At 41.2% G+C, this 144,179-nt stretch overlaps 3 protein-coding genes and 1 long non-coding RNA gene across 10 annotated transcripts; 3 read left to right on the top strand and 1 right to left on the bottom strand.

Moving 5' to 3' along the window:
• Nucleotides 1–2,841: 2,841 nt before the first annotated feature.
• LOC125324339 lies at nt 2,842–10,608 on the top strand. 2 transcript variants are annotated; one of them, XR_007202941.1, is made up of 4 exons: nt 2,842–3,974; nt 7,685–7,792; nt 8,241–8,365; nt 10,334–10,608. It is a non-coding gene; the product is annotated as an uncharacterized LOC125324339 (long non-coding RNA). The 2 variants fall into 2 exon arrangements; XR_007202940.1 differs by having other exon boundaries at nt 2,842–3,268.
• Nucleotides 10,609–53,814: 43,206 nt separating this feature from the next.
• FAM180A (family with sequence similarity 180 member A) lies at nt 53,815–79,421 on the top strand. 2 transcript variants are annotated; one of them, XM_048302538.1, is made up of 3 exons: nt 53,815–54,092; nt 75,607–75,707; nt 76,616–79,421. In XM_048302538.1, the coding sequence occupies exons 1-3, from the start codon at nt 54,017–54,019 to the stop codon at nt 76,955–76,957; spliced, it is 519 nt and encodes a 172-aa protein (XP_048158495.1). In that variant the 5' UTR covers nt 53,815–54,016; the 3' UTR covers nt 76,958–79,421. The 2 variants fall into 2 exon arrangements, with proteins under 2 accessions (XP_048158495.1, XP_048158496.1); XM_048302539.1 differs by lacking the exon at nt 53,815–54,092 and adding an exon at nt 75,103–75,239.
• A 1,408-nt stretch (nt 79,422–80,829) lies between these two features.
• Nucleotides 80,830–108,246, top strand: SLC13A4 (solute carrier family 13 member 4). Of its 5 annotated transcripts, none has more exons than XM_048300915.1 (16): nt 80,832–81,708; nt 87,367–87,495; nt 90,856–90,992; nt 91,200–91,381; nt 92,072–92,126; nt 93,758–93,809; nt 94,533–94,610; nt 95,899–96,089; nt 97,243–97,362; nt 100,223–100,324; nt 101,426–101,527; nt 102,573–102,700; nt 103,773–103,903; nt 104,282–104,443; nt 105,956–106,093; nt 106,735–108,246. In XM_048300915.1, exons 1-16 carry the CDS (start codon nt 81,610–81,612, stop codon nt 106,870–106,872), a joined length of 1,944 nt encoding a protein of 647 aa, XP_048156872.1. In that variant the 5' UTR covers nt 80,832–81,609; the 3' UTR covers nt 106,873–108,246. The 5 variants fall into 5 exon arrangements, with proteins under 5 accessions (XP_048156876.1, XP_048156872.1, XP_048156874.1 ...); XM_048300917.1 differs by having other exon boundaries at nt 80,833–81,708; nt 102,573–102,670; XM_048300916.1 differs by having other exon boundaries at nt 80,834–81,708; nt 93,758–93,797.
• A 5,437-nt stretch (nt 108,247–113,683) lies between these two features.
• STMP1 (short transmembrane mitochondrial protein 1) lies at nt 113,684–119,895 on the bottom strand. Its single transcript, XM_048300920.1, has 3 exons — nt 119,794–119,895; nt 116,661–116,714; nt 113,684–114,147 (listed from the first exon to the last, which is right to left on the bottom strand). The coding sequence occupies exons 1-3, from the start codon at nt 119,806–119,808 to the stop codon at nt 114,067–114,069; spliced, it is 150 nt and encodes a 49-aa protein (XP_048156877.1). The 5' UTR covers nt 119,809–119,895; the 3' UTR covers nt 113,684–114,066.
• Between the last annotated feature and the right edge of the window lie 24,284 nt (nt 119,896–144,179).

The raw sequence follows: 144,179 nt of genomic DNA on the forward strand, positions 1-144,179 counted from the left end.
TTTCTTTTTTATCATGCATTCTAGAACAAGAAGTTGAGGCTTCATTTTGTCCTCTAATGTGGGGATCTGTTAATCCATTGCTTTTCCTATTCCACATGTTCTCCCTGTTGGGTGCCCTAGCCTTGGCCACTCCCTCGGTTTCTCTCTATTTGTTCTGTACCCCAACCCCGCCCAGGGACCACCCCTGGGCCCCTGACACAACCACCCCGCACCCAGATGACGCTGTCTCTCTACCTGTGAACATCACAGGGACAAGATGTGATTAAAGCTATCTGACACCCTCATGAGAGACCCTTCTCTGCCTCCTTTACCACCACTGCCCTGTAACGCTGCTGGCTGCCGGAGCCAGATCGCGGGGCTGTCCCAAATGGGCTCCGGGATGCGCCTGGTTGCACGGCCCTAGGAAACCCTCACTGAGCTCTCAGGGAGCTGCAGCCTGCTAGGCAGAGTCCAGCAGTTACAACACTCTAATGTTCTGAGTCTTGATATACACTTTGATCGTGTATTCAACTGGTGTTTTTCATGGAACCATCATAGAATCACAGAATGGTGTAGGTTGGAAGGCATCTTCAAGATCATCTAGTTCCAACCTCTCACTTTTTTTTTTTTTTCCTGAACTGCAATATAGACACAATATAGACAGAAGTTTGATATAATGGCCTGGTTTTTTTATTAAAATTTCCCTTTATGGAATGGTTATGAGACAGTTCACAATACAACCATTAGATTACTTACCTAGTAATTTATTTATTTTTTTAAACTAATCTGAAATTTGGACCCTAAATGCCTATTTGGATTTACAGCAAGTCTACATGACATGAAAAGTGATGCACATATACCAGCTTCTGTTGCCTTTCAGCCTTTTTACTGTTACTCAAAGCCCTTTTCTTGTACTCTAACAGACAGATGCTCTTTTGTTTTACCTGTTTCTGAAAGAAGAACAGGAACTATTTCATTACTCCCCCTAGCCTAGGTCAGGTGCTGTGAGTGGTCAGCTATCCAGACATTCAGCATGCCAAGGAAGGTAGGACACATTCCCCAGACAGATAATTTCAGGGCCAGGAGACTTGTACCCCTTGGCTTTGAGCTGCTGTTCGTGAGGCTGGCAGGAACCTTTCTTCTTAGATTGATGGTGGGTACCCAGAATCACAGGCAGCCTCTCAGCATCAGTTATTTTGTTCTGATAAAGCTAAACAGGAATGTCACTTTGATTTGTTAGTTAATTGTCAGCATTTCACTTTTTTTCCTTGGAACTTTTTTGAGCCTTGGCTCCTACTGACTTACAGAAACTGCTTACTCACTCGTTTCTCTCCTAGATGTCTTCCAATCAGGAACATAATGAATATCAGCCAACGTCATTGTGACAGTATTGCAGATAGCTCCAAATATTGCCAAACTGCCACACCACATATTAAGGTTTCATTGTGGAAAGCAGAATTTGATGAGAATAGCACTTTAACAGTGGGAATGATTTGTCATTGGAATGATTTATCTGTTGATTTGAGTGGATACCCTGTAAACCAGAAATATTAAAATCAAGGGCACAGAGATTTTTGTAAGGATGTACATGCTTCAGCCTCAACAAAAACTGTTACAGAAGAGAGTGATGGTAGGAATCCGATGATATTATGACATTTTTCTCTTTTTTTTCCTCTTAAAACTATATAAATTCTGTCTCTTGGACTAGAAATCTTCTCTTTCTGAATTATTTACCAGTTTATATTTTTATCATCTTTCTTCACCTCTTCACTACAATAGTAATAGAATAAGTAAACAAAAGTTTTGGGCTTCTATTGCTGGAGGGAGGAAAAAACCCCAGACTTCAAGTCACAGTCAGCATCCCCTCTTTTTTCACCTCCTTGTGGTCACCACTGAGAACAGATATATTCCTCTGCCTCTTCCTAGGTATGTGGTGAGCTCAGAAATTCCACATCTCATTGCTGTCTCTCGAGAGAATTGTCATATGCCAAAGTCCACAGTGGAAAGGACTGGATTTTTACTGTGTTGGGTATTTTTAGTGTCTGGCAGGATTGGTAGAAAGGGTAGCAAAGTAAACAAAATTAGTATGAACTTCAAGGTGGAAATAGCTCATCCAGCAGACTGAACACCTTTGCTATTAGGGTTTTCTTCCTCTTCAAGTCTGTTTCAGTTGTAGCCAAAGATGCTCAAATTCAAATGCTCAGACAATTTTACAAATTAATCTGTGGCCCGTTCTGTGATGCACTGAAGGAAATGCTAGTTCCAGTTCAATTCCTAGGAAAAAGTACACACTGCCTCACACTGCCTGCTCTCACAGCTGGTTGTCACCCTTATCTCTGATTTCTTCCAACCCACTCAACTCCTGCTGTTCCATGGAAAGCTTTGCTTTCATACTTTGCTTTCATTTCATGAAGGTGATCTTTATAAGTGTTTACTTAAATGAACAAGATACTGCTTTTTCACTTGTTCTGTGTTTCTCATACCATTAAATAAGTCCTTTTCCATTAATTCTATGATTCCAGTGATCAGCTCTTTGCCTCCCAGAGTAACACAGCTCCTGGAAGGCTGCACACAGCATGGCAAATACCAGCTTCATGTATTAGCTTGATCCTAGCTCAAGCAAAGTTCTTACCAGGCTTTTGTACAGAATTGTGGTTTTCACCGTTTGCCATCACTTGATTGCTCTAATTGAGATTATATCCCTAAAACTTTACTGTTTCCACCCAGTTTTCCTGCTCAGAATACAAGATTTAATCACCATGTTCAGTGTTAAAGAACATGTTGACTCCCTTACCCTTTTAGTCCAGGAAACTAATCATAGGATGCATCAGCCTAAAGTTCCAGCGGCAATGAATGTTTTCTCACATGAATAAAAAATGAGGAAGTGTGTGCTTGCACGTTTTCAACAGCACATTTTCAGGTGGTTTCCAACAGCCTCTGTCTCTAACCAGCTGTTTTCTCTGTTCCCTTCTCATGGCTTCTGCAGCAAACATGTTATTCAGAAGATTAACATTTTGATGAGGGAAAATGGAAAGTCCCCAAACCACTTTTTTCCTGCAGCCTGCATGACTGGCTGGGGAACATAAGATGTGCCTACTCGACAGCTTAGTGGAAAGGGGTAGAGCCAGCCAATTTATTTTCCTCTGACAGCTGAAAACCTCTAGTTTCTCTCCCTTTCCTGCCTTCCTTTCCTCTACTTCTGATTGCAGGGGTCACTGCAGACTAGTTCCACCTGGTTGCAAGCAGCTGTGCTGTTAATTACTTTATTGGCCATCGAAGACCCCAGCAGGTAATATTTTTGCTTGATTTCCCATCTCTTCTTTATGTTCCTCCTTATCTCTGCAGTGGGAACAACTTTCCCAATGCAAGAGGTGGATGCTTAAAATAATAATGTATTTAATTGCAAAGGAATGTTTGAAGGGAAACAAAGTGCACTGTTCTCAGACATGCTTTGGTACTTCCATTTAATTACAGCCTGCAGGAAGGCATTGCTTCATCTACTGCCACTACAAAGCACCATAGTCACAGGGTGGGATTACTCTGTCCCCTGGAAATGTCTGTTTTGTGTTGTCTTCCATCTCCTTTTATAGAGCCACATTTTATAGGGTTATACTGTTATAAAGTCAAATATTATAGGCTTGTTATATGGAGAGGTTCATGAATTATAGAAGATGTATGATATAAAAGCAGATATAAACCAAGATTATTACTTTGAGGCATTCATTCATTTGAATGGTTCTCATAAAGCACGGTAATGTCAGAGATTGCACTAAACACACCTTCATTGTGTGGGTAATCCAAGCACCACCTTAATTTTCTCCCCAGTTCTACTATTTAGGTAGAAAAATCTTGTACCAATGAACAAATACATCCTCTCCAGTAAAGCAGGGGGTGGCTACCCTTGGCCTCCTGGTGGAAGATATCCAGAAACCAGTTAGGAGGCAATAAGGACTTAATTCTCCAGTATTGTTCCTGTGGATCCCCTGCATTTATCAGTAAGTAACTGAGACTATTAACTGAGAGTGGCAGCCTACTTCTTCTGGTACTTTTTAAGGCAAATATCTTTTCAAACAAGAAACAAAAGGACCACTGAGGAACCTATTAGAACCTCCTGGTATCCCCATGCCCTGCTGAAATAGAGTTAACATTTTCCAGAAGTGATAAAAGGGAAATGAAATTATGTTTGCTGACAATGAATTGGATTTCTTAACAAGACTGTTTAAATGTAACTTTGATTGCACTGAGAAAGATGGTGATAAAGCTTCTTGCAAAATGCATTGGTAATAAATGTTGCTAAAAGTACAGCAAAACATAGAAATAAATTGTCTGGTTGGTGTGGTGTGCCTGTTACCAATAGCTTTTAATAAGATATTAGAGCTAGATAAACATCTGTCATTTTTGGGGCAGGCCAGTAGATCTTGCCTTGGGGCAGATGAATAAACTGGTTATTAGACTGAGGTCCCTCACAGCCCCAATTTTCTGTAATTGCTCACCATCCCAAGGAAAAGGCTTCTGCTCTTGTCACCCAGGTTATGAATGATCAGGGTACTTGGTGCTGTCTTAGATGCCTGGAGCCTTGTTATGTGCCCACATAATGAGTGAGGCAGTGGGGAGGTGAATGTTCTTTCTGCTTTGCTGGTTATTCTGGCTGACACTATTTTACCCTGACAAAACCATTGCAATCCTGCCCACAGCAGTGGTCTGAGCCTGGCCTGTGGTGTGGAGTGTTTTCAACGAGCAAGGGAGCTGGGAAGGCAGGAATTCTGTGGGACACCTGTAGAAGCAATTTCACAATGTTTGTTCTGTGGAAGAAAGCCACAAACTCGGGAGAATACATCTGCAGGTGTTGCATCCTGCTGCAATGCTTATTTATCTGGCTGGCAACACAGAAGTGTTCAGAGATTTAAGTTGTGTTTTGAATTCACTTTGAGGGAGATGCCAGAAAGTCAAGGAAAATCTGTTCCTTTCCTGTTTAAAAAAATTCCATAGTCTGTGGAATGTAAAACCACTGGAAACGAAAAAAAAAATCTTTTAAACAGTTAAAATGTTAAGCAACTTACATTTTCATAGGATGTTATTTTTTCTTCTATTCTAAAATTACTGATTTTTTTTTTTATTCCCTATACATGCTTGATAGGCCTACTATAAGCTTCTTAAACACATGAAATGTTTTACCTACATATTTCCTGAGGTGAAAAATAGATCGATGCTGTTAGCAGCTGATAAAGAACATCTCACTTAAGGTTCATTTCTATTGTTTGTGTCATCCCAATAAATTGCTTGGCACTTGCTTTAAAGCTTGTACTGGAAGTCAAACTAAGTATAAGTGCAGCAGTAATGGGAAATTATGTTTACTGTTACCTAAAACTTTGCATGACAAGGAATCTACAGCTGGATGGGCTCAAACTAGAAACTTCTTCATTAGATTCTTTTAAATGGAACTTATTTGTGCAAGAAGTGGAATCAAACGAAAATTAATCTTTAAAGTGGTGGGTTTCTTTAGTCTTTAAAATAAAATTGTAGGGTCCAGGATGATTTACCACATAAATAAACTGGATTAGAAAGTATTTTGTATTAATTTCTTACATTTACATAGGGCTATTCATCTGGGAAAACAGCATCCTGTGTTGATTTACATCCTACTCTTTTTGCATATGTACCAAACTCCTAAAATAAGTAGCAGACCAAATGCTTTTCACCACTACAGAAAAGGATTAGAAGGGCAAAGAACTGCCAGGAAAAAATTCCTAGTTACATGGAATTATCAATGGAAATGTTTTCTTAGGACTAACTGAGACCAGTAGGTTTTGGAGAGCTGAAAGTTATTTAAAATGACCTCTATCCTGACCGGCTCGCAGGTAAATAAGATTTGTCTATTTCTATACTTTTATTCACAGCTGAGCAGGCTTTGTCATAGTGGGGTAAATCATGAGTGTGAAGAGTTTGTGGAAGTATCTCCTAGGAGCAAATTCCAGGAGAGAACACCTAAGGGTTACTAAAACCGCAGGTACAGCTTCCAGTCCCAGTGGGCCTATTTTTGAGAACAGGAAGACTTTAGAGACAAAACATTCCTCAGCATTGGTTTTGGGTTTACAGTAGAGGAATGTTATCAGACTGTCAGAGAGAGGAGAGTAAGGTATGTTGGCTGATGTGTATTTCCTGCTGCTGTGGGTGAACCAAGTACAACCACAACCTTCTACGCCAGCTTCTTTTCTGCCTTACAGAAACTGCCTCCGAAACCAGCCATTTCTAGACTAGAAAAACAAGGAAATAGTTGAGGTCTGAAGTTTCTCTGTGCTCTGCTTCCCTTTCACTTTGCCATTCTGGTAACTGCACACGTTGAAGAGACCATACAACCCGCCAAAGAAAGCAGGGAATTATCTTGATGGCAGTGCTGAGATAGTATCTCTAGGGGCAGCAGTAGAGGAGCAGAATCAACAAAAAATCATGACAGACTGGATAGGCTTTCTCTCTTTAAACCTCATTTTACTAGCAAACATTGAACTTAAATATGAAATATCTCCTTGAAACCAATGTGGAATCCCAAAATGGGACCTTTGTCAACAGAGCTATCCAGGTAAGAAAGCTTTCCAGAGGGTGCAAGTGAGATACCTCATGCAGTGAAACACAGGAGCTGGTAGCTTCTGGCCCTCAGAGGGGAATAACTTTCAACCCGTGCATGAGTCACGGAGACAGGCAGATACAAATACTCTGGTTAGCTCCCTGAGAGATCAGCATTCCCATCAGGCCACCACCCTGCTACATCTTGTACGCATTCTTAGCTCAAAGCAGATAAAGAGGTCATTTGGGAAAAATGGACTCCAAAGAATTACAAAACTTCACTGAAGGAAATGCATTGTCACACTGTTAATTTTCTGATTGCTTTCAAAGATACTGCTCAAAAGTTTGGGTTTACCTTTAAATATGCTGTGTCTATTTCAAAGTAGAAATTCTAAGGTAATGTAATTGCAATCTTGAGAAGGGTTGCACATCCTTTCACAGACAGCTGAGTGTAGAGAGCCATTCAGGACAAGAACTGCCTGCTCTTTTTCTGTTGTTCTCTGGAAGAAAATCTTTTTGACTTCTCAGAGTGAAGACCGATGTTCCTGCCAAGATAGACAGCAGAGAGAAGGAACGGGGAAAGACTGATGGAGTATTCTTCCGTGAATTTCTCATTGTTTCTGTAATCTGCATGTACCTTTGACCTTGTGAGCTTCCAAAGATAGAGATTTCTGCAATGCAGTATGAAGCTCTTCTTTTTTTGTGTTACCAAGAGAAAGAAATTCCTTTAAGGCCTAATGGTAATATTCATGCAGCTCTCCTGTTCATGGCTGTTGTTTAATGACAGATGGAATCAGACATTGGGACACGGCCAGTGGTGAACAGTGACTCATTCTACCTGGTTACCTGAGTTATGTGTCTGAACAACTGAATTATAATACACACAGGGAAGAGAAACTGATGTAAAAGTGGAACAGTACAGTCCCAGGCAGGGGAAAAGAGCAAAGAAATTGCTAAAGCAAAAGGAATTGTTTCTCCAGAGTTTTAGCTCCTAGAATCTTTTGTCTGAGTCTGGTTTCCAAACTTCTCAGAGGTTGTTCTGTTATTCCTGCTTGGGTCCCATCACTTGTGCCTAGAGCTGGTCAAACAGGCTTTGACTGTCAGCAGAAGCAGCTGGATGCTCCCACCTCTGCTCTGTTTGCAGGTTACAAGGAACATAGGGAAATGCTCCAAGCTAAAATCATGACAACACTAACAATAGTCCCAGCACATACCTTCCAGATGATTTTATGGGAACCAGCACTTCATGAATGTGAGTAGCACTCAATATCTTTCCTTCCCTCACCACTGCTGCTTCTGCCTCAGGACACATGACTACTTTTTCCTGTCTCATGTGAGGGAATCACATCAGCAGCTCTTCTAAGATATGGTGGCTAAATTAGAGCGACCACCATGGTGTTACCAGAGCTGTAGACTTGCTTGGAAGAGGGGTCTATTGCAGGTCATTGAAATATCTATCTCCCATTTAACATCATATGCATAATATTCACTCGCACATGTGAGATATTGCAGCACTTCTAAGATTAAGAATTCCATGAGGAATACTTTGGAGTTTATCCTCTGGGATTTGTTCTCAGCACTTTACAACTGCTGTAAGTAAAACTGTACAAATAACTAACAAGTTACACATGGAAATTGAGCTAAGATGTTGTCTTGCTCTTTTCAGTTTTCTCTTTTTCTTTTTATGTTCATATTTCTAGAACCTACAGACAGAAAATGAGATCTCTTTCAAGAAAAGCAGAATGCTGCCTCTATTTTCCAATTTCTCTGTTCTTTGGGGGCAATGAACTGACACTGCAATCAGTCAATACCAAACAAAAGTAAGGTACAGTAACGTGACAGCAACAGTCTCTTGTGCTGTGCAATTTGCTATTAAATCCCTTGGGTGTCAGGCAGATTATCTTAGATAGGCTGGCTTCCATTCCCACTCTTCCTGTATGTCATATTTGCCCTAAAAATATTGTTCCGAAATTTACTCTTGTACAACTGATCATGAGAAATGAGCTTGTCTTTTGCAGGCTTAATACTACTGATATTTCCCCCTCTTCCTCCTTTATAAACTTTATTTCTTTAAGGGATCTAGTTGGCTTTTCACACTCCTCAAAAAATGTGTGGCTATTTCCTGAATGAAATAACCATGGCTTACCTCCCTGGTAATGGCAGAATCAAACTAAATTTAAGAAAGCCCGCACTTCTAGCTATCCTTAAAGAAGGCTTTCTCTGTACCACATTCATATGCTATTCATGGAGGGTAGTAGAGAAGAGGCGGTCAAAACCCACAGCATCCTTAAGAATCCTTGACTGCAGTTAAACTCCAGGAAAAGTTTTTCATTTACTTTCTCTGAACCAATAATCTTCCAGTCTCATCAATGTTCATTTGTCTTTGCTGAACTGTCTGTAAAGAGAGGTGATTTTCCAGACTTACCTCAGCCTGAGCCATGTAGAAGTTACCGTCTCTTTGAAATATGTTCTGACAGACATGAATTCTAATCAGGCACAGATGATTTTTCATTCACTGAAGACTTGAACCAAAAAGCAAGAGGTGACAAAGCTCAATCCTGCTAATTTTCTTTCCTCACTTTGCTAAACTTAATCAGCAGTTGCTGGCACTGACCTTTCTTCCCTTGACATCAAGAAAAGGATGGTCCTACTGAATTAATCACTTCCAGCTTGATGAGGAGTCAAGCAGTGCTAGTCAAGTGTGGGATGCAGATAAGGACATGCATTCCCACTAATGATCAAACACAGGTGACCCCATTGACACCACTTGTTTGGTGGACAGAACCCAACAAATGAAATGCTGAAGTAGAAATAAAGTGATTGTTAACACTTGTGCAGATCTTTCCCTTCACCTCAGGGAAAGGGGAAAAAACTTTGCAGATGGATACAGAATGAAATTACTTTCTGGACATTATGGGACTTCATTTTGTCAGGCACTTTTTCAAGCCTAAATGGAATGTGTGGTTTTTTTACAAATTTACAGAACTTGGCCCTCTCATGTGTGATGTGATGGATCCAGAAGAGCAGTGTACACTAACATGTCACACATTGGCCTCATAAAGCCCTTCTGATCTGCAACAAGGAACTGCTGGTGATAGAAAAAAGCACTTGTGCTACACAGTTTGGAGATGTTTTAATGTAACCTTATAATCAGAGTTAGTCTTACTTTCTGAAAAAGATATTTAGAACAACATATAAAACCTGGAATTCTGACATCGTCCTTTATTCATAAGAGATTCATTCTGAAGTTAGCATGAAGATATCTCATTACTCTTGCCCTGGATGTCTGGCAGCTGCCTAAAAGACCAGAAGACCTTGTGATTAGGGAAGTAACAAGGGCAGAAAGAGAGCTGAAACACCTTTGAAATACATTTGCAATCAAAAGGGAGCAAAATGTCCCTCAAAGATGGACATGAAGACACCAGGATAATATTTCTTTAAAGTGGTAAACTGGAGAAACAACATTCTTTCATGAAGTTGTATGTGAGTCTTGCACAGATGCTCTCTCCAAATTTGCCCTCCACAAAAGATATAAAACCAAGTTGAATCAGGAGATTTAACTATATTCTGAGTGTTAGTGGGTTTGTTTTTCACCTTAAAATGCGTCTTCAGCTCTGTAAACAAAATGTTGACATTCTGACCTCATAGTGACAGAAGATCTAAATAAAGACTTCTAGCAGGAAGAAAAACGAAGATAGCAAGCCAAGGCACATTAGTATTAGTATTAGTATTAGTATTATTTTAGCAATTAGAAAGCATTGCCCATTAAACTCCTATTTTTTTTTTTTGGTAGGTATTGCTGCCATGATCCAGGAGGAGTCTTTCTGAGAAGTACTCCTTGTAACCATTCCACCTAGAAGCGAGGGAGACAAAGCTACCACTGACTGCAGGAGTGATCCTTATGGATGTGTCATGGTTCTGTCGGGTCCAGACATCTTTTGTGGGATCTCATTTAAGCTGTTTACAGCATAGACACTTATGTCTGGGCTCTTTATCTAACTACCCTGAGAGGTCAAGGGAGACAAAAAGGCACTGACTAATTCACTTAAACTCAAGGAGACACTTAAGGTGATCAAGACTATCTGCTCACTAAAAACATCAAATTCTGTCCAGCAAGCATGAAAAGAGTTCGGGGGGAATACCTGGCAGGCATTTAGATCTAAGCAAAATTAATCTCACCCTTTTCTTCAGCAGGTGTTGCATAAATTAATAGATCACAGACACAGGAATAAGCAGATCATGTCCCCCATATGCCTCCAAATATGCTTGTGTGACAAAACAGTGAAATACTATTCCATCACTCCAGTAGCTCTCTACATTTACACCAAAAGCCCCTATCTGCTGATGCAGCCATAAAACAGCTTACTGCTGCTGCAGAGGGGAGGTCAACATTGCTGGGTGTTTGTTGGCTGCTGTACTCTTTGTTTGTGGCAACAAACCAAATGGAGCACAGAAACCCAACAGGCTTTTTTGGCTTGCAGTCAAACTGTGAAACAGTCCCATCAGCTGGGCTGTAGCCAACACTGCTTCTTATGTCAGGTATCCAGGGAAGAAATCAGTCAAGCCTGCAATTTCTGTCTGTCCCGTTCCCACCTTCTCAGACTAAGCCAGGCATTTTAAATTCATCACTCTCCTTCAGACACCTTTCCTCCCCTGCTTGTGTTTTTTCCCCCTCATATAAATATATATGCATATGTCCTTTGTCAAACATAGCAATCTGAGTATTATTACCCTAGAAATTATATCAAGAACTATATAAAAAATCCATTTCCTTTACCCTCTCCTTGCAATTATGGTCCAACTGCTTTAATAAACACAAAAATCATTCCTTCCACACATCATTACTATTGAAAAGATTAAAACAGTCTGGCTATCATAAAGAAAGAAAAATAGCAGCCCACACACAGAGGAGCGACTTCTACGTGTAACCATCCAACCCAAATTCCAGGACATGGCCCCTCCTTGGTAAGAAATGTCTCAGGATGCTGCTTCCTTCCCTCTGCCCAAGCAGCTCTGGAGGTGCTGAAGAAAGAGGAAGGAAAGACAAAAATATGTAACTAAAAACCAGCCTGCAACCTGTCTGTAGCCCAGGAAAATCAATCAGTCTCTAAACTGATTTCCAAAACAAGAGAAGAGGCTGGGAAGGGCCAGTACTTCAACGTCTGAGCCATTCTTTGTTCAGCTTTGCCTGTGTTATTGCACATAAGAATGTGTTATGATTTGCACTGAGGAGTGCTAGTTTATTATCCCAAAAAATGTGTTGGACAGCTTCATCACACAGACAAGAGATTAATTTCACTGTTGCCTACTTTGTGTGAGGCAAGTTTTAAGAGAAGCCTATTGCTTCCTATACTTTTGATGAAAGTACATTTAGGCTGTTTTCTCTTAACTTGGGTCTTATTTGATAAGTTCTGTGTCCTTATTGTAGCATTTAACTGCCCATAAAATTGTACTCAGGGAAGAGCTGTTACAAACATTGCATCGTAACCACCCCTGGATTGTTCAGTGCTTGGTACAGTGTGGTCACTTTCCTGATTGAGGCCTCAGTGCTCTATTGCCGTGCAAATTATGTTAGAATGAAAATAGGAAATGGGAGAAGTGTTTCTCATTGATTATGAAGTTGAAGCTGTTTTATAAACAATACAGGATAGTTTACCTTGTGACTCACGCAGCTGTACAATTCAATAACACCTATCTTATCCATAATGCTATAATCAAGTCCCGCTGTTTTTCTTGAGGCTTCTGCATCTTTGTGTGCATCCACATTGCAGTGGAAACACTCATTTGCTAAAATAACCCTAGGTGTGTCATCCAGAGCTATGTCCTTGGCAATCTCATGTTACTGTTGAAAGCTCTGAGTCTCTTCTGGCTGTCTTTGATTTCGCTCTGTGTGTCCCTTAGGACAACTTCCAGGGAGGTTGCTGGCAAACCAGCTCCAGCTGCACTATCCAGACACCCCAGGCTGCACACAGAGGGCTCTTCGCGTCTGCACATTGGACCTTTGCTGGTCCAAGTGAAAGCCACACAAGCCCCACTTGTCAGGAACTCTGCGTTGTCCCTTTTTCTCTTCTTCACTTCTTAAAAGCAGCAAGATAGTGTAAAGAGATGGAATTTTTCTTCTGACCTCTTTTGGATATCAAGGCCAGCCCTCATATCCTCAGGGAACAGGCAAGCATGTGGGCTGAACATGCTGCTTGACACAATTTGTCTTAACAAAAACACTTGACTTATAAAAGTAAACACTTGCAAGAAACTGTGCCAGCTATAATTCCATCACTCCACTGGCCCTATTAAGCACTTTAATAAAAAAAATTAAGTTGTCTCCCATTACTGCACAGAGCTTTGTTTTTATAGCTTATGCTACTGTCCCAGTGTAGTCACAAAACCTGCCGTGTTAGGAAATCCAGCTCTCACTGCCTTGGGATAGGCGAGGCCAAGTTAGGCTAGGCCAAGTTAGGCTAGGCTGGAAGGGAAGTTGCAAGGCCACTTGATTGAGTTTGTAGCTTCTTTTGACTTGGAGCTTTGAGGGCTTCTCTTTTCAGCATGTTGGTAACTTGACACCTTTTTCTGTATTTAGAATGGTTTTGGGAAATGAAGATGTGCCACAAAGCTTAAGCTGGAGGCTTGGGTCCTCTGATTAAGCATCAGATTTGTTTACTCCCTTTTGATGGCAAAGTCTCTTATTGTGGGTGAGGTTGCCTATGTCAGAAAGGATTTGGTTTAAATTTTATATCCCAGGGTAAATAGCAGTTACTTCAGAGACAATAACTACACAAAGCTGTGTTTTCATCATTCTGCAAGTGTAATTATGCCAGACTGATATGAGAAACAGGCACAAGAATTGGATCATTCAGAATTTAAGCTGATTGTTCGTCACTGAAATGGTGAAAAGCACCACTGATTATGATAAAAGATGTTCAATATTCATACTTCCAGAGGAGGGAAAAATATTTTCCACTGAGCTATTTCTGGGACAATGGTAATTTTTCCATCAATAATGCTTTGAATAATACTTCTATACAGTTCTTTGTGTTAAAGTTGTTTAAATATCTTACCTTATATTTCTATATGAAAATTTGTTAACTTTTAAAATAGAGCTTACACGCTGAATTTCCTGGGTCTAAGGAGAATGACAACAATAATACAATGATTTATTTCTCAGCTCTTGGGTACCAGCCTACACATTCAGCTCTAAATTAAATGTTCTTCCTTTATTTTTTAAATATAAAATGTTCATATTTTAGCAACCAGAAAAACTCCATTAGGTAAGACTACACGGCATAAAGGAGGTCAAAAGAGTCCATATTCCAGAGAATTCTGTGCTTTAAAAACTTCACTGCTGCTACTGTAGTTCTACCTTATGCAACCAAATACCAGTTACATGAAAAATTGTGATAACGTTGCAAAAGCTGCCAGAGCTCTGAGATGAGCTTTTGTACCAATAACAATGAACAACACTGACAATGAGCAACACTATTTTTTTTTTCTGTTAGAGAAAAAAGAGCAACTCAGCACAGCTAACTTTGGAAAGAACAAGCTGCCACTGTGCTCATCTTGGAGCAATTTAAAGGTGTGTATGAGTTAGATGCCTGAAGTGGCCACCTAAAAACACAGACTAGACAAGAATAAGGGAATAAAGGTAGGTATTTATTTGAAAGGTCCTCAAAGGTACCCCCTGGGGGCCAGAGGCTATTGCTAAGATGGACACCAAGATGGATGATAGGTCACGAGTTCTTCACACTTTTATAGGCTTGGTTCATTTGCATATCAGGGTTAATTCTCCAATTAAAGCTTCAGTTAATGATGTAATTTCCCCAAGCTTGCCCCCCCTTTAGAAGCTTTTGGTTTATACTTTTTGGGCCTGGGATGGTCTGGGTGTTCTTGGAGAGCAGGCCCGGAGAGGCTTTGTTATGTCTACCTAGCACGAGAGAGCAGAAATTAACAGGCTACAAGGAACTTCAGAGTTACACACTAGGCAGTACAGGATTTGAAAAATATAAAAGGTAAAACCTAAGGCATCAAGTTCACTCTGCCCTGGTCTAGAAGAAACAGGAAAGAAGTTTATGAGCCTTGTTTCTTAGGGTCTGCCTGAAGTTGTTCCACCTAGAAGACAGAGGGGAGATGTGGTCTGAAAGGTCACCAATAGCAGAGGAATGACCTGTAGAGGGATGGTGAAGCTTTGTTATGGAGAAATCTCGGCATATCAGCGAATGATTCACTACTAAACTGATGTTGTCTTACCTTCAGCCTCTGCAAGAGCTGAGAACAGGGCAGAATGCCTCTGGAAATGGTAACTAATCAGCATGCCTAACACCTGGAATGGTTGCCTGTCACGTGGAAATTTTTCTGTTTAAATCTATGGACTTTGAGTGAAAACTTCCAAGATACTTCCAAGACTCTCCCTCCGAATTTCCCTCCATCAATGTCCATAGGACAGGTTTTCCCTGCCTTTCTGATGTTCCACTGGTCTGACATGCACTTTGTCAGACCCTGAGCCCTGCTAGAAACTTGAGGTGATAAGAAAAAAAACCCAAAACAATAAAAGAAGCATTAAAACAACAGAGTATTGAACTCCTTTTTAAAACTCTTTGACATGCAGAGGCCTCCCATTTTATATCTAACTCACAGGATAACTTCTGCAGAAATCTAGAGGCTTCATCCCAGGAGAACCACACAATGTAGTCCAGCACAGACTCTAGCACTGAGCATCACTGCATGCACACAGCTGTATGGATTTTTCTGCAGCTGCTCACTCCAGCAGACTGGGTTTGTTGACTGCAGAGCAGGATGGGCAAATTGCTGGGCTGAAATGTGTGACTGAGATATGAATTAGCATCTCCTGACTACTCGTCTGCAAGGAGCAGGTATTGTCACTAACAGTGAGATATCACTTCGGTCTTCATGGACTTCACCCTTTGTACTAGAGGGAGTTTGCTCAGGCAGGCTTGGAAATGGCAAGTGCAATAAGGCAGTACTCTTTCACCTCCCAAAAGTAAGAAAGAGAGAAAGAAAGGGTTATGGTTGTGCATTCTTCCCTTCTAATTTAAGCCCATTTTGCGAAATTACCATAACGCCTTGGATATGCTGGGCTGCATCTGCTAATTGTTCTCAATTCTACTGCCTTTAAGCAACTGTGCCTTGGTCTGTGGCTCATCTGTTGTACCTTTGTTAGCAGTCTTTCTGGTTCTGTGGCACAATTCATACCTACATCAGCCTATTCACAATTTTCTCTGTGTTTCTCAGTGCTGCTACTTTCATCTTTTGTTATACTGATACAGTAATGATTGCTGCATTTCAAAGTCCTGTGCACTCTTTCTTTTCTGTCAGTCAGACTATCATTCAATTTTTAGGTAGGACAGTAGCAGAGATTAAAATCCAATTATTTTTAAAGATCACTGACAGAGCCAAGCTGTATCCTATCTCCTTTTGGAAGCAGAAGCATGAAGATTATACAACTAAATACTCCAGAAACACACAGAAGAAAAATCTTTCTTTGCTTTTGTGCTCCTTTTGTATGACTTCTCTCTTTCCCGCAGATTAATAACCTAAGTAGACACCAAAAAATCTCAGCTCCATGACATAGGAAGATCCTCATCAGCACCAACTGAGACCTCATTGAGGCTATTCATTCTCACTTGGGGCTTTGTAGAGAGACATCACTCTCAGAGCCAGAATCCTTGTCTTTGTGAACAGCAACATGTCAGGTAACTCACATTTGATTTTCCCACTGCTACTTTGCTGCAGGCCCTAGCCCAGCTTCCTCCTCTGCTGGTGCTTTCCTGGCAGTTCACAGGTTTGTCTCCATCAGCACAGAGCTGTACATTACAGTCAGGCCAAGATGGACAGCTCTGAGTAATTGTTTCACAGCACTCTTAAATAATTTCAAATCATGTGAAATGATGAAAAGTAATTTCAAACCATGACAGACTTTTTTGGTTTTCTGCAAGTAGACTACCTAGCAAATTTTCCTGTAGGAGTGTTTCTAGTCTCAACAGAGGATGTCTCCAGCACCCGAGAGCATCGAGAGCACCCGTCTGTTCTCAATGTCTGGATTTGCAAAAGACTTTCTGGGAAGCAGGTCAGAAACTGCCAAAATAATCTGTGCTTTCCAAAATCATGCACCAAGCTGTTTATGCTAGAGAGCAATCAAGCCATCAGCTGGTGGTAGATGGCCTCCCAAATTCCTGAACTGCTGTTTTAGACAGTGCTCCCAGGCACTGTGTTTGCTTCCCACTCTCTTCCCCTTGTTTTTGCTTCCCTGGAGGCTTCTGCTGACTCCAAAAGAGCAAATGTCTTGTGTGCAGAAACAACATGCTTGTTTCATGGAAACTATGTCCATGCTGAAGATAATACTCAATGATTTTGCCAGATCAAGACCAAAATACTGAACACCTTCAAGATCGTCATTGTCCTTGTATAATCCATATGATTGCTGATTAAATCAAGGGTATATTGCAATTATAACAAAGGTTAAAATCTCTGATTTTTGCACAAGGAAACATGGGAGCTGAACAAGTATATAATAAGCAATGAGGAGTCAGGAATTTCCCTTGGGACTAAGTGCTCAGTTCTAAGAATATCCTTGAAAATTCTGACTTTCAGTTCCAGATTATACATCTCCAAGAAGTGTAAGTGTTGCCTGTCAACACCACAGAGCCAGCAGAAATCCTGTTTTCCCTCCTATCCTATTACTCAGCACAGGGTTAGTCATAACTGCCCAAAATAAATGTAACTTTATAAGACCTTCACTATGCCTTGCTATCCATCTCTCTGGATTATTTAATTATTTCCTTTTCTACCTTACTTGTTCTTCTTTCTGTTTACTGATTTTAAGGGAGTGTCTAGAGCTACAAGTTCATGTAAATTTAAAAAAAATAAAACACTTCAGGCTCTTCTCTTATGTTTTTAAGTGAATCAGGAAATGCACAGTTATCAAATCTAAAACAATTATCGGAAGCAAAAATCCTTACCAAGACAAAAACCCCCACCCAATTGAAACACTGCATATTATCTCTTGCTAACATCACCATTAATAATCTTTGACCATATTGGCAGAGGAAAGTAAATGGTAAAAACTCTCATCAAAGGACCAGAAGATGAAAAATAAAATCCTGGAGGTTAAACCTTGACTTTTCAGGAAGGATGTCAAAGGCAAACTGCAGTAGCTGGTCTCTTTGCTCTACTGTGTGCTCTGCAAGAGAGCACAATGCCTGACTTCAACTCCATTTCAAAACAAAAAAGACATTGTTATTTCTGTGGAATTTAAAAGACATTTCTTTTACCATAAGAAATATAAGAATGTATTTCTTTTTATATGCAGTTTTGTATACTCAAAATTACCATGAAAGAGAAATATGTGGGTTTTTTACCATTGTTAGTAATGAAACTTAAAGGTGTTCATTGGACACAGAACTGACATGAGTTTCACAAATGAGAAATTTGCAGGCAGGACATTGACAGATTTTCATATCCCACCTTACAGCAGCAGAGAGAGATAAATTGCTTCATTATCCTGGATATTTCTAATATTAAAAAGCAGAAAAAGCAATAATTTCAAAGCCTGGAGCAACTTTGCCTTTTTCAGCACCCTTCCATAAGACTTTCACCGTGGTTTCTGTAATATTGCTAAAGTTTCCCCACTGGGACAGCACAAGTCTGGATTAGCATTTGGGCTGAGCTCTAGATTACTACATTAGGGATGTTTCAGTGTAAAGGATTTGCTGCTACACCAACCCCTTTTTTTTTCTTTCTTTTTGACTGGCTTGGTTGTAGAAATTTAACTTGAAAAAAACCCAACCAAACAAAAACCAACAGCTGGAATATATTCTTGAATATGTAAATTTAATTTAGTTTCACTCCAATCCTAGTCAGAGCAGCTCTCAGAGTAAGGATCTGATGGGAACAATAAGAAGCTGTATGGGAATGCATATTCCTCGGTCTACAGAGGGACAGAGAAATCGGAAATGTGTACTCTTTAAAGGTAAAACCCACAGAGAGGAGCATTACATTTACATTACTGAGGTGCCCTTTAGTTGAGATCCAAATTTATCTTACTGAATTACCATCTTTAGGCAATGTATTCTCTCTGCAGGTTGGAAAGTGCTGTTTTGTATGCCCAATATAATGTTGTTCATTTATTAATATTCATGACAATGTCAAAAAGGGATGGCACTGTTATTTTTTGACACAATTTTAGTCTTCTTCCTGTCATAGTTGGAGTCATACTGGAAAAATTGAGGTGGCACCTGGGTGTGGTTTGTTTTAGTCAGTATCCAAATGCCAAATAATAAACTTTGTGTGATATCAACTTTAGGCAGCTCAACTCAGCACAACTGGCTTTTGCAAAAGGTTCTTGAAGCTTCATATCAACACATTTTCCTTCCAGATAAACATAACATTAATGATATCTAGCAACTATCAGTGATGCAGCGTAGTGCTCTAAACATGGATCAGTATTTCAGTGCTGCAGTGACTTTGAATTTGCCTCTGAGGTGATATTGTGACAGTGTGGAACCAGAGCTCTTCCCAGAGCTCCTGTGCTGTCAAGTGGCTACCCATCCACTGCATCCATTCATCTTTTGCTACAGCATTGCCCAAGTGTGCCTACAATTAATTTGTCTGAGTGAATGGTGCCTGCTCTGGAAAAATCAGATAAAATGAGGTTATCCAGCGAGGTCTTCCCAGTTGTAAAATGAAGTCATTAATTTAGTCACCACATTAGATGACATTTTGCACTCTCTGAAATCAAGTTTCTTACCATTTTCTGTCTCAAATGTATTTAATTTAGTACTCTGGATGCTCTACCAAGTTGACAATGCCAATGCATCATTCATGCTTCATGAGCTTCACTTGGGACTGCTTTATTTCCCCAGCTTAGTTGTTTCACTAAGTGCCTTTCTAGTTGCTTCATTAAGTGACTTTCAGATCTCAGCATGGACCTAATTCTCCACCCTGCAAACTGGCCTGAGGTCAAGAAGCTGATCACTCTTTCATGTTTAAGCATTTTGTCTCTAAAGTTCTATCACAAAGAGATTTCCTCATTCTGTTATTAAAAGCAGCAACCTGATCTGGAGGTTGGCTCCCACCAGCTGCAGGGAAATTACCAGGTCCAAAGTCATAGACTTAAGTGATGGCTGCAAGAACTGAAGCCCCTGTATCCAGCCCCACAGTGTTGGATGAAACCCCACAAACCTCTGCTTGGCATCTCTGAGTTGATATAATGAAGTTTTATTATTTGGCATTTGGATACTGAGTAAAACAAGCAAAAAAGTGTCTCGTTATCCTTCCCCACCCTGACAATAATAACCTTGCTCAGGAGGAAGCTTGCTTGTGCTTGAGACACAGGAGACAAAATCTTGCAATCCCATTCATTCTTTTATCTCTCCATGACTTGAATACACTAAAATGCCAAGTGATTAAAATGTGGAGTATGAAGGAAAGATTGTTTAAGGTGACTGAAAAATTATCAACCCCCAACAACTTCTCTTAAATTCTGTCTTAGAAATGGCATCTTATCCTCTCCACAGCCGCAGTTCTCCAGAGCTTGCTGGGAAAAATCATGTAGTAGCAAAAAGGTAACTAAAGCCTTGCAACAGAAGACTGAAACAAAGAGAGACATGGAATTACTCTGATAATTTAGCCATCCAAATACTTAAGACTAAAATACCAACAGGAAAATTCTATAAACCCCTGAGAAAACACAAGTGGTGAGATAGAAGATGACAATTTAGCATGATCAAGGATTAGACTGTTCCCTGGAGCAATCAAAGAAGGCCAGAACTTCCCTGTTCTATTGGCTCCTGCCTTACTGGCAGACTTGTGAGGGTGAGAAAGGGATGTTGCATCACTCTTAGGCTGCTCAATGATTTTCACTCACCTCAAAAAAATATTCAGGGGATTGTAGAGTGGTGGCATATAGGTGCCAGAGACTATGAAAACCTGAACTGCCCCCATCATCTTGTCATGTGGCATTGTGCACAATCAGTTGGTGCCTTGGGTGATGCCTTCCAAATTTGTCCTTCAGTAGTGAAGGGCTTGAACAGAAAAGCTCTTCAACATTCCTTCCCTTGGTTTGGCTCAAAAGGTCCTTTTCTATCTCATTCACACACTGCTTTCCGTTGCCTATGGACAGGCTAGACTGGGAATCACTCTTTCCATTCTGGAGGAACTGCTGGTATTTTATCATTTTTTGAAATAACGTCTTGGAAAGCTGACATATTTTGTTTTAACATTTTTTGACTGAAATGAACAATGTTGATGTTCCCAAATTAGAATGTTTGTCTTGCTGAACTCAGTTGAAGTTCCATTTGAAGTCAATTCAAAATGAGCATACCTCTGCCAGTGGTGCAGCAGGCTCCTGGCTTGCCACTCGCTTTGGGATGAAGCTGCAGTGACCTAGGGGAAGTTCAGGGTGGGATAAAGGAGCTTGGCCTGTAATGGAGCATGAGAAATAAGTCATGTGAATTTTGACATAATAAGATTTGAAGGGTTCAAGTAGAACATATTTCTGAATAGGTGATTATGTCCTGCAGTCATTCTGTCTCACAGAAAGGATGTACTGGCATGACAGGGCACAAGAACGGGACTTTCCTACCCAGAGAGGAGCAGTGCTGTGTCTCTAACACTGAAAGTGGTTGTGGCAGGTCAGCATGAGTTTTATTTCAAAAGCAATCCACAGCAAACTTTAAGGAAGAGAACACAAGTTCATGGTGTGCAAGAAAAAAAGAAAAGCACCAATCCTGAGCCTGCTTTTCAGTGTCTGTTATTAGGTCTGAGGGCAAAAAACCAGCTTGCAGACAACAGGAGAGTGGCTGACTAGATATCTGCTTCTCCCAGGTCCTTCTCCTTCAGCTTCTGAACAAATTGACTCAACATACTCAGGCACTGGGTAGGGTACTAAAATATTAACTCCCTCTTTATTGCTCTCCTTCCCCTTAAGGTAATTCCTTCTCACTTGATGTAATTTTTTCTTTTTCCAGGGAAAATTATTCTTTATTGAGACTAAAGGAGGGGAAAGGTGGAATAAAGTGTTAATGTGACTAGAGGGGTTGGGGGATGTAACAGCTCACTTTCTTGAATACTGATGCTATTGTGGGTTCTGTATTTTCTGTGACAGGGCTACTCAGCATGCATGACTTTGGTTAATAACTTGTCCAAATCAGTGTCAAAGACTCAGTACCCTGAGTATGAAATACTCTATTTTTCTCCCATTCCAAATGGAAAAACAGTGTCTGAGATTTCTTGTAGATATTTTCATGCCACTTGCATGACATTTTGAAAGCGTAATTTTTGAGATTTTGAAAACCAGGTAGCCAGGGATTTCACACTGTGAAATTTCTTCCTTGATCCCAACCCCTAGGACATCTAAGGTGTTTAGCACCCAGTCCAAAAGTTTACCTATAATGATACGTCAAAAATTTTGCTCATGGAGTGGTTCAGAGCATTTACCCAGAGAGAAACAACTCCTATTGGATGCTTCATAACAGAAACCAAAAGTAATTTCAAATCTGTTTTTGCTTAAAGTAGAGAATACCTCAGAAAAAGATTTCCAATTCTGTCACCACACTGTTCATGGATGATTGTTAAAAACACTGGATTCCAGCACTTTCCTGTACAGATTGTAACTACTTTGTCAGAAAGCCTGAAGTATGTCAAGTGCATCATCACAGATGGGAAACAAGGGATAACTGATGGCACAATTTGCTCCAAAAAAAAAAAATCCCACCCCACCCACCCAAGAAAAAAACCCCCAAAACAACCAAAAAACCCCCCAATAGCAACAACAAACACTAAAAAACCAAACCAACCAGAAAACAGCTTCAAATTTTCTAGACATCTTTTGCTGAGAAACACACTGGTCATTGCTCTCCCTGTGCTCAGCACAGAGCTCAAAGCATTCACCTCATTGAACACCAGAAATGGTTTGTCCTTTACCTTCAAGATGAAGTGGACATCAAGCTAAAAAAGGGCATTTCCCGAAATCAAGAATCACCTAGTGAAGTTCAAGGCTGTGGGAAGCCCACCTTGTCATGGCGTGGACACAGGTCCTCTGAGGACTTGGAAAAGAAGCAATGAGAGGAGGACAAGAAGTTGAGAGAGAAGGCAAAATTCTCCAAGATAACTAGTCAGGGTAAATCAACTAATTCTGAGCAAAATAAAGCACCTGAGCTCTACAGAGTATGTCAATTCCTTGTATTACTGTCAGAGCAGAAAGCATTCCATGTTTCAGCATGCACTGTTCATAAGAAAGTTGTGCCATCTTGTGGGAAAATGTGGAAAATATCAAACCATACCTTCACATGCATTATGCAAAATGAAGGACGGGTGCCTCCATGATCAGATATTTGAGGGAATATTCAAATATTACCATGCAAAGGTCACTATGCAAGGGGAAGTCTCCAGCCTGAGCACTGAAGGACATAAACCTTCAAAACTTCCTGATCTAAAGACTTATGTGGGCTTTGTACTTCTAAGACTGAGAAGACAAACTCAACCAGGTAATTTATTACTGAAAAGTGCCAGTCTAGGAGACTTTTCCCAGCCAGCTGTGAACTTCCACAGCAGGCTAATTCTTACCCAAAATAAATCAGCATAGCCCAGCTAACTCATACCATCCTAATATGGAACCTTTTTAAGAAAAGAATATGCAGGTTGATCAGGAGAGACAGCAATGAAAATTAAGGCAAAAGAAGAATATCAGAACTGGCAGAAGAAAAGTTGTATCATCACAGCATCGGTGTCTGCGATTCTTGGCCAAGAGCAAGCCCACGAGACTTCATATCCCAGAGAATCCTGTCATACTAGGAGTAAAAATGAAACCTAGATAATAGCAACAAATGTCTTGGTCAGAGTTCAAACGCTCTACAGCTAATCCTTGGATTATTTATACAGTTTGGAACAGTGATGCTTTTCAAATAGACATTTGGACATGAATATTACTGGACTGCTGCTGCTCAGGAATCCTGCTGCAAGAGGCATCTTGGGAGAGAAAAGAGAGAAAAGGGACTTGAATCTGTGGGGCCAGGGCACAGTGGCAGAGAAGAAAGGTGGGGGAAGCTGCCCACTCTCTTAGAAAAGAACAGGTAGTACAAACCTGTGGCAGAAGAGGGCTGTGCTGTATCCTTTCCCTCTCCAGGAGAGAAAGTGCTTGGAGTGCTTTCCCACTGTTCTAGCCTGCCCCTGGCCCTGATGTTGTGGGGAGAGCTCAAAGCCTCCTCTTAGCCCCTCTGCTCACAGCTGCTTCAATAATTGTAGCACACTGCTTCTAGAGGATGAAGTTAATGAGCTCTGTACAGCCCAGGCTGCTCAAGCTGCTCAAGCTTCACAGCTGGGCTTGCCCTTTGACAGGAAAAAGTGCCAGATGTGTCTTATTAGCTGCACTGCTTTCCCACAGCCATTTCAATAAGGCAAAATAGGAAAGAAAATTCTTGAATGCAAAAGAAGAAAACAAACAGGAACACAGGTCAGGACAAGATATGTTGCCATAAAATCATATTTGGGACACACATGCTTTAAATCTAAAAGCAACTGAGAGATGCTAGACAGTGGAAGGAGAAAGGATATTAAAAAATAAAAAAAAGACTGTCGGAAGTCTTAATAAGCAACAAAAAAGGATGTCTGAAAACTTATGGGTTTTTGCTGCTTGGAAAGCTTCCCTTTTTCTTAACAGTCCCTTGAGATATAAGTGTTCAATAGCAGGGAGAAAATTTTTAGTCTGGTTTGTTATTTTTACAGTAAGAATAAGGACAGTACAAAATAAGGTCAAACATCAAAACAAACAGAAAGTTCATGTGATATGTCCAGAATGTTGACAGAAGCTATTTTAAGTGAGTGTAGGTCCATGGAGTAGGGCAAGACTCAATGTGCTGAACTTTAAGCTTTAACCTAAGTTGGAGATTCAGTGCATTCTATTCCCTGGAAGTCAATATAGAGAGACGGGCTACAAAGAGAGAAGTTAAGGATCTCTCCTCAATGTTTGAATTTTGGCAGATTGAACCAGGACTGCTGTGGTCATATTCATGTTGGGGATGTTTGGTTCAGGATACCAGACTCACATGTGCTGGTTTTGGCTGGGATAAGAGTCAGTGTTCTCCAGAGTAGCTGGTTTGGGGCTGTGTTTTGGATTTGTGCTGGAAACAGTGTCAATAACTCAGGGATGTTTTGGTTATTGCTGAGCAGAATTTACACAAAGACCTTTCTGCCTCTCTCATCACCCCACCAATGAGGGGGCTGGGGGAGCACAAGGAGTTGGGAGGGGACAGAGCTGGGACAGCTGATCCCAGTTGGCCAAAGGGATACCCCAGACCAAATGGTGTCATGAAGTGAGCCTGGACAGAGCGCTGAGTAGCCACAATAATATTGTCCCTAGGCTGGCTCAGGCAGAGATAGCTCTGAAGGTTTTGGGGTTTTTTGCAGAGCATCTCCTTTGCCTGGAGTTGCTAGGAAGCACAGAGAATGACAAACATCACTCACACCATCGTCTCAACTTGACCAAAGCTGTTGTCCAGCACCCTGCCTTGTGGCACGCAGCATTACCCACTGGCACGCAGACTAAGCAGAGCCAGCCTTGGCAACAAGGCTCTTGACACCTGCAGCCTTAATACTCAGGGAAACCACAAAGGCTGCTGGTTTTGCTGGTGCAGGAGAATGTCAGCCTGTACCAGCATCAAGTCCTTCGCAGCAAAGTGCAGCAGGGATTTGTTAAACCAGACAGAAGGGAAAATGAGCCACAAAGGTGGGATCTGGCCCTGATACCAAGAAGAGAGAAAGAGAGAGAGAATTAGCAAGGAGTCAGCTCCAGCACCATGCTGCATAAGGCTTTTTTGCATGTGAAGATGGATTATGTAAAGCTATCCCAAACACATCATACATTGGTGAGCTTCACTCAGGAAGGCTCAGGCTTTTAGCTTTATTAATTGGGGCTTCCTCTGATGACAACATCAACTCTGCTGAAGGAAGTAGGACTGTATTTGAGGAAAGACCTAATCAGGCCAGTAGCAACTACGTATTCCCACTGCTGAATGGCCTCTTTGTCAATTCAGCACAGATGTTTGATTGTATCCTGGTTGCTTGGCTTCCTTTTTATGTACAGCCTTACTAGTGTGATTTTAAAAAATTGCAATAACTGTCTTCCATATTTGCTTTAAATTCCTCCTTGTTGGTTTTGACTTTTCAAAAAATATAACTACATGAGTTTTGACTGAGGAACCTTTTTAATTTATATAGTCTCTGACTAAAACAGGATAATGGGATCGTTCACTGTGCTTTGAGAGCCCATGATGGGTGCTGGGAAACAGAATGAAAGGTCTTTGAAGGAAAAAGAATATTTACAGGTTGAGAACCCACAGTTCATCCCACAGCATAAGCTGTCATGGGCCACTAGTTGATGTTCACTGACTACATCATGTACCTCTCATTCTTTGTTTCTCCTGGCAATAGACGTTCTACTGGCCCCTTTCCCAGTCCAAGCTATTCAACTTGAGACAGTGCCAAACCATCAAATTTGATCCAATTTTAAACTCCCAAAGCTTGGGATAAGGTTTTACTCTCATATCTTGTTATAAGGTTGCTTCTCATAACAAAATCACTCCTTTCAAATATTCAGAATATAAAAATTGTTGCTGTCAAATCCACATATTACATTATTTCAATTATTTTCCTTTAGTTTTTCAGTCTAGCTCATGAAGAATTCACACATAAGTCTACTGATACTTGCCTCTTCTGACTTTCAGCTGGATTTATTGCTTCATTTCCTTCAGAGTCTTGGAAACTTCCAGCCATATGATTTTTAACAGGCTCACTTCTAAGGCAGCCCATCTCCTCTCCCTGCCCCATCTCTCTAGGAAAACTACCCTCTACTCTTTCTAGTGATAAGTTCTGCTTGAATATCTGGTTGTTTAAAAAACCCAACCAAACAAAAGAAAACAAACCAAAAAAACTCTAACTGCAGCTATTTTACATGGGCTACACTGTTTTCCCCCTTTCACAGCCATTCACTGCGCTGGAGGAGTGAGGGTAGAGCCTCATAACCCATGGTGACAGTGTGAGGGAGCCAATGAAGGTCCCAGAAAGGTGGGTAAAGGTGTGTTACTATCCACCTTAGGCCAGTAACACAAGAAGATGAAGGATGAAGTTATCATATGGTTTAAAACCAGTTCATTGAGATTTTAAATCCAAACTCCAAAACCCTGGCTGGCAATTTTTCATAATTTTTACTGTCTTCCAAAAAAAGAAAGTATGTGACCTTATTTCAGCTCCTGGAAGTTTTCACCAGTCCCAGCACACTGTGTAAGAGAGCTTCTCCCTGTTCTGCACTGGTGATGGCATCTGTTTTCTGAAGCTGGATCTAGGTGGTGCTAGGCTGTGTTATGGATGAATTGCACAGGCACTTTTCAGTCTGTGTCCATTAAACCACATCATTTTTAAGAAGTAGACCTGTCATGGGTTAGCAGTATTTTTTTTGGCTGAAGTTTCCCAGACTGTCTTGAGAATTTAGTCTTGCCAGATATTGTTATCCTGATCAGTGAAACTTTTCACTGCACTTATTTCCCTCTGCAAAGCAAGCAAGCTCAGGCCAGTGTATTTCCAAAGACTGGATGTTATGTAGGATTTGTGCCGAAAAATCTGTGCTGGATTTATGTGTCATATGAACATTTCCATGATTCCATGTACCCACACTTAAACCTTTGTGCTATTTAGGGCCATTCTGTGCTGTTCCCCAGACATCTTGCAGACACCATAGATTACAGTATTTCCTTTATGTTCTCCTATCAAGAGATACCCTCCATACCAATTTTCTTGTTTGCTGATTAGACTTTTTAAAATCTGGATCCATGTTTCTTCCACATGCTGATTCTTTGAGCCAGATCCATCTACAGACAAGTAGAGGAAAGAAGAAAGGCTGCACAGTAGTGCTGCAGTTTTTCCCCTACAAGGCCCTAGGATGATTAAAGCTGATGGTAGAGCACTCTCCTTCTTTGTCTCAGCACTCAGAGAAAGTCAGTGCTCTCAAGTTTCACTTTTCTCTTTCTATGGCCTTTGTTCCCATTACAAGCCATGATAAAATTTATTTTGCTTATACAGAGATAACATTACATCTTCTCACCCTAAAGCTGGTCTCCTGAACTTATGTTCCTTACTGTTTTCACATTCCAGTGCAATGCCAGTGCCCTGGGTGTTCAGTCTGTGGATCAAAGACTCAGAGAGTCACAAGTTGTGTGATAAACAAGAGCATCAAAACTGTTTACACTACTTCAGGCTGAACTTCTTGTGTTGTGTGATATGTAAACATGCAGAGGAAGACCAAAAATAGTTTTTGAAAGGCCTTCTCTTGGTTGAGAAAAAAACCACAAGATTTTAAAGGTCCAAGACTGCAAAAGGATGTAGATGTGGAAATTTAGGTAAATGCCAAATTTATGGCCTGATAATCTGCTGCTGGTTTGAAGAAACTCCAGCACATTTTCTCCCCACAAAGTTGTTAAGATACGTCCTGCACAGTAGGTGTAGTCAGTTCTTCCTGATGCAGGTGTGATTTTTCTTGGACTCTCTGAACTATCCCAGGACTAGAGAAAGGTGGCAAACCTTATTCCCCCTTTGATTTAAAGGGGGAAAAGTGAATCAGCTGAGGAAAAATAAAGGATTTTCTGACTGAATCCTTTGGATTACTTTGTAAAGGAATAACTATCTCATCAAATTTGCCTTAGGACCTGTGTGAAAATATAAGCCTTCAGTTAGAAAAGACAAGTCTCCAGGTCCTAATTCCAGGATTGATTCTTTTTAACAGATTAAAATCCTGATTCCCATCCTTTGGTATTTGGCTGAGAGCAAGGTTTTTCTGCCTTTGAGAGGAAGGCCACATGCCATCAATCGCCTGTGTCACTGCACTGCTGTTGTGCCTGGGACAGGATGGGGCTTTTCACCCAGCCCCACAAAAATTGTCCAGCTCTTGTGCAATAAACCCGACTCTTCCCAGAAGTGTTGCTCTTTGACATGCATTCAATAATCAATCAGTCCTCACTTTGAGGGTTTATTTATAACACATTAGCAAGTGTATTTTTATTTGGTTTGCAATTAATTATTTATTGGTTTTCTATTTCATTCCTGAGGGGGTGAAGTTTTTTATTTTATCATGGCTTAGTGTCACTGAGCAACTGCTATTGTTGAAAACCTTATTAAAAGTATTTTCGTATCTTTCTGCCTTTATTTATAACAATACTAACTGAATACTAACAGTTAATAAGTCAATATCTACTTACTGCTAAGGGCTGCTTTTTATTGTTGCTTTTTGAACTGCAGCCAGGTTAGTAAACCACATTTAATATCCATTCCCTAGTGTCCTGATCTCAGCAGGTAGGGAGAGTGAAAAACACCTGCCTCAGAGAACTCAAATCTTTCACACTATTTGCAGACTAACACAGACTTGGCAATGAGCACTTGTAGCAGTAAGAGGAAGCTGGGGTGGTTTTGGGTGAGAAAGGAGAAAGGGCTTGTTATCAGTGAACAAGGCAAGCTGCTGAGAAATGTGTGTGGGTTGGGGATTTTTTGGTTCTTTGTTTTTAAGAGGAAGCAGATGTAAAGTTCAAATATTAATTTCCAGCCTAATCCGTGCCTGGCAGAGAGGTTTCAGGCTCCTTGCCTGGTTTATTGCCCTGCTCTATGAAACCTTACTGTTGCTGCTGTTCCTGGGAGAAAGGGGGAGAGTCACCCTATGTGCTTCCCTGGCAGGGTGGAGCTGCTGTCCTGCAACAGCGCAGTACCTGGCACCAAGTGTGACACCTTCAGAACAAGGAACTCTTGGCACAGCAATCCATGGAGATGGCACATTAAATCCTGTTAACGCTGCTTCTTGAGGAGCAGAGTGAGCTCAGATCTCCTCTGCTGCTGCAGTTTAGACCAGCACTTTTATGCTGCAAGTGGGAGGGAGGCTTTTGTGATCATGTGAAGTCCCAGCAGGAGGAAGGGAAAATGTGACAGAGAGTAATCCTCTGCTAAGGAGCTTGCAATTTAAATACAAGCCCATTGTTTCAGGATTTAAAGAGATTAGTTCCATGTAACCTGGACACTGGGCAGGCTAACTCTGGCCTGCCTGGTCACCGTTCCCAGCCATAACCTCACTTAAATGACCTTGTGTAGAGGGGAGGCACCACAGTTGTTTTTTGCTCTCTGACAGGTCTGTGCATTGCAGTCCTTGTACTATCAGCTAAAGTTATCTCAGCAGCTCCAGCTCAGGTTGAAAAATGCTCTTCTCTTCCCTCCAACAGCACTGAGATTTTCAGTAGGCAAATGGCTCTCCAGACTCTGTCCTTAGCTGATACTCCAGGCCTTGCAATTTGCTGCTTTTTTGGAGAGCACAGCTCCTTCAGGCTGCCTTTGGGTCACAACAGGTCACTGCATAAACTGGGCCCTCCTCATCCTCTCAACAAGATTCTCCAGCTTCAGGGCTTCTTTGAGGACTGATCTCAGTACTGGCAGAGCAGATGTCTAGCTGGAGTTTGGTACCTGAAAATAGACTATCAGCCTGCAGTTATCCACACACACTGACGCAGCCAAGTTGCTTCCAGGGAACTTTTCCATAGCACCACATTTTTCCAGCTTATTCCTTTCCTATGCCCCATTAAGGCATATTCCCACTTCTCTCTTTCAGTCTTTTATAACTTTACCAACCAAAACCAGTGCACAGTATTAAAAATTGTCACACTCGGGTTATTCCATGTTTATCAAGGTAAAAGTAGATCTATTTCCTTTTATAAATAAAAAACATCACTCTCTTGACTACCACTATTATCCTGTTTAGAGGGTGGCTATGCTTAAGTAAGAGTTTCTGTCAATCATGGTATCCTAGAAACTATTCTTATATAAACCATCAAGTACCATTTCCATATGAAGCTTAGAAATATTCTTTTCTGTATGTGAAAATTAGAATATTTTTCTGTTCCAGCATTTTTTATCCAGACACTGGGCTTTTAAGGTTTGTTTACTCCCATCTTGGGGTGACTTGATGTTGTATTCCCTATCGCTGCACTATGCCCAGAAATTAGTATATATGGCTTTCTATGCTTTTAAACTGAGCCTGAGCAGAGACAGGAAAAAAACCCTCAAGGACACAGACAGAGATAACACACTCCGGTTCTCTGCATTTTTTTTTTTGGCTTCTGCATTCTGCTGCTGGGGAGAGGAGCGGGGAAGCACCCTGCTTGCTGGTTCAGCCAATTTTTCGGGGGTTTTTTTCCCTCCAGAGAGTTGAACTTTGTTTTTTCTGGGATTTTGGATTTTTTTCCCTTTTTCTGCTGGACTGCTTCAATATCAGAACACATCAGGAGGACTTTCCACTGAGCACAGAGGGCCTGGCCCTGGGCAAAGCCCCAGCTCCAAGGAGGAGGGAGACCTAAGGGAGGATTCTAATATTTTCCCAGGTTTTTCTCCACAGTGAGAGATTTTATTATTTAGCAGTATTATCTTTTTCCCGTGTGTTTTTTAAATAAATAGTTTTTATCTCTTTCACTTTCCTTCAAGGAAAAAGTTTCTTTTTTCCCAAACCTGGTGGGGGAGAGGTAGTTTGTAACCTGCCTTCTCTCAGAGGATGTATTTCTGAATTTGGCCAAACCAGCTCAACTCTGTAACAGGTGGAGGCAGTGCTCTGTAGTTACCTTCCCATGAAATTACTCATTTTGAGTTCAGGTGATCACTCAGGAAAACGCAGCAAGCGAAATAACAGTGCTTCAATTAAAAGAGTGGCGAGGTTCACTGCTTTATGAGGTTTTGTAACATAATTACCAGCATGTATATCAGCAGCGCTTCAATGTTCTAGGTGAATCTGCTTCAACAAGAGGGTTGATGATCCCCAGGTGTCTCTTCAACCCCAACCATTAATGATTCTGTGATACGGCAATACAGCAATTCATGTAACAATCAATTCAGTGAATTACTTTTATAAGTATAAAATAAATTACTAAGTACTTCAGTTCTTTCTTGCACAGAATGGAGATGTTATATTTGGTTTCATGTAAAAGGGTCACATTGGACTTCCCAGTATAAAAGTCCAAAGATAATTGGACCAATTGCATTGTGTTTGGATAATTACTTGAAATCAAGGACCTGTAAAGAACACATTTATTTCCAGCTTTATACCACCTTCATTTTCAGTGCTGTTTGAAGAGGACAGGTACAACAACAAACATTTTGATAGCCACTTCAAGATCACAAGAGGTGCCCAATATTATTATTCCGGTGGGTCTTACAGATGCTTAACAGCACATAGAAGATATTAATATCTTCTTTCATTTCATTGCTTCTCTTACTGAAGCAAGAGCTTTATGAGAATTTGTTATTGTTGTCACTGACCTTTCCTCCCGAAAACATTTACTACCAGATTCACCATCACTATTTCTTTCAATGGCATCTATGTTTAAGGAAAAACAAATCTTTTATTTATTCTCTTTATAGCTTAATCTTTTTTTTTCCCCTCTGTTATTATTTTGACTTAAAAGGCTTTTTAAAATGATTAGTAAACTATGCCTGTGAAATGTACCATCTGGGAGCAGAAACAGACCCAGAATGCAAATGAGTCTTGCAAGAGAAATATTTTCCAAGAAAAGAGGCCCAAAAAGAAGGAGATTTTTAAAATTTTTATTTATTTCATTCTACCACATCAAATATGGCTTCCACTAAATGACAGAGAGGAAGGAGAACTAGAGAAGACCCTACACTAGTGAAAGACAAATAGCTTTTTATACTGTGTAATTTATGCTTGGGGTTACAATGCAGGAAATACTTAAGCCTGCTGTGATTCAAGGTTCATATGAAAACAAGCAAGTCCTCTGATTTAAAAGGAAATGAATCACTTCAATCTCAGGTTATCAAGTGTGGCAGTGATGGGACAATTCTCTCCTTGTTTCTGCATTTATGATGTTTCTTTTATATCACTATAAAGGTGTATGTTCCACTATCAACACGAGAGTATGTGGCAGGCAACAATAATAATCTTGGAACACAGATGGGTTATAGGGAAAAAATGGCCTCACATGAAACTGGCTATTACATCCCAAATTTCCATCAAATTCTTCAGCATCTGAGACACCCCTTAAGAGGGCCCACACTTAATGCATTATCATAACCTAGATATATTACAGTCTGAGAGCTCTGAAAATGCTTTTTACCCCTGTGTTCAGCAATTGCTGATATTGCTGAAAAGCAGCCACCCCTGACATGAAGCACCAAGGCCATTTTGTGCTGTAAAACAGCACATCTGTTGAGTGGTTGGAAAGGATAGTGAAGACTTGCTGTCATGGAATAGCTCCACACAGTGCAGTTAGCCTAGGAATGATTGTAATTAAAAGCACTGATTTACCCTGTCGAAAATAATTAAAGTGCTTGTTTTCGGTCTTATGACTGCTGCTGTCATGCACTGTCATGAGAAGAGTGCCTTTAAATAGCTCATGACACTTCCTTGTTAGCACTATTTCCAGAATCCATGCTTCCCATGTTTCAGAAGGATCCTTCTCAGAAACATAGATGTGAATCATTATCTCTTCGAGGTACACAATGATACAAGGGCATTTCCCATGTAGGGAGTATTTATCTAGGAAATGTATTTGTGCTTCTTTGTGCTCATGCAATTCTTCTGGAATACAACGGTGTATTTGTACAATCAAAAGCTTTACCAACTACATCAACAACTAAAAAGTCCAAAAAAAAAGGATGTGGAACCTGACAGTTTAGACAATCTAAGTTGGATCTCTTCACACCATTCTATGAGGTCACAGAATCATGGAAAAATTCAGTCCAGAAGGAACTCTGAGAGGTCATCTGGTCTGTTCTCTTCCTCAAAATAGGGATACTTTCAAAGTTAAGTCCAAGGAATGCAGGAAGCATTAAACATCTCAGATATAACTACTGGAACTAGAACCAAGAAACATCTACTGTTGAAGGTCTTATAAAAAGGAAAACCAAAAGCATCTTGGAAGGAAAGTGAAGTTATCTGGTGGTTTGAAAGGAGCCACTCAGCCACAGGGTGTGCCATTTGATTCAAACCAGGGTTCTCCCCCAGGATGCCAGTCAAGCTGTTCCATGTGGAAATGAGCCTCTGGGTCCTCACACAAATTCCCTTGCTGTTAAACCAAAAAACATAGGAAGTCCCTAGATGTCAAAATTTCTCTTCGCCCATTCTTTGGCCCATAAGTGATGTCTCTTATACTGGGAATTGTGTCAGACAGCCAGTACTCACTCAGAAGAATGAATGAACTGTGGAAAGAGTTATATGAGACTGGGTCTTCAGCCCAGCATGACAAAAGATCTTCTCATGATACAATGTGCCTTTTTCCTAGCTCAAAAGTGAACCATACACAGGTGGGTTAACTGCTTCTTACAAAGGTTTTGTGAGCCTTGAAGGCAGTAATAACACAGCTTCACCATGATTCTTATATAGATATGAAGCATCTTGAGGCATAAAAATCTAAATTACCCATCTTAGTTTGCCAGGAATACATGATCAATTATTTGTCTGCTTCAGTGGTGTTAGTAATTTCAAAGCAGTAAGTAAAAAGAAAATGCTCTTTGTGTGTGTACTGCTCAATTATAAAACGAGTTAATGAACCTGAGAGAATAAACATAAGACATTTACAAATGAAGGTAGAAATCAGAAAAGCACCAAGTGCAATCATTGCTGCCATTTCTCTGCTGAACCATTTTAAGCTTAACTTGCCTGTATTTGAGTCAGCAATCAAAGCAAACATTAAAACACCTGAGAGTTAAATTATCTAATAAATCCACACAAATTCAGCCCTTTGCTTGCCTACAGGAGCTTGTCTTTAAGACAAATCCATAACAGTTTCTTCCTGGAACAGTCCTAGGAGTCTTCATTTAGACATTTTTTTACTAGAAACCCTTGGCAACCTTGGGTTAAAGATAATGGGCAAAAACTGAGAATGCTCTTTTTTTTTTTAAATGCTCTTTTTTTAAAAAGTGTGCCATTTTTTTATCATTTTATTCTTTCCTGTGTGGCTTCAGATTAAAACACTGATGTCTTGATAATGAGACACTGTTTTATGAGATACATTAATCTCAGCTGCACCTTCTGAAAGTGCAGCCATGGTGGTTAAAGCCTGGTGTGCTTTGCAACACAGGTGTGAGCTATTATACAAATGCAGTGGCAGAGCCAAAGGCACAGAGTATGAATTCCTGTGAACTCAGCAGGTTTTGTGGTACTGAGTACATTCTTTCATTGGATTACTGTGAAGGGTACCTTACCTGTGCCCATTCGCTCACATAACTGTGCTCTGAGTCTTGGTGATCTCTTTATCTTTTCATTTCAAACACCCATAGGGCTATGTAAGTTCCATTTAAGCTGTGATTTCCATAATTTTCAGAAAGGCTGAAAGCCTTTTCATGGTGACACATGTTTGGCATGTATGAGTTTAGGTATGGCCAGAGATTTTGAGGTAGATGATATGTTCCTGGTATCTTCAGAATCATAGAATCACAGAATGGTTTGATTTGGAAGGGACCTTAAATATCATCCGATTCCTGCCATGGGAATGGACACCTGCCACTAGACCAAGTTTCTCAAAGACCCATCCATCCTGGCCTTCAGCCCTTCCAGGGATGGGGCATCCATAGCTTCTCTGGGCAACCTGTTCCATTGTCTCTCACCACCCTCATTCATGAAGAAATGCTTTAATGCTGTTTCATTTTGTCAAGAACTTCAGGTTACCTGGAGGATGTGTAGAGCAGCTGTAACAATGAGGACAATGAATTTTGGAACAAATGTAGAAAAGACTTGTCAAATTCACCATAAATTTGCATCATTTACCAAGATGGAACAGCCTCCCGAAGGTGTAAGTCAGCCACATCATTAAATGCTCATTGGAGCAAACCTGGAATTGATTGGATCCAAACCTCTGACTGATGCTTTGCCGTAGATCAGCTTGTACAACTTACACAGCTCCTTTTGATGTTTGATAGGATGGTTAAATTCCAAGCATGAAGATGGCCTCACCCAAAAATGCCACCTCCTGCCACTCAGTAGATTGTCAGGATGTGTGGACAGTTCCTGGGAGCAGCGGGGAACAAAGCAGGGATGTGTGGCTGTGTCGGCAGTGCTCACACACTGATATTTCGTACACCTAATACCTGGTTTCATGGCAGTGTGGAGGGCATCCTAAAATATGGAATGTTCCAGCAATTAGTATGTGTGATCCAGCTGCAAAGTACCATGAGCCAGTTGGAAATGTAATATTATTCAATTAAGAATGGAAGCACTTTAGTATTATTTAAAGTTCAGTCTTTTTAATTACTTGCTTTTTAGCTCTTTTTAGATGATTATTATTTCCTTTTATTTCAGAACAGATTTAGGCTTCAAAAGTCTTAACAAATTGCATCTATATCCAAATCTACATTTTTATTTCTGTATTCATCCAACCACAAGGAATGTAAAGTAATTCCTTGTTTCCTTCAAATGTTTATAAAATAAATCATATGAATCTTCAGATTAAGCAGAACAGATTTCTTGTGGTTCAATATCCAGCATATGGATCATGTTTCATGATAGAGAAAATACTTAGTATTAAGTAATTTCACATTTTAATTACAGTATTTTTTAGAAATACTCTTTAAAAAGCTTTTTCATGTTTTGAAAAAGTACATTTATGGTGGTGTTCAAAATAATAATTCAAGTAGCATTTCTAATTTTCATTTTTTTCCTCGTGGATTCAAACTCATGCCTTTAAAGTTACTTGAACTTTGAAATAGGAGGAACACAACTTGCTCCTCCTATTTCAACATGAAGTTAGAAAAATCTTGGTACAAAAACGGAAACAAAGTTTAAGGAAGTCCTAAAGTCTGGAGCTATCAGAAAGTGGGAAATGCAGCTTTCAAATTAAATGTGAACCTCTAAATTTGAAGTCCAACTTATTTCTTCAATTTCATCAGAATTTGAAAAGTTAAATTTAAAAAAAAAAAGAGAAGGATGAAATGTTCATTACTTTTTTTCTCCATTTTTGGGTGATTGTAAAGTAGATCTGGTTCTGTCAGAGCAGAGACTTGGCTCACCGGGCTCAGTTGTGCTGCGTTCCAGGGCTCCCAGCCCCACACTGGGCTGGTGGGGACAGGAGAGGCCACAGCCCCATGGCCACCGGGCAGTCCCCAGGGCCACCAAGGCCCAGTCCCACGCCCTGTGTCATTCCTTTGCCCTCTTTGGGCAGCAGCCACCCATCGTAGTGAGGCATGCAACAGATATAATCCCAGCGCAGGGTTTGCTCACTTGAGTTACAGTATTTCCTTTCCACCTCACAGCCTGAGATTTGTTTCACAAATTTTTCACCATGTACATTAATGTCTTATTTCTCAACCTCTTCCAGTGCTTCTTCAAATACTGATCTGTACTCAACAGGTATTTTCTTTCTTTTGACTATATATGTAGCCCTCACATAGTTACAGATACTGTTAGAAGGGCTTTTACCCTGCAGGCGGTATTTTAGTCTTGAAATCAGTCATATGTTGAATTTTCCCCTTCAGGAGGAAAGGAATTCCATGCAATGGTGGGACAAGACATCTTAAATACAAAAATAGCTCCAATCCCAGGCTAGTGGTCATAAAGCTGTAAAGAATATGACATCAATTTTCTCATGACAATTTAAACCAAATGCAACAAGCATTCAACAAACAACAACATACCTTCCTAGCTAGCACAGACACCAAAAATGAATGGTGTCATTTTCTCACCACAAACAGCTTATTTAAAAAAAAAAGGAAAAAAATCTATATAATGCTTCCTTGTAAAGAACAAACAGTTCATTTAAATAGGATTCATAACTTTCGTGCCAAGTTTGAGAACCTGGAAAATTAATCTCTGTGTGGGTGGAAGAAGAGCGCTTTTTTCCTTGACTAAACACAACTTTCCTCATTTTAAAAAAGGTCCCTCCAAACCACAGTGGAATTTCTGCCTGTGCTGTCCCAGGTGGCAGGGGGAACACATCAAATGTGTTTCCTTTCCAGGAGTTACTGAGGCAGCAGAGCACCTGTGCACAGAGAGCTTCTGTTTCTCCTGCAGAGCCTCTTCCTGCCACTGCAGGGCTCCACCTCTCCTCCCACCATTGTATATCCCAGTGGCACCAGCTGGGATGGGACATGGAGTACCAGGACATAGCAGGCACTGATCAGCTTGGTTTGGCTCCGGGGTGTGCAATTCCATGTTAGCCTTCTCCAGGTGTCAGCACGTCCCAGCTCTGTGTCTCTTACAGGACATGGTCTACAGAGCTTTCCCACCTCAATTCAGGAAAATTATTCTGTAATTGTGGGTATGAGAGTGGAAGAGGAACTGTTGGGAAAGGGCCTGAGGGCCTGGAGATGTCCTTCTGCACTCATATAGGTTGCTCTGTCTCCTCAGAGCAAGGAGACAGGATGCCAGCTGAATCCCAAGATCCCAGAGAACAACATCCAGGTATGGAAATCTGCTAATCCAGGTAAGAGGCTACCCCACATAGTGTCGGGGTCCCTTCTCCCCTGCCATGGGGTCCTGGGAGAGGGGCCCTGGGGGGAGACACGGGGTTTCCCTGCCCCTGCTCAGCCTTGTTCCCCACTGGTTGGTTTGTGTTCCCCTGCGTGGGGAAAGGACCCTCGGGTCCCGTGATTGAGGAGTTCCTCGGCAGATCCCGGCCATGCGGCTGGAGAAATAAACATCTCTGAAACATCTAGCAAGAATCAGCCTATATCTATTTCTTTTCCACGACCGCCTTGTTTGATACGCGTGTTACAGTATCCCCACTGTAACAAATGGTAGAGAATGCGGGCAAGACACTGATCCCTAAGGACAGAAAATTCATGAGTAAAAACCACTCTAGATCTCTCCCTTCTCACCTTGGTTTCGATATTCTCTCTGGACTATGGAAGAATTGTGGGAAATGTGGCTCTCTGAACCACAGAAAGAAATGTATCTAGAAGTTAAAGGAATCCTTGAACAACAAAACAAGAAAGTATTGGAACCAGGAGATCTAGAACATTTTTTTAACTGGCTTTTCAAAAATTTCTTCTATATTTCTCGAGACTTACTTTTTGATATTGATCCTCCTGGAACTAGTCATGGGTGTTTTTGGTACAAGATCTGGGATAAGATAAGGGATCAAACAAAACATGGACTAGTGACAGAAGATCTCTGTGGATTAATTGTAATCACTGAAGCTCTTGAGGAGCATTTGTATGGTCCCATTACCCCTAGAGGATGTCCATAGTCCCGCGGCTGAGGCCGCACGGCCGCTATCCCAGGAGTGCTTGACTGCAGCCGTGCCGGCGGAGGTGCCTGCGCTGGATGCGCCCAGCCCCCTCGGGAGCGCGCGCCTTATTGCAGACCCCATCCCTGTCTCGGGGTCCCCGGCCGCTCGACCATGAGTGAGGGAGCGATGCCACAGGCGCTGTGGTTGCCGTGGGCCATGAGCAGCCAGGAACCGGGCATCGGCGTGGAAGCCCTCTCTGAGCACACGGCTTGGAGAGCCCTGCGGAGGGAGAAGCGGCGGTTTCCACAGCGACACGAGAAGCCGCGCAGCGCCGAGCCAAAACAGGGCCACTCTCAAAGCAGCGTGGAGTTTGCGGAGTGGAACCACTCACAGGGCACGGGGCCGGCAGCGATGGCGACGCGGGGCCGCGCAGAGCCCAGACACGCGCCGGAGCAGCGCCGCTCGGAGAGCGAGGAGCAGCCGCAACGCGGGGGCCTGGCCGAGACGTCGGAGTCGGCGAGGCAGCAGCCACGCGGGACCAGCAGCCACGACGAACACGCAAGCATATGATAGGAGGCGTTATAGCCACGAAAGTCACAGGAACTGTGAAATGGTACAATGTCAAAAACAACCATGGGTTTATAACACGAGATGATACAGGGGAAGATTTATTCATCCATAAAACTACCATTAAAAGGAATAACCCTAAAAATTTTCTGCAAAGTGTAGGAGATGGGGAAGTTGTACAATTTGATATAGTGCAAGGAAAGAAGGGTTTACAAGCAGCAAATGTTACTGGGCCTGGAGGTATTCCAGTCAAAGGCAGACGTTATGCAAAAAATTATAAACAATATCCATCCCAGCAATTTCCCTACCCACAGCCTACTTCCCCCTTTTACCCTATACCCAATATGAACCCCTTCCTAAGTTTGCCCCATCCCCAGTTTATTCCTAATCCGTTTTTCACCCCATGGCTTCCCTATACAATTCCATTTCCCTACAATTCCTCTCTGATGCCATGGGGGGGATGAAAAGGGGGAGGGAAGAAATTAAACCCTCTCCTGCCTCAGTTTCCCCACAAAGCATGCTCAGAGAGTTCTGTCTCCCTTCTGTCAGCCTTAAGATGTTCCAGAGAATCTGTTTGGACATTTAAAGGCTCAGGAGGGTGGCTTGTTTTGTTTTAAAACTGTTCTTGTTATGTTTATCCAGTTGTTTTCATTCTCCTTTTATTAAAATAAAACGGGTGAGGTGTTGGGGTCCCTCCCCTGCCGTGTAGCCCTGGGAGAGGGGCCCTGAGGGCACAGACACGGGGTTTCCCTGCCCCTGCTCAGCCTCGTTCCCATTGGTTGGTTTGTGTTCCCTGCGCGGGCAGAAGGACCCTTGGTCCTGTGACTGGAACAGTTCCTGGGCAGAGCTCCGGCCATGCGGCTGGAGAAATAAACATCTCTGAAACATCTAGCAAGAATCAGCCTATATCTATTTCTTTTCCACGACCGCCTTGTTTGATACGCGTGTTACAGTATCCCCACTGTAGCAACATAGGATCTTGCTTTAACCGTGCAGAGAAGATTCAGGCTGACACGGCCACAAGCTATATAAAACTCATTTTTCCTTTCCCTGCCACAGTGGTGACAACTAGTTCTAAAAGTATGAGCTCTTTATGAGCCTGACTAATAGCCCTTTGGGCGTCTTTCTAATTACTTCAATAGCCTTGGGTGGAGTCTTGGATGTTTTAGTTACCTTTTGTGCCAATGGGGTCAGCTGCTTCTCCTCTGCTGGTGTGTGTCCACGTGGGAGAGAGAGAAACATTGGGAAGGTTTTGGCACGTATGTCTTCTCTGCTCTCCTGGAATTCAGTAATGCCTCAGCAGACTAATTAACAAGCCACAGGGAACCACAGAGAGATGGCATTTATTATAATTAGAAGTAAACTAAGAAGAGCATTTGGGCAAAGAGGGAGGCAGAGTAAACCACCACAGGTAAACTGCAAAGCCACAAACTTGGCATGCAGCGCTTGGCTCCCAGCCCACCTGTGCTCCTGCCATTCCCCCAGAGCTGGATACCAGGAGGAGGCAAGACACTGGGTCACAACAAGAGGAGACTGTGGGGCATGGAGGCAGAGAGAGGTAAGGACAACAGGCAGCTGCTGAAAAGTGTAAATCCTCCCTAATTTGCAGCTGCTAGTGGGTCGCTGGGTTACACTGGGAGAAGCAGCCTGTGCTTCGCCGTCTGCATGTCCTGTCTCCTTTCTGCCTGTCAAACACCAAAGAGAAAGCTCTGGCCCATTCAGCTATCCATGAGGACCTAACAGCTCTATTGCAAATATTTTTCTGTGATTAAAATGAGGCTCCTGAACTATGTTTGGGCCCCTTGCCTGAAAGAGTGTTTCAGGACCAAGCCCCAGTTTATTAGGGAAAAATTTGAATCATGTCAGAACTATTATCTCCCTAGGACACACGCTTGAGCCCAGTTATCTTCTCAGTTTCTTTCTGCTCTCCAGCTAAAGACATCAGGACATGCACATCCCCAGAGGGAGGGAGTGGAGGAAACAGAAGAGGTTATTGTCACAGAGGCAGTAACCTGTAAAATCTGCAAAGCTGCCTTCATCTTTTCCCTTTGCTGTCCAGTATTTCAACAACTCAGCTCAGCTGTTGGTTTTCCATTAGTGTCAAAATAAAAATAAAAAAGAAAGATAGTGGCTGAAAGAGGAAAAAGAGAAGGGATCAGCCATCTTCTTTTTAGATTTTGTAAAGGATTATGTTAAATTACTTTTTTTTTTTCTCTGCTTCCCCAGTTTGTTAACATTTATATTTAATCTCCCTTTGATACTTCCCAGAATCTGTTTCTGCTTAATCTATCTCCTTCCCTTATTCTCCTATTTTGACTAAAATGTGGCATAACCATTAGATCCAGCTCTTTAAAGTACAGGGTAAATTTTGCTTTCCCCCATTTCTGCTGTCAACAGCCAGCATCATGTGAGGACAGAGGGACCTTTTAGAAGAGCAGTGCACATCATTTTGAAACCCTCCATTCATATGGATGCATAGTTTAATGATCAAGAAATTTTACAGATCACAGAAGATGGTTATCTAATACGGACCTTAATAGTGACATAGATCTGCATTTAAAGATCACTGGGACATAGAAGTGGTCACAAGAGGACTGTTATCTGAGCAATTTTTCCTACTCTTTTTTCAAGTCTTCCTTGGTTCCTTAACAGCCTGCTAGCCCACACTATGCACAACACTGTTGTCACTCTACTTGGCCCTACCCTCTTTCAGATAAAATTTGCCACACGTGTTTTCTGTACCCAACCAGCCTGGCACCCCCTGTTAACACAAGGCATGAGATCTGACCTGGAGGGGCAGCTCCAGGCCAGTGAGGCCAAGCAGTTCCCAGTTGCACCAGCTTGACCAGAAAATTGGCCAAGAGGGCCTCAGAACTGTAATGAGGCCACAGCAGTGAATGAAGCCGTGCTGGCCAGGGAGCCTGTCCTCATCCTCTAACATGAAGCACAGGCTTCTCCTGGTGTCCAGGAGGAATAGGGCTCATCATGATGCAGTAAGCACCTTGGTGAATGAGCTTTTGTGGAAACAGCACTTGGAAATGCCCAGTATCCTGAGGCTATAAAGCTCCAGAGTCATGTTGTGACTAAATCCTCAGAACACAGTGCTAAAATGGATTTTCTGTCTTTTTTTCTCATCTCCAGCCATGCTCTGCAGTTTGAGTCAAACCTTTGCTTCTATGCTACAATTGCACACACATTAGATAGCAGGTTTCCTCTTCCACATTTCTTCTCTGTTGTTTTCCTGCTTTTACTTCTTGCCCTGCAGCATTGCCCCAGTGGGATTATTCCTTATCTCCCATTACACCTCTGCATGCTCTCCTGACCACCGTGAGAGCTTTTCAATGTTGGCTGCTTCAGACAATCCCACCGTGCCAGTGGTGCTGCACAGCTGTCCTCCTGTGGAGTGGGGACATTGTACAAACAGTGGGATTTGTCTGGTGTGGTTCTGCCCAGCTCCCATCACACCCTTCTCTGACTCTGTTGATGCTTTTGTCTTTCCAACACCTGAACAGTGATACTGATGCACCCCCCCTTGACGCTGAGCTCTTTGAGATCCACATTATTAGAGATATGAATTCTGCTTGAGGAAACGCTAGTATCTGAAGCTTGGTTAAAAGATAGTATGTCTCAGTCATGTGAACACAGATGTATGAAGGGAGACAGACAGATAGACTTCTTGTTTTGCACTAGGCATTTTCATGTTTCTCCAAATGTCTGTAGATAAAAACCTAGCACAGCTTTCCGTGGAGCCTGGACATCATTTGGCTCCAAGTGAAAACTAACTTCTTCATTTCTTCAACTGTTTGCTTGATTCTTTTGAGCTTTGTAAGCTCAATTAAAAGTACTAAATCCAAGCCATTACTGATTTGAATTTTAGTGCCCAAACCTCACTTAATGGGGTATATGAAGCCTAGTTCTGCTTATCATATCTCCTGTTACAGAGGCATAATTAATGCTGAGTGGAAACCAGGTTTACTGCCCTGCAAAAGATGTTCCCTTGTCAAAAATGTTGAGACAAATCCAACACCTTTCAGAGAAAGAGAGGTTCAACTTCACTCCTTTTGTTAAAGTGGTTTCACTTTGTGTAAGTAAATACTCATTAAGAAGAAGAGTGAGGAAGGTGCTCATTAGGTTTATAAAATGCTCATGGGATGAGGAGGGGACAGGTTGGGATCCCTGTCTCTGTTAATACTTAATTTTCCTTGAAGGAAATTAAATGCTTACAATGGAGAAGCCTGAATGATTCTCTCCACATGTAGGCAAGTGACAGGTAAGGTTCCTGTCTCAAATCTGGGAGTTACAAGGACTTGAATCCAAGTTTTCCGTGTTTTGTAGCAATTCAACAAAAGATTTCATTCATTCACTGAGGATTGAATGCTCTCCTAAGTTGGACCAATGGTTCCCTCTGGGGTTTAGAAATATTTCCTGCCCCAACTCAGAAAATTTCGGTTTCATTTAATTGACATTTTCCAAGAAGAAATATATAACCATTCAATTCCCTGCCACCTCTAGGTTTAACTGAATCTCATTGATTTTACTGTTTAGAAAAGGGAGATAGTACTTTCTCTCTTGCTTCTGCAGCATGGCTACTGTATTCTGTAAGCACTCCTCTTGTTTTAGGGAAGGAAGGAAGGAAGGAAAGGAAGGAAAGGAAGGAAAGGAAAGGAAGGAAAGACAAAATATTTAAGAAACAGGGTCAGTTTGGCCTCCATGACAGTTTTTGCTACTGTGTACAACAGAAAGAATCAGGAGCAAAAGTAATGGTTTAAGTCCCACTGAACTGAAGTAACTTAGCAATAGGGAATTGTTCACCTCACGGATAGGATAGAGGCCTCAGTGCTCAGTGGATCATCAGTTCACTGGAGGCTTGGTGCAAGTCAAGCTAATTAGAGTGTTCTCTGGGTGTCTTGGTACTTGATACAGCCCGGGATGCAAGGAGCAACTGATACAACCTCTCACGAGTGACAGCCATCAGACAGGGGAGGTTTCTGTGGTGCAACAGGATCTGTACTGCTGGGCTTCACAGGCATGAAAGAACACTTTTCCCCTCGCTGAGGGAGCTGCCATCAGCAGTGTACTCTCTCCCTCTGTGTGACTACACACTGACGTGTACACGCCTGTATGTATAGTTCTTCAAGGGAAAAAAAGGAGGTGAGAATTCCCTGGTTTTTCCATTACATTTGTCCTCAAGCTTTTGGGCCAAGCTGAAGAAGAAAGCAAGAGCACATCAGAGAGGAACCAGCCCACACCCTTCTCAGCAGCAAGGAAGGTATTTGGTTGTGTTGTCAGCCCTGCATCATGATGTACACAATCAAGAAATCTTGGCAGAAAATAAGAATGCTCTGCTATAAATTTGGGTGGTTTGTGGGTGCTAGCACAGCACGGGCAGCCTGTTCTGGAAGGGATGAGAGAAACAGAGCAGGCAGCAGCAGCAAAAGCTCGATTTTCCCCCTCCTGAGGCAACATGTCTGACACAATTGGCAGCTCATTTCTCCTGCCCTCGGATGTGAGCTGCCTCTGAATGCCTCCCTTGTGCTAGGGCTGGTACTGAGCTAAATGTGGGCCTGGTGCCAATGATTACAATTCCCATTAGCTGGAATATACATTAATTTCAGAGGTTTCAGACCTCTCCAGCAAGGGAATTGCCTGCTGTATGCATCCATTATTTTTCTGGAAGAGAAAGAACTCTGTTTCATGTCTGTTATTCACTCACACAATCTGTTTGTTTTAGTTTATTCTGGGATTTTTAGGAAGTTGGCACTGTTAAAAATAGTTTTATAAAGGCCCTGAGGCAGTTTTGTCACCACAGTGTAGCATTTTATGCTGTCATGCAACGTGGCACTGGGCTGCAGCTGCTGGGGATGAGGATATGCCCCAGCCACAGACAGCTTCTGGAGCCTGGTGGGATGGCTGGAGGTTTGCATCTACCTCTGCCCCACCACCTATGTGCACACAGGGTGAGAGGGTGCCCTGTGAGCCTGAGCAGGGAGCCAGGGGTCACAACTGGGAAGAGTTCCTGAAAGCTGATTTAAAGCAGTTGTGAGAGCTCTTTTAAAACCAGGGCATTACCTGTGCTTTCCACTCACCTTTGCTTATTTATCCTTGATCAAATCTCCCATCCTGGACAGATTTTAGCTATAAACCTGAGTTGTTAAATCAATGAGCTCTCCCCTCTCCTGAAGCCTAAGATACAGACTAGGGCTTTTGGATGCTATTCACTTTACAGGTGTTTATCAAGAAAAATCCTGGTTCACAAGTCTGAAAAATGTGCTTTGAACAAAAATCCAACACTTAATGTGTTCAGGTTACTGACTGTTACTTTAGTCTGCACAGCCTAGGAGATTTAAGTGGTTCTGACCTCCTTTTCCTCTCCAACCTGTGTGTTATTTTCTGTGCTGTCAGTAGAACTGTGTCTCAACTCTTATCACTATGATATAGTTGCTGTTTCACTAAAGGGAGCCAAAGAAAGTCCTGCACCAAGTGCATAGCTAATACCTGCTGTCAGTCCTGTGTGTCCTCACACTTCCCTAGACCTGAAATAGGGGTCTTGATTTTTAATCTGAAGAATCTGGTCATTTTTTTCATCTCCTAAGCTTTCTAAACGAATCTCTGTGCTAAATATCGCTGTTGGTTGTGTCAGCTGGGAATCCTTCAGGATGTGACCTGTTTGAATAAAATAAAGTGAAAATTCCTTTCTCCTCTCCTTCATCTTGGTGGCTCATTGCAATCGTAGGCATGGTATGGGGGATTGATCAGGCACCTAAAGCACCCCAGGGCCTCAGCAGAGGTGAGGGCTTTGTGTGCTTAGTGTGGCACAGACAGGCTCTGGCTGAAGGATTTTAGAGTCTAAAGAGATAAACAGATGAGGAACAAGGGCAGCACTGTCCTTCCTTTTCTGCTCACAGGTAAACAAGGCAGAAAAAAGTCAATGTTTTACTCAAAGTTTGCCTTTTACTTGAAGCAAGTGTTTGCCTGCATCACACAAAGAAACATATGGAAGTGTCCCCGAATTACTCGTGAAGGCCTTTGCCACAAAGTTGTTCTCATATTTGAAAACTTTGCTGCTTTAGGAAACAATGAATTGGTTCCCTGGAGGTGTGACAGCCGCATATACTGTTAGCAAGGAAAAGTGACTCTTGCCTCTCTAAAGATCTGCACATTCTCAGTGGATCTGAGGTATCAGACACACATCAGACCTCCCATTTTTGAGGAGGTTTTGACTTCCTGCATCCTACCTACCTGCAAACTGGTTTAAGGGGCTTATTTAGGAGACTAGAAACTACTGATTTTCGTTTTGAAGGAAAAATGCAGTTGGTTTGTGATTCCTCAGTGTAAAAAAGCTCGGTGGGGCAGGGAATGCTCTCTTTCCAGAGGGCAGTGTTTGGTATCTGAAGGTTCTGTCTTTGCTTTGCAGGCCACCTGTTGCATTTCTCATTGCTTTGTTCATGTGGCTGCACAAGAAGAAGGGAAGAGCAGAAGCTCTGCTTCTGCCTGAAGGGAATAGTTTGAGCTGTCCTCTCACCTCACTCCTGTATTAAGTACCCCACCCTTCCCTGAAGAGTCCTACCAGTGCTCCACTGGAGTAAACAAATGGGAATATCAGCATGTTAAAAGGCAGAAGCAGTAGCTGGAAGTTTTCAGATCAGGAATCAAACTCCCACATGGCGTTTCCCTTTGACTCTGTTCTTATCTCAGGTCTTTTGCACAAGAGCCCAGCTCTGTTCAGCTCCTGTGTCTGTTTGCTGATGTCATAACCTCACCTGCATCTGGCACCCATTCCTAACCCTGCCCCTCTTCCATCATCCTCTTTGCATGATCCAATCTCATCCCACTCCATTCTGAGCCTTCATGCAATGCCACTGCATTACACCCCGCCTCTATCACCACATAATCCATCTTTTTTTGTGTCTCTAATCTCTTAATTTTATAATTATTAGCCAGAGTCTTTGCCTCTCTCTTTACCCCAGAACAATTTCATCTGCAATTTCAATAAACTGATGAATCTTATGCTCTGAACTGAAATGTAAAATCTCTAGAAAGCTCTGGTCTGGATGTTCCTGATAATGAGTGGAAATGCATTTATGTTCAGCATTTGGTGTTTCACTCTGCTCCTGAGATAGCACCAGTTATTCCTGGGTTTGTATTGTCAAGCTCTGGGATTTTTTTGCTTTAGATTCAACATTTCATAACATTTACTGAGGAGACTTTTTTCCTGCAGTTCTGAGGATTTAATCATGAAACTCCCCCTGTGAATATTCGCTGCTGTCATTACTGGCTTTGCAGGCTGAAAAGCAGGAAATGCTCTGCATAGCTGACCTTCCCTTATGATATTAGCAGTGATTTGTGACAGATACTTCTTGTCTGCTGCATTTCAGACCCCGTTTTACAGTAGCACTGCTAACAGCATTTTCTGTTGCTTTACTGTAAGTCACGGCCCTGGTGTTTACACTGGCTTTGTGCCACTGGAGCTTACACTGGTGGCCAACAGGTTGCAACAAAGAATGACCAATGGGATCTTTGGAAAGTTAAATTATCCAAAAGGGTTATGCTGCATTACCCAGCAAGGTCTACGTGCTTATAGGCTGGTATAAATCCTCAGAGGGTCTCTCAGGGAGGTGTAGCTGTAGTGATTTACATCAGCAACTGCCCAAGCAGCCTCAAGGAATGTTAACAGTCTGCATTTTATAAGGTGCAGCAAGAGAAATTAGCCTGCCATCAGTGACTTTCTGTGCTAACTCCTGCTGGCTACTGACCCCTCCTTCTGTCTCCATGCTCCTTCCACTGAGGATTGCTGTGGGCAGCAGCACCCTGACTGATGCCTGAGGGACTGAACAAAAAAGGCCCTGGCATATGCATCATTAGGTGGCATCATTAATTCCCACGAAGTCTAACACACATTTGACCAAAGCTGCCTTACTGACACATCGTTTTTATGAAGTCTTGGTTTAGGGAAGACCCTGGCTCACTGTTGCTGGGCTAGAACTGTGAGCATCACTCTGAGCTGTATTCACTCAGGCTATCTGTACAGTGCCTGGGGAGAAAGCCTGATTTCTGAGAATGTTTCACATAATCCAGGCTGAAACACAGAGACTATCTAAGCTAGTCAAAAGTAAATACCGAGAAGAAAGGGACGTATTAAGTTTTGTGTCTCTTTGGAGCTTAAAGCTAGTGGGAGTTATTTGTCTCTGCTCAGGTTTTCATTGCAAACATGAGTCCTCTCCCTATTTTTTGTATCTGAAACAGGAGAGAGATCTCTTCTTAGATACTTAACACTGTCAACTAGGAACAGAGAACCTGGATTCAAATACCTCCTCCACTTGAAGCAACTTGAACTTTCATCTTTTATATGAGCCTGGTGAGTAATGCAATATCGATGGAATGTGTCCTGCTTCCAAATAAAAAAGACAGCTAGGCAGTAAGACCTGCATCTTATGTGTGAGTGCTGTGATCGTGGCAAAAAGCACCATCCTTCTTTTCCTTCTCTCCCACAGTAAATATTTAATTACCACCCACAGATAGCAAGAGATTCTGCAACAGAGTTGAAAAGCTTCATCCCAGAAAATCCTGTTAATTCAGGTCTTAGAATATTTCTTATGGAGTATATCACATCTCCTTGGGCAGAGAATGGGCTGAGCCAGGACACCCTATAAAGCAGCCAGCTTCTCAAACACACAAGTCACAGAGTAAAATATGTTCCCCATCTGCTTCCTGAGTATGTGGAAAAAACTGAAATGTGCAGCATGGGACTTGAGAAGGAGCCTTTGCAGTCATATGTTTCTGTAAGTATTAAGACAAGTCTCAATATTTTGTTTGAAATATGAACTAGGATGTGAGAAGCTCTGTTTTTTAAGGTAGATACAATGATACAAGCATTTAAGAAGCCTCACAGGGGCAGCTCAGGCACACAAGGAATTCAGATGTCTGCAAAGCTGCATGTGCAGAATTTAAATTTCAGTTATTTAAATGTAAATCTGTAAAGTATCAGCTCAGCATCTAAGTGCTCCTGTGAATGCAAGCTCAGGCAGCTAGATGATGGCAGCAAGGGAGCTCTGAGGCACAAGGACAGCTAAAAGATGTCTTAAAATCCCTTCCAGCTTCCAACTCACGGCACCGTGTGGCCATGTAAGGTTCATCCTGGCTGTGGCTGCTCTGAGGCTTGGTGAACTTCTGACATACAAATTGTTGCTGTAAGAAAATGCAAGCTCAGCTGAGGGGCCAGCAGTAGTCATTATGGACTATGGGGTTCAAATGCCAGTAGACTAGATTCAAAAGACCTTTTCTTCTACTAGGAGCTTGTGCAGAGCTGTTTTTTTCCCCTTTCTTTGTTCTCCTTGTTAAGAGGGTATTTCCTTGCCTCTTGCAAAGGCCAGTTTCATTTTTTGGTGCTGTGTGAGCTCCTACAGAGTCAGATCAGTCCCTTATATTTTGGGCAGAGGAGTGGATCTGCTCTCAGTGTCTGCCCCCAGCTCTACCATCAGTTCATTCAGTGAGTGAGTCACTTCATGCCGATGTCTCCATTTCTCCATCCCTGTGGTGGGCAGGACATCAGTGTCTGTGTCACGCACATTGTTCCACTGTGCTGGCAGGCTGGCAGACTGGCAGGCAGATCCTGCAATGCCTATGGCACAGGGCAGGGCTCTGGCTACAGAGCAGAGTTTCTTGCTCAGAGGAACTTTCCATATACACTCTGTTTTCCTATTGAAACAGGGTAAATCTAAAAAAAAACCAAAAAACAGCAACTGTCTGTTTGACAGAAGATTTGCAAGGGACACTCACAGTGACTGAGGTATCAGGGCAGACTGCAATCCTGCCTTGGGTTTGAGAGAAGCTTATCAGAGCCAGAGCTGAACTGACATCACGAGCTGGTATTCCCCAGTGAAACAGAAATTATTTTCCTTGGAAGAACCACAGGCTCCTGATCACCCATTGCCTTGTTTCCCCTTCCATTCACGTTTTAGATTATGTTATTTCACACAATAAGCTACTAAAAAGAACACAAGGGACACCCTGCTTGACACACTGGTCACTCCAGAGTATCTCCTGGGAAACTCAGGATTTCCATGTATCCAGGCTGAAGCTGTCCTTCCACCATGACTGCATCTGTGATGGGAAGAAAGACAGCTTTGGAGCACCACTGCAAGCCCTGCTCTCACCCATCCTGCGCTGCAAAAGATCAGCTGGCAACTTCCCTGTCAGGTCCTCACGCACTTCTTTCCACCCTGCCCTATTTCCAGGTTCTTCAAAATGACTTGTGGGAATAGCAGCGACAGACAGTCACTGACAGCATCAGGGTGGAGGACTCAAATGGAAAAGTTTCTAGTTAGTATCTAGTCATTGGCATTGCATAAATGTCCATTTTCACCTCAAACAGCCTGCCAGAGGCAGCGGTCACACCTTTCCTGTGCCTGAAAACTCTCACAGGTACTGGCAGCACTGGAGGACTTGCAGCTCCAACACCTAAATTTGTGAGACTTGGTAAAACATAAATATTCACCTTAACATAGCTGTGACACTTAAGTCTAGCACTACACTGATTTAAGACCTGAATATTGACCAGCCAGCAGCCCTCAGCCTCCTGGCCTCAGCAGCACGGCACCCTTTCCTTCTCGATGCACCTTCAGGATGAATCCTGCATTCTAAAGCTCCCCTGCTATATACTTCCAAAGCAGGGTAGGCATGGTTAATATTTATAAATAGCGAGGATTTCTACCCTGCTTCAGCACTCATTATGGTTGCAGTGATTCAAACCTCCAGCATAGACAGGAACTGCCTTGAGCTGAAATTGAGCAACTATCTAATAAAATATAGTCATGAGACGAATAGGAGTTATACAGTTGAAGTGCCTTGAGCATGCTTGAAAGATTTATTTCCTGGCTTCCTCTGGAGGGCTTTTTAATAGGGAGGATTTGACTCTGTGTATATATATATATCCATATAAGAGAGAAAAAGATTTTACAGTTTTAAGGGGGGAAAGTGACAGTTACACTTCTTGAGGAGATGCTACAGAGAAAGCATTCTTTATTTTCCATGGACCTGTTATATTTACAGCTGCTGCATTTCCTGTAAGAAAACAGATGTGAGTGCATCATTCACAGTGTTAAAGGCAAATTTGCCATACAGTTGTGGTACATGCAGAGAGCCACTCAAAGCTGTAGTGCCTGAAGACTGCGCTGTGGAGTGGGATGTTGAACCACAGATGGGTAGAGATTGTATTTGGGCTCCGATGAGGAAGAGGCTGCTGGAGAGGGTTCCATAGCCAGACTCAGAGTAAGAATAAATAACAATTAAGAAATAGAATATATTATGTAACTTCAGAGCAACATCTCCAGGGTCTGAAAAAGGAGAGCTTAGTAATCATTTCATACTCTCCTATCCTTTTGATGTGTATGCCTGTCTTACCACACATCTCTTCTGTCTCAGATGCAACTCCTCTGTTGTTCCCAGGATACGTGCTCCAGAGGCAGGAAGTAGAGGGGAAATGAGGCAAGGAAATTCCTAGGACTCTTCTCCTCAGCCTTTCTAGGCTGCATATGAAAGCAGTGACAATTAAAAAACAGAGGAAGTGTCCCATTGTTGCCAGCCAGAAGACAGAACCATTCAGCAGAGCTCTCTCTAGAACATGGTTCTGATTCTGGCTTAGGTGGGGATAGAGCCTCTCTGGCCTCCTTAATCCTCTCTTATCAGCTATTATTACCTTAAATGTAAGAAATTACATGATACAGCACCTCAGAAATTTCCATCCAGGCTCTCCAAATAACACTGTAAAGACGTTGCTTTGTCACCCCACATGATTTTAAGTTCTCTCATAATTTCCTTCCATTTTTCAAGCCTGCAATGTGCATCCCAGGTAATGCTTCTCCCTTGTTTACATGACTTTAAAACATCTAGTTCACAGACCCTGCTGATGTTAAGATCATCATTCTTGATCCACATGATCTCAGAGTTGGCCAAGCTGATGACTCAATCTACCTGCTTCGAGAACAGTTCATCCTAAGTCACCTGAGCAAAGTAGGAATAATCCTCTCTTTTTCTCCCTCCCCCTCTCTACAGAACATAGAACTCGGTTCCCTCCAGCTCTGTAATTTCTGGGCAGACACACAAGTGAGCCCACACCTAATTCAGCCCTGCATTCAGACCCACCCCTTATGTGTTATGGTAGCAAGAGTATATAGAGAAAGAGTTGGTGAGCCACCCTCCCCTTGAATTGCAGCTTTTGTCATCTCTCCTTGGCATGTAAAGTACTGCCTTGCATTCATGTGCTGCTCATGAGGGAGTAACCTGAGGCAGTCTGAGCGTAGGAAAATCTGTACATGTAGGAAAAGAAGTGGAGCTGCCTTCAGCAAGACAACCTTAGCTGACCCTCCTCCTTCCTTTACAGCTGGTGCTTCAGCTGGGATGGAGAAGAATGAGGGGACTGAGGCTCAGGCCAGATGTTGGCATCAGGCACACAGGAGTTGAACAGGTTTTCTCCATGCCTTTCTGCCAGTGCACATTAATCCTGAGCCACAGTGCCCTCTGTCATTCCAGCTCTTGATCCTTTCCCTTAATCCTTCTATTTATACCTTCTGAGCTGGAGTCTCCTTTCCTATGTGCCAGTTTTACACCAGTATAAATTCATGGATGTCTCTGGGTTTGTTACTGTCTCACTCTCACCCATAAAAGAAGAGAATTAGACTTATCACTTCTAGATACCAAATGGAGTGTCCCCTATCCCCTGGTTCTGCAAATACTCCTTTTATTCCTATTTTTCCTCAGTCTGTTCCAACACATAGCAGCCTGCTGTTATTCTGGTTCTGTACTCCCAAAATGTACCCCATGATGCTGCTGCTGAAGCTGTGTCAGGGACAGTGCATACCTGCAACTTCCTCCATGCCAAGTCAGTCTGGGATAAACTCTTCCAGGGTTGTGTTCCTTGGCACCACCATCAGCCAGGAGATGTCTATCAGGAGCCTTTTATTTTTTCACTGTCACCCCTCCACAGTCAGCCTGGCTAATGTAGACTGTCCTTAGGATTGTTTAGTGTTCCTCATAGTTCCATTGAGGAGAGCCAGTTAAGGATTTGGACCTTCCTGTTCTCCATACTGGCCAAATGGAGGAAAAGGCCAGGACTTGTCTTGCCTAGAGCTGAAATCTAAAGGCAGCATGATATGTTCTTAATAAAGCAGTGATTATATGAATCACAGTAGCAAAATGTTCTTGCAGAGCACAGGCCCCACTCCCTGACTTAAGCATCCAAGGGCAGCTGTCCATCATTCCAGAGGAGGGATTCGCCTTGGACAGGGGTTAGTGTATAGCCCCCTGTGTTACAGAGGAGTAGCTACAGTCCCAGAGTCTCTTTTAATGAAGATACTTGTGGCTGTTTATTGGACAAAAATAAATTCCAACTGGCCCATATAACAAACGAAACTCAACTACAAAAATGTAATGATATTTATTCAGCCAGCTGCCAGCAAACTCACATGCACTATGAGTCATTCCAGATGTGGATAAAAACAAAGTCTGTCTGTGAAAGTAAGTTTCCTGATCCCGAGGAGACTTGGTTTGGGAGAAGAGCTGAGCGCTGACTTCAGCTCTACTCAGAAGAATAGACTGCTTCTTCTGCAAAGGGGGAGGGGGAGACCAAAAGCCATTATTTATTCCTGAAAAGAAAGGAGCTGGGAAATAAAAAATCTACTATACATCTAGACATACGTATTTTAAAGAGAAGGATGCTTTGGAAGACTTTGGTGCTGCTGCTGTTCTATTACAGTGCTCATGCCACTGTGACCCACAGATGGAGCAGAGGTAAGATTTAAACCTGAAAAACTATTAAGAGAAAAAATTTGAGTTGTAGATTTGGTCTGAAATTATGTTGCATTATACATGTATATATATATATATGTATGTATGTATATATATATACATACACAATTATACAATTTTTCCCTGCCTCTGGAATTTTTTTCTCCGTTAAACAGGTCAGCTAAAAATATATAGATAAATAGAAAAATGCACTTGAATAAGTGCAAAAAGGTAAAATTAAATTTGTATTCTATTATAATAAAAATATATAAAATATCCCAAGAACGAGAATTACATTCTTGCACTTTTTCCTTTCTCTCTTCTTTCTGATTTTTCTCCTGAATTTATAAAAAATATGGTATGAAACCTTAAAGTGAAAGCCTGTGCAGTCACAGCTGGCATAATTTGCTCTAGCAGGATGACACCTGGTAATAGTAAAGAAAAGAATGCCTAGATCGTGCAAGGTGCCTGGGAATGCTGCTACCCTGCCCTGCAGAGGAGAACAGATAACACAGAGAAAGTGACCTCATGTGTTATCAGGCTTCAGCTGCCAATGTGACAATACACAGCCGTGACATATGTGTATTCAGGTGTGTGACAGCAGCATATGGAATGTTTGGGGACTATTGGATTGCAGAGGAGATGCTTGCTTCAAAGCTAGTAATGATGCCCTTTCCCTTTTTTAGTTTTAATCTCTCCTCTGGTATTTGGCATGGGTTCAGTGGCTGCTGGAAGTGGAGGAAGGAAACACCTCCCAGAAGACTTATTTGGTTCTGATATTGAGATTCACAGACGTTTAAAGGAACTGCTAAAAGCTTAAAGGTCTGCTAAAAAACCAGAGCATTCAAATGCCTCCCTCCTTACTCCAGTCTCCCATGTCTTCCTCATCACAGCTGGTACCATTCTAGTCTGCCAGTGGGGTTTGGGCTTTGGTTTGTAGGAGAGGGAATGGTTGAGGGAATTAATGGAGAGCTACACAATCCTGCTCAGGCTGTATGAATGCTTATTTTTTCCTTACAGTGCTTAATTGTTCTTCACAGAAATCCCTGTTAGTGGGAGCTCACTGGCAGGGCATTGACCTGGGACTCACCAAGGCAGGTTCTTTCCACAAGTTTTTCTTCAGACTCTTGGCTGATATTGTACCTGCATGTGCCTTACTTTTCTCTTCTGGTATGAGACAGGAAACAACACCAATTTTCATCATAAGATCCTGTAATTCTCTAGGTAAGAATTTGTCATTCCAGGGATGACACAAAAATGTGAGAAAATCAGAACTAGATCTGATTTAAAAAAAAAATATATATAGATATGATATATTAAAAAAAAAAAAACCCACAAGCCCACCCTTTGGAATAACGATGTCACCTTGCCTAAGAAATGGGAAAAAAAAAAATTAGAAAAGAAAAGGGAGTTCATTTTCATGGAATAATCACTATGCAATTTAAGGATGTTTTTCACTTTTGCTAACACACTTATTTTAATTAAACAACACCTCGACCCTAAAATGAATTAATGCAACTGTTAAAATCCAATTTTAATCAACATGAATATTTAAAGAAAAACATCAGAACTCTACTTTGCCTTTTGGGGAAGCAGGGTTTTTTCAAGCTGGAAGCTCTAGCACTTGTTTTTGGAGACTTCAGAGGGAAGAGAAGATTCATTCCCTGTTGTGATAAGTTCAGTTGTCACAAACAGTGTGTGCAGACATTTTCTGAGGGGGAAACCAGATTTCTTTTCCACATCTGCTGGGACTATTCTGCTCTAAAGATGTTTTAGAGGCATGACTCCTTCAGCAATGACTACTTCAGTGAATCTCCACTCCCCTGAACTGTGTGTCAGCCCAGCCAAATCTGCAGTATCTAGAGAGGGCCCAAACACTGTCTTAATTTTTAAATTTCTTAGAAACCTAAGATAAAATTGGAGTACTGAGAAATGACACATTCTTCTGCACACTCAGAGCTCTTCCCTCCCTCCACAAGTGACAACTGAGTCTTGTTTAGGTTAAACCTCAGTCATTTAAGTCTTATCCAAGTCCTGATCTGAGTTTTGCAGTGAAAAGGAAAGACAGATCAACATCTGGTCTGGTGGAAATGAAAGACAGATCTGTGTATCATCATGCTGACTTGTCATCCAGATTGTTTACAAAACAGTAGAGCAAAGACCTTGCTTTGATTGCCAGCAGTTGTTGTTTGTGATGGAAATGAGCAGTCAATATTGTATACAACAAGGTCTGGCTTTTACCATTTTTCCACTGGGAAGCACTGTGCAGCCTGGGATCCCCAACCCTTGTAACCAATCATTCAAGCTTTGGCTCAAGAAAACCTCAGGCATGAGAAAAGATGAACACACTTGTGCTGACTGGTGAGTGGGATCTCCAGACTGCCACCTCCCTTTTCCCTTTGCTTAGAAGCATCAATGAGGGGGGAAAAAAGAAATGCATTTCTGTCAGGAAAACAGAGTGCTTTATTTTTTCCTTTTTCTTTTTAAACTGCCTCAGCCCTTTGCATTAAAAATTTTACACACACTCCTCAGCCTGCTTTGATTGAGTTGTGAACACTGGTCCAAAAATCACAGGCAAAGCTTGGTCTTTAGGATGGGTGTGTTTAGAATAATAAAGAAAAGATCCTGAGTGATGATGAAATAATTTTCTTGTCATCACCTCAAGTTTCCTGGAGCCTCTTGTAGGCTTAGCTGCATGGAATTACCCTCTCAGATTTTGTGAAGCTCCTGTCTAGGGAAAAAGCATAATGAAAAAAGGTAATTAAAAGTCTCTACTGACTAAGTATTATTCCCTGTGCAATGGCAGAGGTGAGGTCGTATAAATTCTTCTAGTTCCAAAGAAGAATTCCAGTTCCTAAGAAATGTTTCTTCTGAAGAAACCAAGGAAAAAATCCTGGGGTTTGACAACAAAAATAAGCAAAACACCTCCTCCATGAAGCTATGGCAACCAGAGACAGTGTCAGTGCTTGCCAGTTGCTTCCCTCAAACTTCTTTGAGAAGTACCAATCCACTGGAGAGCAGAAGCGAGCCTTATGAGTATTACAAGAATTGTCTGTTCCCTGGGGAGAAACCCTAAGGCAATCCTTATTAGCACATCTCATCTCAGCTGGCTGGAGTTTATTTGCTGTAAAGGCTGCCTGATTCTAATAAATGGGACACACAAACAGTAGCATTCTTGCTGTGTGGTTACTCAGGGAGGAAAGATGCAGATTTCTTATGGCTGTGGCTTTTGGACAGTGCAGAAGCAGCTGCAAGGGTAAGTTCACCCCTCAGTGGAGGCTGGGAAAGGAGATGTTGAAAGACATAAAATAAAAGGGTAAAATGCTTTTCACCCATCAGGGAGAAAAGGATATATCAGCACCACATAGGTTTCATGCTTTTGGGGACTTTTTGTGCTGTTCCTTCCAGACCTCAAAAGCAGCATTACAGTCCCATCCAGATCTATCCGGTCCGCGTGCCTTATTTTCTACCCAGTCTCTAATGGCTGGTGAAAGTCAAATGGTTGTTTGAGAGCACCAGGGGAAGAGTTTGCTCTCCTTAAAGGTTTTCTGCAGAAGGAATTGCTTGAACAAACAAAAGGTCTATCCTCCTTGATTTCCCCACAATATTGCAAACTCTTTTTTTTTTTTTTAATTTGCTCTAGGGTTGTGGTAGCTCAGTTTGTGAGTTTGATGGAGCAGCTGCTACCTGAGCAACTTTTTCCTGCTACTTCTGCTTGTGGGCTTAGCAGGAGTGGGCTGGCAGCTGTCCTGTGCCAGGAGAGGGAAGACTGTGTAGAAGAGAGCAAGAGACTGGTTGTTGCTGGAAAGCCAGCCAGCACTTTTGTAAGGAAGCAGTGTTTAATACATTCTAATCTCTGCACTCATTTGGTTGGAGGTGATCTCTGCTGTGTGTGCAAAGATTGAGTGCCCCAGCAATTAGAGCATGCCCTTCATCCCCACTCCTTTTCATCTTATTTCCCTGTCTTCCCTGCTGCATCTCATATTGCATCCCTACAGCCAGGCACTCCCTCCTTGAGCAGCTTCTGAGGTTCCACCACCGACAGTAACCCTTGTTGGACATTTTTGGCTTGGAGAGCATGAGCCAAGGGAATGTGGCCTGAACACAGGCTGTAATTGCAACACAAATGGTCAAACACATACACATTTATGTACCCAGTTCTCCTTCAGTAAACCAGGTTATGGTCTGGGTTATTTGATACGTGACAAGGTTTCCAGAGATCTGGTCCAAGTGTAAAAAGAAGTTACATCATCTGGACCAGCTACCAGAAATTTTTAAATGGTAACATCTATCCAACTTCCTTTAAATTCTATAAAGACATTGTTATCCAATTCTTAAAATGTGCAGTGTAAATGAAAGATGTGAAATGAAAGCTATGAAACAGCACCAGCTCTGTCTAAGCCTGCCTGTGTAAAGAACATTACTTCTTGTGAGAAAAATGCAATATTTCCCTTTTCTCTGGCTCTCATGTGATCACTTGGAAAACTGCCTCAATTGCCCCAACTTTCCTGCTTGTTGGGCCCATTCCAATGACCTCACTGGAGCTGCAAAAGGTGTGATCAATCTGCTGCAAAAGTTTTTCCCACCTGCCTGAGTCTGTTCCATGAGTCTGCCCAGTTCCTGGGAATGCAGGTTTGTGGGCTGGAGTCCCCTGACACAAATTATTTCTGCACCAAATATTGCAACTCTATCTGTAAGGAGATGAAGGCACTTCCAGAAGAAGGTCGGGAAAGGGATTCCTTATTAGTACAGATGCAAAGGTAACTGGAATACCACAGTCTCTGAATGGATTTTAACCATGGTAGGATAAATATCCAATAGGGTAGGGCTGTGATTGTAATCAAAATCCATTCTAGCATGTCCTGATTCTCCAAATGCTCCTTTAGGCCCAGACTTAATTAATTTAACCTGCATGGAGTATGATCCCTGAATCAGAATTCACAGTGGCTGCCTGAACCTGAAAGACATGCAAAGGATTCTTATTTAAAAAAAAAAAAAAAAAAAAAAAAAAAATCAAGGTTTCTAATCTTTTCTAGGGCAATGATGCTAAACTGTGGTAAGATCAGAGGGAAGATAGATTATGGAAGTTTCCACATTTTAGTTTAAATCAGTTAGTTTAAAAGATGGATTTTTGTACTCTATGAAAGCAGTCATGCTGTTAGGAAGGAAGGATCTAAGTGATTCTGAGACTTCATTCACCACAGGAAGCAGCCAAAAAATGGCTAAATCTTATTGCTCACACAGCTATAGAGTTAAAAAGACAGAGAAACAAGACAATTTTGAGGAAACCTGAGTAAACAACAAGAGGAAGATGCGTGAAGTAAAGCTGTTTTCTCTTTGATATGTGCTAGACTAAATGAGAACTGTTTGCTTGAAAATGGCACCTGTAGAATCTTTCTGGTGATGCCAGTTCCATCCCAGTACTGAGGACTAGCAAGTCAGTAAGGTATTTGCTGTCACTTTGGTCATCTTTTTCAAATTCCTGCAGGCTGTAGTGTCACATCTATTTGCCTCTGTTCCAGGCGTGGAACTGTCCTGGGATCTGGATCAGTTTGCACAAAGGTCCTCCTGTCCCAGCCAGAGTTCATCTGGGAAGCACCTCCTGCCCTTTAAGTGTCTCTTTCCACTTTCACCTGGAAATAGCTCCCTTTACCCCCCTCTAACCACCATCTCACTGCTCCTAGTGCCTGTTGATCAGCCAGTGTTCTCTTCCATAGGTGAAGCAGCTCTGTGATGAATGAAATAAACTCATGTAAAACACTGTGAGTCCCCCCCCTGGTTACCTTATACTCAACTGTTGGGCCCAGAGACCTCAATGGTACCTGGCATTATGCAAACACACAGCATAAAAAATAATCTGTCCTTCTCCAGAGAACTTTCAGTGTAATTAAGGAGAGGAAATATTAACATCCTTTTTCATCATGAGGTACAGTCATTAAATCCCTTGCCCCAAATCTCTTCAGGATGACTGTGTGAGTGTAGTCCTGTGCATTGTTAATAGCTGTGATTTATTTATTTATTTATTTTTAATTCTGTTTCTGAAGCATAAAGTGCTTTTCTCGTTTTCTCGGGGTAGATCACACCAAATTCAGCAGGAGTGTAATGGCTTCTCACGCAGAAAGAAATCCCGTCAGAGGCACTGAATAGTACAATCTAATTAAAAGGGAAGTCAGCAGGCCTTAATGAACATCATCAGGCTGCAGAGGCTCTGATTATTCGGACAGTGACATGCAAGATGTAAATTGCTGAGGTGAAGAGCTGAGTGGGGCAGCAATTCACTTCGCACGCAGTGCTTGTGCCTGGGTTCAAGGCAAGGCAGGACCCACAGGGTCCTGGTGCTGGACCCTGGAGGTGCTGGACCCACAGGGCAGGACCCTGGGTGCTGGAGGACAAATTGGAGATTGCCAGGGCTCTGTGAATCTCCCTGCACCCCAGTGGTTCTGCCGAGGGGAGCTGAGTCCATCCAAGATGCAGAGAATCCAGCTGGGTACATGGACCTGGCTGCAGCAAAACAGGGAGCTGTGCCAGTCTCTTGGCTTGAAGGGGGCAAAGCAGCCTGCCCCTGCTTTAACTTTAAAAGCACTTAAATGTGCAAACCAGCACAACAAAAGTCAGCAATAGTTTTTCTGCTCTCAGGAGTGAGGCCACAATTCATTATCTTGAATCTGGTTTCCTATAGTAGCTTGATTTTTAAAATCTTCCAGCCTGAATGAGTTATTTGTTGTTTTACAGCAAAATGGCACTGGCATGGGTGAAGGTGATGCAGGTCAGCTGTACAGAGAGCTGGTGCTGGGAAGCAGAGGGGGAAATGTATCAAAGCATCATTAAAAGGAAAAAAAAAGGCAACTTGAAAATAAGCTGCAAATGACACTTGTTTTTTAACACAAACAAAAAACCCCAAGGGACTGTCATCTGTGAGATATTCTCTCTCACTGGAAGGAAAGAAAGTCAAGAAAGGGATCCTGTATGTCTCTATTGTCCCTGTGTCTCTCATTACACCCAAATCCTGTTTAATTTGGCTGTTGCTATGGCACTTTATGATATATCCCCTACAGCATACTTGCTCATTCAGAGACATTAAACCAGCCCAGCTCTGCACCACAAGCTGTTGTGTTTCCATGCTTACTCAGTGACCAAGCCTCAGCCAGTAACTCATTTTACCCTCCCTGAGATGCTCCAGGGTGCAGCAATAACCTGTCTCCACTTCTCCTGCTACCACAGTGCTTGTGAGAGCACAAGCTCAGTGCTGGGCTGGAGGCTGAGAATGTGAGGAGAAGAGAAGCAAAGTTAAATAAGCTCCACTACTCCCAATTTCCACAAACATTCCTTTCCTCTGGTGAAAGCATATGTGAGGCCTTTCCTGGCCCACTTTGCTGGTTAGGTTTGGCAAGCCCCCAGTTCCCCTGAGAGCAGCCTGCATACCACTCATCCTCTGGAAATTCCTCCCTAGCCACAGGGAAACAGGTCACCAGCCAGGAGGCTGACTCCAAACCACTGAGTCTCTCTCTCTGCTCAGGAGGAGCCAGGTGGGTAGCTGGAAAAAGATGCTGAGAAAGGGAAAAATAAGATGTTCAGTGCTCAGAGGTTATTTGGGAGGAAATGGGACAGTGGAAGGACAATGCTGTGCTCCAGTCTCATGTTGGAGACCCAAATTCACAAGGTCTTCTGTGACACCTGCCTGGCCCCCTCACCCCCTGGCACAGCACAGGGGAAGCAGAACACTTCAGATAGGTTTTGCCTAATTGTGAAGAGAGTAAACTGCACTGGGCTGGATGTGGATATCTGCTGCAAGCCAGAATATCAGGATTTAATCATCTCCATCCATTTGGCAGGTGGTGATATGCCACAAAAGGACTTGATGCTTCTAAACTCTTCTCTGTCTTGGGAAGAGACTTTCCAATCTGGCAGGGGTAATTTGAGCCACAAAGAGGGAGACAGAGACAAAGGCAAAGGACAGATATACTGAGAAACAATAGGGGAAAAAGCTGGAGGTAAAAATGAAAGTGGTCTGAAGGAGAGGAAAAACGAAGATAAAGGAAAGGTGCAGAGAGAGAGAAAATGTATAAATATGGATGGGAAATAGTAATGTGCCCATCCAGTCAAGATTAGAGTAGCACTGTCTCCCTTGTCAGCATGGTATGCATCCCCATTTGAACCCACACTTCAGCAGATGTCCATCTGTCACAGCTGGTCTCCATCTTACCCATCTGCCTCTCAGGCTCTTGGAATGGTTGCTCTTCTTTGGAGCTGGCACTGCCTTTTTCTCATGTAAGCAGGACTCAAGTTTACTCCTAGTCCCCAACAGCCTCTCATCCTACCAGGATGTTGAGAGCTTCTAATCTGGGCAATTGACCTCTAGTCACAGTATAAAAATGAAAGTTACTGCTACTGAATCATCAGTGTGTCTGGATATCTTCACTCTTTTAACCCCTCCCTTTGATCTTCTAAACTGCATAGGTATGCAGAAAGACTCTTGCCACTGCCCAAGAAACAGCCCATTTTATTCCACAGAAGTTGCAAGAAACTTGCAGTTTTACAGGACTATGGAGCTACAGCATTTCCCATTAACATCAGTCATAAGAAACAGAGCCACAACTGCCCAAGTACCTGTATCACCCTATCAGTCCCTGGAGGAATGGATCAGGTTTTGAAAGCCCTCAGTTTCCTCCTTGGTTTTCATAATGCTCACAGCCATTACATTACTTTTTTGTTTATGCTTGGCTCTAAAGAAACACAAAGTGTTTATTGAATTTATTTATTAAGCACAGATTTTATATCTCAAGGAACTGTTCATGTCTTAAGCCCCCTTTTAAAATAAAAGAAATTTAAAACATGCTTCATTTTTTATTTACTGTAATTATTCATGGCTTGGCACTGAACAAACTCCATTTCCAGTTAAACACTACTCACGGACCTCCTAATATAGTACAGCATGTGTTGAATGAAACCATCCATTTTTCATAGTGGCAGCAACTTCTGTTTTCCTGGATTACCCTGCCAATTTGGCAGAAGGTTTTGGAAGGTAATAGCCTAATGATAAAAATGTATGCACTACTTGTTCTGTTGCTTCCTACTGCCAGTTTTTTTAATAAACAGAACTAAGTACTTGACTTGTACTTAGCAAACATAAAGCTCAGTTGGGTCCTTACAAAGAAATTAGGATAAAAAAGCATCCAAACATTTCTCCACACTCGGCTGTCCCTAGCAGGAATCGGATACAATGAGCAAAAATCAGATCTATCAGCCCCAGATAGGCCCAAGAGGCAGGGGGCACTGTGTGGCTGCCCTCTTGGGCTCTCCAGAAGAAGGAGGATGGTGATGTGGCCCTGTTGACACACAGCACGTCTGGGAAAAGCCAGGGTGAAATTAATGGGCAGCACAGCGTCCGATCTCTCCCTAAAACTATCCTACTGCGCTGAGGGAAGACTGCAGGCACTTGGCTGGGGCCTGGGCAATGCTGCATATTAAGGATGGAGAGAATCCTGCAGGAAGGCAGAGAGGGGGATGGAGATGTTTAGCAATGGGGCTGAGGAAGATGGGGCAGTCACACAGACTGGTGAGTAGTGTTCCTGTGGTGCTGTATTTTGCATGTTCACAGCAGGGGAGTGCTGTGGGCTTCAGCTGATGAAGTCTGGTTTTGAAGAATCTGCCTGGTAAATACCTGAGTGTTAGGGATACCATAACAAATTGTATTTCCCTAGAAAGACACTCCTTTTCTAGCCAGAAGCTGCTGGACACTTGCTGGGAATTTCTGGATACCCTTCAAACCCTAAATGACTAACTGCATGTGCCATAGCCCATCAATCCGTCATGTACCCCGTCATGTCAGCCCCACTCCCTGTGAGTGCTGCTCACAGCCAGTGTGGTCCAGCCAAAGTGAATGCCAAAGCTGAACAACATATGCACTTAGATCCTCCAAAGGAACAGAGAGGGCCTCTGAAGTAAAATATCACCATCAAGGCAAAGAGCTCCGCTTCTACTTGCACAAATTTTGCAGTGTAACCAACTCGTCACGAGTCTTAAATACTTTATACCCTCCCTTTCTATTTTCTTGATCAAAGATGGAAATGTGTGTCATGCCCAGCTGGTTTTCACACCCATCTATGATGTTCCCCCAGGAGCTTTTCCCTCCTGGTCGAATTCATGCAAGAATTCCTACCAAGATGCATTCCTGCATTCCTACCAAGATGCAAGCTGTCAGAGAAGCAGGTGTATCCTCCCTGATGCCTCTGCACATGAATGCTGCTGGACCCGAGGCTGGAACTCAGCACCCACTGGATGTCTGCCCACTGAGGTGGGAAAGAGTGCCAGTGCTTCTCATTGCAATTCCAGCTGGGAGCAACTGCTGGAACATACTGTGGTTTACTGAGCTGTTCTCAAAGCCCAATGCACTTCCCTATGGGTGCTTCTGCTGACAAATTAATGCATGTATTATTTAGGCAAAGTTATAAATCACCTTCTGAGCGTTCCTTTCACAACAAATTGGCATGCTCGTGGCAGCCTGTCTCTGGAACCCCATGCAATGGTTAACAGCTACTAATCCAAGGAGCTCAGCCATGACAAGCTAGTTTTCATTCTGCTTCATCCATCCTTAATCCTCAGCACTCAGAGGTCAAAGCAGAACTTAAAGATTATTTGGGCTATCATTTGGAATTATAAATAGGGAAACAAGTAGTCCCTGCCTTATTTTATGGCCATACTAAATGTCGATCTACCCCTACAAATGACTAGTGTGTTCCAGTACCTCAGACAATGACTACCCCAGCTTGACAAAAGGAGATCATATGAAGATGATATAAGATGGGTATCAATCACATACTCATAACCAGGTGATGTCTATAAGCTTACCTGGGAGAATGCCACCAGATCTGCCATGCAGATATATCACATGCTGGAGTCCAGCTTTGGCAAGGAGTGATTCTGTAGGCCAAAGCAACAGACAGAAAGCTGACAAGAAGATTTTTATCTAGCAGACTGTAACTCACATGCCAGCAAAACCTTTCTAAGTAAGCTCATTTCAATATGAAAGCTTCAGAGTCTCTGAACTAGTAAGAGGAAAGCCCAAACAACAGGATGAGATTTATGATGAGCATCACAGCATATTACCTGAAGTGCTTCTCCACAGTACTAATGCCTTCCCTCACAGTCCTCACACAGAGTTAAACCAAAGAACCGACTCCCAGCTGGTTTCTGTCAGCAGCATGTTAGAGGATTTCACTGGAAATCAGGCCTTCCCCCCTTTCTCTAAATTTGTTCATCCTAAATTTAGACCATTAGGTCATTTTTTCCTTAAATATTTACTTACATTATTTTCCCACAAGCCAAAATCTACTTTACAAGTTCAGCTCAAATGGCTGCAGAAGAGGGTGCATGTTAAGGAACAAGAGCACTGAGTCAAATACATGTGACAAATTGGCAGGGTCCTCTTGGGCTGGGAGCCACTGGGACATGGCACATGTAGGGGTAGGGACTGCAGCAGTGAAAGAGGTTGAGTTCTGAATTTCCATCAACTTCAGGCACAGCTGTCGGCATTTTGTGCCTTTCAGGTTTCTCTCCTCAGAAAACAGGATATTTGGGTTATTCTGTTGGCTGTAAGATTTCTGTAACCCTGACTCTACCTTTCTTGTCTTCTCTGTGATCCCAAGCATGTCTTTCACAGCACAGGGTTCTCTGTGACCTGGCTGCCAGCAGAGCAGCATCACAGGGCTGGTGGTGCCAGTTCAGGTCATCTGAGGATCTCACCCACAGTGCCCAGCAGCCTTTAACAATTTGCAGCATTCCAGGTTTTGCCAAGACTTTCTGTATTTAATGGTGAATCCAGTTGTACGTCAGTCTCAGCTTTATTTCAGCAGATTGTGAAACCTGAAAGATCTAGAAACAGCCAGGTTTTAGGAGAATATGAAATAACAGTGAAGACTGGAAAAATGTCAGCTTTGTAAAATGGAAATCCCATATGTGTGTTTGTGAAAGGGAGATGCAGCTATAAGCACAATCCATTTTACATTCATCCTTTCTATTTCTTTGCTATGTTTATGGCAATATCACAAAGACTGTCTTGGCCCAACGTTGCATCTGCACACATTGAAATCCACTGATTAGATTTAGTGGAGAATTATATTTAAGCTCCATTAATATTGTAATTTTATTTCCACACAGATGCAGACATTAACATAACGGGGCCCAGACATGCATGCAGGTGTGTACTTGACAGAACAGATGTCTTCCCGTGCCGATCCTCACTCACCTCTCCAGGAGAAACACGTTTCCCTTGACTCTCACCCAGGGATACAGCCCAGCTCTCCATCCTTCATGGTTTGCTCAGGTGGAAAAGCAGCTGTACCAGTCCAGTTCAGAGACAAACCCAAATCCATCTTCAGGTCTGAGTCCCTTTCTCAGACTCCTTATCTTTATCAACACTACTATAAATCACACAATGATTTGAAAAGGCACTGCCTCCAAAAATAACACATTTCTTACAAAAAGGACCCAGTATCCCCTTTCTTTTTGTTTACTGGGCAAGGCTGATTTATACTCTTTCTCATCCAGCACATATTCATGTCATTAAGAAAACCACAGCAGGTGCACTGACATTTGGAGCTCAATGAACAGCTGGAAAGGCAGCTGGGGTTTCCCTGCTTTTGAAGAACAAGTGAAATCCCAGAGCAGAGGAAGCAGAAAACTGGTATTTTTGTATTCACTTCCTAACAATTTATTTCAATTTGGATGAGGATCTGAAGGAAAAGGGAAGACATTTCTGATTGTTTCTAGTTGGAGGAAGAAGAAATGATCAATCTAACGTTTATTCCTCCTCAGTTTTGAGCTGTGATATTCATACTTAGTGAGTATGAGGAATACCTTGTTGTTTCATGTGAGTGAGTAGTTCATACACGAATAAAATAATAATAGTTGTTAATCAGATCAGAGACTGCTCCTAGACCCACTGTCAGACACTTGAATTTATTTGCAAGTTGAAACCATTCATAGATGGCTTAAGTGAATAATTCCAGGGTCCCCAGCATTTCTGAGCTGTCATGTGATAATGAAATAAAATTCCATACTACTCCCTGCTAGGTCTGTAGTTCAAACTGGACCTTTAATTCCTTCCTCTTCATCCAGTCTGAGAATAAATTTTACATATTCTTTCTGCCAGTTGAATTTCCTCTGTCAAAAGCTCAGTGGGGTGTAAGCATAGAAGGGGAAGAACTATTTGGCAGCTAATGATCCTGCAGCCAACCCTCACCTCTAGCAAGAGCAGTGACTACCCTTGTTGAGGTGGTCATCAACAAAACAGTGATCTTATTCATGTGGTGGTTAGATCAAGGGTATGAAGGCATGAGGAAGGGCTTCTGCTTTTCCTCCCAGGCCTGATGTCCATCCTTAAGTCATCTGAGGACTTGAATCATCACCAGATACACTAAGAACAGTCAGAGAACAACTGCACTGGGAGTTTCTCACACGTAGAAATGCTGCTGGCATAGCAGATGTGTTGTGAAGTGAGGCAGCTAAAATCTACCACTGTTTTTTTTTTTTGTTTGCTTTCCCCCTTCATTCACGACCAGGCAGATTCCTGGCTTAGCTCCCTGTTTGGCCACACAAAGTGGTGTTGGTGTCAGCACAAAGGGAAGGAGGGAGTGCCGGGCAGGAGAGCCGGGCTGCCCCTTGCAGCTACAGCTCCATTAGGTCAGACTCAGCACAGCCCTCGCCAAGCAGCCACCTTGTCTGCCAAGACACAAAGGAAACCCAGCCGTTCTTCACTACTGAATGAATACCTTTTCTCTGTGCCCAGTGACTCAGCTGTGAGGAAATACATGCCTGGGACGTGGTGCAAGGCTTGAGCCCACCGCTTTGGGCTCTGTGATGTTACTATGAAAAGGCAGAGAACTGGTGACAGTGATGTGGTGTTGAAGGGCTTTCCTTTCAGAGCAGCAGTAGCACCATGCAGGAAGCCCTGGGAGCTGCTATAGTTCTGCCTTTTCCTATGAAGCAGAGCTCTGATTTCTCTTGCTCTCTCTCCATTGCTCAGCAGCAGAGGCAGCTGCTTCACTCTGCTCCTCGGGTGCTTCCCCACTGCTCAGCACCAAAACACAAACACATAGCTGTTTTGATTCCTCCCTTCCCTCACTCACTCCCTTCTCTGCTGCCTCCTGGGAGAAATGGAAGTAGATTGGATTTTTGTTATATCCCTTCACTTGTTGATTTGTAAGAATCAATTTCAAATATGTTTAATTAAGACTGCTTGATGTCTTTTCCTTGGATAAGGGCCATGTGAGCAACGCAGATAGGGAAGGAGAGGTGGCTCTGCAATGAAGACAGGAATATAAAGTACTGGTCCATTTCCCAAGTCTGCCTGAAATTAACTGTGCTACCACAATTATTTATTGGCTATGTGTTAAACCTGTGGAGCAGGGTTGATATTTCTTTTCTTTGTTGCTGCCCTTCACTTATACAGTTTTTGCCGTAGCCTACCCCCAGTCTGTGGTAATATGACAGCAAACTGAAAGATAAGATAGTATATTCTACTTCTTCTTTCCTTCAGTTTCTCTGTGTGTATTTTTTCTCTTCACACCTTCTGCAGCGACTTTACTCCAGCATAATAAAGGCCTCTTCTGGCTGACTGCAATGTTTTTTTATGAGCATAAATAATTCCAGGTGGGGACCCCCTCCTTATCACACCAAGGGAAGAATAAATAATACAGTATACATTTTCAGGCTGGGAATAGGTGAAAATGCTGCATAATGGAAATTCCATATGAGAGAATAAATTCTCAGACCATTTTAGCTGGTTGGTGCTAGTGATGTCTTTGAAACCATTTCACTTAAGTCATAAATGTAAATATCCTCCACCTCTCACAAACACAGGCTCAGCTGAACCATTTTCTTCTCTAGCAATATACATTCCTGCAAGCATAATGGCTTTTTGGTCTTTCTAATACACCTTTACATTTCTTACTTGTGCCTAGTAGCTAGACAGGCTATTACCACTCTAGTTTTTTGTATGGAAACTCTGTTGCACATTAATCTAACCTCACACATCTCAGGTCATTTATGAAGTGCACAAGTTTATGTGGGAATGGGTTCTGTTTTATGCAGCTGAGACACCCTTTCAGAATGTGTTTGTTCCTTAAAAAGGAGATAAATTAGTAAAAACTAACTTACTTTGAAAAAAGCTGGTTATGTGTTGCACTACAGAACTGAATATCTGCTATTAATTTTAAGTGTTTTAAACTGATTTTTTTCCTAAGAACAGTATTGCCTGTTGCAAACTTTTGTGGGGTGATCTACTTCTTACATCCTTATTGAAAAAACTTTTTGAGACAAAGCTTTTCTTTTCCTTCAACCATTTTTTTAAAGTAACTAAAGATAATGATAATGTCCACTCCCGCTTTTAGTCAACAGTCAGGAATTAAGTGTAGCCTTAGGAGCTAAAAAGGCAAGGATATGAACTGAGAGTAAAAAGAGGCAAATTCTCTCAGTAGCTGCTTTTCAACATGTGCTAATTCATGTTGTTTTGTAATTAAAATGTTTTCTCCATCTTGCTGCTGTGTTCTCCTAAGGGACATTGTGGTTTAATCTCCCAGTAATGCACTGCACTTGTTGTCATGGAAGCTACTTGTGTGAATAACTGCAAATCCAGGCACAAGTTTCGGATGCTAGGCTATAGCACTGCAGCATTTTTCTCTTGTCTTTCTAGGATTTTGTGTGTTTCCCTTATTTTATTCCTCTTATTCTTCCTCTGGCTCCCCACTCTTTCAATTTCTCCTGCGCTAGGACAAAGTGTTCAATCATTTCTAATATTGCAGTTTTGATATAAAAGAACCAAAAGTCAGGAAATGTAGCCAAAGCTCATGTTCTGCCCTGTGTACAGCTGCAGGCCCAGGACAGTAAAAACACCTTGCAGATGGTGAAGATGCATCCTTCTGGGGATGAGCCAAGGGCAGGACAAGGAGTAAAATGCATAAAACACATTAGTCCTTTAATAATACTGCCCTTTTTGTGGTTTACATTACCACTTTCACTGCCCAACACACCTCTCATAGGTCAATATCCCCCCACCCTGGAGTAAATGATGCTTTTGGCACCACTGGAGAATGGTAAAGATGCGTTTTTCAAAGGGTATTTCCAAGTTAGCCTGAGGCAGCAAATAGGGAATAGTGAATTGTTACTCCAGCAATGAGGTAACTCAGCTTGAACTCACCAAAGCATCATTTGACAGAAATAAAACTCTTCATGTATAAAAGATACTTCTGGTCTGTGTGCAAGCCCTCAGAAGTAAGGTTATCAAAGAGAACCATGAAACAAAAACTTTTTTCAAGTGTTTGCAACCTTTGACACTCACGTCCTCTTCTCTTCTGCACAGCATGGTCATGGAGAGCTCAAACCACTGCTTCCCATAAAGAGTTATAGACACAGAATGGGTTGGAAGGGACCACAGTGGATCACCTGATCCCACCTCCCTGTTCAAGCAGGGTCATCCCAGAGGCAGGATAACCCCAAGGCACAGGATTGTGTTCAGACGATTCTTAAATATCTCCAGTGAGGGAGACTCCGCAACCCCTCTGCACAATCTGTTCCAGTGTGCAGTCACCCACACAATAAAGAATCCTCTTGTGAGCATTTCAGGCATTTGCCCTAAAATCCAAAACAACAGCTTCTAGAAACTGCAACAAAATAGATTCAGGCAGCCTGGACCACTCATCATTTTTGCATATTGTTAATTCTAATGGCTACTGTTTCTGCCTATACAATCACTTTGTGGACAGTGCTGAGTTTGCTTTCTTTGGCAAAAACTTTCATCCATCTTGAAGAATCAAATCCTTCTTGTTCCTCTGCTCCTCCATAAAAGGGGTCCTACTGAAGCAATGAGATAACTCTTTTTCATGCCTCTGACGGCAATCAAAATAATTCCTTTGAGTCATAACCCCAATTAAACTGCTCATGTCCTAGAGCCCTGGGGAGCTGTACTTGCTTTGGAGCAATGGTCTGTACAGGGGCCAAATTGTGCTTCATACCTTTTCATAGGGGAAGAAAAGGGCATTGATGATGCACAGATAACTGAGAACTCCTGCAGCTATGCTCTGTACTTATTGAGCAAACACATCACAGGAAGCAACTGGGAAATCACGAGCAGATGCATGAACTGGAAAGCAAAACTAAATATCTGTACCCTCACCAATGAAACTGCAGGGAAAACCTGGGAGAGGATCACAAATATTTACCACATGGCTAATGAAGTGCAGAAGATTCTGGCAGAGTTCTTAAGAGAGATGAAAACATCTATAAAATGAGGCTATTTTCAGCCTCAAATGTGATGTTATGTTTAAACCATAAAGATGCATGAGCTAAGTGGTTAGAAGCAGGTCAATGGGTTGGCAAATATGGCTTTCTTTTTGTTTAAGAACGTGGGTAGTCTTGAAGGAGAGTGGAATTGAGTCAACAGAGCCATAGGAGATGGGATGGGCTCCTGCTGCAAGCAGTGCAGAGAAGAGGGGTTTTTGCACCAAGTTTGACAGGCATTTTAGCAGGAGATGTGTGGGCTGCCTGAAATCTTCAGGCAGAGGCAGTGGTGCACTCCAGGGCACAGGATGAGGCCGTGCAGGGCCAGGCAGGGAGGCTCAGAGGGGGTGGCTGTGCTCAGACATGCTGCTCTCTCTGATCCACCGCCAGCCCTGAGCCCTGACTGGGCAGCAAGGCAGAACTCCCAAGGCCCCACTGGAGAAGGAGATTTGAAGATTTGGGTATTTGGAAGAGGATGAGCGTGGCAGTACAAAGATATATAATAGAAAATGTTTTCAGTAAGGGTAATGAAAACCTTGTGTTTCCTAACTTGTCTCCCCGAATAATAAGCTTTTTGTTATGTGACTGATCAGCCCTTACGACAGAAACACCCTTATCTACACTGGAGATGTCTTAACACACTTGTAAGAGAAATAAAAACAATGAATTGATAGGAGACTCTCCACCAACTTCAGAGATCCCTGGGCTGGGCTTTCTCTCTCAATACTAATTGGGGATCTCTGCTGCTTAGATGTTCATGGCTACTGCCATTGAAATGAATTGGCTGCAACATCAGCATAAAGTGATGCACATCACCTTGCATCTTCAATTGCTTGACAGCTTTACAGAGAAGTCCCTTGGGAAAGAAATTAGTGAAGAGTTCTAAACTCTTCTACTGTTCTTTATGTCCCCAGACAACTCATGTCAGAGATGGAAGTAAATGCAGGAAGAAGTAAAAGTCAGCAAAAAAGTTTCAAGTGGAATTTGCAATCACTAAATGCAGAAACTGACTGAAAATCTTTCTATATCTCAGCTATTGTGCTTAACTGACACGTGTGTTAAGTCAGTACAATGAAAATCAGAGTGCTTGCTCTAAATGCTCATACAGACTTGGAGGAACTCATGAATTCATGGAGAGGACTGTGGAAGAAGTGATGATGGAAGGATTTGACTACTGAGCAGGAAGAAAGAAAAAGGGAAGGACTGAATAAAATGCAGATCAGGAAAATCAGATAACCATGACAAATACAAATGAGCTCTGAAAGACTTTCTGAGTAGAATCCCTAAGAGCTGTAACAGACTTTAATATGTTTTGGGAATGAGATAATGAGACGAGGGAGTCAGTGCTGCGGGGGCTGGCATGCCTCTGATATGCATAAAAAGCCCCTTCTCAGGACAGAGCAGCCCAAGCCCTTGTCCCTTTGAATCTCCTAACCTAAGCCATGTTATCCTGGGAAGAGCAGGATAGTCAAACCCTGCTTCTTTCTGAGGTATGACCTGTGACTCAGCAAGTGGGCCAGTACTGAATCAATACCATGGCATTCATTTTTGTGTGAGTCCTTAGCTGAGGCTTTTCTGGGTGAGTGGTGTTGGGCTGAAGCTGGTGACTCCCAGCTCAGCTCCACGGTGGGAATCTGTGCTCGGATTGAAAGTTAAAAGCGATCAGTGTGATGACAAGAAGAATGACATCACTGAAGCAAGATGCCACAGACACTTTTCCCATGCCTCAAGGGGATATTTGAGATGTAAACTATCTGCATATGTAGAGGTACTCCGTGCTCTGAGGCTGTTTTCACCAAAAGGGCATCTAAAAGAGATAAAAATGAATAGTCATCATTCTGGACTGGATTTCTGCCAGCTGCTTAGTAATTAGAGTTTTAATTGCCCCGTAATAAAAGTTTTAATTACTCAGCAATTAGTGCTTGAAGTTTCAAGTGCTTCACATGCACTCAATTGCATTCTGGAATTGTCAAGAGCAAAAAATGGAGTAGCTCCAGTGTGCCTCAGCAAAGCTCTGAGCAAGAGAGGGAAACATCAGGGATGGAGCAGCAGCAGCAGACGGGCACAGCTCCAATGCCAGTGGTCAGCCAGGCAAACACTCTCCCACAGCAGACCCTGCAGGCAGCTTGGGATCTCTCCCAAACTCCCTCCTCCTCTGCTGGGCCAGGCAAGCTGCTCAGGTGCTAAAGGCATGGTGCTGGGCTGGGGGAAGGCTGCTGCAGAGACCAAACGCTTTTCAACATCTCTGTTCTTTGCCTCAGTGCGTTCCCTCCTTTAGGCTTTTAGTCACACACCTGGAAAGCACTATCCCGTCATTTTAAACTTCTTGATCTAAACTCACATGGGTGGGATAAGAGGCAGCCAGCTCTGGAGGTATCTTATCAAAATGACATACTCATGCTATCTACTGTATCTATCTCCAGTAGGTTTACTGCAATTCAACAAAATATTTTACCTATTCCTTAGCTAATTTAAGGCCAAAATACCCTTTGTTGTGTCAAGTATGAATTGCTCCATACCTAGCATTATCCCGATTCATTTCCATATGCTGCATAATAAAGGTCCTGAGGGTCTGGTTTCTCTCCTCTTGATTTACTAGAATTTAAATATCATTAACAAGCCGAACTATAACAAAGCCAACAGTTGCCAATGGTGCAGCAAACAGGGCTGCATTTAGGGTACAGAGCCTGGAAGAAACTGCATATTTATGATCTGCTTGGGTAACCAAAGAGGCAAATTGTCTGACGAACCATGTAGTCAGAGAGTAGGGAAAACTTTTCCATAAAATAATTACAGTTGCTCCAGCTTTTTTTTTTAATGCCCAGAAGAGAGAGCTTTAAATGATGTTCAGGTTTTTTACAGGCAGCATGCAAAGTCCATCACAAGAACTTTGGCAAAACTAGACAAAATGGATTTAGTAAAAATGCTTCATGGGAAAAAAATTCTGGTAGAGGAAGGGTGGGATGAAACTTTTCAGAAATTCAAAGTTAGCTTCATGTTCTATTAGATATTACTCATAATTCTAAAAAATCTTAATTTTGACAGGGGAATCATAATGTCTTTCAAAATGTGGGGCATTTGTTTCCTTTTTTTCTTAGACTGGTTTCCAAGTTTATCTATTGGTAAACAGAGCTAAAGTTGAGAAATGAAGTTTACAGGAAACATACCAATAGTCACATAAGCACAGATTAAAAAAAACAGCTCTTCCTATTCCTAAATATTTGAAATAAAATCCAGCAAATTCAAATTATGATTACCCAAACATCAAAATCTAAATAATATACAAATAATAATATACAACTAAAACACAAAACAGAATTTTTCCTTTCTGCTCTGAAAGTAATTTAGACCTTTGAAAAGTACATGGATGGTTAGTAACTTGGTTAATAACTCAAAGCATTTAGGTCTTCTCTAAAGCAGCATCAGATGTTTTCTATACTCCGGACTGTCCAGGTCACTGATTCCACAAATGCTCTACTCCACTGGGGTGCTAAGTTCAGGGACTGTACATATGTTTTCTGTCTCATTTCCCTGACACAAAGTCTGTAGTGCACTTCACAGTGGTGAACCAATACCTGATCATAGCAGGCTCTGTTTTTTCCAGTTATTACACTGCAAAGTATTAAAGGCACAGTAAGCTGGGATTCACCTCACTGGATGTAGCTGTCTTGTCTAAGCTGGTAACAGGCTCAGTGAAGAGACACAGACATCTGGGTGAGTCACTCTTTCCAAGTGTAAATGCCTGGGACAGATGAGCTGATTACTCTCTGGTGGATCAGTCTCTAATAAATAAGGGGAGATCAACATTTAGACAACTGAAACCAGGAGAAATGCAGAGTCTCAGAAGCATGACAGTAGAAGAATGGACTGAAAAAAGTAGGTTTTATTGAATGTCAGTATTGATTTCCCCTTTTTGATCCAGGAAAAGCACATGTATTTCAGACAATGTTGATGCTGCAATTATCCAATTCCTTTCACCTCTGAGGCTGCAACTCAGAGCCTCAGGCTTGGATAGCAAAGCACTCTGTGTTAGGCACCCTATGGATCTGGGACAAACAGTTAACTCTGGTAGATCAGGGTCAAAGCAGTCCCTGCCACACATTTTATTTACAGCAAAATGTCGTAAATGTACAGTAAGTCTTTGCAACTCAGGTTTTTACTTGACTCTACTATTGAAAAGTGCTTCTTCTTGTCAGTGTTTGGCACCTTATAGAACCTCTCTTTTCCCATTATTGTTTTCCAGCTATGCTTTTCCCAGCTGCTCAGCGATTCAAGAGATCTTCAGCTGCTTTCCTCAACCCAGTGTTACAGAACTCGCTGGAAGATGTGGTCCTGCTTTATGAGGTTCAGTATATGCACCTTAAGCCTTAACCAAGACTGGGGGTACTGTCCATACTGGGGTGGGTTATTCATTATCTGGCTTCATGTCACTTTTAGTCATGCCAGCAGTAAATCCATGCCTGTGTGATAGTCCACCAGAATGGGAACATCTATATGTAGATATATACATGTATGACAAACTCAGATCTTTGAGCAAAGTGAAAACCAGAGTGAAAGGCTTTCCACTGAAAGCAACTTTCTCACAGAACAGTTGCATATAAACAACACAATGCATGTAGATTCTTTGGTCTGTGTCTCAGTCCACAATTATTAAAGCCACAAGTATTGCAAAGTAATCCCAAGGGCATGACTGTTTCTCTTCAGAGCAATCCATGTCCCTTCTTTCACAGCACAGCAATCTGTAAATCACATTCTGGTCATACGGTTACTAAGGGAAAGTGGCCTGACTGAACAAGGTGTAGGGGTCAAATCTATCTAGCCCACATTTTTAGAAACTAGGATTGGATGTCCAAACAGGGGACATGTGCTTGGAAGTCACTGCTGTGCTCATTCAGACCTTGGCTATCCCTGGCAGTGTAAACAGCCTTTCCCAGCTGTGCTGCTGTCTCCACCTCTCTAATCCCCATGTGGCACCAGCAGCAGCCCATGCCAGTTTTGGACAACAGAAGACTGCCTGCTTTTTCCTTTTACTCTTTCCTTTCCCCTTAGCCTGTCTCTAGTTTTCCCAGGCAGGTAACACAGGAGTCCAATGCTCACACAGAAACTTTCTGGTCTTCCCCACATCCAGACAGTGCAATTGTCTCCATTTGACAAAAATTAAAGACCCAAGGCCATGTTGTTAATTCACATTTACTCTGTCTAGAGTCGCTTGGAGAAAATAAATAGCTTTCTGTATTCTGATTTTGTACCAGTTTCTTTTAGCTGAGCTTGACATTGACAAAGGTCAGAGGATCTCCATCAAAGATGAGGAGCTGGCTTCCCTGAGGAAGGCTGCTGAGTTTGACACCGTCTGCAATGAGATTATCCCCAAGAGCATCACGGAGATCCGCAGGCTGAGCAGCAGGTTGGCTTCCTACCCCAGGGTCCTCAAGAAAGAAGACTTTGAAAGGACAGTGCTGACCATGGTCTACACGGCCTACAGAGCTGCTCAGTCTCAGGGCCACCAGAAAGACACTTGGGCTGAATCCTTTGTCAATCTTTACAAAGCCCTGAAGAACGACCTGATGTTCCCACACAACAAACAGCCATCATAGTGGGAGAGGAGCAGCAGCTCAGCCACCTGCGCTGGTTGATAATGGACACAAGGTAGCACGTCCACCACTTTATTCTGTAAAGAGTTTAATAGCCTGCTTCATGAAAGATTCTTTGTTTTCTGGCTCCCTCTTGTGGAATCCGCTTTCTAGTTCCATGTTAAGGGTGAAAAACGTCGTCAGCCCTGAGAATTCGATTTTTGGGCTGGCTTGGAGGCAGGTTCTGTGACAGGCAAAGAAAGGAGTCTGGTGTACACCCAGGCAGACCCTTGTTTCAGGCAAACCCTTGATTCATCCTGTGGGTTTCCTATAAACAATTCATAAATATACTGTGCTTATGCTCACATGCTGATGTGTAAGTGCTGGAGAGTGCTGCTTTCCTAGCTGGGGAAACAAGTTCATGTTTTGGCTGGCCAATAAGTGAATATTACACAGAGATGAAGGCCCTTTGTAAAAGGAAGAGGTTTCATAACTGTCAACCTTCAGAAATTATGCCACATATTATTCATTCCAAATGTTCTCCTAAATAAGTACTCTCTGATTCACTTCATTTGGCTGAGCCAGTGTTCAATTGCAATAACATTTGCAGAAGACAAAGGGCATTGTGAAGACCAGCAGCAAACAATGCCTGTGAACGTATTCCCTGCTTCCTGGAGCTGTCCTCCCAAACAGTCTGCAATGATTCTTTCATTATTTGCACATGACTTTGCTTCTGCTGCTTGTTTTTTTTTTTGAAAGAAACATGTATTTGTCCTCAGTGGAATCCAAGGCAAGACAAAGGCCCTATTTAATTTAATAATGACACATTTTTCCTGGTTCTACCACTTGAACGTAGGTCATCTAAACCCATGTTTCAGAATCCCCCTGAGGTGAGGGAGGAAGGTGCATTAAAACATACCTGGTGCTGAATTTAGCACTGTGACTCTATTTTTTTATAGTAAATTGTATATTCATTTGAGTATATGTGCGTGTGTGTGTGTGTGTCTATGTTCATGAATGTGTGTGCACATAAGTGCTGAGTACATAGAAGAATCCCAAATTGTTCAGTCAGTGAACAATTGCATCTGACCACTTAGCAGAAAATGCTATTTACCAATTCAGTGGTGCGAATTATGAATTTGAGAGCAGCAAAGGAAAAACTGTAGAAGTAGTGCAACCGATTATAACAAACTCCCTGAAACATCATGAACAGAAATCAGACAGAATATTTTGTCAGACAGATGACTAGCTATCAAAAATCCAGATTATTCTAAGTTAAATCCCCTAGTTTATGTGCACAAGAGATACAAATTCTGGTTTTCTATTGATATTAAAGGTGCTTCTACTTCCAAACCATGGGAAAATAGCTGAACATTTATTTTATCCTTTCATACCATCATTCTCTACCTCTTTATTGCATAATGTCTTAAGGATGCAGGCCCAAATAAAAAATCCCTGAGAATAAAACAGACCTAAGGATTCCAGTCCAAGTTCTGCATCATGTTTAACTGCTTTTGCATCACTTGAGCAAAAGGAATTAATTCTTCTGTGTCCCTTAAAAGGGACACTTCAAGGACTGAAGCTGAAAAAATCCACCCAGAAGCACAGCAAAGAGCACAGTGCAAGCAGTCAGAGCACACTGGATTTGGCAAACACCTGTGGGAATGGGAAACCACAGCAGCCTTAGGGGCAGTCTGGCCACAGCATTAGCAGCTGGACAAAGGTTTTATAAAAGACACAGTCAGTCTTGTTTCTCCCAGAGTTCCTGGATTTGTGTGTATGAGCGTGCACATTCATTTAGACGCACGTATGTGCAGGCACATTTTATACCTGAAGAGTTTTGTTGGCCATCTTCAAAGCCTGTCTGGCAGGTGGTGAAGGAACCTGCAAACTTCAGCCACGAGGCTGTGGGCCACAAATATCTCTGTCTCCTCTGCTTGCACACACAGAGCTCAGCACCCCCAGAGCAGCCTTGCGCTCCTGCCTACGCGCCCTTTGAGCCCTCAGCTTTAACACTGATATCTGCTTGTGATTCTTTCCCCCAGCATGCTTTACAAACACATGGAGGGGAAATGCCACAGAGTGCAATACTGCCTTCGCAGCTCTGCTTCTTGGCTCCCTGAAACACCCCTCACTGAAAGAGCCTGGAACCAGAGCAATTCATAAATCCCTCACAGTCAGCTACTCCAAGTCAGCAAAAATAGCAAGAAAAAGGACTAGAGCAAATATTAATTGCTAGCAGTCACCATCCAGAGAAATGCCTCCCAGCCATGCTCCTCACCCCACAACAGGACTGCCCAGAAGAGTTTACTAATCATAAAATATTCCATAGAAAAGAATTACAGATAATTTTTAATATCTTATAACTCCCTATGGCATACATACCTTACTGTACTTTACAAATTGGTAACTGAAACATTTATCTCCTCAACAGAAAATAAAGGTTTTATGAGGTTTTTCCCTCCTCCCTTTACTGTGTGTAAAGAAAAAGATTTATTCCTTGGGAAAGTGCTTGGACTGCCCAGGTTAATTTAACAGACACTCTCAATGTAATAATAAAAACATTCTACACAAAAGTACTTGCCTTTGCATTGTATTGATTTCAGCAGCAGATTTACTATTTTGCAACTTCAGCATGAGTAATTGCTTATCTTAGACTGTGAAACTCTTCGTGAGAGCAACGGTACAGGAGGGAAGAGGGAACTGTCCCTTATTACGTGAAGGAGTTAATAAATAGGAATGAGATTGCCTCCCCTTTCCAGAGTTCAGGTGGGAAGGAGCACTCTGCCTTCAGGGAATTTCTTTGGGCTTAGGGCATTTCCATCCCTCAGTATTGCTTAAGATGCAGGTGTAGGTTGCCTTCTCCCTATCTCAGTTTATGGCTTACTGCTTCAGACTGAGTCTTCTTTATAGGGAGTTCTTATCTCATGGGTTAGAAAACCACTGCCCCTAAATGGCACCTTTAATCCACCCTTTGACCTTAAAGATGATAAAAAATATGAAATAAGGTTATATTATTTTCCATTTAAAATCAAACTTTTTTTTTGAGTGTTTTAGACTTTTTAAAATTATTTTTTAGTTTCTCTGAAAAAAACTAAAAAAACAGATCCCGAGATGTATCAGCCAAGCCAAAATCTTTATATTAGCTACAGCTTTTCTTCCAGAACTAGTCGTTAAATTTACCTGAAAGGTCTCAAGGTTCTGTTGCATGATGGAAGTTTCAGCCTGACATACAATTACTAATTTCAGGAAGAATTCACCCCACACATCAAAATCCTCTGCAATTCTGCCTTTACCAGTTTTCCAGGGCTCAGGGTCACAGAGGCATCACAGTCCCAAACTGGGGAGCTCAGTTTGTCACTGACTAGAAGAGGGTGGGGAGAGAACAGGCAAGCAAGTTTTGGGGGCACAGAAAATCCTAGATGTGTGCTTCCCATGAGACACAGGGCAAATGGATGTCTGGCTACAGATTGTGCATGTAACGAGCCAGTGGGTTCAGTCCTAAATCTGCAGTGCTTTCTACCCCACAAAAGGCATTAATAACAGAAGAGTCTTGTCTCCACTAGAAGACAAGACTTTAGACTAGAAAGTCTAAAAATTCTCAGTTTGATTTTGGGCCCTCTGGATACTCAGGGCACACGAGCCAGCACAGAGATCAGCCCAGGCCTTTTGAATTAGTGACATTCAAGGGTCGCCATGGAAGAAGCACGAAGACAAAAGATACTGTTCAGAAAACAATGATTATTTATTTATCATCAGTACAGAGACCTTGAAACAATGACAAACTGTTCAGACACTTAAAAAAGCTCTTTTTATATATTTGTGGGAATGTCAGAAAGCTGTTGATTTTCTCAAATGTTCTGACTGTGTTTGGGGCAATGGGTGGAGCAACTTCTACCTTCAGCAGTCCTCATTGGTGAATTAGAGTTGCCTGTAGCTTTTTAACAAGTTTTTGTCTTGAGATCAAGTATAATCCATGCTGGAATTACTGCCCTGTGAATTCCAAGCTCAAGGCAAAAGTAGGGTAAAGGTAGATACAAAACAGAAGCAAAGAAATAAAATCCGAAGGAGCTGCAAATGGAGGGGGGGTTCGGTCTTTTCTTTAAAGAAGAAGTACCTGAAAATTTACTTCTATGCACTGAACAATAAGTTGTTTGGTTTAGTAATTTTCCAGCAGAAAAGGAACTGTATATGAGACTTTCAGACTATCAAGCAGAAGGAAAAGCAGCAGCCCAAAACATATCTCACCTGATTTATGAAAACAGGAACCACATCGCTAGATGATGGAAGAAAAAAACTTTATAAAACATGGGAATAAGGATACTACACATCTACAACTGTGAGTCCGAATAAAAAAGAAAATTTGTCAAAAGATCACTATGCTCCAACTTGCAAATCTCTGCATGTTATGGTGTGATAATAATTTGGATGTGGTGGTGAGCCCTACATAAACTGAATGTCTTTGTAGTCGATAAACCTTTTCAAAACAACAGATTGAAGAACAAATAAACTAAGAAAGATATTTTAGGTGACTGTGGGGATAGGAGATGAGATGCTGAGAGATCTTTTGGGGAAATCCAGGCACAGGTGAAGGAAAACGTGGCATGAAAATTGGAACATCTGAGGAACCAGAGAAGAATCTGAAGGAGGAGAAAGCCACCAGGAAGTGAAAGAGTATGGCAGTGATGAAGGAGATTCTCCGATCCAGAAATCTCTTGCTCGTTGTTCTCATTCCACTTCTGCTTCTTCCTCTGCCGCTCATATACCCCAGCAGTGTAAGTACATTTTCATTTTCTTTTTAGCAAAGCCTCTGAGTGCAGCAGGTAGTCCTGCTGATTAAGCTTGCAGTGTGCAAAAAGAAAGACAAAGACCTCAAGAAACACAGATCTTAGAAAAATCAAAGACTCAAATTTGAAGGACTGTGAGGGTCACTGAGAAGTCATCATGGTAAGAGCCAGGGGTACCTCGAGTCATGTCACAAGCAGAGCTGAAGAGCCAGGTGAAGCTAGTAAAGCATTGTTTTAAAGCAGAAATATTGGATCTCTTCTTTTTCTAAAATAATATCTGTGTGGAAGGGGGAACAGAACAAACACATCCATGAAATTTTCTTTAAGGAGAGGTCTTTAAAAGGAATACTTATAGAGTCTTTAGTTTTTTAGTAATAAGTATGCATGGAGGGACTTTCAATTTAGTGTGGGTTTATAAGGCAGCAATTCAGGTGAGGCAGGAACTAGGACTTGGTAGCAATGCATGGCACTGACTGCTCCAGAGCAGGTGGAGGTGCCTCTGCTGAGACATTGCAGCTGACACTGGCTCATAAATGCTGACCCAGAGACATACACAGCAATGCAATGGAGGGAATATCCTGTGCTTAACACACAGACCAGGCAAAGGGAGTGCAGCTGTGTTCCTGACTCTGCTTTGGAGCTACTGAATACCTTGGCCACATGGTAAAGTCCTTTCTTTGCACATCTCTGCAGCTGTAACCCATAAAATAGCAATGTTTTCCTACCTTATAGAGGTGGTGATATTTAACTTATCAATATTTGCAATGTATTAAAAATCTGCAGCTTGTCCTTCCCCATAGCCCTAGACATAAATCTGTCCAAAAGGTGCAGTAATTTCCATTCCGTCCTCTGCCCTGCTAAAGATTAATTCTTCCTTATAGTATCAGGGGACTTATGAATACTACTCCTTTATCAAATAGAAATGCAAAGGATTAGGAACTGTATAGCTGTTTTCATAAAAAAAACAGTAATATTTTGTTTAGAAAGATAACCAGGATTCATAGAAAGGAAATGTTCCTGCACCACTGAACTATATGTTTCACGTTTTCCTGCTCTGAATGTCAGTGTATCTTGGCTGGTCTCTTGCAATACTTTTTCATCTCTTTTACCTCAAGAGAGGGAATGAATGACAGACAATTGTGCTCTTCAGGGAACAGAAAGGCTCACCCTTTCACAGAGGCTTGTTTTACAGAAAGGTTTAATCTCCCCCCATGTCCCTGGAAGGGTGACATGAAAAGAGATGCTCCTTGACATGCTCAGCCAAGGGAATTGTAAAGCACCATATGGGTGCTGAAGCAGGAATTCACTGACAGGATTGCTCCAAGAATTGCTGTTGTACAGCACCAGCTCCCCTGCACTATTACTCTGCACCTTGTGATGCTGCTTTACTGCAAAGTGATGTGAAAATCCAGCTGGTGGTGATTTACATCCACTTTGTACATATGTGAGTGACCACAGAGGGTAAAGTACAGCTGAGAGTCTGACCAAGAGCTGGACAAATGTTTATAGTGCTATTAAGAAAACACCACCACCAAGTAAACTCAGCTGACAGCACACTATTCAAGTGCCTTTGTGTAGATTTTACTTTGTTACAACCCATTGATTATGATTACTTTTTAAATGGGAAGATTAAATTTGATGCCTGCTCACATGGTGGTATTTTTACATTTATATTAGGTTTTTTTGTCTTTTTTTATAGAGATTGAAATTACCAGGTCATTTATATTTGCATTTCTGCGGGGAATCAGCTTGCAGTTTCTTTGATGATACCAGCACATCTCTGGAAACGTCAAAGGAGCATTACATGTATAGTGGCAAGAGTGATCAAAGGGAGCACAAGGACTCAGAATTGTTGTTAGATACTGCTAATGGGAATAAAGTCCACAGCTTCTTTAATATTATTTTGTGACAAGAAATGGTTGGGTGAAAAATAAATTTGATAAAATTTGCTTGAATTCTTTTTCCCCTTCCAGAGTTTTGACTGAAATTGTACCACAGGTTTGGAAACACATAAATGTCTTTCAGGTCAAAAAAAGTGTTTGCCTTAAACTGTGGGTCTTTTTCATTCTGTCCTTATTTCCTTCATTGTTCACAGTGACGTGAGCATTTTTGCTTCTTTTTTGTAATCTTTATCCTCTTTTTTTTTTTTTCTTTTGTCATAAAGCCACCAGAGATACCATCAGGCATGCCACATGAATTCAGTCAGTTGAGAACGGGCTTTCTGTGACCACTGCTCCTGTGGCCACACTGTGCCCAATCAAGGATCAGTTTGGATTGCTCCTCAAAAGTCAGCAGCTGGCAGAGCTGTGAGACCTGCAGTATCAGGGGATGCTGACATGCTGATATGCCAAATCAGCAGAATGGACCCTAAAGCACAGAACGTGCTCTGAAGAGCCACAGATGACATCCTTTCAGTCACCTTTGGTTTTATTTACACCGGCCGAAGACTGGAATTTCAGCATGATCCCATAAAATCAAAGATGTTATTCCAGAGGCTGGACTACTTCTTTGCAGAGCTTAACCACACCTCTGCATGCAAGATATGCAATGCACACCTTTAAGTGGGCAAATTTCCAACACAGAATTTATTCTTTCTTTTAATCATTCTGAGATCCTTGGATATTTTAGTTACAATAGTTTGATGCATGACCCTTAGTGTGGAGTTTTTAGCCACAGCTTCCTTTCAGCTCCTCTTTTATTTCCACCTAAGGGACTGACTGAAGACAGATAAATTGATGATAGTCCCTTCAGCCATCACATTTTCCTATTCCCTGCTTCAAGCTCTGAGGTTGGCTTAACAGAAATTTTCAGCTGTATAACAAATGAGGAGGGTGAAACACTTAAAATTATACTGCCACTGCTTCAGTCTAGTACTTAGAAGCTCTGGTAACCATTAATTAAATATATAAACTCAGCTCAATTAAATAGAAGAGATTAATATGGTTTCTCTTGGAAACAGAGAAAAATAAATAAAGTTGCCAGACAAGCCGATTAAGTTTATAGTGGAGATTAGCAAGCTTGGCTTTCCCAGTGCTCACTTACAGTTTTGTACCATTTAAAAATGGGAGGGTTTTTTAGGGTGTTTATTTTGTAAAATGATTGCAGCCTGTTTTGTAGGGAACACAAAGACTCTGTGCCCATCCCAGTAAGGTTTCGGTAGAGATGCAACTTCCCTTTGTCCTATTCCATTTTCATTATCAGCCTACTTTATTGCCACACAGAGAGGAGTAATAAAAAATAACAAACAATTACTCAAAGAAATTAAAGATAAGTGCATTTTTGGAGTGAGAAAATGGTTTAGATTCAGGTTAGGATGAGAGCAATTTTATTAATTTTGGCAAAACGTACCCCTTGGATTTTACATCTGCACAGCTTTAAAATAAAAATCACTGATTCTTCTTTCATTAGAAGTTATTGTTCTCCTCAGACAACTGCTGGATCTCATACAGAGCCCATGCAACATAGCAGTTTGTTAGCAGAAGCTAATGAGTTAAAAATTACATATGAGTCAGTCACTAGGTCACAAAAATGGCCCTATGCTCTGCTCTCTGTAGAATATTAACCTTGAAGTATAACGTAGTTAAAAGTGACTGAGCAGCAAGTTGGCTAATCCAGAGCTAAATTTCTCCAACAGCCTTTCAGATACTCTTTATAACCTCTCAAGTAATTGGAGTCTATCTGCTCAAAGGAAGTTAGGTTTTCTTCTAAATTTGTTTCAGCTATTTTGGTGGCCCTGCTTAATAGAATCACAGAGTCATAGAATCATTAATGCTGGAAAAGACTTCTAAGATCATCAAGTCCAACTGCTAACTCGGCACTGCTGTGTTCACCACTAAACCATATTCCCGAGGGCCACATCCACATGTCCTTTGAAAGCTTCCAGGGATGGTGGATCCACCACCTCTCTGGGCAATCTATTCCAATGCCTGACCACCCTACCACTGAAGAAATTTTCCCTAATATCTGATATAAACCTACCCTGGCTTTGTTGAAATATAAGTGTTTAATGTTACACTTCTCTGAAACAGAGCGAGATCTGGCATTTAAATATTTAAATCCAAGCTTCTGAGTAACCCTGGCTGCAATTCTTACTCAAGTAAAGCAATCAATACATATCAATCTATCTTAAGTTTCTCTGTGGGTTTTGTTCTGCCTGTTATTACTATAAGCAGTACTTCAAAAAAAAGATCAACAGCTGATTGTAGCTCTTTGCTAGAGGTAATGTAAAAATGACACCTATAAACATGAATTTAAATACAAGCTATTGATTCATTCCATTGAACCCACATCCCTGTATAATTTCACTAGGCTTTACCACCTCGTTCACAAAAGTGATTGAAAAACAATGAAATGTAAAAACATGCTCATTGATTTGCACAGGGATATGTGAGAATTGCTTGTGTGACCTCTTGAAAGCTGCTTTATTTAGAAGTCATCCATCCAGGAAACAAAAGTAGTGAATTTATATTTTAAGAGACTCAAATAGCATTTGTGAACAGGGAATTTTCTAAACAGTAGCCATTTGTGAGCTGTGACTCCACATGACTCGATAAATTCATATGCAACGTCTGGTACATAATGAAGAACGGGTACATTTATAGCTGGAGTAAATCAGTGCAGACCTACTAACTGCCATAGAATGCAGGTTAGGCCAGTACAGGACTTGGCTTCAAACTTGAGAAAAGAAAAGGAAAGGAAAAACCTTTTCTTGAGGGTAGTTTCTGTAATTATTACCAGCAGATATCCAGAGGTTTCTAAGTATAGAAACTATTGGTAAGATAGCAAATTGAGCCTAAGGAGAACTCCAAGGAGTGCAATAAATAAAGATATATCATAGAAATGGACCAGAAGACTTCCATGCACTAGCTGTGTTTTCCTGTAAGAGTATTCAGCAGATAGCACTTTTCTCCATCATACCCCAGCTCCCCATGACTGCTCAGCATGATGCTCTCATGCCTTTTTCTACCAGAACCTTGGACAGCAGCAAATTTGTCCCATTAACTCCATTCACCCATTGCTTCCAACCCTGCAGGTCTGTGGTCTTCTTCCGAAGGTCTTTAGAAATTACCTGAGCAAATAAAATCATCTAACAAAAGTGTTTGCACACTGTTTAAAAAAAAAACAAAAAACAAAAAACAACAACAAACCACAAGTTCCCAGAGCATTTCCCAAAATAACTACGAGGCAGTTTTATGGCAAATATGAATGCTCTCATCTGGTCCTGAAAAGTAACACTTCTTGTCTTTGTCTGGTACTGGAGACAAAAACATGCAGAGATAACAGGTCAACAGGTCTAATCTGAGCAGTCATGATTGAATGCTTGGTAAATATTGGATTATGGAAATCAAACAAATTTATAAATACACTTGAAGCTATTATTTTGCTGATAAACAGGCTTATCCCCATGCTTTGTCCTGTCTTATATGTGAAAATTCTCATTAGCATAATCTTCAGAAGCTGTCTTTTCAGATGGTAGCCAAGATTTCACACCCAAACAGCTGCACCTTTGGAGGTCCCAATACAGTCCTTTTTGGTTTTTCTAGACCCACGCACCCAGAGTCTGAAGAATCCCATGGGTGAGTTCACAGATCTCCCACAGCATGTGGTGGGGCAGTAAGACTCATCCTCTGTGCTTCGTTCCTGCAGGAAGCCTCGTGTGCCTACGTGCTTGTGGTGACAGCTGTGTACTGGGTCTCTGAAGCAGTGCCTCTTGGGGCAGCAGCCTTGGTTCCTGCTTTCCTCTACCCTCTCTTTGGAGTCATGAAGTCCAGCGAGGTCAGACGGTTGCTCATTTTTATCATTTAATATTCTTACTCTCAGCTAATTATTTGAATAATGCTGATGTTAGTGCAGTAGCAAGGCTTAGAGGTATGGGAGGAAGCAGCGTACTGTAGCAATCTGTTTACCCATTGCTCTTCCTAGCCCACATGGTTCCCCCCACCCCCCGTTCCTTGCCCCTAGCCCTGGCCGCTCCCTCGGGCTCTCTCTCCATTTGCTCCTGTACCCTAACCCCGCCCAGGTACCGCCCCTGAGCCCCTGACAAAACCCCCTGCACCCCGGTCACAAGGTCTCTCCGACTCTGGGGGTAGCTGGGGCAAGATGTAATTATTAAAAGATCCTCTTAAACCCTCATGGAGAGACCCTTCTCGCCTCCCTTGCCATCACTGGTTGTAAGGCTGATAGCTGACCAGAGCAAAACCACAGAGCCATCCAAAATGGACTACGGGAGGGTGAAATGGTCTCACTGCCCTAAGCACTCTGCTGAGCTCTCAGGAAAGCTGCAGCCTGCTAAACTAAACCCAGCAATTGCAACAGTGTGCATCTCATCATGGGTAACTGCGTCCCACCAGCTCTTTCTTCGACAGAAGATCAACAGAGGATATAATACAAGCTATATTAGGCAGGAGGGATGTCCATCCTTTCAACTGCTGCATCACAACCTATTGCTCCACAGGATCCCACCTTTCCCCTCCTCAAATCTATGTAAAGAGCAGCTACAGGACACACTGTAAAGTTTCCTTCCAATTGTATTTGCTGTGGATGTCATATAAGGCAAGAGGGTACATACACTAAAACCAGTTACCATTTACTGTAAAAGACTAGATAATTTTGTTATCCAGGTGAATGTCTAGTCCTTTTTCAAAGCTGTAACCTAGTGCTGCATTGTAGCCATGAGTTCTCAGGCAAAGGAGTAGCTGTACAAAAAAGTCTCTATGATCAGGCCTGAATTTGCTTACTTGAGTTTTTTTTGAATGTTAATTTCTTTCTTTATATGCCAATAGTTTATTTTATTTTGTCTACAACTTCTTTCCCCCCTCCTTTTTTCTATCTCTTTATTTGGGCATGAGGGGACAGCACATTTAAGGACAAGTAATACAGATAAGACTGCAGAAGTATATGTAGCAAACATAAAATTGTTGGATTTCTCTCACAATCTAGCACTGGGAATACCCATAAATGGATAGAGACAAGCATGAGCCAAGAGTTTTATGACTGCTTATTCCCCCAAGTTTTGTAATAAAATTAGATGCATTTTCATACAAACACAATTTGGTATTTTCACAATCTTTTCTTCCTAACATTTTCATTAAAAATTTGGCAGCACACTGGAGAAGGAAAATTTAATGGCAGCCTGAGAGAAATTCAGTGTAATATCAAATAAAGTGACAGTAAGACTGCTGAAAAGAATGTATTATTTGCTTTAGGAACAGAAATAAACCCCTGCATTCAAAAATAAACAACTCTGATGATGTTGCAGTATTTCCAAGCTGTTCAGGAGTGACTCTTGACTAGAAAATTACTACTATTTAAGCAACAAATTACTCACAGGGGCTTAAGAACATGACTCAGTGTGTCATATATATGTATGTTGGTGTTAATAAGACTATTAGCATTCACTTATTTCTCCAAAATGGCTGTAAAAGGAATAGAGGGAAAAAAAAAAAAAAAACAGGTTCTTCACTCTGCCAGGTTGATGGATTTCCTACATTCACCTCATTATTTTTTGAAAAGGTAGCAGGAAAATAAAGTAAGTTAATGAGAAAGAAGACGGTGGAAGAAAGCCAAAAAGGTGATATTTAAAAGTTCTGGCAAGCAACTATGATTGCCAAATCTATTTAGGTCACCACAGGGATTTATTAAATAAGTGTTATTAAATGTATAACTTGTTGCAGATTTCACAAAATAACATTAGTGTCATTCTTGCACTTTATGGAGGAGCATCAATATAACTGAGGACAAAGGAAAAACTATTGCTTCCTCTGTTCTTAATTGTTTTTAAATGCTGGCACCTACATTTGGTTAGAGGAGTAGTTTTAAACTGAAGAAGTTATGTTTTTAGAAAAATATTCCAGTAACAGCCTAGGAAGGTATTTCCACTCTCGATATGACCGTGTCCCGCAGCCATAGGGAGGAGGAGAGAAGATCCAGCAGGCAGGAATTGTGCAGCAAGATTGATTTATTTAATTATTTTACAAACTCTTTTATAGACTTTTTTCTTCATAGTCTAATTGGACAAAGGATCAGCCACCCCTTGGGGGTGATTGGCTAAAATCCTAAAACATCCATTGTCAAAATATTTTTCTACTGTACCATAAACATAGTTCTACAAGGTCGCAGGTGTTCATGGTTTACAGAACTTCTGCTGTTATCTACCATGAGAGAGAAAAGTATCCCATGGTTTAAAAGAAGCAGGAAAATTCCTTGCTAACAGCATTTTTGGGTCCACAGGAAGGATTGCATCAAAATTAAATGAAAAATTTTGCTAGACCCCAAGCATCTGTTTGCAACTTTTATTTTCTCCCATTTTGTTTGTTTTTACAGAAGTATGTGTGTGTGTTTGTGTAAGAATTGTATGGTTTGCTTAATTTGCCATTTTTGCAGTTGCTTAACAGAATATCTTCTCATTTTTTTAGCAAGACCCACATTCACAATTTCTGCTTTGGAGGTGGTCTCTTAATATTTTCGTGAACCAGTTAATGGGTTTTGCTCATCGTCTTTAAATTAAAGTTCTTCTTCTTGGAACTTTTCCCTATTTTCCTGATAAAGTGGAAATGGATTTCCAATGTGAAAAGTTTTGGCACAGGGTTTGTGGATCACTGCAGCAATATACCAACCATTTCTTACCGCACTCAAAGAGCAAGTCCCACAGGACTTTTTTTCTGAAGCTGTAGGTTCTAGGGATGCCACATTTTGCCTAAAAGCTGAACATAACAGAATAAATATAAGCAAGATAGACAAAAACATGTCCAGAATGAAAAAGCAGATGAAGCACAGGAGTAAGCTGCCTTCAGTGCAGTTTTGCCTGTGCTTGTTTCCCTCTGAGCCTAGTCGAGTATGACTGATTTACTGCAGGCACTGAATATCCTGCTAGAAAAAAATAACATTTCTCTTGATCTCTTCAAAACTGAGAAGCCTATAAACAGTAGGGTAGAGAACCTTATTTGTAAACACAACAAGAAGGAGATTAAAGAGACTATTTTGATTTATGAATTCTTCATTTTCTGCAGCTCCCTGTCATTCTTACTCCAGGGAGCAAAAATGCGCAAGGCTATATTTCTTCTCATTCAGCATGCTTTCTGTGTAGAGTAATTACTGCTTTTTTAACTGACTGATTCCCCCTGTACCTTAATGCAGGTGGCTGCTGAATATTTCAAGAACACAACTTTGCTCCTCATGGGCGTGATTTGTGTGGCAGCTTCTGTAGAAAAGTGGAATCTCCACAAGAGAATTGCCTTGCGCATGGTGATGATGGCTGGAGCCAAGCCAGGCATGTGAGTTGAACCTTTGGCTTGGGGGTAGCTTGAGCCTGACAGCAGCAGCTTGAAACCTCTCTGATCTTCCCATCCATGGGCAAAAGCTACCTTGGTTTGGGGCATCTGTCACACCCATCTTTCCTTTCAGAGTCTGAAAGCTCACAAATTTTCCCCTCCTTTTTCTTCCCCCTGCGATTCCTCGTATTTTCCTGTGCTGCACTCCAGGTTGCTCCTTTGCTTTATGTGCTGCACCACGGTGCTCTCCATGTGGCTTTCCAACACCTCCAGCACAGCCATGGTGATGCCAATCGTGGAGGCAGTGCTCCAGGAGCTAGTGAATGCTGAGGAGGAGTGCGAGGTCATCACGACTGCAGGCAGCACCGTTGCTGAAGACAACAAGCCAATAGGTACTTTTTAGTACTGGCCACTCTTTTCTCTTTTGTTTATCAGTGACCAGGCTTGTTGATACATATTATTCAAATTCTATCGAGGTCAGATCTGTCTGATTTATACTGCCAAAAGCACTGATATGTACTCTTTCTTTTTGTACTCTAATATTCCTTTCAAAAAATGAAAGAAAGTTTCAAGAAGTGATGGAAGAACAGGAGCTGGGAAACTATACTGAATTAGGGCATCTGCTGTGGCTCTGTGTAATAAACTTTTGGGTCATAGGATTTTACAGGGTTGGGAGAAAACCTCTGAGAATAAAGTCCAGGAAATTTAGAAGAGGCTCAGAAGCTTTCTCTTGACAATCCCATAATAAAATTTGATAAGGGCTCTAAGGTTCATTTTGTTCATTCCTTCCCAGAAGGAAAAGGTTTAGGAAGAAAAAGATCTCTCCTTTCTTTCACTTTACAGTTTCCAGGCTGAAAATTTTTTCATCCAACCTTGTCTATTATTTGTAGGTATCACAGTCTTTTAATTGCCAGATGCACATGATCAGTACAATACAGAACAATAAAATGCTGCATAAAGAGAGCACCTGAGACTGTTTGGACAAGCTTTTGTTTGTAGCAGCTTCTCCAGGTCCAGTGCTGTGGCCCAGGGACTCAGCTCAGTTCTTACCCCAAGGGCTGCTCTCTGTTCCTTTGTTGCAGGTCTCGGTGAAAAGCATGGCCAACCTTCACTGGAGCTTATCTTCATCAATGAGGAGTAAGAATGAACCCTGTTCATCAGGACTGGACATTTGAACCCTACACAGGTTGCAATGAGATGAACCCAGGAGTAGAGCCAGGAAGGGCAAGCAGAATCTTGCAAGTGAATGTTTCACATGTGACTGACAAGGAAGGCTTACATGATAAATGGGATTAATGCAATGGTCTGGATCTCACTAAAACTTTGCAGTATTCATTTATTTTTGAACACTATGGATATTTTAGGGAGAAGGAAAATATCTGTAGAGGTTTGAAAGCTCTTTTGAAGTCTGTGTTTGTGCTGTGCAAGAAAGTGCTGTGCACAGATTTTTATTTCTGTTCCCCTGAAGGAACAGTGATGGAGAGGATCCAAATACAGCACGGACTGCTCACAGGACATATCCAGAGGGAAATCACTTACAGAGAATTCCTGAAGAAAGTCTGAACTGCCTGCATTTAAGAGGGAGATGAGAATGGAGGATGGAGGGAGATGATGGGAGGCAGAAAAATGCCCCTCCTCCCCCACAAAATTTGTAAAAGGATTTTTTAAATAGAGACAAATTTCTTCAGAGGTTTGAAACACTAACAGTTTCAACTAGGTCTCTATTTGGGGCAGAATCTAGTAAGGGGAAAGGGTAAATCAAGTAAAGGACTAATTTCTTTGTCAAATTATCTAATTAACCATCAGTTAAGATATACAAGACAGTATACAAAGCTAATGTCCTAAAAATTTATTATAGGCTAATTTTGAGGACCATCTTATGAAGTGTGAGAACAAATTGCACAGTCCCTTTTTGAGCTCCTTCTGTATTGTTCACAGCTGTTCAAAATAAAAGAGAAACAAGTATTTTTTACTTTAAATGTTAATTAACTTTAAAACAAATATTATAATTCAAACAGTACAGGTTGATGACTTTAAGTTAACTTGCAAGATCTAAATAGTTTTCTCATTAGTCTAGAGACTAATTGGGTTCTCCAATATTGCCTCTGTTACCTCTTTTTATCCCAGCCATATTTTCCATGCAATATAGAATTAAATCATCAGATTGGCATTGTGCCAATTATCCCTTTAAACCCTATTGAAGAATATGTGTGGGATATTTCATACAGAACTATTATTAAAATAGGATTACTCGAACAAGAGCTTTGAATTTGGCAGGAAAAGTAGCATATCTTCTGGAAAGAAATTCAGTGGATTGTTTGCATGATCCACATGCCACACAGGACAGGTTTTAGGGAAGGCTTTAATGTGGTACACATAGGTACTCAGAAACAGCATTGGAAAAGTTGGTAGAGGAGGGGCTTGACTAGAACAGGCAGCAGTGGTGCTGGATTGCTTGGAGATGCACTCCACAGAGAATGGAATCCTCTGCTAGAACGGGGTAAATGCCACCAAGAAAACAACCTTTATTTTTTGCACGAAGGTGGAACCGCACTGCTACCCAGCTAGAGATAGAACTATGGAACATAATAATGACTCTTATTGTTTGGCCAAGAGCCCACATAAGAGGTTCTAATAAATGGTATTCAGCATTTCAGTAGGCACTAGCTCTCCTGCAGATGTTGCCCCTCCTACCCATGATGTGTGCCTTTCGCGGGAGCTGGATGAACAGGCATTTTTAAAGTATATTTTCCTTTCTTTGTTTTTAGTGCTACTACTACTGACTTCAGCTCCTTGATGCACTCAAAGGTATTGTCACAGGTGATATTTTCTGAGCTACACTGTCTTCTAATGCAGGAACCAGCTGAGCAAGATGCACAAAGCTCTGAAAAACACTGCTGTTTCTTTTATTTCAAATGTGTGGTGGTCACTGGCAGAAAGTATGTACTGCAGACTGTCCTGCTTTGTATTTAACCTGTCAGCCTGCTTGCACAAATCAATTGGGGATCATTAGCTCCATAACAACAACGACATAAGTACAAAACAACATAAGTTTGTTTTACTTCCTGCTGGAGATCCTGAGATCCAGTCAGCAAACTAACAATTCCATATGGTTTCCAGCAAATTCTTTTGGAATAGGGATCATATCATATGGGTATGATCTTTTATTGCTTGGGCATTGCCAGCTTCTGCAGCTGCGACTTCTCAGTTGCTACAGCACATATCACAAAGTCACAGGCTCAAGGGACCTCTTAAATTCTCCTGCATGACAGAGGAAGAAGACCAAATCTCATTATAATCTGACTTTAAAATCACTTTAAAGTAAAAAATCAAGGAGTTTAAATTTTTTTTTTCCCCAGCATAAAATTAACAGCTGATTTTTAGTGGGCTGGATTTTCTTGTAGTTTTGGAACCATTTTTTCTTCTTCCTTCTTTGTCCCCAAAACCTGCTACCCAGTACCTTTACAAAGCATCACAAATTCTATTCTAAGTGCCCCAAGGAACATAATAAAGGCTAATCCAAAGGCATTTTCCTCCTTGCAGAGCATGAATGGTGTGCATATGATAGCCAACCCAATTGGAACAATGAATTCTACGAGCAATGGGCAGCACCTACCTCAGGTAAGGAAATGTTAGACCTGGGGGTGAGGCAAAAACCAGATGTGAATACCACCTCCTCCCCACTGTTTCGTATTTGTTCCTTGAAAGGAATCACTTTCCATCATCTCACCACAGCCACGGCTTGGCCCTTTGCTAGTTCTTGCTCCCATTTAGATGCAGCCAGCACAGGTATGTTCAGAAGACCCATCCCCAGTGGCTGGGACAATTCATCTAGCTTTATATTTAGTAATGTGATCACGAGTTTCCTTTATTATTTCACTGTAATAGCCACTTTGTTTCTGTAAATCCTGCTTGGAAAATAGCCAAACTCAAAAACAACAGCCCCTGACACACAAAATCCTACTCAGAATGAAAAAAGCAGCAGGCATGGACCATTAATCTGTTCAGCCACTTTGTTAGGTAGTCTTAGTATCCACCTCCTTTTTGTCTTCCAAAATATCCAGCCTCAAAATTCTCCATTAAATCAATTCGTTCTAGTATTTCTACTTCTCTCGAGTGGATCCAAGAAGAGGTTGCTGTTTGGATGACAATTTTGTAGAATCCTAATGGCATAAGTTTATGCCCACCAAAGAACAGGCTAAAACCAACATACAAATTTGTGTTCACAGTGCAAAAATAAATCAAAATACAAATTAGTAAATCTAACAAGCCTATCTGAACCACTTTCTGCCTTTTTTCCTCAATCCTAAATTACAGGTTGCATGTGAAGTGCCTTGAAGTACTGTACCTTTTTTCCCAGTACAAGGACTTGATTTATAGAGAGTTACCTGCCACTTAAAGCTTCTTTTGGAGCAAAATTTTCTGGCATCTTGTCCTTCCGTATTCCCATTGCCCAGCCTTTTCCATGACGTTTTGAGATCTTAGGAACTCCATTCCTAATTAGAGGCTCTGAGCCAGTTTAAGTGTGAAAGGTTCACCAAGCCTTTGTGTGGTGGCTGCTCCTAAACCTCAAGGATTATGAATTCCTTCTGCTGCAGTGCTGGCATCCTGTCCCTGCAGCCCTCAAAGGCTTTCAGTGGCCCACTGATATTCCAGTCAGACCCAGAGCTGGCCCAGACCTTAGCCAGAAGTCTGGTTACTGCTTGTCCTACATTTCTGTCACAGACCAGGCAGTTTCAGGCCCCTGGCCAGGTTTCCAGGACTGATCTCAGTTAACCCCTGTGAAGAAAAACCTGCCCTCTCTTACACAAACCTGTTTCTTCTCTGGGCCCCTTATCGCTCTGGCGTATGAGCATGCTGGGCTGGTGTTCTGATCACCTGCTTTCCTTGTGAATGTGTCCCCTCACAGGCTCAGATCCTGGTCCTGCCTCCTGAGTCCCCGGAGCTCGGCCTGAGCACCAAGTACCGGTACCAGACCAGACATGACCACATGGTCTGCAAATGCCTCTCACTGAGCATCTCCTATGCAGCAACCATTGGGGGGCTGACCACCATCATTGGCACCTCCACCAGCCTCATATTCTTAGAGCACTTCAACAAGTAAGTGATAGTGGGATTTGGTGAGAATGGTGGGTGAGTCATTGTCATCCTTGTGGGTCATTTCCTACCTCAAGGAACCTTAGTATGACAGTCTCTCTGAAGGAAAATTTGCTTCTTTCTCTACTCTAATGTTATTACTAAGGGTTAATGTTTGAAAGTTAATACATACCCATGTCTGTCTCCCATGCAAAGTAAAAACTCCTCAGCATGTGGTAACATTTAAGTTTCTCCATCAACTTCTTTTGATTTGACATACTGATTATCATGAAGGCAGCAGGCACTCTGGAAAAGTAAACACTAGAGCCACGAAGGTATAGCAAAGAAGAGAAAGAAATACTCACAAAAGAAGAAATGTCATAAAATCAGCTGCTCAACATGTAGTTCAAAAAACCCCCCAGCTTAGATATGCGGCCTTACACATTTGCTTCAGAGAAGATGGGAAGCAGCTCTCTGATCACCTAAGTATTTCCTTTATCATAGGCCCAGGGCTCTCAAAGACATGAATGTTTCAATGCCAGAAATGTGAATGTTTTTCTGTCAGAAGACTGCTGGTACTTCTCATGCACAGATACACATCCAAGCTCAGACCTGATTCTGACCACCTCCTGCTGCCACTATTGCCTTGATACCCCTCATTTCTCTCTCTTAAATGGTCATAGCAAAGAAGAGTAAGTTCAGAAGTCGTTCTTAATCCAAGGATTTGGATTTTACAGAATTTTCCAAGATCTTGCTTTTATGACAGTTGCATTAAAAGCACTCATCAAACATCTTTGTCAGAGCACAGCAGAATGCAGCCACTATTTGTGTGGCCCATGAGAAGACATACAATGAGATTCTGGGTGAAATCATTCTGAAGTCTGACAACCCTAAAAGAAGCCTTAGTATAAACCACAGGTAAGGATGGAGTTTCACTCCAAGTGTTTTTGAAGCTGGCCAGACAATCTGGTGTTAAGGGTTTGGAGAGCTATAGTGTTAGTGTGTTGGTTTCACTCTGCACAGGTAATGCAGCTATTGCAAATGCAAACTGATGGAGTTTTTCTCTCATGCCATGACAGATATATATGCTTAGAGATGTGTGTGCAACTATGACTGTTGGAGGTCCCTGTCCCTTTACTGTTCTAACTTCTTGCGCATCCTCTTTTATAATTTACAGCCAGTACCCAAAAGCTGAAGTGGTGAATTTTGGAACCTGGTTTCTGTTCAGTTTCCCCATCTCCCTCATCATGTTGGTGCTGACTTGGTTCTGGCTGCACTGGCTGTTCTTGGGTTACAAGTGAGTGAAGGTTGTTCAAGATACATGGATCTGTAAGCATGGCATCTGTAGCTCCTCTCAGACGTGTCTCATAAAGACATTTTGACTGGAAAATGACAGAATTTAAGGCACAATTTCCTTCTTCTTGCCAGAACAATTACCAGAGGAAATCTCACTGCTTAGCTGCCCTGCAGAGGCAGCAGTATAGAGAATTGCTGCTTGAGATTAAAGTGCCCAGGTATTGCTGATAGAAATCCTTACTAAGCATTCAACTGTTTTGGGCTTTTTTCACTCTTATGACAATGAGCGTTCCCTTGTGGACCAAAAATCTTGTTACCAGTCCTTTTGGAAAAGCACAGTTTAAAAGATGGATAGAAAAATAACTGCAAGTGAACAAGTTACTTGTCAGATCTGCCTCCAGCTCAACAAAATTAATGTAAAACCAGCTAAAATGAAAGGTAAACAGACTCCATATATATTTCCACTCTTTAAAGTGGAAAGGACTCACAGCCTGAGACAAATACATTTAATACCAGTAAGTCCCTAAGCCCCAAAATAAGAAAAAGTCTCAATCTTCTAGTTTATTGTACCACATATTGTCTTTACAAAGTTAATGAAAACTGCCTAAATGTGTGCATTTAGAGTGGATTAGTTAATCTGCAATAAATTGTGATGCAGACACATTTACTCAGAATTAAATTGGCCTTAATTTGATTTAGTTTACTCTTAAAAGTGAACTGAACTGACATCACTATTTCACCCAGGCCAATGACTAAATTGATAATGAGTTCTGCTCACTGAGTGCTGTAATGAGTGCTGCTGACATTGACTAGATTTGAAGTAATTTAGAGGTGAATGGCCCCATGCCCCTCTCAGTGAGTCTCTGAGTCTTGTAGTTCCAAATTAAAAGGCTAATATAAATTCCCTCCACCACTTTTTTTTTTTAATCTTGAGAAGAAACAGGCCCTAACATACCCTCAATTAATTTGGTTTAACAAAAAAATAAAATTGAAATTCCACATTGCATCCAAGACTTCATGCTGATTAATGTTGTTCTAAATAATACCAGAGACTGAAGCATTATTGACTTTTTGAGAAGTACTAGTTGATTCCAAGCCTCCTTAATCTCTGACTTCTATTCACCGCAGTTCATTAAAGAACATATTATGTTAGGAGCTGGGCTTCAATACCCTGCCTTCACATCCTCCTGAGCCTGGAAACACTTAGAACATGTTGAAACAGCTGCCTAATGCTTGTGCACAAATGTTTAATGAATTCTCGTAATGTTATTTTCCTAGGAAGCCCTATGTCATCAATCTGTTCTTACTTGGCTTAGATGGAACAGAATTTCAGACTTTAAGGCCCTAGACCAGGCCAAAGGTGAAAGAGAATGAACCTATCAAAGGATCTTAGTCAGCAAAGAAGAGCTAAGGGTGGAATTGTTACCACAGAACTGGTCTTTATAAACCATATAGCTCTTCTCTTCCAGCCTGGAAGGTTCTTCCAGCCTCTTCTCTCCCTGCTGGTGGATTTTACTGGTCTAACAGCAAGGTTTGCAAGAAAATTTAAAATACGTATAGATGAAAGGCAGTGCTAAGTGAGCTAAAACAATGTGTTACATATTTGCCCAAGTGAAATGAAAACCCTGGTTACGTCCTTTTTTTGACCAGACAGGGCCTGTCTGGATCTTGAGCAATGCAAATTCATTTGAGAGTCTGGCCTTAAGCAAATACATTGAGGGAGATTGAAGTCCATGGTTTGGCCAGTGCTACATCTTGGGTGTCTAGTGAGGTACCAAATGAGATATTAAAATAGCAGGAATCATAAAAACCCCTATTATCACCTAAAAGAACTATAAAAGTTGTGCTGCCAGGGTACTTCAGTCCCTGCTGCTGCCTCTTTTAGACTGGCTTAGATCCCCTCACCCCTCTGTGTGACAGAGGGTGCAGCTGGAGTGAAAAAGCAGGGATCTGTGGCTCAAAGCACAGCAAAGTAACACTTCTGGAAAGAAGAAAAGGAGAGGGTTGAAGTGAAGTTGAAAGCATCTTCATTTCAATTAAGAATGTCCATGCTGTCTTACAGAACAAAGGCAAACTGAACAAGCTAAGGGCTTCACTTAACATTCATGAAAATGTATAGCAGGATCAATACACTCAGCTAGGAAACAGGCTTGTGTTTTCATGTTCCCAGCAGAAGTACAGGCATTTTTTGCCTGGACAAAACACCAGGCCAACTGCCCTGGTGCAGAGAAATACGGTGCTTTTCTGGCTGTGCCTGGTTTAGAAACAGCTGTTTCTATAACAGTGTGAGTACAAGCAGACAGGTCGTGGCAGCTAATGGGATCCCAAGCACAGCTTTCCCTCATTGTTTACTGTGAATCCTGAATATTCAAGTTAAATATGGTCTCCAAAGCCAGAGCAGGCCCCAAATATGTTGGATAACCCTGATCCAACTGGAAAGCATAGTTAGCCCATTAAAAATTTCTATTGATAGCTGACCTCTGTCACAATATTTCCATGTGATGATAGAAACTAGCCGTAGCTTTTAGAGGTTTCTGGCAGCTCTTTGACGAAGCCTACGCAGAGGGAGCCCAGCCATGGCTCAAGATGGCTCAGTGATACCAATCAGTACTAGTCAGAGCACCCTGGGGACCTTCCAGCTATGACTAGAATTGAATCTTAAAAGAACTTGAAACCAGATTAATCAAATATCACACGCAGAAATTTCCTTTCCCATTACCATCAGGCCTTGCCCCAGTCACATCTTGTCCCAACAGTCCCTGATACCAGAATTTTCAGTCTATCTCATTGCTGGGATTTTTTAAGTACTTTTTTCCCCCCCCTCTTTTATGCCCTTGACTAATTTTATTGTGCTATCTCAGTTTTAAAGAGACCTGTTCTGTGAGCAAGAAGAAGAAGACCAAACGGGAAGAAATGTCAGAGAGAAAAATTCAAGAGGAATATAAGAAACTGGGAAATGTTAGGTAAACCAGACCTTCCTTCCTTGGGACTTTGCCTCTCTAGGCAGAACTATCCTTTCCTATTGCCCTCCATGTTGCCTTTGGCTCATGTAGCTTGTTCTAAAACTGTCGGCTCTTTTTCCTCCCTTCCAGGATAGAAATAGAACCAAATGCAAAAATGAACTAAAATCAAAGACTTTGTTACAAGCATGAGTGTTAACATGTAACTCATTTATTTAAGGAAGAAAAAGGAAAGATTCACATTTATCCCAGGGTTCAAAGGTCATCTGAGTCAAGCTGTGTCTTTGAACCTTAAAGGACCCCTTTTCCTAATTCAGGCATGTTCTTATTTTAGTGGATAGAAGCTCAACAAAGACTTTTTCCTAGGCCACCAGTTGTCCAGCCCTGCCAGTTGCCCACCATCTTTATGCATAATGGCAAGAAATGTCTCTTGAAGAGATTATTTGGCAAGATTTTCATTTTCAAAAGGGCTGATATGCCACAGAATTCCTTCTCCACAAAACATTTTTGTGCTGTTCAACCGAAATGTTGACAAATCAACTGCCTGAATAGTATAAACTCTGAAACTAGACTGTTGTTCAGGATGAGCCTAAACTTGAAATCATTCTTAATTTAAATCTATGCTAAATTAAAAATCCTCAAGCCACCTCAAGTATCCTCAAGTCACCTTGTGTGCACCATCTGTGCTAATTTACATTGTCATTTGCTCTTAGGCTTTCTACCGTTCTAAAAAATGCAAGAGAATGTGTTTACAGTGTAATGCTAATATGAGCTTCACCTTGTTAACTCATTTAATCAGATAATAATGCAAATACAAAACAAGCATTTAGAAATACTTCAGGTCTCGCCCATGAATGATTGAATTGCAAATACAGATGGATATTTTTAGCCTACTTTTTACTGGGTTTAGATGGTTCCCAGCTGGGAGCCAAATCTAGAATTCTTTAATTCAAACTAATCTTCCTTGCTATTTTTCATATGGTTTTTATTCTTTTTTTTTTTTTTAAGTCAATCTCTACTTTCTTACTTCTTCTGGAACTTGCTCTTGAGTTTTCAGATGACCTTGGAATTACTTCCTAGTTTTCTCTGTTCTTTTATTTCTAGCTATCCCGAGATGGTGACTGGATTCTTCTTCATCCTGATGACCTTGCTTTGGTTCACTCGTGAGCCTGGCTTTGTCCCAGGATGGTCATCGTTTTTTGAGAAGTGAGTAAAATTACCTAAAAAACTGCACAGGAATACAACTTTGCTTCTTATGACTTTCTACAATATTTTTTTCCCCTAAGACATCATCAGCCACATTTAATAAAGCAGTGAAAAATGGAGTCCTTATTAAAAAATTAGGATTTTTTTCTTAAATTGTATTTGTTCATATAGTGACAAATTCCATTCTTTCTCATTATTCAAAATGAGCTAATTAGAGAAAGTAAATTAAGCCATTTCAAATGTAAAAGAATAGGAGGGTCAGATTTTGAGCTTAAAAAATTTTAGTGCATTCATAGAAAAGTTGTCACTAGAATATATTGCAACTATAATTGAAATTAAAATTTTTGACAAAGAGTGTTTTATCAAGAAAATGTCCATTCAATTAAATATTACTGAGAATGGTGACTGAAGCAAATAATTTTTCTTTTATTTTAAATAACATTGAAACAAATTACATTAAAACTTACTATAACACACTTTGCACATCAAAGAAGAAATGATTTGAATGTAAGTTTTCTTTATATTGCATAAAATTAACTTTGCATTCCAATTTTGACAGAAAAACAATTCCTAATATTATGATTTTCTGGTGATCACTGGAGTCTGGTACTCCTCAAAATACTTTTACAGAAAGAGTTTTAAACATTTAATTTAAAATCAATCTACAGTTAATTTCTAAAGGATCACTTGGGTTTGGCTTTTCCCCAGAATGTGTTTACTGTTTCTTACTTCTAGTAAACACACTATATTTCTGTACCTCCAAGTTAATAGATTTGTAAGCCAAAAGGGATTATTTTTTTTCAACCAGAATGTTAAAAATTGTTGAGCAATGATTGAAGTTGGCTACAAAAGTCAGTTTAACAAATGGGAAAAAAATCCAATTTGTATCCTTGATATGCAGGCATATTTTTCTAGAGGGCTGTTAGTATTACTTCAGATGTGGAAATACAACTGCACCTGCAGAAATGTGCTTGGAGTTATGTACCTGGATTGGAAGTGTTTCTGTTAATGTGTTTTTATGAAAACCTTGCTTTTTCTTTCCTAGGAAAGGTTACCGGACTGATGCCACTGTCTCTGTATTTCTTGGGTTTCTCCTTTTCCTGATTCCAGCAAAAAAGCCATGTTTTGGAAAAAGGAAAAAAGGTGAGGAGGATGCAGCAAGAAAGAGAGCTGGTACATTTTTCAATGTCTAATGATTTATTTTTTTGTCTGTAAAAAGTTCAAAGAAGAAACTTTTATGTTGGTAAGTCAGGGTTCAGTTTCTCCTCTGATACCAGCCCTTCCTGCACCAGACCTCCTTCTCCTTTGCCATAATTCATATTGTCTCATTCAGAGGATGACAAACAGGTCTTGAATCTGAGACTGCCACCTCTTCAGTGTTTTTCAAATTTAGGACTGAACTTAGAAAAGGTTCAGATGGAGTTCCATATTAAAGAACTATAATGCAAAAAAAAGCTGAAGATAAACCCTAGTAAAAAAATCATCACTTATACAGTGGAAATCACAGTAATGTCTTAAGATAAACATAAAAGAGGTCATAAAATCCCAGACAATGTTCCAATTTTGTGCAATGCTTCTCTCACAGTCTTCTTGATAATGAGATTATTTCACATTTGTGTTTGGGTAGCACTCAGTGGTTTGATCAGTTTGCTGTGCCAGGCTTTCAGCAGTGCTGTATGAAAGTAGAATGGTCTGCACAGTCTTACATAGAGATTATAGATGTATATAAACATACATTTTTATACTGTCATATATTGTACAGATTTTAGGAAAACATGACACTCTCTAACTCCTCCTCCAAGAAAATACTCAGGCACTAAAAATCCTAATGTCCTCAGATAAAATCTAGGGGCCTAAATGCACTTTGTCAAGCATCATGGCCTACTTCATAGCCCTTCTTTGATAATACAATCCCATTGTAACACCTTCTCTGTAGTCTACAGATATATGCACATGTGTATCACAACACAGCACACAGTCCCTCAAAAAGCTGTAACATGAAAACACAGGGGTTTACAACTCTTTACATCAACAGAGCAGCCAAGGGAAAGCCAGGATGTTTGGAATTAATACACTGCATTTGCTGAGGCCAGGCTAGCCAGAGAAATAGGCTGTGGACTGCCTCTTTGCCTCTCTCTCAGGTAGTGCCATGCATATTCCATCATTTCTATTCTTGTAAAAATGTGAAGATCTTTGCAAAAAGAGCAGTATAACACTGGTCACACACTCACTTTATTTGATATAGGAGATGGTGAAAAGTCAACAGACATTAACAGCCTGGAGCCCATCATTACCTGGAAGGACTTCCAGAAGACCATGCCCTGGGAGATTGTAGTGTTGGTTGGAGGGGGTTATGCCTTAGCAGCTGGATGCAAGGTACTGATACAGATAATTTTTTTTATCCTCCTTTCTAAAAATAGTATCAACCTGCTCTTTTATTCCTTTGTATGCTCCCCAGTTTGGATTCATGATGTGGATACTTACAAGTTTGTACATAACTGAGGGAAAGTATTGTTTCCCACACATAATGTAGTAGGTAGCTACTCCCTGCACTCAATATGTCTTTTTCTTGCTATTTATTAAACACTGCAGTGAAATCTACTTTACTGAGCAAAAGGAAATGCAGAAAGCATTGACCTAAACTTTGTTTATTTGCTGGTGGGATTTGCTGATGCAAACTGCCACAGAGAGAAGAATCTGTTTTACAAACATACCAAGTATTTAGTAATTCTTGTGCTTCTGTCTTTTCCCCAGACCTCTGGCCTCTCTACATGGATTGGACGTCAAATGCTCTCCCTGAGCAGCCTTCCCTACTGGGCTGTAACTCTGCTGGCTTGCATTTTGGTGTCCATGGTAACAGAATTTGTTAGTAATCCAGCAACCATAACCATCTTTCTGCCTATTTTATGCAGCATGGTGAGTGAAAACAGTGACATTTTTAGTCTGTTGTTTCCTGACAGGCTTGTGAGAATTTTTTAGGATGTCAGGGTCTTGGCACTCTGTTCATATGAAACCCAGCCTCAGTTCCCAAGCTACTGTTCTGTAACTTTGGAACTAGGACAAATAATAGAATTGGGCAGCCAAAAGCATATTTTAGCACCAAGGAATTTATAATACCTCTCAGACCAAGTGCACTGAGGAATTCATAGGCCAAGTACAAGAAAAGGTGACTATGGAATCAACCAGAGAGGTGAATTTCACATAAAGCTTGAGATACTTTTATTAATTTTTTTTTTTAATGTGTTGCTCATTAGTAGTCATCAGCTCCCTATTTGTAGGAAAAGACTGGAGTGCTGAATTTTATTTCAGATTTAAAATTGTTCAGAAGGGTGATCTGGTAAGCATACTGTCTTCCAACGAGGAAAGAAGAGATGTTTGTAAGGGGCAGAAGAAAACCCAGGATGCTATTGACAAAGGTGCAAGAAAGAGATACTAATTTAATTTTATATTGGAATAACAATTACAGAAAATTTTCTCTTTAGTTTTTTTATGTAATGTGAAGCTTTTCTTCCCAAGAGTGTTGGTCATTATCTATCTTTCCCTATGATAACAATTTTATGGGATTGTCCCAAAGCACGTTATGTGAACAGCTCTGAGGTAATATAAAGGTATGGTCAGACAAAAAGAACTAAATGTGTTTCTGTGGCTTAGGAGTTCAGATTTGCTTCTGCTCCATGCAGAAAGTGACTCTCCTAAAAAAATATTTAGAGCAGTAATCTACTTGTAGTGTGAATTGCCATCTCAAGGCAAACTCTCTTTTTTGATTGCAAAAGGAACCTGGAGACACTCCCCTCCCCAAAATGATGGTAGCCTTGTTTACCCTTTCCCCCTTCCCCTCCGACATAAAACCAGGCCAAAGCCAATGTAAATGAAAATACAAAATTTTATCACCACTGGAAACTGCAGTAGAAGCACCATTCTTTAGCCCACTGTAAAGAATATTCCATCATCTCTGCCTTCTCACCATGCAAGCTTGGATCACAAACAGCTGGTTCTCTAAACCACTGTTCAGGAGGACATCACACAATGTCTCAGCATATTCAGCAGCTAGAAGAAGTGAGTTGTTTGTGTTAGCCTGTCGTGACTTCTCTTGGATGAAGACTGAAGTGGCAGTCAGTGTTAAGACCCAGAAGACACAATACAGAATGACACAGAGAACAAGTAGGAGAAAGAGCAAAGGTGGCCTATTAGTAGCAAACTCCACCCTCCCTCAGTGTGAAATGTCACAAGAGAGATCCCTGGAGCACGCCCAGCTCAAAATTATGGCATTGCTCTAAAAAAACCCAACCAACCAAAAAATAATTCACACTTAAGTTTAGAAATTAGGCAGATAGGATTCACAGAAAACAGAGAGGGTCCATTCATACTGATTGTCAGCAGTGACTTTTATTGATTAGGTAAAACACCTCTCTCCCTCTCTTCTTCCAGTCAGAAACACTGCTCATCAACCCTTTATACACCCTGATTCCTGTCACCATGTGCATCTCATTTGCGGTGATGCTGCCAGTGGGTAACCCTCCAAATGCCATTGTCTTCAGTTATGGGCACTGCCAGATCAAAGATATGGTGAGTCTTGGGTCTGGGTATATCCTCCCATGCTTCATGCAACTTCAACACCTAGTTCCAATCCACCAGCCAAAAATAATAATAATGATTATATTGGTGCTAATACTAAGTAATGATGTCTGCACTGCTGTTACATAATAGAGCTGTCAGGTTAAGAACAGCAAATCTGCTGTAGGACACACACATTTCTTATCTTTATTTTTTTCAATGAATGTAATGGTCTAAAGAGCTTCAGGAGTATGCAATTCTTTGCATTGACCTATTAAGACAAGCACAAGAGAGCAGGAGAAATTAGATTTATCACATAGCTCCACAGGAAGTCATGTATCACCCTGTTCTGTGTGGTTTAACTCCCCATTCTGATTATCAAGGATGAGAAGTTTGAGATTATCAAAATTGAGAAGTTCAAGTGACAAACTGAGCAGTTCATAATGAACTGCATCAGTCTTTAACCATCATTCCTGAATACTCCAACATATACCCTGACACATAACCCTCATTTATGCTTTTTTTTCTGGCTCTAGAAATCACTATACATAAATTATCACACTGTGTGTAAGTAAGTATAGATTTTTTTTTTCTTTTTTCTCCTATCTTAACTGTTTTTGATTAAGTTGCTCTGATGCATTTTGCTTTTGCAGGTGAAAGCTGGCCTGGGTGTAAATCTGATTGGCCTGGCTGTTGTCATGGTGGCCATCAACACATGGGGAATTAGGCTCTTCCAGCTGAACACCTTTCCAGAATGGGCAGCAGTCAGCAACATCACAAGCCAAACGTAATCTTCAATGAAAAAAAAAGCAAAGGTGCAAGACCAAAGCAAGTTGGGACAAAATATTGTGCCTACATTTCACATAGGAAAGAAAGAAGGAAACTTGTGTATAGAGAGAACCAGGATCCATTGTAAAACCATGAAGAAAATCCACAGGGAGGTCTTCTGCAACAGCTTTTCTGTTCTGAAAATCAGAGTTAAAATGAGAGATTAGCTTTGCTCTGTTGTTGCTTTCTCTGGGATACCATAACTCAGAAAAAATCCACTCCTCCAGATTATCTACCTATAGCTTTTTCATGCCTTAGAGCAATTATGTAACTTGTATGTAGGACTCCAGGGGCAGAAGACAGGTGCTCATACACTGGTGTACTCAGCAGTAGCAGATCCAGTCCTGCCATTGACTTACAGTGATCGTAGGGTGAGTCTTATTCCCAAATCCAGAAGAGTTTTATAATCCTACTTCTTCTGAAGGAAAATTATTATTCTTCTTTTGAGATGATTCATCACTGTTTTGCAAAAACCACTTTTCCACCTAACTCATATGACCTGGACAGAAATCCAGCCACCAACTACCAGCTACAGCACTTCAAAGGGATAATAGGAACCGACAGAGAGGAAGGAGAATTCTCCTTAGAAGGAGAATGTGTTGTTGTTTTTTTTTCACACAGCACTAATATAAATTTCCAATATTGCAGTACTTGCAATCTCTGCTTTGGAAGAGTTTCAGGAATAGAAAGTTTTGTTCAAGACCTTCTTTATCATTACTGCAGTGGGAGTTCTTTCAGCAGGGGAAGCTGTGAGCAGCAAAGTCTTACCAGGCCAACACCCCCATTGCTCCTCTGGCTGCTGTTTAGTTATGCACTTTTGATTCTCCTGACAGAGAAAGTCTCCTCCCCAATGGCACTCAGCGCTGCTCCATGAGTAAGAAGGGAGAGGGCTGAAGTGGAGTGGTGCTGGTGTAGCTCCCCATCCTGTGCATTCACTTGAACATCACCCCCCCTGCTCTCTAGCAGCCCAGAGAACAGGAACTCCAAACGTAGAAAACTGACATAAAGTAGATAACTACCAAGCCAAAAGGCCAATCTCTTTATCTCTCATCAACAAAGTGAATGCCCTGCTTTCCTCAGTGGATCCCTGTGGCACTCATTAAATCTTCTCATGTATTATGTCCTGGTTTTAATAATTTCCTTAATGTCAATACATTTAAGCTGTAGATTAGAATGATTGAATCTCATGTAATCACACACACACTTTAATGAATTTTTCTTCTTTCCACTTTTAATCTAGTGTGATAGATAGTGTGAATAGATAATGTGCAATAGATAGTGTGAATGTCTATTCTGCAAAAATAAAATGGCAATAAAATGAATTATTCACTACTGCACATTCTGGTGCTCCATGAGAATACAAATTGGATACATTTCACCCATAACCCACCAAACCCTTAGAGAAGCAGTGCTGAGACGGCAAGAGGTGTTGGTTTACTGCTTCTGTCAAAACAGAGGGATCCCACAGACTCGGAAATAAACAGATACAATAAAAGGTCATAGGCTGGCAGAGGGGAAGAAATATGGGAAAAACACAAAAGCATGTCTTAGCCCTTGTTCCAAGAGCAGGAAGTGGCATCCTTTAGCAAAACAATTGATATTCCTGGTAGTTCCTGTGAATCTCATTTTGAATAGCAAAGTGTTCCTGTGCATCAGTGGCTTAAAGCATCCCCATGACCCCCTGATGCATAAAACGACCTCGGCCTCACTTTTTCAACTCTTCTCTCATCTCACCAGTTCCTGTGTTCCCCCACCCCAAGCCTGCTGCTCTGATGCACTCCAGCACACAAAGCTCACGCCAGCCTCTGCCATGCAGATCCTCCACACCTCCTCTGCTCCCTTCCCTGGGTGTTTGCCTGCTCCCCAGCAAGAGGCTTCTGCTGAACACAAACCCCAAAACGGTGCTCTAAGCTGAGGCACTCTGACCTCCCCCTGGCACAAGCTGCACCCTGAAGGCCCAGGAGCAGGAGAGGAAGGGGCTGCAAGGCCTGTTCACCAACATGGGTAACTTCCTCCAGGAACAACCACTGCAGTGGGTGGGGGTGTCCGCAGTACCAACAGTTTTGTCCCTAAACACAGCAAGCAGAAGAACATCTCTGTGTTCACAGCGCCTAAACTTTTGACCATTCTCCCCCTGCCAAGAAACTCTTTCTGGCTTGCTTTCTTCCCAGGGCTTTAGCTGCTCTGCACCTTTTCCTGTGAACTCATCTTCTAATCCTTTTCACTTCACGCTCCATCCACCAGCATCTTCCAATTGCCTCTCTGCTCAGCAACAAAGGACTCTCTGCCCTGCTAATACTGATTTCTGAGCTCTGCTCAGCTCCCACCACACCTTGCTATCCCAGACCTTTTCCAGGGGATATGAACACAGGATATGCTCATTTGTGAGAGATGAGCAGCTGGCATTCCAGCCAGCCTTAGGAAGACCTGGGATTACTCACAAATCAAACAGGGTGTCCAGCAACATTCTTCAGGAAGAACAGCAATAGCAGTAGGTAAATGAAATTGCTTGGTGCTGTTGCACATCTCAAACAATATTTCTTCAGAAACATTTCCAGGAGGCTCTGGTATAGCTTGTGCCTCATGAGGCTGGTGCAGAGACATTTGGACTGGACTCAGGCAAGAAACTTCTCCAATGGACTGCTTCTCCTGTTTTGGTGCTGTTGGCACACTTCCATGTTCACAGCTACTGGCACTTGTCACTGCCATGTCCCACCAGGCAGTTGCAGGAAGGCAGTGTGCTATCCTGGCCTTTCTTCCACATCAGATCAGCCAGTGCATGCCCCACCACGAGATTCTGCCCCTCACTGTTGCTTTTTGTTTGGTTTTTTTTATAATAAATGACAAGTGGACAAAGAAGTGGGAAATTTTCACTCGTAAGTTACAGCGTACTGTCACTCAACTTCAGATTTGTCGCTACCACCAACCAAGGCAGAAGTATTTTCTTCAGACGGAAAACCAGCCTGATTTCAAATTAAGTGATTTCCAGATGCTTTCAAGATTCAGCACATACATCAAGCCTTAAAAGCAAAAATTCTGCTTTCAGCCCAGAATTTATCCAAAGAGTAGCACTGCATTAACTAGTAGCAGTATATTATTTTACCTTACATTTTTATATTACCTTTTACTAGAATCCTGTTAAGGCTACATATATATATATGTATTTTTAGTATACCTGATTTAAAACCCGATCAATTTAACTGGAGCAATTGTGGTGATTTATATTGAGCAATTACTCATTCCATAGCCGACAGAGTAATATTTTATTTCTCAGGGAAAAAAGCAGAGCATGATAGCTGTATTTAATATTTGTACATGGCTGCTCAATTCTCTCTGGTTTGCAGAAAATTTGAATAATAGAATTTAAAACAGGCCCTTTTATTATTTCTTTTTCCAGATGTTGATTGGTATCTTGCTCATTATGTTGCATCTTTGTGTCCAAAATGCGTAGTGGTCAGAGAAAGGCTCTAACCTGTGGAATTATTCTGTTGCAGAATCCATGTTTCTACACAGAAAACAAACAGTGTGTTCCACTCCAGAATTTGGGCTCACAGCATAGGAAAGTTACTGTGTAGTTATGGTTTGAGCCAGTGATTTACAGGATTGGGGTATTTATTTTTTTTTCCATGTGTATTAAAGACTAAGGCCAGAATTTACTTTGACAGGAGTATCTATTCTGAAGGCAACTTATGAAATTTATTTTTCAGAAAGTAAAACTGATCATCTGTGATTAATGTATGTTTCAGGTGAAAAAGCAAATAACCTGCAGTTATTTTATCTCAGTACAAATTCCATAAAAATGACCTTGGCTTAGGAATTTGTAAAATAAATGTTAACATGTACCACCAAGAAGTCTAACAAACAAAACTACATATCTCTTTTTTGCCCCTCTGAGACAAAAACAAAAAGAACTGTACAGGAGACTTTCCTCTGGATTTTAGCAGCAACTTAGACACTGATATCCACCGTCACTTCCTAATGTCCAAAATAATTCTGCATCCCATACAGAATATTGATATTGATTTTTACATATGAATATCAATGCACAATCTTGTTTCTGCAAACATAGATAGAATCCAGGCTTATGAAAGCAACACATTATTAATTCCAAAAATTCCAATTTCTTCCTTTGCAATGTTTCAGTTTCACCAGGGATGGAGCACACATCATGAGGCAGTGGGCTATGGTGCTGGGATATAAAACCACTGAACATTCACGTTAGTGAAGTTCTGTGAGGTGCATCCACCAACTTGATTTGGGTTCTGGTGCCCAGTAAGCTAATAATTAGCTTTGTTATCTGGCTTTGTGTTTATTTTGGGTATGAACCCTTGATTGCATTTAATGGCAGAAGGGCCTTAGGGCAGCATTTTCCAACACAGGATAATACTCTCAATCCATAGTAAATATTTCAGAAGTCTGTTAGTAGCTCATACATTCTTTTTCTCCCATTTTGCCTTGAACCTTCAGCTCCAAGATATGTCTCAAAAGAATCAATACACGAAAATGAACACAACAGTTTTCAGCAAAGGAAGGAAGCCTGCATATTTTAGCTGGCAAGTACAGCTACCCACATAGGCATTTGAAACGGGCAGAAATTCACAGAGCCCATGTTAAGTGGGAAACTTGCTCCTAGGTATCTTCATGGAGCATCCATCCATCTATGACACCAGCACATCCAAAGCACTCTGAGCCCCCAGATGCAATGACTGCATCAAGCAGTCATTGTCTGTGCTCACCCTCTGCCCTCTGAAAGGTAAGGTTAAATTTTAGTATCACCTAGGATAACCTCAGGCTAGGTAAAACGTGTTATCCAGTAGCTGCAAAGTGTAATAATGTTATCCAGATTTACAGCTTACTATGTGGGAGGAAAAAACCCAGCTTGAGCTAAAATGGAAAGTGTCGCAAAAATGGCTATATATTGCTTCCACAGCATTACAGCTGCAGTTTTTCACTTCCTAATATGATAGGAAAAAAAAAAAATCCTAACATCTGCTTGGAATGCTTAGCTGAAAGAGTCAGCTCCAAAAACACTTTTAGAGTAACTGGCCTAGAGTTTGGCAACAAATAGAGAGATTTTGAACATTATTTCACTTCTCATCCGCATGTAAAGAAAGGGAAGAACATAAAGTATGTTTGAGGAAAGAAATAATCCAATTTTAAACACTAATATAATTTTATACGGCAAGCAAAGAAAAATGAATGGGTCAGAGAGAGTATTTTTTAATGCTCAAGAACAGGAAAGGGAGGGGAAGGAGAGGAAGTTGGGGGAAACTTAAGTTCATCATGTTCATGAAAGCATCAAAACAGCTGTGCAGTGCTATCACTCTATGGAAACATTTTTATGCGTGGAAGAAAATTCCTTCAGTCAGGTTTGAAGTCTATGAAAGCTCTCTCAGGAAGCAAAGCATACAGTACTAATCCAATAAAAGGTAAATGTAATTGTACTTTAGTTGTGAACTCCCTTCACGAAGCACATTCTGGGTATCTTCCACACCTGCTGCTACCACAAGCTTTCTGACAGCTGATGTTAGGTGGTACAAGCATTTCTCCCTGTTGGAGTCTCTCGGAGTGCTCACTGTAGAGAAAATTGGTTGCATCACTACTAAGACTGTCTGACTTGAGTTGGCTTTTAAACTTGACAAGTAACCCTTTGCAGAGACTGAAAGTTTTTACGTCAACTACACATTTCAGGGCAGAGGTGAAAGGAAGGATTTAAAATTACAGGAGAAATATTCCTTATCTATATTTATATTCCTTAAGAAGGAGAATCTTTTCTTTCTGAGTGTCTCCCATTAACTAAACATCCATTAGAGAACAAAGCACATTTTCTGATTTAGTCTCTTCTGAGAGGAATACAGACCACGTGCTCTACAGCTTTCCTATGATGAGAACGAAAACATGGTAAAAGGACAAACCACTTTGAAGGTACAATCCTTACCCTAATTAAAACATTAATGGAGAAGCACTCTAGGTATGCTTTAATCTAGAGCCTGAACAAATGAAGGTCATTCTCTGTGCTGGTCTGTAGCAGTCCATTACCAGGCTTTCTCAATAAAAGCAAGAATATCTTCCTGGCACTTTTCTTTATTCCTCATGTCCTGCAAAAGATTGTCAAGGGGACTCTGTCATTTAAGCCATGTTACAGAGTTAATTGAACTCTTCTATTTTAAGGGAAAAAATTATTTGATAGATTCTTGAATTAATAAAATTTACTTCTATTAAATCATTGCAACTTTTCTTCAGAATTTACAACAAGATTTTTGCAGAATTATGGTTTCAAGCAGAAGAGTTCTACAATACAATGCAGGCTTTCTCACACACCAGGGGTTTTAATGGCTGCTTTTTTTGCTTTGCTTGTGTGTGTGGCTTTTGCTCTACCTATTGAGCTCTTTGTCCCAACCCACAGGTTTTCTCACTTTGACCCTTGTGGTTCTCTCTCCCATCCCACTGGGAGCAGTGAGTCTGTGGCTCACTGTGGGGCTGAGTTGCTGGGTGGGGTTAAGCCACAACAGAACTTTCCAGCTTCTGGGACTAGCATGGGATGTAGGATCTGCAGCCTTGCATCCACCATAGGGCCTAATGCAGACCAGAGCTCAACAGCAGGTGGGGCAGAGACTGCCAGAGCCTGGAACCAGTTCTCAAGGTGTGTTTTGTTTCCTTTACAAATGATATATGCTTTTGATGAATGAACTTTTCCATCTCCAACAATGGAACACAGATCTTAAGAATAGTGAAGTACCACTGCTCACAACAAATGACAAGAAACCCTGAAAGTTACTTCTTGATACATTTAATCTCTTTTGTGCTGTTCCAAGAGCTAGGGTATTACCAAGTGTGAGGTACACATTGTAACAGGACCAAAAGCGCTCCAGTTGGATCAGGTAAAAACAGGTTACCAAGTATTAGGAAAAGAAATACTGAAAAATACAAATGATATCATCCAGTCACACATCAGCTGCAAATCCAAATTCTGAAACCCTTGAAAATCAGTCCCAGGAAAAGTTCACAGCCGCCCTTTCAAAAGAAGGATATTCCAGTTCTAGGAGACTAAGAGTGGAGGAACCTCCCATGCCAACCCTCTACTTGACCTTTGCTGCCTGAAAGGTAAATTGCATCCTTGGTGCACACACAGAGTTGACCTGGGGAACATTTCTCTTTCAGGACTTGTCATTAGGAGGTTTCTTCTTGGCTTCCACATCCTTCTTAAAATCTTCCAGCTTCTTTGCAATGTTAGGAATCTTTAAAGACAAAACAAAACAATCAAACCCCATGCCACAAAAAATCCTGGGCTACATAAGTCTCATCAGGAAAGACAATACTATACACACAGCAAGAAATTCTATAAAGTTTAACTGGTTTTTAAAAGATATTTCCAGTATGTGTTACCTTGCACAGAGGTTAAAAAACTAACCAGTATCAAGCAAATAGCAGATGAAAGCACCTCACATGAGGCTTCAGGAAATATTTAGATTATTAAGGCTAGAAGTCAGCCAGTGGTGATGGGAACAGGAGGAAGGTAAAAGGATCACCTCACAGGAAATTTAGTATGACCAGTCTGGCTTCCTGACTGAAAGAAGACAAACTGCCAAGAATAAGCAGATTTAAACACTGATACACAGGCCTTCAAAGGGGAAATTAGATTGCACTATACTGGTCATAACCCAAGAGAAAGTAGATGTTCAAGAGCATCTAATATGCTCTCAAGAAATTTATTAAGAAATACTTCTCCTGGCTCATCTTGTGGGAAACAAAATTCCTCACTGGGGAATTCTACTGCACTGCAAATTGGCACCCTTTTGCAGTTTCACACTTGAATGAAAACTCTATTTACCGCTTGTGAGCTTCAAAACTTCAGCTTTCTCTTGCGAATAAAAGAATTTTGATAAAATAATCCAACAGTAAATTTTGGTAACTTGAAAGAAAAATAAAAAGCTGAAGCTCTTAATGGCAAAGAAAAGATTATGACTAGCTAAAACTGGGAAGTGACAATGTATGATTTTACAAGCCAACTGACTGAAATGAAATTAAAGCAAATTTTCCACTGGTAGATGTGAAAAAAAAATCCTTGGTTTTTACTTCATATGTAACCTGACCACAGAGCAGAAGTTAATCCAAACTGAATGTAGTTCTCTTATTGAATGGTCTGAGGCTCACAGTACTGGTAACATAAGTTCCTCTTACCTTCCTTTTCAGAATTAAGCTTTGTTTGAGCATATGAAATTAAGAGCCCAGCCTGTAACACACCTGACATTTAAACTAAACCAACAGAACTCCACCACTGTCAGCAGAACCCTCTATGTACTTATTACTAAGCACATTGTGTGTACAGCTGCAGAATTAGGACCTCATTATGACATGCTTATATTAAATGTCACTTAAAACCAATCATCTTCAACACCAGCAGTAAAATTTCCATGTTCATCCTGCAAGTCAGTGTTACATTCCCAGGGAACCACTTCCAGCAAATCAAAAGCCTGAGTCCCCCTCTTGTGGCAATACTTTATCAGTGCTGCCAGAAAAGCACCACACAATGCTTGTGATACATATTGATACATGCAAATATATTCTTATGACTGCAGTTTTGTAACACTGTAAAACATATATTGCACAGAAACATTGCCCTTTCATTAGTCCTTTTACTGGACTGACAGGAAAAATCACAAAGGATTGTGCATAAACAAAGAGCAAAATATAAGAATTGTTTTCAAGCAAGATGACTTCAATATTGAAGATGAGAGGAAGGCAGAACATAAATGTCACCAAAGCCTTAACAACTTCTTTTGGTTTTTTTTTTTTATTAAGGCTAATACAGATTGCACAAGAATTAAAAAAAAATTTATATGTTAAATGTTATTAACTCCTCTAGCCAGAAAACAACTAAGTGCCACTACTCTTAGAAGGGATTCTGCAGACTCTACAGAAATTAAAAGCATGTTTTGAAGGCTCAACTTGAAATCTTCTGCCCTCTCACATAGAAAACTCTTAACTGAGAACTGAGGAAAGAAAATCCCCTTTCTTTTCTCATTGTGAGAAAAGAAGGAAAGAAAGATTGCAGGTCAATACACTTTTTGAAGTAGGAGAAAGTATTCACTTCTCAAAAAAAAGCTGGCAAAACTTATTTTCATTATTGGTCCAGAAGACAGACATTTCACGTGGTCATAGATTTTTATTAATAAACAGTTATACTGAGTGGAGAGCACTGTAAGAAGCCAGGCTATCCAAGACAGGAAACCAGTATTTTAGTGCTGGTAAAATCCATGAGCCATTCATAAACATTTTCTGTTTCTCCTGTCTTTGCCTGCAGATGCCTGGGCTCTAGCCTGGCTGGAAGTTTAGGCTTTAAGCACTATACTACCACAGAGAAGATAACCTTTTGGTTCCACTTTTTTTTTTTCTTTGCTATTAAGGTTGGAAAAGACCTTCAAGATCACAGAGTCCAACCTTTGACCAACCACCACTTTGTCAACTAGACCACAGCATTAAGTGCCATGTCCAGCCATTTCTTGAACACCTCCAGGGATGGTGACTCCATCACTTCCCTGTGCAGCCCATTCCAATGCCTGACCACTCTTTCAGTGAGGTATTTCTTCCTGAAAAGGTCTGAGTTCTCCTGTAACTAATGTGAGCATAATTTGCGTTCTGTTTAATAGAAACCATCAAAATAAAGACCAATTCATTTTCAATTGAGGGAAAATAGCCTTATATTTTCAGTTTAGGATACATTTAACTCTGAGAATGCCAGGATACTCACATCATAGTTCTGAGCCACATACATCCCAACCACGTTGCCAAGAGTAAAACCAAGCTATAAAGGAAGAAAGAGAGAAGAGTTAACATCCTCCCATCAAAAGCTAAAATAAAGAAAAAGGAATATTGCAAATCATTTAAAGAGTTTCAACTCCGCTCTTACTTAATTTCTCATCTTTCATCCAGAGAGGTGCAATTTTACTGATCTTCCTCACCAGAAACACCTTGCCATCATTTCCAAAATACCACACAGTTTTGTTATTCAATACACATCCCCAAGACTATTTGGATCAAGCTGTGTTCATCCTTGTAAGGTTCTCTACACACCCACAAAGGCAGTAACTCCTACAAAAAAGGGGAAGATAGCAGCAGGGACCTACAAATCAATGCTGGGAAAGCCTAAAGCAACACCCCCCTAGAACAACGCTCAGTACTGGAAAGGGACCTACATGTCTTAGTATGAAGTTAAAAAAAGCTTCACAACATGAACTCTAACTGATGTAAACCTGCTTCTCTTCTGCAGCAACAGCTGTGCATCTTCCAGACAGACCCTCCTGACCCCAAGAGATTAGTTCTCAGCCAAATCCACTCTGATCTAGGGGCTCCTCTAAGGCAGTACAGTTGGTTGGAAGCTGGGCACAACCTCTTTTGACAGCTGTGCAAACTTGTAGCTGATGAAGGGTGTCCATAAAAATGCACTCTGGCAGCAGAGCAAGAGCAAAACACAAGCACAGTTTCTGGCCCAGAAACTGTTTGCCAGCTGAGGAAAATCCTCAAGCATAAGATGACTTCTGGAGCGAAAGAAAGTCCTCTCTTCAATGACAGGTGATGAGATTTTCATTCACCAACTCCTCAGTATCCTACATTTTATTTTTGTTGTTACACTTCAAAATAAGTAAGCCCTATACCACAGAGGCTCATTTGGCTGTTTTGAAAGGGGACACACTAATATTGTGCATTCATTCATTGTTAGTAGACAAATCACTCTTTGTGACAGCTGAGGCCTGTTCTATTTAAGAAAATTGTTACTGTTCATGGTCACTGCTGTCAAAATAAGACTATTTTAAGAAAAATAAAACCACTGTCCACAAAACAACTTTGCCATCACTTACTGACCAGACATCTTTTCCAGGCCCAAAGCAGCACAGAGCACAGCTCATCTTTTCTGTGATTCAGACTCCATAAGCAGCACTGGTGAAAATCTGTCTACAGAAAACTAAAATTGGCTGAGAGCTGTCAAATGAACTCTGACTGCAAGTTACTTCAGTATTTTTTTAACAGATTTTTGGTCTTATTCCTTGTTTATAATTACTTTTTCAAGCTTAGCTTTAACAACTTAAGAACAAGAAGAATTATTCTTGTGAGTACTGCCCTGGTTATCATATGCTTTTGTAGTTTCAATTACCAGCTAAGGAGGTACTTTGGGAGATACTAATAAATACTGCACTGATGCAAAACAGGCCTGTGACTCCTCTTAATGAAGAGCCTCAGTCCAGCAAAGGAGAATTTCCTGTATCTTTAGCAGTGTCTGGGAAGCCACCTGAAAACACAAACCAGATCCTTGTTTATTAGCAGTGTTCTAGGCTTTTACCCTAGAACCTTTCCAATATATGTCACATTCTGTTGTGAGATAACCTGTACTCAGTATATATAGTACTGAGATCACTACTCCCTTTAAGTGTACTCCTTTATTGGAATGTTCAGCACTGCATCCACCCAGTTACATTTATTTTTAGAGCTGACAATTCAAGCAGTGGGGAAAAAAAAATCTTAAGACTTCAATTATATGGAAAGCAAAACACACAGCCGATGAAAATTTGCATGTTGACTAAAAACACAGGGCTGATGAGAGTTCAGGGTCTTCCAATTTCCAACCAGCATTTCAAGATGCATTGTAAACAAAAGCTTATTTAATGTGTTAACTCTGGATTGCAAAAACACAAGGTTTGTGAGATTATTCATTTATCTCTCTGCTACAGCCCTAACCAGGCAGAGCAAGACTCAAACACCCAATCTACATCCAAGCAGAGAAGAAACCCAGAATTAGTGTATCTTTTGTCTAACTTTCATGCACTAATGAGAAGTCATAATTATATTTTTATCTAGCAACAAAAAATACCCCATTAGCAGCAAGCAGTGGAGTTGATAAACAAAGAAACTTTGAGAGAGGCTAACCATATTTAGCCTTACTGAAGATTTTCATTGGAGTGGACAGGGGATTTTAAACAGCTACAGAAATGACTGAGGCTTTCATAGTTATTATGAAGCTGGGATAAGAAATAGGCCTCATTTATTTCTTATATAAAAACAGGCAAGACTCTCCCAGCTTACAATAGGCCATCTCTTCTTGCTTTGTATCAACACCTGCTATGAAACTCATTAGCCAGCAAAATTATCTTGCCCAAACGAAAGATGAAGTCTAACATTCAGTCTAATAATTCTGCTATTCTTAAGGGGATTTAATGAAAGGCAGCAATGAAACGTGATCCCTTGCCTTAATTTCCGTATATAAAAAAATCCACATCTCCAGCGGTACACTTTTAAGGGTGTACAAAATGGCAAGGGCTCATGACTCTGCTCTCACCAAAAGAGGGAGATATTTATGCCTACACAAAGAAATTTGAGCAGCAAGGGGAGCATCGCCGCGAGCAAGCAGAATCTCCAAGGCAAATTAAGAGCATGACTTGGAGGAAAAACAAGCCATGGGACTCCATTTTCAGAGCAGCTTTAAGGCACCGTTCTGCGGGAACAAGGGGGACAGAGGGTGGCAAGGAGCAGCAGAAGAGAAGCCGCCCAAGGATGGGGCGCTGCCGGCGAGCCAACGCCGGGCGCAGCTGCCCCGCTGACAGGGGCCGTGGCGTGGCCGGACACGGGGCCGCTGGCTGGCCGGACACGGGGCCGCGGGGTGGCCGGACGCGGGGCCGCGGGGTGGCCGGACGCGGGGCCGCGGGGTGGCCGGACGCGGGGCCGCGGGGTGGCCGGACGCGGGGCCGCGGGGTGGCCGGACGCGGGGCCGCGGGGTGGCCGGACGCGGGGCCGCCGCACACCGCGCTCTTCCTCCCTCGGCCGGGCAGCGGCCCCGCCGGCCCGCCCCGCCCTGCCGTGCCGTGCCGTGCCATGGCGGCCCGGAGCCTTACCAAGAACTGCAGCATGGTGCCCGCTGCCCGCGCTGCCGCCCCGCCCGACAGCCGGGGAAGTCAGGGGGGCGGTGGCCGCTCCCCTTCCGGGCCCGCCCCCGCCGCCATGGCCCGGCCTGGGCCCGGCCCCGCCGCGCTCCGGCGTGAGGGGAAGCGGGGACCGCGCCGCTCCCGGCCGCTGCTGAGGGGCCGCCGAGCGGTGGTTTTTGTTTGGTTTTGGGGTTTTCTTTAGCATGAGTAGTTGTTCTCTGTGAATCACTTTGGGTTCAGCTTCTTTCGATGGCTACACTTGGCTCATTGAGTTTTGGGCAGTATCAGTTAGGAAGATTTCTCCTTCTGCAAGTCAGTAAGAGACTGCAGGCTTTATTGCAATGGATTTCAAATCTCTTTTTGTCCCCCCGTAACTTTTCAGACTAAAAAAAAAAAAAAAAAATAACAAAACACGAGATATGTCTATTTTTGAGCTATTAGGCACCTCTACCCTGAAAGCAAGTTAATTCACATTATATCTCAGTTCCCAGAGAGCTCAGATGCTCCATCTAATAAAAAACATGTAGCTTCTGCCTTTCTGGGGAAGGTACCTTGGTGAGGTAAAGAAGTATCTCCTGCCCACTTCAGGAAAAAAAGCACAGAAAGATACTAAGTACCACGTTGGGGTTTTTTGGTTTTTTTGTTCTGGTGATACCCTGGTAAGGATCCAGACTTGAGACCACTTTCTCCTGTGTTTCAGGCTTGCTCAAAGCTGCTGCATTGTTCTCTCCCTGAGCAAGAGCTGACACCTGGAAATGACGCAGAGGTTTGAATGGATGTGGCACAAGAGGCAGGGCTGGGCTTCCTTGTCCTCTGGAATGACTGACTCTTCCAGGGGTCTCACAAATGAGCCTGGTTCTGGAAACAAGAGCAAATCAGCTGCTAATAATTATTTTTCTAATGCTGAAGCCTTCTCCGTGTGTGCAGGATCAGAGAACTGAGATAGGATTAAAGACTCCAGCCTGTGCACATGTCAGAAAGCAGAGGAAGCAAACAAGCCTTTTAGTAATTATAATGCCTCCACAGTATCATCACAGGGAGATAAGGTTCATTAAAAATGTTGTTAATATGCTTAGACTATAATGAATACAACATGTGTTAGACAGTCTGGGCTCAACATTGCTCTACACAGTTATTTTCCTTATTTGCCATGAATTTCCTCTGTAACATTTAGTGGACTGCCAAAAAAAACCCTTTCCTCTAAAGTAAAACGATTCCATTTGCATCAGCCAATGCTGAATCATTTTGGATTAGAGACTGTAAAGGGTGGGTACTGTGGATGGCATACGATATTGGAAGGAAGAGCTCAGGCTGGTAGTTATGAATGCAACTATTATGCTTTTATAAATGGGGGTGTGGGGGGAGAAGCCAAACCAAAAAAAAAAAAAAAAAAAGCCAAAAAAACAACTGAAACCTACTTTTTTGCTGCTAGGAAAGACTTTCTCAATGTTATTTACTGCACTCTAGTGCTCTGCAAGTACAGTCAAGCCCCTGAGGTATGCAGAAAGCTTGTTTGTCAGGAATTACTGGCTATTCAACATTATTGTCAATTGCTAAATCATATTTGAAGATGCATTCATGTTGATTTAATATTGTTTTATAGTGCATGTGCAGTATATATGTACTCCACTCTACAGAAGGTGAGAATCCCTTTTTTAAAGGATAACATTTAATTTACCCTTGCTTTTACAAAAAGTTTGTTGGGTTATGAACGTACCAGGACAAGGCATGTTAGGCCCAGTAGAAAAAGAAGGGTGTTCTGTCATGATATTGTGAGAACTGCTAACAAAGAAGAGTTTATACTCTTATATCCACATAAGCCTATGTGCCTGGATGTAGTCTGCCCAGTGTGAAAGAAGTGGCTGACGTTGCTGCAGGGCCACTGCCTGTAATATTTGAAATGTTATGGAGATCAGAAGATATCTTTAATGACTGGAAGAGGGCAAATGTCAGACACGTCTACAAGAAGGGCCCAAAAGAAGGCCCAGGAACCTAAAGACACATTAGCATGCTTGCTTCAATCCCTGAGACAGTGATGGAGCAAGTCCTCCTAGAAACTATTACCAACCAAGTGAAGCAGGTGCTTTTTCTGTACAGGTAGTAAATATGCTATTATCTAATCTGAAAGCAGCACCAACAAAATATTTGATGTGAAAACTTGTGATAATTGTGTTGCAAATGCTTGAGAGTTAATGTGAATAAAGCAGTAGTGTTTGAATAAGCAGTAGTATGGATGATTTAGCCATCATGAGGATGTAAGCAAAGTAAAGTTAGTAGGGAGGAATAGTATTTTGGCATTCTAACTGGTATCGTAAGGAGAAGTGATAAGTTTGCCATAGAAGTCCTTTCTCCGAGCTGAAAATTATTTAAGTCACAGGATATAAAAACTAATTTTAAAAAGTATTTTTCTTTTACTTTCACACTAACTAATATACAACTTTGAACGTAAGTCCTCAGGATACATATGTTTAACTGTCTTTTGAATACCACTCCTTATTTCCAATGTGTAGCTGGAAAGAGAAGTGGAAACCAGATTTCCTTGACCTAGAGATTGTGTAAAATAAACATCAGATGGAGCCAGAAAACCATCTATAAAATTTTCTGTTCAAGTTTATTTTTGTTAAGTCTGTGTATTTTGGTTTTAGTTCTGCCCATTTTCTTTGCTTTGCTTTATTAAAATATCTTTTATATAATCTCTGTTGTGGTTTCAAGGTTTCTGAGAAGTTGTAATTATCCAGGACGTTTTTGTCTTGCCACGGAGACATGCACTATTATAGTACACAATAGATACAGAATGTGTCATACACTTAACATGTATCGAGCGATATGTAATAAGGAATCAGAATTGCAGGGCAGTCAGCTTGTCAAAAATTTAGTAGAACTTATGGCCTTTAAACATACCAAGTGTAATTGCCTACCTGAAAAAAAATAGGTAGCTGTTCATCTCAAATCTTTCCTGGTGGAGGTGCAGTTCATTGTTAATTAAAGTTGTTGAAATCACCTTTTCCATAATAACTTCTAGTGCCTTTTGTCTCCTCTTGTATGAGCCTACAGATGGCTGTAACTTACCTGCTTAATATCTGACCACACACCTCAGTGCCTCTGGTTTCCCCCATGTAAATGGCTCTGCTTTATCCTTTTTTCTCCACTCTGGCAGTATATTTATATGTATAGGCAACTTATATTTGACTTGGACTCAGCTTTCACCTGTTTCATCGTGAGGTCAGTCAGGTGATGGTACGGGTTGGTCAGAGAGGCTGTGCCATATCCATCTTTAAGTGTTTATTTTTTTTGTTTTAATGGAGGAAACAGATTTTTCAGTCTTTGCATGAACAAGAAATAACCATCTACCCTGCCAGGAGAAATAGAAACCTGTTCAATATAAGTTCCAGTGTATAATGAAAGAACCCCTCAAACCCAAAAGACTGATAATTTATATGTAGGCAGGGTAGTGAAGTATCTTGAATACAATGAGTCATGATTTTAAGTTTTTACCCTGGAGCTACAACATCTAGAAATGTTCTTTAAACAACTCCTCCCCCAGCCAGCTGAGATGTTCCCATGATCACATGTCCCTGGGATTAGGAATTCAAGAACTGAAGGCTGAGTCAAGGAAGAAATTATTGAGTAATGATACCTTTCAGCTTTAGCTGCTGGGCTGTGGCCTGACAAGGGCAATATATGAGAAGTAGATAATATATGAGGAATATATAATTCTTCAGTGATTCACAGAGAGGTGTAATTGTGTGAGCAGATAATAGATATGTAATGAATTCCACTCTGTGCCAGACCCACATAGGGCATGAGTGCCAGTCATGGAGATTTAGCTGGCATTTCAAGCTGTAGCTGTGCATGCAGCTGTGGGAGCTCCTGGTTCACCTCCTCACATTCTGGTTTAGAGAAAATCATCACAATCACATCAAATGTGAGACATTGGGGAAATAGTCCCATCACTCATAGGATGACAGCAATCACCAGCACACCAATTTTCTGAAATTGTTTCTCAGAGCAGCACTAGAGCTTTTTAAGAACTCAAATCCTGTCAAATGTGCAGGAGAATGAGCAAAGAAAACCTATTTATAGCTAAGCTTTCTTACTGCAGTTAAGGCCCTGAGAGCACCTGCAGGCTCTACAGCCTTGACTGCCACCCCTGGGTTGTGAGACAGAGATGGGAGAAACCTCACTGGGGGCCTCTGTGCCTTGGATCTGAAGCTGAGCTTGCTTCCTGCTGCTAAGATGTTGCTGGCTACTCAAACAATAAAACATCACAGTGGTATTAGCTGATGGCTGAAGATACACAAGCTTTCTCTCACATGTGTTCAAGAGTCATCCAGAGCTTCTGGAGATAAGTTTATGATGTTGTACACAAGTAAAACACAAGCAAGGGAAAGAGCATCGAGGAATTTCAGAGTGATGATCAGTAGATGGTGCTCTTTTCCTGAGTAAGAATGTAAGAAATATTTTCAAATTATCAAAAATATTATCAGCATCTTTCAATCTTTTTTATTCCAGAATTAGGTACTGTTCATTAAAAATTGTTTCAAACACTTTTTTCCTTCTAAAAGTCACTCCAGATTTTCACTAGATTTCATAAGATACAGAGAGACACTGGTTTAACTGACCCACTTCATTAAACTTGGTGGAATAATCTAATTGTGGTGTTTCACTTTAAAAAGCAGCCCTTCAAAAAGAATAAGATTATCTGTCTAGATTTTAATTAGCTCTCCTCTTTCTATCATGAGATTGTTTGTTCTGCTTTTTATGAAAACAAAACAAAACAAAACAAACCCAACCTGTCCCCCCAAAAAACCCCAAACTAAGCCTTGTACTGCCTGGTGTTATTTTCTTAGACATCATTTCTTCAGTTAATTAAAATAATCTGAAAGAATATAGAGATCAACTGAAGGGTGACCTGTTCTCCTTACAGTAGTAATATCAAAAAGAAGAGATTTTTTTTAAAAAAAATGCCCCAGGAATCTTGACTTGAAGAGACTTCCAGGTACGCAGTGAGAAGTTCAGGTGACTTCATGGGACAAGTCACAGATGTCATGCCTTTGCAGGACTGTGGCTCTAAATATTCAATTAATCTCTGACACAGGAAAATCCACACTGATGCTTTCTGCTGAGCCCTGTTCATATTTCTTTTTAGTCTTCAGTGTGAATAATAACCTGCACAAATTGAGAAACCCCACTTACTTGATTACAGTTATTTGGTATTCACTCACTTCCTGGTTTTCTTTGATGTCTGTCATACTCACTGGCAAGCAAGCAGAGTTCAAATGCTCCCAGCTACCAAGGCACCAAGAAATTTTGTGCTGCCACTTCCCAAGTTTCCATCACTGTACAAGACAAGCCATTAAAGTAAATCTGGGAAGCACAACTTGTATGAATGCTCTTTGGCAGCCCTGCCCTGACTGCTGTGGCTGGGAGCCTCAGAGTGCTTCTATTGAGGAGTTACAGCTCCAGAGTGTCTCAAGCCTTCTCTTGGCTTCAGGGTTTGGGCTAAGTAGTTTAAAGAAGCCCAATAAGGATTTAGAGTTTCAAATGCTACTGAAAGCCATGTTCCATGTGACAGCTGCCCTTACAGAGTGGAAAATTTACAAGAATTTAATAAAAACAAAAGAAAAAGTCTGGAACTCATACTATGTACATAATTTTTCCTGCAATGATATTTTGAATCCTTTGAATGATTCTTCAGTTTAGGCCAATATGTTGTTATAGGGAGCATAGAGATCACTGTGATTTCATGCAGCTAAAGTCAAGGATACTATAGGATGTGAGATTTTAGCTTAAGCAAATATATATTTTTTTAATCAGATTGATGAATGTAAGATCAAAGCTGTGTTTTGTACTTGTCTGCAATATGTATTTCAGAACAGGCAATTTCCTTCTGTTTCGGTAACTGAATGCTCCCTCTTTCATAGGCTCATTTAGATGCAAATAATGAGATCCTTTACTTCAATAGCATAATTCTTTTAGATGGATGGTAGATATGTCTCTGTTATACTTGAGAACATTGAGGTTGCATAGGTGTAAATTCTATGGGTGCGGAAATGTGATAGAGGCCTTATTGCAAATTATGAAAAGCATTGGGCCTTTAAGGCCTAACTTACAAAAGGACTAATGTAATGCCTTGCCTTCTGAAAGGTTACTGAAGTAGAAAACTGAGATTATACAGCTGACTGTAACTTCTTTCTGGTAGTGTGTCAAGAAACAGCAGGACAAGGTCATGCTTTCCAGGAAAAGACATTGTTAATTGCACTGTCAAATTTATATGCTATTAAAATAAAACACCGTATTCATGTGTGTCATGTACACTTTGTATAATATCACATATTTATATTAGTGTGGTGTGAAAATCTAAATTAAATGAAATAACATGCTCTGATCATTATGAAGGGACAGAATTTTCACTCTCAGTGAAGCATTTTATAAATATATCTATTTTTTGTTCAAGTTAAAGCATCCATTTCTGTTGACATTTAATTTCTGAATGGGAGAGTTTTGAGTAAGCTTAGGGATGAATTGCTATGTGCATTTGATTCTGTGATCTTGTGGGAGGCTACACAAAGGTGTCCTAAGAGCTTTGTGAAGTGCTATTGTGTTGTACAATGTGTACTAGTTCTTGCAAGTTCTTACCATAATATTCCTGACCTCTGTTAGCTACAATAGACCAAAACTAGCATATACTTTCTCATTCTGATAATATGTACTCATAATGAGTATCATTTAACATGGGAGGAAAATGTAGAGAGACACAAGTACTCCACTTTCACCTCGAACACTTCATATTGCTCATGGTCTTCAAAAACACACACAGCCAGGTACTCTTATTCTTCTGCTGGTGGTTCTGACCTGTCACTGCTCAGTATCTCTTAAGGGCTAGTGGGTATTTCAGTCCTTTCTTGTTTTGCTAATTTCATGGGGTTTTTTCAGGAGATCACTATAGGTCCTGCTGTTTTCCAGTTCAGAACTTCTTCAGAATTGTGTTTACAAATGCTTTTTTGATATTTCTCATTCCATGGAAGCAAAAGTTGTTCTCCAGATAAAAAGATCTCTACTTCTCAAGATGTATATTAACATACTGATAGTAGTTGCAAGTTCTGTTCACAGTAATTCATGTCTTGCTACTTAGGTCGAAGTAAGGTGGTTCTGGCTACATCCATTTTAGAGTGAATATTAAAAAACAATGTGATAGGTAATGAACATGAGGTTACAGACTTGAATAACAGGTATCGAGTGCATGCTCCTGTTGCCTTAGTAACCATTCCTTCCCCACTGAGAGTTTAACTTAACCCACTATGCGATGTATATTTACATTATACATGTAATTTTAACCCTCAACTATTCAGATATTTCCCTGTTACAGTAACTATATATAGTAAAGGATATTTCCGAGAGCCTGAATGAAATTTCTGGAAGAAACAGTGGCTAATTTGTAACATTGTAGCAAATCTTTGTCTCAGTTCCCTGTTCGCCTGTTACATAACCTAAGTACAGAACAGTTTCCCATACCCTATTTGTTTAATATGCACATAAGGGTCAAAATCTTCCTAAAAATTCACTCTATATATGAGGGTGAGTTTCTGTGGAAGTCCATGAGTAAACACATATTGTTTTGAAGTTATTTATTCTGTTTAGCAAAATGTTTAGCAAAACCAGAAAGATAATATTCTTTTCCCCTTCTTGTCCCTTATTTCAAAAGAGATCTACTTGTACATAGAATCCACTTAATGATCAAGAAGAAAGCTGGCTAGATATATATACCTCTGCCACTTTTTAGCAGATACCAACTATCTGTAAAGAACAGAAAACTGCAGGTAGCTACTGGCAAAAAGCAAAGACAGTTTTAGTTTTACAATGAGAAAGAAACTCATGGATCATCTCCTTTTTGATGTTTTCATATGGTGACTCTGGAACTGGGAACACTTCTCAGTTCATGCAAGAACTCCTCTTTCTGTTACTGTTCTCAGATGGATTTCAAGGGAAGGAAAATCACAGCATGAAGACCAAAAGAGGTCAGACCAGGTCTGGGGGACCAGGAGCTCAAGGCTGCAGTAGCACCATAGGGCACAACAACCTCTAGCAGGCACAGCCTAAGATAACTTAATGGTACCTCACTCCTGTCTCTGTACACAGGGTGCCCAGGCAATTATCCTTGCAGGTCATTCCAGTAGCTACCTCTAATTATTATAGTTACATCTGCTGAGACATGAAAAGAATTATGTCAAAGCTTCAAGTAAAAAAAAAGAAAAAAACAAAGAAAGAACTAAAGTGTTCAGCTATAGCTGGAGCTGATTCTGTATTCAGGGAATTTTGCACTATGTCCTGTCTTATCTTAAAGATATAAAAGGAGAAAGGGAATCAAACTGCTCTCCCTTCAAGTCTTCTTGAACTGGCCCCTAAAAGACCTGATATCAGATGAGCTCCTACAGAAAAATCTGTGCTGGCATTGCTCAGGGATATGAGGAGGTGTGATCCCTGAGCAACAGACCTGTGCTAGCAGAGAAACCTTGGTAAGAAGCAGTTACAGAAAGAAAAAACACACTTCAATGTGTTGCAGGGTGCACTGTATGAAGTGCATCTTCTGGGCTGTTTTAGCAATCAGAGCCCTGTGCATCAGTAGATGCTGGACTCAATGAGGCCTCACTAAACACTGTCCTCTTATTTAGATTTTACCAGATGCGTATCTTTTTTTTTTTCTTTTCATTTCAAAATCTTATTTTTGTGTTTCAAAAGTTTCATTTTTCTTCTGTCTAAAACAGTCAGAAAAGCACAGCTGTGTCATGCCACATGGCCCGGTTAAGGCTCTTGATGTGCAGCAACATAAAAAACAAGATCATTTGGAATGGTCTATTGAGCTGATGGCCTGGACCTCAGGCAGGAATGCTTAAACACAGTCTCCAGAGAGGCTTGAGACTTCTTTGTGTGAGGAAGGGTGCCTGCTGAGAAAAACATCTGTAAGCATGAAATGAAAGCTTAAGGGAATGTGTAGGAGCAGAACTGCGCAAAAGGGAGAAGCACAACAGAAAAGATCTCCTCAGTCCTAGTACTCCCTAATTTTTTTGTGTACTATATAATTATTTTGCATGCAGCATATTATTTATGAGGTGAATGCTTCAGGACATGCTAAATTATTTTCAAAGTCCCATTCCACCTCAAATAAAAAGGCCCATAGAAACAGAAGAAAAGGAATTAAATTATGCAAGTAAGTATTATTTGGAGAAACAATTTTGTTACTGTTCTTAAATTATCCTTGACTTTAATACCAGTTAAGCATTTTTTCCCCCATCATTATCTCCATGCCCTCTGCCCAAGGATCCCAGACAGTTTGTCCTGACATTTCTACCTGTGTTTCCACCTCCTTTACTCCTTGGCACAGGTTAAAGCCTAAAGCTCAGAAACTCTGAGAAGAACCTTTGCTGCAAAAGCAAGGCTGCAGACAAGGTAAAATAAGCATGTTCTTCCCTAGTATTTGAATATGTTTCTTCAAGGAAAAACAATAAACTAGATACAACATTGCAAGGTGCCACTAGAATCTTTTCACAGATGACAGCAATGCTGTCATGCAATTTGTTCTTTTTATGGTCCTTCATTTCTTTCTTCCAGCAAACCCATGTAACTTTGCACTTAGAGTGGAAGCAGGAAAAACTATTCTGAGGGACCCACATATCTCATCCTGAACAGAAAAACAATCTATGTCCAGTTTCTTTGATTCTCTGGTAAAATAATGGGATGGAGTGAGTACAAAAGCTGCAAAATCTTAAATTCTTGGGAAAATTGTGTATTGGAAAGAAGGTCCTTTTCATGCATGTATTTTCATCTCACTCTTTTTCTATTCCATATCTTGCAAATAAGAAAAGTTATTGGCTATTGTGGTGTTCTTAGTAGCAAAACTTTAAAATGTTTTTGTGTCTACAGGCTATGCAAATGTTTGCTGTCAGGTGTTATTCAGATTCTTTTTTGCTTTGAGAGGCATGTATGGAAACATTTAAAAAGGTGCCAAATAACCATCCTGCAGTAAAGCTTTTGATGGGCATGAAGATCATGAGGCCAGCCAGACAGGTAGCTGTTCAGGGCCGGCTAGACTGGGAGTGTGAAAAGGAATCAGTGAACAGGCTCTCAGATCCAGAGGGAGAGTTTCTCTTCTCTCTTCCTTCCCCTTGTGTTTCTGAGACGCACAGGGAAAAATAGTAACGGCGTGAGAATTTGGAATATTGGAAATGTTGTGGAGAAAGCAACAATGTTAAAGGGTACAAATGTAGCTGGCACAAATGCACTGGAAACTCCCATTATGGATCCCAGAGTTCTTTGGGATAATGGAACCTTTCTGTGTTCTCTGTGCAAGTGCTGTGACCTGATAAAACTTCTAAATTGTAACACAATGCCACAAGAAAGAAAAGATAAGTTCAGTGAAAAGCAGCATGCTGAGTATGAGGTAAAACCCTGCCTCTGACAAAGTGAAATCGAACTCATGGCTATTATTTTAACCAACTAGTGAGAAATAGCTGTAAGTGATTTTCTGTCCATTAACATGAAATATTTTTCATCAGCAGATCTCAGTACAGTCCATGACTAAGTCAGTGTGATTGGCATAGTTTTGCAAATGGGGAAATTGAGGTATAGAGAAGCAACAGAGTTTGATGCAAGGTCACCCATCTCCCTGGCAGTACCACCGCGGATACAATCCAGGGATCTGTAGACGGAATCCAACATTTTTAGCAACATGATCTTATTTAAAGTGTGTGGGGGGTGATATTTGGCATGTAGATGCTCACACATCTATACACAAGCTCTTATACTAGCAGATATTCTAGAAATAACTGGAAGCATATTTCTGTACTATCCCATGCTAGTAATCACCTTGTCAGGGAAGCATTGAGCGCATCTTCTCAGAGTGCAGAATAATCTTACCTCTAATCACTTTCACCTTTGCAATCCATTAAGAGGCCCATTTCTGTTGTGCCTTCCATCTAATTTTTTTTTTAAGAGACCCTACTGATTTAACATGTATTGATCTGAGCTTATCTTCCAAATTACTAATTTGTTCATAAGCTCCTAAATGGCTCTTGTGGTGTTTCTGCCAGGATTCTGGTAGAATCTGAAATAGACTCTTTTTGATAAACAAACATGCAACTTGTATAGTTTTTATAATAATATTTGATTACTGTTCATCATGGTTTTACAAAATACTTCTGTATACTAGAGGACAGCACCAGCCCTTGGGTACAATGGCTACTTTTGTTAATGCTGCAATTTATTCTTTCAGTGAACCCACTTAAGCAAGCTGAAGTTATCCTGCCTAAAATTGTCCCAAGGGAAAATTGGGATCTACTTTTTTATTTTTTAAAGGTACATTTGCCTTATCACAGACCCTGAAAATTAAAATCATATTGGCTATTATAAAAATACAATAACTTAGCAAGTATAGAATACAAGCCACCAAGAGAAATAAATCAGATTTGTTTTATTTTCCCTCTTATATTTGTCATGTACTTAATTTGTTGTGACATTGTTCTGATCCTTAGTTATTTTAAGAATCAGAACTGATTAGAAATTTGATAGCAGTACTTCCACTTGAAATCCCCTTTGTTATAATTTCTTTGTATATTTGTTTATGTTTTCATGAGAAATGGTAGTATAATGGTTCCATATTACTGTGGGTATTAGTGCAACTTCTCAGAAATTCTTTTTTCCTTGAAGAGACCACTGTTAATCTTTAAGAAATTTTCACGATGAAATATTATAAAAAGATCATAAAATCATAGAATGGTTTGGGTTGGAAGAGATCCAAAAAGTCCTCTAGTTTCAGCCCTCCCTGCCATGGGCAGGGACACCTTTCACTAGAAGAGGTTGCTCAGAGCTCCATCCAGCCTGTTCTTAAACGCTTCCAGGGATGGGGCATCCACAGCTTCTCTGGGCAACCTGTGCCAGTGCACTGAAATGAAATGCTCAGAGGGTAAACTGGATCCTAATATCTGCTGGGGACACTACTTACTTAGATCACTAGAAACCAATTTCTAAAGCCACCATTGGGCTGTCAGAGGAAGACTGGGGACTTTCAACCAATTAAGTCTGTATGTTCCTGGTGGTAGAGGTGCTATTCTTCCTTTTGCAGCCAGTGGCTGAGTCTGGGGCTGGATATGGATGCAAGCTTGGCAGTAAGGGGCTGAGTCTACTTGAAGCCACTCAGTTTGCCTCCCTTGGCAGGCTGTTTTCCTTAGGGATCTGCTAAATTCCAATTCAATTCATTGCAGTTTGCCTGTCTGTACTCTCAAGACAAAAACAACTTCTTCATTTCCATTCCGAACCAATAATTTGCACGCTTGCTGTCTGTCTGCAATCCATCTCAATGGGCTTATTATCATCCTGTGGCCAACACAAAAGAGTTTGGATCTAAGTGTTGTGTTTTCAACTCAGAAAACCCAGGAGAAAAGTTCTAGCTCCAGAGAGAAAGAGATGAGGGTATTACAAACAACTTAAATGGACCAGCTTTTTCTCACTCATGCATGCCATCTTTGGATCTGTTTAATTGCCTCTCCATTTTATGTCTTTGTAGCTCTCTGTAATGTTCTTCCCTGGCATATGTTTTGGATGCCTCAAAAGCAGAGGGAAGAGACAGACAATTTTCTGACCATATAAGTGAAATTTTTCTCTTACCATAAGAGCAGCAAGCCAGTCAAGGAAACACTTGAGAAGGTAAAAACACCAAGGAATCTTCTCCTCTTTCTTGAATAGAGTAAGAGCTGCACTTCTGAGAACTGGAAAAGAACAAAGTCTCTTTGCAGACCCTGGGCACAGTGGGAAAGGTTCACAGATACCTCTATCCTACTGAACTGGCTTTGTGAAATTAAAGCATATGATGTAAGTTGATATCTAAGAGATATTGCATTTATGAAATTACATTTATGTAGTCATTTAAATGCTCTTTCTCCCACTGTAGTGTTGCAGTTATTGATTATGAGCTAGAAAATTAATTCTGTTACTTTCCCAGCAAAAAGAGAAATGTGGAAATGAGGCTTCTTCTCTTTTGCTGGTAACTCAGAATGCCCCCAGGAATTGTCATAATGCAGAGGACATCTCAGGCTCAGAAAAACAGAGAACATAAAGGTATCAGCTCCTGTGTAAACAGTATTTGTCAAGCCTTTGGATATGAGAGACTGATGTTTTCACAGATTTCCCTATGGCCAAAATTTACCTAGACAATGCTTCATTTGGTCTTATGGGTATCTCACAATTTACTGAGGCTCCTGGGTGTCCAACTTAGTGCACATGTGCCTGCCTGCCACCTGCCAATAATGGTTCAGCTATAAAACATGATCTGCTGGTAAATGGATAGAAACAACTAGAGTCAAAAGCCTTGACCACAGAAGACTTCTGCTCATTACAACAAACTGTCTGAAGGCCCTGACAAATTATTTCATTACAAGTCTTGCTGATGCAGACAGACCTTGACTATATTCTGCCAATGATCCACTCTGAACAGCATCTGTGGAGTAGTAGTTATTTTGCACTTTTCATTTAGAGAGGTTTTTTCTTTCACATTTTTCCTCTAGGTTTTTTCTCTTAGGACAAAGTTAAAAGGCACATTTCAATCTACCAGGCTGATGTTTTTAAGCTCATGAGCTGAATTCCCATGGGGGAAAAAAAACAACAAAACTTTCTACTGAAAAGGGGAAAACAAAACTCTCCACTCCAATTATGTTAATCAGGAATCTGTCTGCAGGAAGGGAAGTAAGGGCTAAGTGGAATTAACAGATGAGAAAAAAACTATTTATTAATATTAGAGTGAGTACACCTGACATCTTGCACTCCAGGGACATTGCTCTCAATAAAAATATACCACCAAATATTGTAAAAGAAACTGTACAGCAGCATTTCCTCTTTCCTAGGAAACAGGAAAGATATTAAAATATATGTCAGAATTACAGAATCATAGAAAATAGGGCTGGAAGGGACCTCATTTAATCATCAGGCTCATATTGACACCTCATGCCTAAAATCTACCTGGCAGACATCTGGAAAACCTCAAGCAGTGGACATCCCACAGCTTTTTTGGACTAACAATTCCTTGTCTTTAGTATTAGTCTAAGAAAGCGCACACATTCCCCTGAAGCCCTGTCCTGTTCTACCAAAACCCAGCCTTTTATAGAACCACTGGAAGCTGCTGTAGAGCAGCTGTAGAGCACTGGAGTTGATCCTGACAGTCTCTCTCTTTCCTTTTTATGTAAAATTACCCTATTCAAATAGGTTGATGGCAGCTGTTGCTAAGCAGAGCCTGAAGAAAAAGATGTTTTCTCAGGTATTTGTCTCACGTACGTCTGGATTCTGCCCATTCACGAGTGTGGGTGCAAGAAGGAGGAACAGAAAATGAAGCTGAGAGAGGAGCAAATACAAGACCTGTAAGATATTAGTGTGGCCTGGCATTGGCTGACAAGTTCTGGCAATTTTCCCCTGAGTTGCATGGCAGAAGCAATGAGAAGTGACGGTGAATGTCACGAGGGTAAAAGTGTGATAGGCCATGAAGATTTCATGCACTGCTAATCAGAAGTTTGGAGAAATGCCTATTTTCACCTCCCTTTTAGTACAGCAGTTGCCACCATGTGCCCTTACCACCAGGAGGAGAGGGACAGTAGCTGGAGCCTCCTAGGTGTACACAGCTTCAGTTATGTCCTGAGCAATTTGTTTTCAAACACAATCAGAAATACCTGGAATGGTGGGGTTTAAGTGGTTTTGGTTTGTCTTTTTTTTCCCCATTTATTCTGTTTTCCATTACCTGTGGAGTACCATGTCAAGTAGCAGCACATAATAGCATATTGTTTCCTTCATTTCATCTGGCACCTGGATCTTTGGGGCTATACCCTGCACAAATCCAGACACTCTCCTTGTGAGTGGAGACTCACTCCACTTACCTTCATATCATCTAGAAAAAAATTCTTTACTGGAGTTTAATGTCTAGCAACTACTGCTATTTGGGTGTGATTTTCACAAACAACAGAATTACTTCCATAATTGTGTTCTTGGCTCTTGAAAATGTATCTGCTGTGTATTTTTAGCACAAATTTACTTTCACCCAAAACCAGTTTAAAATATTTTACTGCTGAATTAGGATAATGATATGTTAGATCTTTTAGCAGAAAATGAACCTATTTCTAATGTGAATGTTGTACATTTTAAAAGAACAGATCACTTTACATAGTGTTGGGAAAACCTACTGTTATACGGAACATAAAATTCAGCCACAGCTGGTAAAAGAACCAAGAATTTCATTTCTGTGTAGTGGGCAGGAGAAAAAAAGTGGCCCCAAGCAGTTTGTTTGCTTGACTGAGGAGAGAGTTTTAAAAATGACATTGGCACCTATGAGCACAGAGATGCATCCAATGTGGTGCTCTTCCCAGCACAATCTCTCCTCAGCAACCATGGCCTGTGATGAAGACCCATCTCATATCAAAATCACCAGGCAAGTCACAGTGCATCCCTGGCATTGTGATAAGGACTCTGCTTTGTTCTCTTTATTTATGCAAAATTTCCTTGGGAGCAGAAGCAGTGTGGTAGAGAGTGTTTTCTGCTTTGCACAGCAGGTGGGTTTGCTGAGGAAAAGGAGGGAATTAAGCTTGCTGGGAGCTCTGTGCTGCTCTGTGCAGGATGAAAGCAAGGGGTTGGCTGTGCCCTTGTACATCACTCTCCTTCCTTCTGCCCTCCCTCCCCCAGGCCAGCTGCAGACAGTTTTGTTATCCAGCAACACTCACTGCCCAGGACAGTGATGCTGACACTGTATAAATAAGGCAATAATAGGTAAAATCTGTAGGCTGAGTGATGGGCAATATCCCTCCCCCATTCTAAAGAGCATCCACAGCTCTCACCTCGTCCCCAGCCAGCAGGAGAACATCTCCCTTCCTGTTTCAATCTACTTTTAAACACAGTGCTGGGGCAGAGTCTGTTTGGCCTCTTTAAGGGACAGAGAATGGGCAGAGAAGTGCCTATTCCCTAATCGATGTTTCTCTGTGAAAGGTGAAGGATGCAATCTGAGGCAAACTGGAGAGGTAGGAGGATTATTTTAGACAGCAGGCTCACTGGGGTAACATATTTATCTATTTATCATTTTAGGCTTTGTTTATAAAGAAACATGCTGGCTATATCTGTAAATATTTAAAATAGTTCAGTTGGTGGTAGATGTGGGAAGGGGATCCAAACAGGGATTCTGGGCATTTTCCTTGCTGTTCCTTCTGCCATGTCAGTTCAGAGCAGTTGGTAACGTAGCGACAGGCTGCAGTACTTCATTATCATCACAATCTGCTACCTTTCTAATATAGTCTCTGACATTTCAGTCAGACAGAGATCTGCCTCCTTAAGCTGGCAGGAACTTTATGCCTTGCACTTGAGAACATCATCATGCTGGGTGTGGGGAAGAGGCAGGGCACAGGCTGCCAGTGTTTATCTAGAAATGCCAAAGCATGGCATTCAGGTGAAAGGCAAAAATATATAAATACTAATGGAAAATTGCAAACAAGATCCAAACCATCCTCTGCCATCTGACAAAATCATTTCCCTGTTATGCAGTTTCCAGCAAGGGTTTTACACGTGTTTATTTGAGAGGAGAAAACCCAGTGTCACTTGAACTTAGTTGGCAGAGCTGAGGTACCCAGTGGGGCAGGTGCTGATGTTGCCTGTGCCATGAGGTTGTAGGGGAGATGCCAGCACTGAAAATGGTGTGGCCACAGGGGCACAGGGTTACAATTGTGCTAGCCAGGCAAGAGGCACAGGCAGGACTGTACTGGGATTGCAGTGCAGGGAAATATTTGAGCTTGGAAAGTTCTGATTTAAAAGAAGTAATTCCATGCCTAAGTCTTTTCCTTAGAGATTTATTATTTCAGACCTGCCTTTTTTGCATGACTTTGTGTGGCTCCTCTTGACTGTTCTGTTTTGCTCTGCCTACTTGCCCTTGTTGGGGATCTGCTATCAGAAAACCTAAATAAATGGCAGAAGGGGAAAAGTGTAATAATATCTATTGCTTATTTGAACCTCTTCATCTCAAAATCTGTATTATAAAATCTTTAATAAAATCAGAGCTGGAAAGCAGATGTTACTAATTAATTTTCCAGATGGGCAAACCAAGGCACAAGCAGTTACTGGCATTACTGGCCACCTACAGAATTTCCCACCTTTGCTGGGTAGCAGAGTTTCTTCCAGTACAACTGTGAAATTTATATATTACATGGAAAAGATGCACAAAAGTTATAGGATTTGGGTCCAAATAAGTAACCCAATTTTGAGATCAGAAAGGTCTGTTTTTGCTGGATTTTTGCTTTGCCCCTTTAACAACAGTGTCAAGCCTGATGTTTTCTGTTACAGCCCACCAAGATTTCAGTCAGGGGTAACAGCATGACTGAGAAGTCTAAATACTGTGTTAGGTGCTGATCAGCAAAAGGGTTGCCCTGTTTGCCCCGGAACTACACAGGAGTAATTTGTGAAATCCTTATTGTTTGTAATGCTTTCTGTGTCATCCTACTTGAAAGACTAGATAGGCTTTTGTTAATATTTCAGCAAAATTTATATCTTAAACAAATCTTTGATCAAAGCCTAAAATCACCTCATTTGATCTAAGCTGACTTAACAGATAGAAGTAGAATAAGGGGATGATTTTCAGTACTCTCCATTTTATCTTGGCTGGAATAGTTTTTCTCAATAATTCATGTACTACGACATCCATAATCGTTCTTTTATTATGGCTAGACTATTTGCTTTAATACTAGGTTTAAAATATCACATAGGATAACTGTGGGGGTTCTGTGAACTGAATTGTTAACAGCACGTTTCTGCTTTATAATTCATTTAAAGCATAGGCTGATTATGAAAATAATAGCCTGTAACCCTTTAAGTTATACTAGCACACTATGATTATTGCAGTGAAAGAAAGGTGAAATCTTTTTCTTGTCAAAGAGAAGCAAACATGTAAAACATAATCCTGGTCTGATTTGTGAACTGTGTTTAGCTGAGAGATTTAGTGGAAACTTTATGAAAGTGACCCAGTAATTTGGGACATTAATTTTAATTTTTAAAATCATCCACTACCTGTGAAAGCCTAATATTCATTGCAAATCAGGGAGATTTGAACTTCTAAGTGTCTAAAGCCTTTTGAAAAACAATTATTCAATTCTCAGAAGCCTGTTTTTCCTTCTAAAACTCTCAGTTCTAATTCAGGGGTTTTGTTTGGGTTTTTTAATGTGTTAAACTTCCTTAACACCAATACAAGTTTGCCTTAAAGGGGTTTCATGCTGAGTGAGTGTATGTGGGAAATATGTAGGATTCCATGTTATACCCAAATGCATCATGAATCGCATGGAAAAGACTGAACTTGCTCACTGAGGTTCACTGCCTATGAATAATAAAGTGATAAAATACTAAGAGAGGATGCTGAGCATGCATTAATTGATCCAACTAACTTCTTACCCACTGGAGGGCTGGCAAACACCAGTAGACAACACTTGTGGTCAAGGAAGGGCATCACCTAGTGAGAATATTCCTGGGAATCGCCCCAGTGCTGTTTCCGGATGTGTTGAACAGGTTTCTTGTAGTGATTGGAAGTCACCGGTGTGTTGGAGGTCTGATAAAGCTGTCAGTCAGCTGGGAAATATCAGGAGACATCAGATGGCAGGCATGTGGAGAGCTTTTGAGTTCCAGGTCACAGGCACCGGAGCTGCAAGGTAGATTGAGTTTGCTGTGCAAAACAAACACAACGTTCCTACTCTTTGTTACATTGTAAAACAGAAGTTGGTTGACAAATATTGAAGGACATGAAACAAACACTTTAGAGGCTGAAGAGGTTCAGTGGTAAGGTCGTTTTCCACTATTTTGCTTGTTCAGAATGAGGGGAAAGGGATTTGTCACCATCATAGCACTGGAGTGTGCAGCTCTTTGCTGAGATCACTCTAGACTTTGCACCTCACTTTGTAGCAGATCTTTCCCTGACAAGAAGTGCTTGCTGAGTGTCATGGTTTAACCCCAGCTGGCAATTAAGCCCCACACAGCTGCTCATTCACTTCCCCTGCTGGGATGGGAGAGAGAATCAGAAAAGTGAAATAACTTGTGGGCTGAGATAAAAACAGTTTAACAGGTAAAACAAAAGCCACATGCACAAGCAAAGCAAATCAAGGAATTCATTCCCCATTTTCCATGAGCAGGCAGGTGTTCAGCCATCCCCAGGAAAGCAGGGTGCCATCACACGTAATGGTGACTTGGGAAGACAAACTCCATCACTCCCAACATCCCCCCACTTCCTCCTTCTTCCCCAGCTTTGCCCGGTGCACGTGGTATGGACAATCCCTTGGGTCAGTCGGGATCAGCTGTCCTGGCTGTGCCTCCTCACAGCTGCTTGTGCACCCCCAGCCCACTCCCTGTGGGGGGAGAGGCAGGAAAGGCCTTGACCCTGAGTAAGCCCAGCTCAGCAGTAGCTTTCCATACTTCTGTAGTATAAACTGTGTTTCCAGCACAAACCCAAAACATAGCCTGTACTAACAACTGTGAAGAAAATTAACTCTGTCCCAGACACAAACACCACACCATGGTAGTCTAGATCTAAAAATAGTGCTGATGCTAATAGAAAAAAAGAATGAGATCTGAATGTAAAATTGAATACATTATATCGATCTCTCAACTGAAGAGAGATTTCTGACAGTACTTCTCCAGCAGTTTTGTAAAACAGTACTTCCATTTTATTAACAATGACTGAAAGAAATAAACAATTGCCTACATCTTTTTCTGGGGAGCAGTCTCTGCTTCTGAAATCCTTATAATGAATGGCCATTCTCTCTTCCTTTCTCAAACCAATTTGTTCATAATTGCTACCTTTGAAAAAGAACATGTTTGAAGATTTCAATTTTCATCTTCCAGTCCAGATCTTTAAAGCAGGGAGGCAAAACAAATGAGCCCAAGATCAAAATTTCTCCTTTTTATGTGTGTGTGTTTGTTTCCTTTTTTTTTTTTCTGTGTGTCTTTTGTTGTTGTTTTTGTTTGATTTGGTTTGGTTTGGTTTGGTTTTTTTGAGGTTATTTTTTGGTTTTTCATTTTTTTCACAAAAAATAAGAGCTAAAACAGTAGAATAGGCCCATGCTCCATGATGCTCATAACCTTTGCAAAACCATAAGATCCAGAAGTTTCCTGTAAGGAAATTGCCTAATTGTGAAACATTATACAGCTTCATAAAACAAAAATAAAAATGTCTGCCTGCCTCCAATTACTGATCGTTTGTATTCCATAGTGGGAAAGAAAAGACTTGTGCATCTCATAATTCAATATCTGAGAAAATACAGTCTGTCAGTTAATGGAAAGGAACCTGCTGTAGGTAATTTGGGGTACATTTCAGAGTCTGTCATTGATTCACAGCAGCACTGAGCAAGGAACTTGATCTCTTTGCTGTCCACTTTATATCACTATTTAAAAGTTGTAATGAAATCTACCTTACAAGGGTTTTTTTCAAGCCTTATTGTTCATAAGGCATCAGGACAGACACTAGAGAGATTTCAAAGTATAATTAGTATTGGAGGATAACTAGGGTGTATCATACTTAGGTGATGTGCAATTAACTGTGTAGGATCTCAAAGTGCCTAAATCCCCAAATGTACTCTATGAAACACTGATAGTCTTAATTTACAGTAGCACCAAAAAATAGATAAAGGAAGATAAATACATAAAGATAGATAAATCAATTAAATAAAGATAAAGATAAGATAAAGAGAAAACTTGAAAATGCCTTTGGGTGGCTCTTCAAGCTGCCAAGTAAATTGAGCTGCAAGTAAATGACATATCAAGCAAATTGGCAGTGATGAATCTGTTTTTCCTCTTGACCATATTGCCAAGATATTCCTTAGTTTGTTCCAAGATCTTGATATTAGGAGTCTTGGATGTAAAGCAAGCATTTTGATGGTGTATCTGAATTGACTTTCTGTGACAAGAGAGATGATATTTCAAAAGTTCTCCATGAGACCTCACTGCAGTTGTATTATACTGGAATGTATTCATCATCGCTGCTAAGAAATTGACCTAAGAAAAGCCAAAGGATAAGCTAAATATTCTCCTTTTGGGGTAAATAAAAGGAGCAATTAACCATTTGGATACCAGGGCTAGATGAAGCTCAGTAGTGGGAGGCACTGAGCACTTCCACCATGTGACTCAGGAGAGCAGATGCCAGAGCAGCTGCCACGAGAAGGTCCAGGAGTCCCAGCTCATCTAGTGCCATGTAAATCTGTATTTGGGGGCTCAGCTGGTGTGGTGCTGGCCACTGCCAGCAGTGCTGGGAAGCATAAGGCTGAGCAGAAGGGAGCAATATGGATGAGTGGGTTCTGGGGGAGCTGGCTGCCAGGACAGCCACCCGCGTACAGGCGGATTACGGAAGGTTGTGTGCTTATTTGTGCGTGGCAAAAATGAGAGCAGCAAGTGTTAGCAACACTTTGAAGAGAAGCCAAGAGCCCATATTTCATTTTGTAAACACAGTTTTCTTTCTCAAGGCATTCTTTTCTGCTTGTTTTTTGGAAAGATTGATTTATGCTGTGTCACAGGAGGCAAGTAATGAACTAAGTTTTAACCAGTTTCTTTTTCTGTCAGTACTTGCATCTCACAGTTTTAAAGCTCTGCACCTGTGTCTTGGAATAGGAGATCCTTGCCCTTTCTGGGAAGATGTATTTAAAAGAAATTAATTGGACAGAGATTCAGATAATATTTATATAAATAATAGAGAAGCTGAATATGTATAATTTACTTTTCCTTTGGAAATGGGACCTCTAGGGAAAATAAAGAAGTCCCAATATATTCAAAGCACTCTGAAGAAGAAATTCAGGACTCTTATGAAAATCTTTGCTTTTCAAAAGTAAAAACTATGTACTTATTTCAAGTTTAAATTGTCTTTAAAATTCACGCCATGTCTTCAAATCTCCTCATTAAAAAGAGTCTAAAATTAGTTTTCAAATTAAATCAATATTGCTTTTCCTCCTTTTCCCTTTTCCCTCCTTCAGGGCCAATAGTGAATAATCTGTGTATGATGTCATTGTACTGCCAGTACCAAAGTAACAGTTTTAAATGTTCAGAACCCTACTACTCATTTTGGATTTAAGGCAGTCAACAGCTGTGAGTTTGGATGAAGATTCAAGAACTAAGTTTATATGAATGTATTAACAAAAGAGCCAGTATTAGAAAAAAATAGGTAAGTATAGAAAAGAGATGAAACCAGAGTGCTTTAAATTAGTAACAGACCTTGCAACTTCACGAGGTGGGGTACTGCTGCAGATAATCTCCTTGCTGAAATGAAATTATTTGGCCCATGTAGAACAGGAAAACAGTTTTACTACATCCCATAGAGGCACAACTTTTTGTGACTGCAAAATGAAAATGCACCAGAGGGGAATCTGATTCCAGCTGTTCTTCAAAGGCTCTGAATCTGTCAGCAGGTCACCTGCAGATCACTTTGCAAAACTTATTCAGGTGTTTCCCTAAATGTGGGACTTATTGTTTGAAAACTGATTTCTCGGATATTGTAGAAAGAGTCAGAGCACAGCAGTGTCATCAGAAGAACAGCTGGTGATCTTTCTGAACTCCCTGTAACCGTAATTGCACCTCCTGATCACTTAACATCAGGTCCCACACTGTCCAATGCCATAGAATAAGGGGGGGATATTGCACAGGGTTTTCTCTGGGATAAGGTTAATTTTTTTTATAGCAGCTCGTGTGATGCCCCATGAGTCTTCTGATTTTTGCTCTTTCTCTTGTGTCCCTCATCCCTCTGAGTGTGGAGCACGAGTCAGTGGCAGTGTGGTGCTGAGCTGCCTGCCAGGATTAAATTTCCCTTCAATATTTTAACTGGTTTCTAAGCCAAAGGAGCAGTTTTATAAATGCCACCTTTGCCTGTCTGTTTCCCAGGACATGTCCTAGACAGCACTTCATCAGCTGGTGAGGTATTGGCCATGTTAACAGCATGCCCTGTGTTTTGCAGTGATTACAGAACAGCCATCAGTCCTGCAGCTGGCATTTCCAGTGTTCATCCTGAATGGCTTGGATCATGGAAGCAGGAAGATTTGTATTGAGTGTTCCATTCAGGAGCTGATCCATCAGCCTTGGAAAGGTGGCCCTGACCTCACAGACTGTGACTTGCATCAGCCTGAGAGAATGAGTGTATGGGGAAGGAGGAGAGGGCCCTTGTTGCACAGGCTGTTTGCATGCAACTACTCTACAGGTCCTGATGGAAATGAGATCATGGCCTGTGAACTCCTCAGAATTCACATTTGAAAAGTTTTGTATAAGTGGGGGGAAAAAGTACTTGTAATTATTTCCTGGTTTTGAAATGGGCAGAAACCCAGTGCAATAAAATAATCGACACCAAGTGATCTAAAATGTCAAGGGGTTCAATTTCTATCAATTCCACATGCAGCTAAGTTTAAATATATTTTATAAATTGAATGAAGTGCTTGCAAATGTTTTAGAAATATGAAGTATTACCCTGGCATTTTATTAGATACGGATTACATGATGTTGGAAGCTGAAAAAAGAGTGGAATTTCACCAAGCCCTGGATGTGGATGACAGGATTTGTTTCTCACTTGACTTTGATCTGTGGTCTTGGTCCATCACTGTGGATGAATACAAATATGAAAGGTAAAAGAAATTAAACTGAAAAAGGGAAGATTCAGCAGTGAAAAGTAAACTAAAAAGACCAGGACCATGTTGGACAGGAGCCATGCAGTGTCTGCTGTGATAAGCCTGAAGAGTCAAGACAAACCTTTCCCCCCTGCTTTTAGGTCTCTTCCTTCTATTGCTGCTGTGCCCAGGTGAAGTTGTTTCAGTATCTACCACTGCCTGACTAATTCATGCTTTCCCAAAAAAACCCACAGAAATCCACCCACAAAAAATGCCTTTCATGGAAGAAGCTGGGAAATTTAGTAACCAGTGTGAGTGTCAGTTTAATGGAGAGATTTAAGTGCTTTCTTTAAGGACTCAGTTCTAATTCAGGAGTTTAGAAGGTGACATTTTAGGCAAATGTCACTCAGCAGCTCTTATTTCATGCAGCATTTAATATCTGTACTCAAAGGTTATACCTACAGTTTAAAAAAATTATATTTCCCAGTGTGTGGAAGCACTGTGAGTGCTGTGGAGTTGTACCATTTCAGGGTAGCAGTTTCCCTCAAGGAAGCTACCTTTTCATCAAAGAGCTCTCTCCCAAACCTCTCTACTTTTTCTATGCAGGGATTTCTTTCAAGGGTCCAGTGTAGTGCATTCCCGTCATCCTGCTGCCAAGCAAGGGTGGATTCAGAAGAAGAATAAGTATTTGTGTTCCTTCTGTTGACCAAATAAGACATGCAAAAAAAAAAAGAA

This window comes from Corvus hawaiiensis, chromosome 4 (genome assembly GCF_020740725.1).
Source record: "Corvus hawaiiensis isolate bCorHaw1 chromosome 4, bCorHaw1.pri.cur, whole genome shotgun sequence".
NCBI classification, from domain to species: Eukaryota; Metazoa; Chordata; class Aves; order Passeriformes; family Corvidae; genus Corvus; species Corvus hawaiiensis.

Excerpts from the sequence above, each read along its gene's own strand:
- FAM180A (XM_048302538.1), top strand. The coding sequence starts at position 54,017 with ATGCTTTGGAAGACTTTGGTGCTGCTGCTGTTCTATTACAGTGCTCAT. Across the intron at positions 54,093-75,606 it reads GACCCACAGATGGAGCAGAG|CTATGCTTTTCCCAGCTGCT; the intron begins GTAAGATTTAAA and ends ATTGTTTTCCAG. Across the intron at positions 75,708-76,615 it reads ATGTGGTCCTGCTTTATGAG|TTTCTTTTAGCTGAGCTTGA; the intron begins GTTCAGTATATG and ends ATTTTGTACCAG.
- STMP1 (XM_048300920.1), bottom strand. Across the intron at positions 114,148-116,660 it reads ATGTGGCTCAGAACTATGAT|ATTCCTAACATTGCAAAGAA; the intron begins GTGAGTATCCTG and ends TTGTCTTTAAAG.
- SLC13A4 (XM_048300915.1), top strand. The coding sequence starts at position 81,610 with ATGGCAGTGATGAAGGAGATTCTCCGATCCAGAAATCTCTTGCTCGTT. Across the intron at positions 81,709-87,366 it reads CGCTCATATACCCCAGCAGT|GAAGCCTCGTGTGCCTACGT; the intron begins GTAAGTACATTT and ends TCGTTCCTGCAG. Across the intron at positions 87,496-90,855 it reads GAGTCATGAAGTCCAGCGAG|GTGGCTGCTGAATATTTCAA; the intron begins GTCAGACGGTTG and ends ACCTTAATGCAG.